This window comes from Tachypleus tridentatus, chromosome 3 (assembly GCF_004210375.1).
Source record: "Tachypleus tridentatus isolate NWPU-2018 chromosome 3, ASM421037v1, whole genome shotgun sequence".
NCBI classification, from domain to species: Eukaryota; Metazoa; Arthropoda; class Merostomata; order Xiphosura; family Limulidae; genus Tachypleus; species Tachypleus tridentatus.
In genome coordinates this window covers 14,911,190-15,043,548 of record NC_134827.1, presented here as the reverse complement: position 1 = coordinate 15,043,548, position 132,359 = coordinate 14,911,190, and the positions used below count along the sequence as shown (strand labels likewise).

The window sequence follows — 132,359 nt, the reverse complement described above, 5'->3', positions numbered from 1 at the left end:
GAGCCCTTGGAACCAGGTAACATAAAGTTTGACAACTGATTTAGTTTTAAACAGACTAAATAATTAATAATATTGAAAATAATAAATAATAAAGAAATTGAATTTCTTTGAACATCAAAGATATAGCCGGATTATAGGTTGCTAGGTGACTACGCTGTAAATAATTTAAATAAACATCCCAATTAACTATATTATTTCGGAAGTTTCGCTCTCAACACTGGAGTTTTCTCCATCTATTGAAGGTTCTAATATTGGTTCAAAAAATTTGAGAAATAAAAAAGAATGTAAAGAAAGGTCTTTGTGAGCTTTTTTACCCCTCGCTAGTAACCTACAGATTTTCTAAGCTCTTTGCCTACTACTGTACTATACTTTGTACTATACCTTTAGTAATATTAATCAATAGTAAACTTAACTTCTGCAACAATCCCCTATTTAATGATTTCCAATGATCATAACATCGATCAACGGTGAGATTTAATTTTATCCAGCTGTTCATCAAAATTTCATGAACAAGGCATGCTTCCTAGCTCAGCGCTCTCTGAAGTTATGGTTCACCTAAAAAAACAAGACCTCTTATACACACATCTAAGTCTTGCTTATTGGATAACTTTGAGATATCCTTTACCTGATTAAGGTCAAGGTTGGTGTGCACCCCAGAAATTCCTGTTGTAATGAGAGTAGACGATAGTTACCAATGCAATACATGTAAGATAAGTACTAGATGTCCTTGACTTAACACAAAATATGTCTGTTGCGTATGCCGATGTACTTCAATAACAAAAAGTCTTTACTTTCTTTAATTTTACCAGATTTCAGAGCAGAGAGTTTGTGCAACTTTGAATATCAGCGCATTTAACTTGTAACTATGTAGCAAAATGACGAATAACTTAAAAATTGAAATAGAAGTTAACCTTAGAATAATAGAAAAATAATTAACTTTAAATCCCCCTGAATAGCATATATTATTTAAAACTGATTTGATACTTTGTGTCCTACTAGTTTTTCATGTAAATTCTTTATGACTTAAATTATTTCTGTGAATATATCCGAAAGGATTAATTATAACTTTTTCGATCGCTACGGTTACAACCATATACACCTACATAAAACATAAATACATACATAAAACATAAATGCTACTCTGACTTCACACAATTTATTAAAAATTAAGTTATACGTTTGTCGTATAACTAAGGTTAATAAAGGTTTTCACTCTTCAATAGCTGCAATATGATAGTTTTATTGTGCACCAACTGATTTAATTTACAAACGAATACTTATTTTGTCGTGGATGACGTTAGAATTAGTATTACGTGATATCAAATTATAGCACCATCTATAGGCTAGTTTTATAACTACCAATAATATCATCATTTTCTCATCACAGAAAATTCGTGACTGAAAAGTTTGAGTTTGTGTATAAATATTTACACTTTTATGTTAAACTTATTTTTTGTGTATTAGAATGTATTTCGAGACGCTATCATTAAACCACGTTGCTGTAAAAAGACGCAAGACAGAATCGTTAACAGTAAGTTGAGGACTTGAATCTTGTTTGACGAACTATGCATGGAGAATCTGCATAATTTTTAAATGTATTTTACACCAGCAATAGATTTTTGTCTCACTTTTGTTTTTGATAACAAGAGTTACTGGTCTCTGCTGTAATCACTGAGGTAATCTTTACTTGTCAATGGTTTTTACTCTGTGAAACTTGGCTTTTTTTGGTTAACTCGTCAATATATTTACCTCTGCCAATGAAGATGGATAGAGGATATAGTTTCACTCTCATAAGCAGATAACGGATTTCGACGAAAGTTTGTATGCATTTGAACTATGACCCAATTTAGAAGTGATTAGTTTTGAAGGGTAAAGGTCACAACAAAATTACGAAAATCAAAATATTCCTATCTGTTAACATGAGGACCGATTTTTCACAACATTTTTCTCTATAATTCAGTTAAAAAAAGATTGGATTTTGATGAAACATGGTGGACGTGCGTTTTATATTATTCCTCATTATTTTACTAAAAATGGTTTATATCGACTAATAACGACAAATATACGGACACATTTTTCTATCTCGTGAAAGTTGAACACGATCATTGTTGGGTGGCGGAGGTATGTGTTTTACTGAGTACTTCTCTAGTTTACTCTATGAAGGATGATGTTTGATTGACTCCAATGTATTTTACTCTATGGAGGATGACGTTTGATTGACTCCAATGTGTTTTACTCTATGAAGGATGATGTTTGGTTGACTCCAATGTATTTTACTCAGTGAAGGAAGGTTTATGGTCAATTCGCCATTGTATTTTACTCACCAAAGGATAATGTTTGGCCGACTCGACAAGTTTTTGTACCCTGTAAAAGTTAGTGTCTTATCCTTCCTGAATGGAATATCAAGGTACAGGATAAACAAGGCAACTAATCGACACTCTTGAAGATTTGTTTATTTGTTAACTTAGCAGTGGTGTGATTATTACTGTATTGTTAAAAAAGCATTTGTATATAAATATATATAATTTGATGTTTGCATATTTATGTATATATTAATATAATTGTTTACTCCCCAGTGGTTCAGCAGTAATTTTGATGGGTCATAACACCAAAACCGGAGTTTTAAGTGTAACTTTGTGGTTCGTAACAAATAAACCAATAAAACGTAACGATTATATATAAAGTTAATACTCATTATGGGTTTGGAAGTATTGTTTTTTCGCTTCCACAACTTACTTATCTATTACGCTATATAAGTTAATAATGTGTTATAACATAAGAAACGTAATCGTTTTTCCAGTGTGTTTCATAAACACAACTTAGTTTTAAAAACAGCAATTGAAAAATGTCTTCCTTCTCTTTACATATGTGGGCCTGGCGTGGTCTTAAGGTAATTTTTCAATATTGCCCTGTTGCTTTAAAACTACTCTCAGCAGTTGAGGACCTTCGATAAGCTATAAGAGTGACAGTCAAATACCACTATTTTGTCAAACAAGAGTAGCTCAGGAGTTAAGAGTAAATATTTTTGACTGATTAGTTTCTTTCCCTTTAACCTAATCAAAAACTAGTAAGAGCTATGAGCAGGTGGTTCCTATGTAGTTTCGCACCAAAATTTTAAAACAAACAATACATAAACGTCTTAAGTTTGTGAAAGACAATTTGCGTAATTTCTGATAAAAATCAATATTTTACATTTAAAATATTGATGTAACAAACTGAAACATTACAAATTACTAAAACTGCAAACCACCAAAGCATTTATGCCTTATTTAATAATAAGAACGGAAATATTGTCTTAGAACTTTTGCATGGTAAAGAAACTCCCTCAATATTTTAAACTACTGACGAGATGTAATCTTACAAGTAATGTTTCATGATGTGCATCATTTCTTACGATGTCATAAATGTTTAGTAAGTGAGAATTGGGTACAACCTTGCAATAGAAAGTGATATGATATCCGCTTTAAAGACTAGACATGGTGGCTGAAATTAGAATCCCTTTAAAAAACACTTAGTCAGAATGATAAAAATTGCCTTTCAGAGCTTTGAGATTATGGCTGAAAATAATAGCGTAGATACCCATTTGATAAATAATTTGTTGTCATTATACGTTTTATTTTTTGCGTTTTGCATTATGGCATTACATGTGCTTGCTTAAGTAGGCATATCTGAATTATCTATATTTTTTACTAAGTTGTTTTTATTTAAGACCTCTGTAATTATTTAGTTTTGGTTGGAAGTAATTGATAACTCAATTTTTTAACATTAACATGAAACATGATAATCCTTACTGAAGTCCGCTCTTTTCTTTATTGTTTTCTAGTAAATGGTGAATAAACTTAATCGCCATATTAAAAATACGTTTTGTTTCAACTCACGAGAATTAACAGCCAATGTATAACGAATATAAACAATTCAAAGTAATATGAGTATTTCTTTGTTTTTTAAGACTTATAACATAAAGTAAATTATATTATGGAGTTATACCGAAACATTTTCTCTACATTAAAATGCTTTGTTTTTATTTGCGAACTTTCAGCCTTTAGTGTGTATCATTTTTCTGTGAATGTCTTTGTAAGATGGCAGAAAGCTTGTAAGTAAATGAAACTAATTTTAACGTAGGAAATTGTCCGTCTATAATTATACATGAGTGTTTTTTGATATTTATGTGCACTTTCTTGTAAGGTAATTCAAAAGGAAAACAAAGACGTTGAGCACGTGAGAATATTTACAACATTCTTTCCAAACTGAAAAGTTATTGTTTTGGCGATATAATATATCAAGGCTTAAATAACAATAATAAAAACGTTTATTATTTATAACATTTTTATAACAATAATAAAAACGTTAATACTCAGTATGCTCGAAGGTGTATGTATATGCGTAACCATAAATCAAATAAACCATTATCAATCTGCAAAGGCCGTTGAAGTATACGAGCGCCGCCTTCCAAAAACAAAGAAAAATAATAAATGAATTTATAGGTATAAAACATAGTTTTTAGATTTACGAGACTCTGTTGGTAAATTATTGAACTGAAACTTCTCTGTGATAGAATATTATTAAAAGCATTCTTTAGTTTCTCAATCTTAAGTTTTTATACCTCTCTGCAGTGCGATGAACACGGAAATTAGTTTTTATTTTAAATGTTAATAACATATTTTAAGGTTAAAAGTTAATAACTCGTACTGTATAGTTCCAGCAGGGTTTAAAAGACATACGAAAAAAATGGAATTAGTATGATACCCCGCGTATTGAACTTCATTAATAAATTATTTGACTTTTAAGTGTTTTGTTTTTGAACGTTACTCCATGAAAACGGTGACTTATGAAAATTCTAAATATAATTACAGTTGAAATCTGAAGCTTTTCTGAACGTATTGTTAGTGCAATAAAATGTTTTATTTTTGGTATAATTGTAACAAACAAAAGGAACATTTTAAATAACATGCCGTCACATGTTTCCACAAAATACAAGATACGAAATTTGTGAACAGTTAAGTCGTTTTACATTAAGTTATGGTTCGGCATGTTCAGGTGGTTAAGGCGCTCGACTCGTAATCTGAGGGTCGTGGGTTCGACTACCCGCATCAAACATCAGAAGTGGGGGCATTATAATGTTACGATCAATACCACTATTTGTTGGAAAAAGAGTAGTCCCAAAAGGTGACTGTGGGTGGCGATGACTAGCTGCCTTCCCCCTAGTCTTATACTACTAAATTAGGGACGGCTAGCGCAGATAGCACTTGTGTAGCTCTGCCCGAAATTCAAAAACAAACATTAAGCCATAATGTTAGGCTCCCTACACTTCTAAAACATGCGTTGGATTTTTAATTAGTAAAATAGCTTTGATATTAAATACCGTGTTAGAACGTAAATAATAGTAAAATAACGATGGTTGATTACACTTTCTACTACAGTTGTTCACGGTACACACCTTTTAAGACTAGAAGGGGACGAGCATGTATACAAGTTAATTACAAAGGGGAGTTAGAGATCAAAATGGTTTCAAACCCTTGATCCGCAATAAACCCTGGTTACTCACCAAAACATCTATTTGATCATAGAAACTGTGAAAAATCTGTCAATTTGATTTGTTGACTTGTTTGAAGTTATGCGCAAAAGTACACAATGGGCTATCTGTTCTCTGCTTACGATAGGTATCGAAACCTGGTTTCCAGTGTTGTAAATCCATAGACATGCCGCTGTGCCACTGGTGGAGGGCGGGTTTGTTGATTAATATACTTTTTAATCACCTATGTTTAATATATACTTCTAGCAATGTAGAATATACTTGTATTGAACTACCTGATAAAGGATTTTCTTATTGCAGCGCCCCCACACGAAAGATTTTAATTTAGTAGAATATTTGATGAGGAGCATTAATTTCGAAATGAGACACATTTTACCCTTTGCCATAATAATAATGATATTGTATTATACATTTAAGCATAAACAATTATACTTGGTATATCTGTACCGATTGCATGGGATGATTAAAAGAAACGATTAATTTAAATTCTATGGCGTTAATGAAAAGGAAGCTATTAACACTGATTTAGAGAGGAAAACTATCACTATATATCTTAACGAATCTGATTGGTTCTCCAACGTAAAAGTCTGTTCCAAATAATAGGTTTGCAATCCTAAAAATAATTTTAATTACCATCGAGTGTCACTTTCTTATTTGGTATGGGTTTAGCGCGTATTAAAACACATTATTAGCCAGGCCATGTATTTTATTACGCGGTCTGGCTAATTTTTTGTTTGTTTGTTTGTTTGGGAATTTCGCACAAAGCTACTCGAGGGCTATCTGTGCTAGCTGTCCCTAATTTAGCAGTGTAAGACTAGAGGGAAGGCAGCTAGTCATCACCACCCACCGCCAACTCTTGGGCTACTCTTTTACCAACGAATAGTGGGATTGACCGTCACATTATACACCCCCACGGCTGGGAGGGCGAGCATGTTTAGCGCGACGCGGGCACGAACCCGCGACCCTCGGATTACGAGTCGCACGCCTTACGCGCTAGGCCATGCCGGGCCTCTGGCTAATTAATAGAAGACTATTTGTTGTAAAATTCTTATTAATACTATATCATGGCTAACTGATAAGATAATTTTAGTCAGCGTTTAAATTTCAAATTTTCTAAAACTGAAAATATTATACTACTATATCATTTTTTAAATAGTTTTTACAGTGACTTGGGTTAGGAAATAAAATTCCATAGAAAAATTATAAAGTTTTTAAGGCTCTAGTTTTTATTTCAAATTAAAACAACTACAGCAAAAATAATGAAATAACAAAGGAATATCAAGCGATCAAAACTGGTTGCATCTAAAAAAACCACAAACCATTTCCAAATACCTGAATAACAAAATGAAGAAACAGTTAAGGAAAACCTACGTCTGAACTTTAAAACAAATATCGTTTTGGTATTGTTCAATCTTTTAAAAAACACTTAATTGAAATATATATATATGAGCGTGTGTGTATGTGTGTAAATGCTAGTCATTTCTCGAAATGCCTGATTTCACAATAAGTTCATAATATATATGATATTTTTAAGATGTAAAAGTTTAATTTGTAGAGGTGCGTAATAAATAACATTAATTACATCAATTATCTGAGTTACTAATCAAACCAGTTAAACCCGAGTTTTGTAGTCAAATAACTGTTTTAACCAGTTTTATGGACTGTGTGAAACAGTCAAATCTTCTGAACAATTCCCTTGTGTAGTTGGCAAACTTTACGAACCACTTTCGTAAGTTGTAAAGTAGGCTACCTTTATTGTACAGTTACTTTTATTGTACCAGTCTACTGATCTTTTTAATAAACTACTTTTATTGTACCAGTCTACTGATCTTTTTAATAAGCTACTTTTATTGTACCAGTCTACTGATCTTTTTAATAAACTACCTTTATCATTTCGTTACCATGACGCAGTATACCAATATTATATTCACTAATTTTAAACAGTTTCTTAGATATTTTGTAACTTTTATCATACTAATGCTGGAAATGTCGCAGGTTTCAGTCGTTTTTAATTTTCATACTTTATAATTCTGTAATAGAATTTCGGAGAGTAAAAACAGTTGCTTAGGTCAAATAGAATCTAGATGTAAGCACTTGGTCCAAACTTTGTAAGTTATTTATTTCAAGCCCACAGGGCTCAATTATTATAGCCACAGTCACAGTTACGGTAGTGACTCGTAAAACAACGCAAAACGAAAGGTAATGTATCTACTTCAGTTAAATGATGTTTACGTCAGTCATGATTATCGTGAAGTGGACAGTCATCATTCATGCAAAACGTTACCAGCTTCAAACAACATTTATCTTGTAGCCTATATAACGAAACCGAGGTGTGTTTTAATATAGCCTAAATTATCGTAAAGTGACTAACCATCAATCGTACAGAACATTACCAGCTTCAACTAACATTAATTTTGTAGTCTCTATACCGAAACCTGCCTATTTTACAGCTTTATATTGCTGGAAACATCTATGTATATTTCTAGGTTGACATGACCGGTAATATTACATTTTTAAAATATTTTCAAGAAAGCAAATTAGATAAAGTACAAGTTATGCGGAAGTTATTAATTAATATAAAAACTATGTCATTAGAATTTATTAATTAAAAACATAACAGTAGGTTGCAACTCGTGTTTGCTTATAACACAGCTAATTTCCATTGTTTTATGTTATAATCTGACATGTTACAATCTACCTTTACAGTGTGACACCTTATGCCACACAAATTGAGTTATTGCTTTAATTATTTCAAACTTCATAGCGATCTTTATACAACAGATTACTACCATAGGAGTAATCCCGACACAGGATAATTTCATTTTGGGAGACATCCTGAAACAGCGGATTGTTCACGTGGAAGTAATCCTAAAACAACAGATTATCCACGTGGAAGTAATCCTAAAACAGCAGATTATCCACGTGGAAGTAATCTTGATGCAGCAGATTATCCACGTGGAAGTAATCTTGATGCAGCAGATTATTCACGTGGAAGTAATCCTAAAACAACAGATTATTCACGTGGAAGTAATCTTGATGCAGCAGATTATCCACGTGGAAGTAATCCTAAAACAACAGATTATTCACGTGGAAGTAATCCCAAAACAGCAGATTATCCACATGGAAATAATCTTGACGCTTAGATTAGATCATACTCTTTGATATACTAGATTAGCTCTGTGTTAATAATCTCACTACAGAGGGTCATCTAATAAAACAGATTATACACGCCTGTAAGTTATTCATAATTGAGCTACGCATATTTCGAAAATAATATTAATTTTTTTCTATCATGTAATGATTTTTTTACAAATCGGAAAGAAAAGTTTTTACCTAGATCAAGTTCACGACAAATTTATCACAAATATAACAGAATACGTTTGGCTCATTTACACAACCTTTTGTTATCATAGATACTACTAAATAATATTGAAAATAAAAAAATAACATCAAAATGCACGCGCAAACAAATACTGTCCAAAAGTGACACGCCATGCGGCCTGTTATCGTGGGTTTTACAATGATTGTTAAGACTCTCATGTCGCAATTGGTCTAAACTCTAGAGAAATCTATAGCCATTGGTTGTCAACATTTTAAACATGCCAAATTGTGACTCGAATTCGAAGAAAATGATAAACTTGTGTAAAAGTTCATACGATGTTTTGTGAAAAATCTGTACACGATGGAGAAAACTGGACATAGTTTTTCGATTCAGGGTTCATAAATTATGGTAGAACATTTCGATACAATAAAACTATCGCAGACCTGTGTTATCAACAGGAGAATAAATCTAATATAACAGATTAATTGTACAGCAATGAAAATTTATCAATTCGTATGTTTCAGTATTAATAACATTGATATTCCATATTATTTCTTGCATAGGGCTTCTAACATAAAAAAAAGCTTCTACTTGACAACTTGTTTTCTAGAAACGTCTCCAACTGTACATTTTTCTTTGGCACTTCTTGTGTTACAAATACGAGTTTCGTTCAATAATTCAATGCATTATTATTAATTAAAAATATTGTGAGTTTTGTTCCAAGAACAATTATTTCTTGAAATTTAAATATAATTTATAATACCTAAGTCTTAAATGATTCAAATTAAATTAACTTCTTAGTTAATTCTACAACTTTTATATTACTTAATTACAAGTATAGAACATGACCTGCTCATTTTAACTTACTATGAAAAGAAAAATGCAGTTAATTTTATATTTTTAGATTCCGTTGACAGAAACTAAACTGGAATTTCCTACGAAAAATATAGCCTTCATAGAAACTTGTTTACTTTCTTAAATTTTGTCATATGAAGACACAAGATTAAAATAGCATGTTATGCATCTCGGTTTTCAGAGAGGATTCATCGGTGATCATTAGCTTGTTGTTCAAATTAGATTTGTTACAAGAGAGTACAGTTTCGTCTCTCATATAGATGGTCCTTGCACCCTGAGAAGTGGATTCAAAACTGGAGAAGTGTACGTAGTCTTCAAATAAAGATGGCAGTTCCTGGAGCTTCCTGGCTGATTTCTGGAAGTTTCGATGGTGTTCTTCGATAAGTGATCTAGTTGGAGGCAATTCTTGTCTTTCTGTGATAAATTTCAGCAGTTCCTCGTACCTTAAACTTTGTTGACTTTGCGATAGGAACGTTCTGTTTTGTGTCACTGGAATCTCTTCCAGCAGTTCTCGATGTCGTAGATTTGGAAACAAAGTTGATTTTTTCAGTAAAAAAGGTAAGTCTTCTGGTGTTTCTGCTGGAAGCAGAGAGACTTTGTGTCTAGGTAACATATATTTTTTATGAAACAATAAAAGATCATCTTCTGTTTCCACTGGAAAGAGATAGCGATTATGTCTGGGTAAAACATTCTCCTTATAAAACAATGACTTTTCCTTTACTCCTTCTGGAAGTTCCGAGACTTTGTGTCTGGGTAACATATTTTTCTTAGTAAGCAATGATTGGCTATCTAATGTTTCTTCTGAAAGTAAAGGTAATTTATATCCAGGTAATTCCTTTTCCTTATGAAACAATGATCGATCATCTACTGTTTCTCCTGAAAGTAGAGATATTTTATGTCTTAATAATACATTTTCTTCATGTAACAATGACTGGTTATCTACTGTTTCCACTGGAAGTACCGAAAATTTGTGTCTATGTAACGACTTTTCTTCTGCTGTTTCTACCGGAAGTACCGACACATTTTGTCGAGATAATGACTGTTCATCAATTGTTTCTACCGGAAGTCCCGATACTTTTTGTCGAGATAATGACTGTTCATCAATTGTTTCTACCGGAATTACTGATGCTTTTTGTCTAGATAATGACTGTTCATCAACTGTTTCTACTGGAAGTACCGATACTTTTTGTCGAGATAATGACTGTTCATCAATTGTTTCTACCGGAATTACCGATGCTTTTTGTCTAGATAATGACTGTTCATCAACTGTTTCTACTGGAAGTACCGATACTTTTTGTCGAGATAATGACTGTTCATCAATTGTTTCTACCGGAAGTACCGATGCTTTTTGTCTTGATAATGACTGTTCATCAACTGTTTCTACTGGAAGTAGCGATGCTTTTTGTCTAGATAATGACTGTTCATCAACTGTTTCTACTGGAAGTAGCGATGCTTTTTGTCTAGATAATGACTGTTCATCAACTGTTTCTACCGGAAGTACCGATACTTTTTGTCTTGATAATGACTGTTCATCAACTGTTTCTACTGGAAGTAGCGATGCTTTTTGTCTTGATAATGACTGTTCATCAACTGTTTCTACTGGAAGTAGCGATGCTTTTTGTCTAGATAATGACTGTTCATCAACTGTTTCTACTGGAAGTACCGATACTTTTTGTCTAGATAATGACTGTTCATCAACTGTTTCTACTGGAAGTACCGATGCTTTTTGTCTAGATAATGACTGTTCATCAACTGTTTCTACTGGAAGTACCGATGCTTTGTGTCTAGATAATGACTGTTCATCAACTGTTTCTACTGGAAGTACCGATGCTTTTTGTCTAGATAATGACTGTTCATCAACTGTTTCTACTGGAAGTAGCGATGCTTTTTGTCTAGATAATGACTGTTCATCAACTGTTTCTACTGGAAGTACCGATACTTTTTGTCTAGATAATGACTGTTCATCAACTGTTTCTACTGGAAGTACCGATGCTTTTTGTCTAGATAATGACTGTTCATCAACTGTTTCTACTGGAAGTACCGATGCTTTGTGTCTAGATAATGACTGTTCATCAACTGTTTCTACTGGAAGTACCGATGCTTTTTGTCTAGATAATGACTGTTCATCAACTGTTTCTACTGGAAGTACCGATGCTTTGTGTCTAGATAATGACTGTTCATCAACTGTTTCTACTGGAAGTACCGATGCTTTTTGTCTAGATAATGACTGTTCATCAACTGTTTCTACTGGAAGTACCGATGCTTTTTGTCTAGATAATGACTGTTCATCAACTGTTTCTACTGGAAGTACCGATACTTTTTGTTTAGATAATGATTTTTCATCCACTGTTTCCACTGGAAGTATCGATACTTTGTGTCTAGGTATCATATCATCGAACAATTTCTGGCTATCTTCTCTTTCCACTGGAAGTGTAGAGACTTTGTACTCACTCAGAATCCTTTCCTTATTTAACAGTAGCTTATTGCCTTCTGTTTCCACTGGTGGTGGAGATATTTCGTTCTTGTACGAATCCATTTCTTCCTGTTTCATTGTTATCTCTTCAGGTGGCCATGATCCTTTAGGAAACTCATTTTTCTTTTGGACTAATCTTTCTTCTTTCATCGCTTCCACTGGTAATGCAGATAATTGGCACTTTTGCAAACACTCTCTTTCATGTGATGAAAAGTGTTTCTCCACTGTATCGAGAGAAAGTGCAGCATCCTCGTGTTTGGAGTCATGTAGAAATTTTCCGCCAGGAGGTGGTAACCTTTCCTCTACTATTTCATCTTGTTCGGGAAGAAAAATAATTTTCTGTAACAATTGATTTTCCTCCATTTTTCCCACTGGAACAACCGAGGGCTGGTACTTTGGTAAATTTGCTGTAATTTGGAGGAAAGGTTGATCTATAATTGTTTCTACAGGAATTACAGACAACTGTTGTTTACGCTCTGTTATATCACTAGATTGTTCTTTCTGCTCTGTTTCTTCTTCTACATTTATAACTTCAAGGGCCGCTTGTTGTTGTTGTTCAGATGATGTTTTCCGTACATTTTCCGGTGAAACTACTTTAGCATCAAAGTGGTTTTGTTGTAGTAAGCCACCTGTATTTTGAGTATATGAGTTTACCATATAGTTCTTGTTTTCGTCAAGCGTTGACTCAAGCTCAATGTTTTCAGCTTTTGAAGAAAGGTTTTGCCTCGAAATTTCTTCAAAGTTAGGTGCAATCCACGGATGTTTAAGACAATCCGATGGGAGCATCCTCTGTCTAGAGAACAAACCAATTTTTTTCTGTTTATCAAAAATTCTGAAACAATATAGCGAAAAATATTGAAGTAGGAGCGAATGAACCCTGACATACGTTTAAACGTTAAAGTTATTTAACTAGGATTGAAAAGAAAGAAAAAAAAGTAGAGATGAATGATGCTTGGTATACATTCTAACGTTAAAGGTATTTAACTAGGACTGTTGTTCAACAGCAGGATTCTATTTTAGACTAGTTTCAAGAGAAGGACGATACACTTGGTAATAAATCATATATGAAACAAATAGGACTGTCAAGTGTTTCGTTTTCAGATGACCTATTTACCTGCTTCTGCACATAAAAGGAGGGAAAGACTGAAGTCAGACAAAAGGTTAACTGTTGTAATATACTTGGTAAGATAGTTAAGTTTCAAGGATCTTATAAAAATCACACAACGTACTACTACATGAGAAACATCAAATGTTTAAAATGAACAAACTTATTTTTGACATTAATTTTACTCGACTTAAGATTCAATACTTTGATATATTTCATACCACAACTATCAAAAATGAACAACAAAACTATATGTTACCTTTGATTCTGCACTAACAGTTTTTTAATGAAATCCTTGGCATGGTTAGAAACGTCTTCAAACATTTTTTCTGGGAACTCAAGGCTTCCTTTAGTGATATTACAGAAGGTTTCCTGCTTGGTGGCACCACCAAAAGGTGTATAACCAGAAAGAAGAACATACGTCAGAACCCCCACACTCCTGAAATAAAAAAATAGCAAAGGTTTGAGAACACTTAATTTAAAAAAAAATATCCCACTTCGATATGCGTTCAGGTTTTTAAAACTTATAAACACATAAAATGCCAACATTTCTGAAAACAAAACTACGTCAAATTTTAACATATATTTCCCATGACAAAATAATTTCAAAGTATTTTTCAATGAAAAGAATTGCAGAAACGAAACTTATAATTTTACAAATCGCAACTCGCTATTTGGGAACGACTGTCATTACACTTTAAATTTGTTAGATCGTATTTAAGAGATAAAATATATTTACACGTGTTGGGAAAAAAGCCCTGACAAAACGTTCGGAATATTTGAAGTTATAACGGATTAATGCTCATCATTGAAAAACCCTGAGGATCGAAGATAAGAAAAAGTCGTTAAAAAACACAGTTTGTCTCTAATGACAATTTAAGTTTAAAACGGTAGAGACCGATACATCTGAGCCTAGTAAAATTAATTATTCGTAAGTTTTGTAAATCTGCATCTTACAAAAGAACGATTCAGTCAAATAAAATGAATTAAAATAAATTATTGAAATATAAAACGGGTAATCTGATGATGTTTTTAAGGTTTATGGCATAATTGGACAGGTACAAAAGAATTGTACAAGAACATCAACTGTACCTACCACATGTCACTGGCGAAACTGATTGGTTCATACTGAAGAATCTCTGGAGCTGTATTATTAAAAACAATGATTTCAAATAAGTTAGTTGGTACCATTCGTATGCTAATACATATATCAACATTATCGATTTTATTTTTAACAATACTAACTTTATATATGCAAATATTAAAGTTAAAAATAATATAATTCTGTTTCCCCCATATAACATCCTTGATCTAGAATGTGGTCCAACGCTGAAAATAAAGAAATTCATTCGGCACGTTGGAGCCATTCTGACAGTCAGACAAGGTTGCACTTGGCAACTATTTCGAGTGCTGAAATTAAATATTCGTCCGCCAGGAAGGAAGGCACTAACTGGCTTTAAGCGTTACTTTTATTTTAGTGTTTTTTTTGTTTTTTGGAATTTCGCACAAAGCTACTCGAGGGCTGTCTGTGCTAGCCGTCCCTAATTTAGCAGTGTAAGACTAGAAGGAAGGCAGCTAGTCATCACCACCCACCGCCAATTCTTGGGCTACTCTTTTACCAACGAATAGTGGGATTGACCGTCACATTATAACGCCCTCACGGCTGAAAGGGCGGGCATGTTTGGTGCGACCGGGATTCGATCCTGCGACCCTCGGATTACGAGTCGCATGCCTTACGCGCTTGGCCATGCCAGGCCTTATTTTAGTGGACTTGTTTTTGAATTCGGAAAGCTGGTGAAATAATATGAACTTATTTCTAAAAAAGAGTAACCAAACATGTTGGGAGAATAAAGATGAATAATTTATTAATTTATTTATAGGTGGACAGTAAAGACAGATATTATTAATTTATTTTATGGAGATAATCTTCATTAGGATATTTTCAGATGCATGGTCCCCCGCTGGTACAGCGGAAAATCCACGGATTTACAACGCTAAAATCAGAGGTTCGATTCCCCTCCATAAACTCAAAAGATAGCCTAATGTGGCTTTGCTATAAGAAAACACACACTCAGATGCATGACTACTATCTATAGTTGTTATCAACGGCAATGTTTTGACAAGGACTATGATGAGCGGACTTTCAAAAATATACCCATCATTCGCAGAATAAACCTTAACAAAAGAAAACATAAGAGGTTTTAATAATAAACAATTATATCGCCTGTTTTTCTCTATAACCCATGACATCAAAGTTAGTGTAAAGAAAATATCCTAAAGTTTGTTCGGGACGTTAAGTTAGACTGAAATGTTTTTGTTTTTTTATGTTATACATAGAGAAATCCATTGAAGTACTTATATTTTAATGTATCAAGAAATTGTTCACGTTGTTATCTCATTATAATAAAAATATATTAAAGTTCCCTGGTGATACACGACTGAGTTCATCAATAAACTTTACTTAAAGAAAAATAATATGTTAAATACATTCGCGTGTTAGTAAGACTATACGTTAAACAATTATTATTAAATCAGAACAGTGTCAGAAAATCATTCCATCATTAGGGAGTCCTTACAATGAATACAATTAAGTTTTATTTACATATAATTTAATAAATAACATCACATTTTTATATAACATACCATAATCTTGGTTGCGTTGTGATGCTGAAAATTATCATGACATTTACAGATCTGAGACATAAAATGGGGAGTTACTTCAGTGTACTGAATTCCAAACAAACAAGATTTAAGCTGGCATTATTCTAATACATACCTTACCAAACTGATATTAGAACATTTATAGAACAGGTGACATAGCTTCTAAATAAGTTCTATTTTATTTTATATATGGCTACCAATGTTACAAGGAAACGAATATTTCAACTTAAGGAGCACATGAGCTAAATGGCCTAGTCAGAAACATCAGAGTTAAGGATATAGTGATACCTAATTTTGAGCCACTGAGCAGAGGAAGGAAGGACATTCAGCCAGCTCTAGAGAAACTTTGGTTTGATTGAGTTTGTTTTGAATTTCGAGCAAAGTTACATGAGGGCTACCTGCGATAGACGTCTATAATTTTACAGTGAAAGACTAGAGGGAAGGCAGTTAGTTATCACTATCAACCGCAAACTCTTGAGTTACTCTTTTAACAACGAATAATGTAATTGACTGTCACATTATAACGCAAAAAGGCTTTGTGAAGCACTTCTAACCGAATAAGGGGATTCACTGTTACGTTTATGGCACGCTTACAGCTGAAAGTGCCTAGGGTGTTCTGCGACATCATGTCCCGAATCTTGGACTTTTCAATTCACAACTCGACAGGCTAACCGCTAGGCCACATCCGGCCTATCCACTTTCAGGGTCGTACCTTAGTTTCAAAATGATATATGTAGGACCATATTTTTAAGTTGAATATTCAGATAAATTCAGTTTTTATAGTTTTGTGACTTGCAAAGCAAAATACGTGAAATATGTGATGCTATTCTTCTAGTATATTGTCATACTGGTAAATTGGTATATGGAATTTCTTGATGAATGCTGATCGCATACACTTATAAAGAGACACTGCGTGGAGACGTTAGTAGTAATAAATATTCTGATCATGTTTAGCTATAATAATACACCAAGAAATTCTCAAATTAATCCTGAAGAAATAGTTTAAGTAACATACTACATTACATTTCTATACTTAACAGCAACACTACAAACATCTCAGTTTGTGTCTAGTATGATCGCATCTACAAAAATAAAGTAGAGCATATTACACCATCATATGTCTAACAAGGTTAAAAAAAAGTAGGCCTGATTTACTGAAATGCCAGAATTATGGTTAAAAAGTTGTAAAGAATGAAAAACATGGCTGATGTTTAAATTGTTTCAATTTATTGTTGCGGTTTTCTGTTATGGCTTAAAGATTATGAATAGTATTGTTGACATAACTGAAAATTCTTAAATATTTACCCAAATCGCTACGTGTGGTTTTTAAAAGCAGATTCTTATGGAATATAGTTTATATACGTGATTCAATACACGTGCGCATAACTTTGTTAAAAGAGGGGGCTAGTGTAAGGAAGAACCCACAAGACGAACGAGACAAAAAAATTTTTTTGCTGAAAAAAATTCAAAATGGGTTTGCACGTGCCTTTTTTGCTCCCTGGGTTAGACGACTGTGTTTCACTCAACAATCTAATTAGTTTAGTTTGTACAGCTAGAATAACTGATGTTAAACTTTGAACTTTTATTTATTGTAGACAAATGTTTAGTTTTATTCAATAAACTACACACGTGAAATTTAATGTCAGAAGAAAGACCATTGGTTATTTCATTCACTTTTTCAATGGGATGACACACGTTTAACGAAAACTATGTAATTTTATAACAAATTTCGAAGCCTTCTTACTGAAGTTTTGTAACTTTAATGCAGCTTTACAAGTATGAATGATATTATAAGAGATCGTTTGTTCTTGTAATCGGAACAAGCCTTAAGGCAAGGCAAATAAGGTCCAGGGGTCCATCGTTACGATGGATCATTATGGAAAGTACCATATCGATTCATTGTACAATTTTCACATTTCTTTTTGTTGTTGTTGTTAAATTGCAGAATACTGTGAGAGACTCATCAATAGCTGAAGTGGTTTTTTTTGTTACAACAGTAAGGTCAAAATACCACCCCCACTTTGAAACATCAAGATGTTGCAATGAACATGACAAATAATAATTAAAACGACTTAATCATTTTTCTCGTTATCGAATGACGAAACACACTTACAATAAAATACTGTTTGGTTTGAATTTTGCACAAAGCTACGTCAGGGCTATCTGCACTAGCCGTCTTTAATTTAACAGTGAAAGACTAGAAGGAAAGGCAGGTTTTATCACCACTCACCGCCAACTCTTTTATCAACGAATAATTGGATTGATTGTCACATTATAACGTCCCCACATTTGAAGGGGAAAGCATGTTTGATGGAACGGGGATTCAAACCAGCGACCCTCAGATTGTGAGTCGAGGACAATGAAAAACGAAATTATTTAATATTATTTAAGTCGGTTGTTCCAGCACTAAACCTAGCATCGTATTCAACATAAGCGTTTATTACAATATAACAGGTATAATAGATTTTAAATGTAGTAGTCTAAATAAGGGATTGTAAAGAAGTTGCAGTGTAGTTTATTTCAAGAGAGCTCTGTTTACTTACAGTGATGTTACTAAAACAAGTTAGAAACTGTTAATGTAAACATTTTATTTTAATAACATTGAATCTACAACATATTTTTGCTGTCAGAGCCCTTCATGTGAAACGTTAACTCAAACTGTGGCCAAAAACTTGTTCAACATTATATAATTTGGAATCTGGCGCTGGGCCTGATGCTTAGATTTGATGTAGACAAAACAAAGGCATTCAAACACTTCTTCAACCCAGAATGTTAAAACAACGTTTCTTTATTTCAACTGAGAGCCAATATCTGTGCTTCTTGTCTTCGTAGATGATATTTTTTACGTCTAAGAATGCTACGAGTGTTTCCTCTTTCATAACAACTGCATCAAAAAACCATATACCCTTTCCACCCATCAAAAAATAAATAAAATCTAAAGTTCTTTCTTAATTCATAGATATTTTCCATAACATGAATGTAATTGTTAATTACTGTTTTTACCTGACTGGTCTTAGTAAGGACCTAAAGAGATATTCTAAAACAGAAAGGTGACTCACCTACGTAATCTGGAGTTCCTACTATCTCTCTCACTTCGACGTCTTCTGAAACTAATCGTGAAATGCCAAAATCACACAATTTGATGTCACATTTTGGAAAAGAGCCAGTCAATAGGATATTTTGAGGCTAAAAAATCAACAAAGTAGAGTAAACGTAAATCTCTCGATCTTTTAAAAGTCAGTCTCATAAAGTATCCATAAGTTATTCATGAAAAGTTTACCAGTTAGGTTAATTGGAACTTTTTGAAGTTCTTATTTTATATCCTCGATCTAAACGATACCCATCTTGGTGAATTACATCAATGGAATCCAGCTTCATGTTATCTACATAAATTACTTAGTGTTAATCTTGATAAATTATATCAGTATATTAGAGTTCTGTGTTATCTACATAAATGGCGCCAGTCTTGGTAAACTGTTTTAATATAATCGAGTTTATGTTAGTTACACGAATGTCACAGTATCCATCTTGGTAAACTATATCAGAACAAGCGAACAAAATTCTCGTGCAATGAGAAGGTCAAACGTTATATCACTTGTCAGAAGCTTATATAGTAACTGATCTAAACCAGAAACTTTACCCAAAAACACTACGATACAAGGTGAGCCTCATCAATGAAGATATTATGTTTTGAACTGTCCCCAACTGAGCATGCATTCCATAGATATAAGCTGCTCTTCAGAATATCAATACTGCTAACAATTAGATGTTTCATGTACAACTCTAATGCACATTACTAAAACTTGCCATCACGTCCTCCGTTAACAAATATGATTTCAGGCTCTCACCTCTTCTCTCCTGTTTTTTAAATGACTGAAAGATTGAGTTAAGTAATAAGATATAATACACAAATAGATATAAAACGATATATGTGTTGTAGTAATGACTTATTAATTTCATTATTCAAAAATGTATTAAAACGCTTAACTTGCATTATTGCACCATGCCAGTAAGTAAACATACAGATGTGTTGAGGTAAGGGTTCTGCTACAGTACGTGTCTGTGATTTGTTGGCGATATATTTAAAAACATAAACGAACAGCATGCACTACAGTTTTTAAAATAATATATATATACATATTCGGAACAAGCTAAACGCATTTACACAAATTTCTTACTCTGCATAGATCACAGTTATATCTTAAACACTATACAGGTCTCTTCTTGATGTCAAAAGTACACGCAAGCCAATTCAGTTGTTTTTAGAATTAAGATGAGAAGCCCAATTATTTCTTTTGTTTCCATCGCTACATTTTTTGTGTATTGTTCACTTACATTGTTGTTGAGTTACCTTGGTCATATAATTCAAAAATCACATGCTTGTTTTTCGAATTTTCAAGAATCGTTTGCCTTTTGTCAAAGTCCATCAGGTTGGTGAATTATTTCAGAACACTCTTATCTCTTATAAATTGTTAATCTCACCATATCAATCTATAATACATAACCAAACTTGTCGGAACTATCTCCTTTAAAATAATTACTCTTAAGTCTCATATTACGAAAAAAACAATCAATAAATAATCACTTACGAAATAAATAAATTATTAATACCTATACCATAAACAGTCTTATATATATCTAACATAAGCTCCTCTTCAAGAGATATATTTAGAATATTTTTCATTATATACAAAGACTGTTTCCAGGTCTTGTGCTAAATATTCTCATATAGTCAACACCAGCATTTGCATTTCTTTTGTTGGTCCCTTCTCATGTATGACCTTTAGTAGGACTTCATCTTGACAGGATCCCCTGTCTTCATGTTAGTTTCATGTTGTCTGGGGTCTGTATCTATTTGTACACTGACACAGCAGATTTGTTCCCTCTTACTTCTTCTTACTGGTCAGTCATGTGCTTATGTTGACGTCCATGTACATCTCATCTTCACCTAGTACTCTTAGGCCTAATAAGTCCTTATCTTATAAGACAAAATCATTGTCTTCAGATTATGCTACTCTGACAGCTACACTTGCAATGTCCATCTGTATATCAATAGTTGCACTCGTTAAGTCTTCTTCCTTCTCGAAGTATCTCCTGTTCCCTCAACTTTCACTTTATGATACGTTCTGTGGACCATTTCTTTACTGTGAAAGGTCCTTTCCCCTTCTAGTGCTGGGTGAGTTTGTTGTTGGCTGTGGGTGATAGAACCAAAACCTTCTGTAAAACTTGAAACGTCGACCTTTGGCCATCTTGTTATAGAAGCGTTTCTGGCTATATTTGAATTTATCTTCCTTAGTAAAACTGTTTTGATAGGTCCTTTCTGGTTCTCTCTTTTGTGCTTCACTTCCTCTCAGACACTATCTCTAGTGAAGGGCCTTTCTTCTGCACTTACTTTAAATATTTACTACCTGGTATGCTTCCTATCACTAAATCATGTATTGGTTCCTTGATACACATGGCATCAAGATATCCTGTATAGTGTGGAGTATTCACCTTTATTTTCCTATAAAAGGCTTTCTCACTATTCCACCACTGAACTGTTCTCAAATTAGTAAATCTGTCATTCTTTTAAAACTATTTTCTCACTTGCCCATGACAGTATATCTGATTAAGTATTGCTGTAGACGTGTCACAAATTGAAAACATGTTGGGTGTGACTTCTCTGAACTTCCTGAGAAAACGTTTATCAGTAAGCTCATACCATTTCAGCAGGCCCGGCATGGTCATGTGGTTAAGACACTCAGCTCGTAATTTGAGAGTCGCTGGTTCGCATCCACGTCGTGCCAAACATGCTCGCCCTTTCAGCGTTATAATGTGACGGTCAATCCCACTATTCGTTGGTAAAAGAGTAGCCCACGCGTTGGCGGTGGGTGGTGATGACTAGTTGCCTTCCCTCTAGTCTACTAAATTAGGGACGACTAGCGCAGATAAGACCTCGTGTAGCTTTGCGCGAAATTCAAACCCAAAATAAAACATTTCTGTAAAACCACTTTTAATTTATCATATTTCATAAGATATTCTGACATCATGCCTGCATATATGTCAAGATCTTTTCGTGTGAGAAGTGGGTTAAAACAGACTACTCTAGTATTTTGTCCTAGTTCTGACTTTGGGGAGATCTTTTATATATCTCCAGGAAATATTCCATTTCATCTTTATGTTGAACAAATTTGAGCAGGTTAGGCCAGCTAGCCCTGACTCCATTATTATTTTTGGGCCCATCTTCCATTAGTTGGGTGAGATTTGCAATTCAGTTTGTGCTTTTATTCTCTCTATTTGCAGTTACTTATAACTCTCTTTTCTTTTTCTTCTCTCTTTGAGATTTTAGAATAAAATATCCTCTCTTCTCCCTATTTGTTATTGGTGTTTAAGAAACTTTCGTAGATTGCCGTTTTTTTAACACAAAACCTTCCCCTTTTTCTCCATATTTATCAAAATCACTTGACCTGGTTACGTAGCTTATTGTATGTAGCCTCTGCACTATTTGCGCTACTGCTACAGTTATGTGTATACAGGCCTACGTATTTCCGTTGTCGTTCGCGTTTTCTTTTACCATTATATAACCATTGCTGGCTTGCTAGTTGTCAGAAAACCTTTTAAGTAGTATATAAATTTATTAAATAAAAATATGAGTGTGTTGGGGTAAGCATTATTCTATATTAGGTGTCTGTCACTTGATGATAAAAGCAAAACAAAAAACAAGAAAAAACGAACAGCATGTACTTCACTTGCTTTCAAAATAATATATATATTCGGAACAAATTAAACATAATTACAAATATTTCTCAAACAGTGGAGATCATAATTATATCTTAAGCACTATATAGTACTCTTCTTGTCAAAAGTCTGCGTAGGCCTATTCAATTGTTTTAGAATTCAGTTGACAAGCCAAACTATTCTCTATTTCTATCGTCAAACTATCCGTATATAGTTTACTTACGTTGTGACTGAGTTAGCGCGATTGTATGCCATACTTCAAATATCGTATGCTCCATTTTTCATATTTTCAAGAATCGTCTGCCTTTGTTAAAGTCCATTCATGCCAGTCCAATTATTTTAGAATGCCTTTGATGAGACATCTTATTCTCCTTATCGCTTGCAAAATTATTACTTTCACTGTAACATATCGTTCGTTAGGCCTTTTTCTACTACTACGACAATTCCATTCAAGTGACTTTACTCTTTTTTTTTTTTAAGTTTGCTTGCTGCTACACTGCTATCCAAAATCTTAAGGCCAATGAACATAACGAAAAAATATGCATTTTGCGTTGTTAAACTCAACCACTTATTTGAGTAGAGCTTTGTAAGATGAAAATAAGAAAGGGGAAAATAAAAAAAAACAAACTTTTTTGGCATTTAATAGGGAAAAAGTGAACATTGTGAAATTAGCCTAAATACTTGCTGGTCAAACATTTAACACCATACCAAAAAGAAGTCCTAAACAGGGTAGGAAATAACCAACAAGAGGTCTCAGTAGTGAGTTGCACGGCCATTATTGCGAATAACTTCAAACATTTGCTTTGGCATGGTCGATATAAGCGTTTGCAGAAGGCTGACTGGAATGTTATTCCAAGTGGTGAAGATGGCTTTACGAAAATCATGCACTATTTGGAATTGACGTCCATTTCTATAGACTTCCCTTGCTATCCATCCCCTAACATTTTCAGTGGAGTTAAGTTCGGGCGAACACGCTGGATGGTCCAAAAGAATCACGTTATTCGCCACGAAAAAGTCCTTTGTTCTGCGGGCATTGTGGATTGCAGCGTTGTCCTGCTGAAAGATCCAGTCATTTCCACACAAGTGAGGGCCTTCAGTTAATAAGTATGCTTTTTCTAATATGCCAATGTCGTCAGCTTCTGTTTGACGCCACTGTTTAACCAGAAGCTCCACTGTTCCATGGAAGGAGAAAGCACCCCAGATCATGATGGAACCTCCTCCACTGTGTCGTGTAGAAAATGTCTCCGGTGGGATATTATTATCGTGCCAGTAACGTTGGAAGCCGTCTGGACCATCCAGGTTAATTTTTTCTCATCGGAGAACAAAACCTTATTCCACTTTTTTATGTCTCATTTTTGGTGCTTCTCAGCAAAGTTTAACCGAGCTGTTTCGTAGTGTGAAAGGAAGCGTGGCCTTTGAAGACATTTACGGTTTTTAAAGCCTTTCTCTCGAAGATGACGTCTTATTGTTCTTGAGTTGCATTCTGCGTCCGTAAAGGCCTTAATTTGGTTCGACGATCGGCTGGTATCTTGCCGGACAACCCGTCGAATTCTCCTGCTCAACGTCGGCGAAATTTTCTTGGGCCGACTACTTGAAATTCTCGTTCCGTATCCCTCAGGGTCTTTTAAGAAATTTGCAACAGCAGTTTTACTACACCCGGTCTCACCAGCGATGGCACATTGAGAAAGACCTTGCTTTTGCAGCTCGACAATTCTGCCACGTTCAAACTCTATTAACTTTTTAGCCTTTGTCATGTTCTTAATCAATGTAATACAGGAGATGTCAGTGGGAGATGTTGACAACGCTTAAGCTTGAGCACAAATGACTAAATTTCGTTACGTGTTTACCGATTAACGCTTCGTTTCAGTATGGTCTTAAACTTTTGACCAGCTAGTATTTAGGCTAATTTCCTAGTGTTCACATTTTCCCTATTAAATGCTAAAAAGTTCTTATTTTTATTTTCCCTTTTCTTATTTTCATCTTTCGAAGCTCTACTCAAATAAGTGATTGAGTCTAACAACGCAAAATGCATATTTTTTCTTTATATTCATTGGTCTTAAGATTTTGGCCAGCAGTGTATTTATATGTCTGTCACTTAGGTCTTCTAAAAATTTCTATATCCTCGACATCAGTTGAGAGCACGCAACATTCGACAGTTATGTTGGTTTACAGTGAGTTATAAACATAGCGTACGATTTTTACAGAGCATAACCAAATTTGTCATAACTATCGCTTTTAAAATAATTACTTTTAACTCTAGTTATGAAAATAAACTAAACGATCATGTAATATTCAATCACAAAAGAAATAACTTGATAGCATCTACACTAAACAGTTCTTTATACCTGACACACTATTCACCCTACCCGTTCACATCCAAAACAATAATTTGAGAAACATTGCTTTAATTATCAGATGGAATTACAGGGGAGTTCAGCCTTGAGACTCATTTTTGTAAATTCCCGGATAATAAATAGAGTATTGCAAACATAAACGGAAGGAATGTTGAACATTTACACCGTATTTTTAGAGGAAACATAATAGTGGAAGCGCAATTTTGAATTATGTTGATTTCTTTTTATATTTTCTACACACTAAAGACGGTTCCATGGTAAATCAAACTGACTTAAATGTTTTTCGTGTGATTCAATGATCAACATGTGCAACGAATTCTCAAGTTCATGAGGATGTATTTTTATTTTTGTGAGTTGGTGATAAATGTTGTACTGTAGTAACATATCAGAAGCCATTTATATTTGTAATGGGTTAGTGATGTATATTGTACTCTAGGAACATATAAGATGAATGCTATGGGAATTTAGTCTTATATACAAAATAGGTTTGTGATAAATGTTGCTTTATATATCAACGAGTATAACGTGCTAATTAAGGATAGTGTAGATTTACTTTTGGATGGTTTACAGATAAATATTGTGTTGTAGTAATGCATAAAGTGTATGCTTTGGACAACGTAACTTTACAGTTACCGTGTGATAATAAATTTTGCATTATATTCATCCAACCATAAGATGCTTTTTTACAGTTTCCTTGCCACGTATTTTGGATAATGTTTATGTGTTTATTTGGGAGGGGGACGTGCCTTACAAGTGGTAGTAAAATCCACAAATATTTCTATATTATTATAAAATCATTGAGCTATAGCTATTACAAAAACAATATGCATGCATGGTTTCATTGTAAGGTAAGAAGAGAAAACACGAATAAGTTATAGCAGTGAAGCTAACCTTAATATCTAGATGGACAATGTTCAAGCCGTGGAGAAATAAGAGAGCTTCTAAAACTTGGATAATCACGTGGACCACCTGAGATTCTTCAAAAACTTCGTCGTCATCCAAAAGTCTCTGGAGTTCTCCTCCTTTTGCCCTGGAAACGAAAAGTTGTAACTGACCTTAACGAAACACCTAAAAGGACCATCATTTCTTCTAAATACCAGAAAAGTAATTATTAAGAGCGTAGATATTCTATAATTTCTAACCAATAGAAAGCTGTTTTGGAGGCATTTAGGTCAGAGTTTCCAGTATGCGATTCGAGGATCATTAGTGGTTTGCGAGCTCCGTTCAGGTGATCTGAAGAATGATTCTATAATTATGAAATAGAAGAGTTTGTAGAACCCGCAACAAACCCGACACTAGAGACCTTAGAATTCTAGCTGTATGAGCAAGAAGAATACGTGCACATTAAGTGGGACAAATATAAAACTCTACAATATATGTAAAAAACGGCTCGTATGGGTAGATAAAGTACTATGTAGAAGAGCGAACAACCTTTCTTCGGTAACCTCACTTATATAACAACTCCAGCTCAAAATGAACCAATACAAAGGAACATCTTTATACCTATATTAATAAATATATCCAACATCTAAGCACGCCCTCTATATTCCTACACTCAATTACACAACCGCCTTCAAACATGTTGTCAGTAACCTTTTCTTTCTTTGTGAACCTGACGATAGCCGAAGAAGGTCAAAACATTGTTCGCTCCTCTATTAGTGTTTTCTCTATCCATACCAACCGTTTTTAATTGTATAATTTTCTCTACAAGTGGGTTTTCTCGTCATCTCGGACTATAAAACTCTATGTCGCATGTCTTTTTTTGAGTTAAAGTGGATAAACGTGTTCATTACTAAGGAGTTTCTCGCATTGTAAAATAACGACCTGACTGTTGGTTTCTCTACGAAAGAAAAAGAACGCTGGTTGGAGATTTCTTGCGTCGGAATATTAAGGTTAGACTTTAAAAGAAATTCATTATCTGAAGTATGAGGTTCAGACAACTCAAGAGTAATTTGTCTGTTACTATGCACCTGTGGAAGGTAGGTTTGGTTACTTTTGAATTTTGCGCAAAGCTACACGGGGGCCATATGCATTAGCCATCCCTAATTTAATAGCGAAAGACTAGGGAGAAGGCAGCTAGTCTTAACAATCCCAAACCAACACTTGAGCTACTCTTTTACCATCGAATAATGGAATCGACTAAAACATTATAATACCACCACGGTTGAAAGAGCAAGCATGTTTGGTGGGATGAGGTTGTGAGTCCAGAGCCCTAACCACCCGGCTATGCCAGGCCTGTGGGAGATGGTATCTTTATTCATTTAGGCCCTGAAGCAGGATGAATGATGTACCTGAGTTGAAGTAAAACTGATGAACAATAAACCTAACATTACAGAAGAGACCCATCCATCTCATTAAAATGTAGAAAGACAAATTAGGGTTAATAATTTATACTATATTGATTTTTATGCGTTGAATTTGTTTGTCAAATTATACTATGTCGAGTCATCTTCAGTAAAAAGAAAATCAGGTGGTTCGTGGACATAAACGTTTCAGAACCACTGGTCTAAATGAACAAGTTCTAATAGTCTGTACATCACAGGATACAATGGCAGGGCCGGGAGTGCATAAGGTTTCAGATAATTTAAAGGTTAGTGAAAGCTGAAAGAAAAATAACCTTTTATAAACGCTTGAATTGTTGTTTTCACAGTAATGGAACGTTTTTTATTTATATTTAAAAAGAAAATAAACTTTCGTAGGGTGTTGTGATTAGGGTGTTCGACTCGCAATCTGTAGGTCACGGGTTCGAATATTCGTCACCGAACATACTCGCCTTTTCAGCTTTGTGTGTGTGTGTGTGTGTGAGAGAGAGTTATAATTTGATGGTCAATCCCACTATTTGTTGGTAAACAGAGTAGCCCAAGAGTTGGGGGTATGTGGTGATAACTAGTTGCCTTCCTTCTAGTCTGTCTCTGCTACAGTAGAGACGGCTGGCACAGATAGCTCTCGAGCAGTTTTGCGCGAATTTCAAAACAAAGCAAACTTTCGTGAAACAATAAAATTCGTTTGTTTGTTATTAACAACAAAGCTGCAAATTTGAAGATTACAAGGATCGAGCCCCCAATTTCAGCGTTATAAGTTCCTAAGCCTACAGCTAAGCCGCCAAATTCCAGATAAAATGGAGCTGAATGAAAAATTCAATTATTAGGAACTGTTGTAGAACAGCACAGCCTAATTGTTAAAACTGTTAGAAAGCGATTGTGTTCATTAGATTCTCAGGAGTGCGACAGTAAGAGAGCATGACAATTCTATATTATTATTAATAAAGTTCCTTCTACAAATAATGAGTCAAAGTACCTCACTGATATTCACGAAAACAATGATCTTATAACCTGCTATACTTTCGCTTCATGTTTTAGAAACCTGGTTGGTGTCTGAAATATTGAATGTATATTGTTGTAAAAGAGACATATAATGTTGTATTTTACTATGTTTTGCTAACAATTTACGACTAACAGCAATTAAATATATGCGAGCAACATCCAAACGTCTGCAACTAAAGTCCCAACCATTGAGTCGTTATGTTTGCGATTAAAACTAACTTTTGTGTTGTTGTGTATATACGAATACATTCTAGTTTGTTTTTAAAAGAAGTGATTTTATGTGCCACGAACATTTCAATTTTTATGTTGTAATTTCTGCTAGTAACATTTCAGTCTCATTATCATTGTCTATTGCGACTAACATTATATGCGACTGACATTATAGTCTTAAAGTAATTTTACCTGTGACTAACATTCTAGTCTTCGTGTACATGTTTCTGCAGTCGTTATTATTACGTATATGTAGATTGTGTAAAATTCAATACAAAGATAATGTATCAGTCAACACATATATGTTTTGTTTATCCATAGTAATTGTATTGCTTGTGTTACAATGTTCAGGTCATAACAGCCATGACTGACTTTTTTCAATATTTATATCATTAGCACTCCAACATTCCTTCAAGTTCCTGTGTGTGCAGATAATAGCTCAACATAGTTAGGTCATTGTTATGTCATTTCCAATATTTACGATATTATGTCAGTTACTGACAGGAAAATTTTCATATGATCATTTTGATGTCTAAAAGCTTAACCCTGTGGGTTTGGCAAGAGGTATTGGTCAGCACACTGGGACTTAAATACAAAGAACCATGGTTCGATTCTTAGAGGCTGTGAGCGCGTTATAAGGGCAAAGGTCAAATATCATGAACCAGTCAGACAAGAGGTAGTCGAAACATTTAAGGTGGGTGAACACGACAATGAGCTATCTGTGCTCTGCCCTCTAAGGGTATCAAAACCCAACTTTTAGCGTCGTCAATCTGCAGACTTACCGCTTAACTAATGAGAGATCAAAATTAAGGACTGTTATACGCGAATAGCTTTTATATAACTCTGTGTGAAAGTTCTACAAAAAAGAACGTGAAATATAAATGTCCTAAAAAATTACTGTTTTATATAAAAACAAACCTTCATACTTAAAAATATGAAATTAATCAATTCTGCATTAGAAGACAAACGGCTCAATTCAAACGGACTGTTTAACCCAAGTGAGAGCAATACACAATATGGTCATGTCTCGTTTCTTCTTACATTTCAAGTATTAAGATCATCTCTGATGAACCTTCGTATATTTGGTGCAGGTTAATGATTCGTGGACACGGGTCACACATCCTTAAGACTAAGATTTCGTGCATTATTTCGTGTCGAACATTAGCTGAACGTCGCCGTTTCTTGATGTATTTTGCAGCGTAGATTCGGTCGTTGGTTTTATCTGTGCAACGTCGAACTGTGGCGAACTTTCCACTGTGAACAAAGAAAATTATATATATATATATCGATAAGTATATACATAAAGAAAAACTTGGCTTGTAATGAGTTATTCTACAATACAGAAAAATCTCAACACCCGACCTTTCAAACATTTATACTAAGCCTGGGCCTTTCAGTAGCTAAATCAGTTAAAAAACACAAAGTGGTATTGGACCTCTTATAACCGCCAAAAACATTGATATAAATTTCCAGCACTTGACCGCTATCAAAGTAATGCTAGCCTGGACCATGGATCATCGCTTGACCTTTAAGGAGTTAAATAAACCTGAACTACATCGTGGCACTAGATTTACAAACGCATTATATCAGCCAGAAACATAGATAAAGACCTTTAGAGCTTTAAACTAGACTGAAATACGAGGTTCGTTTTTTGGTCTCTTACAACTGATATTTTTATTGGATTTTTCCTGTAAAAACTTTTCCGTTTTTCCAAGCAGAATTCAAAAGATAGACGACGCCCTCTGCCGTGTATCGTTACAACACATGTGAAGAGAAAGCTCCTATTTGGGAGTTATTATTATTGACAAAACCTGCCCAAGAACACAACAGTGTAACAAACTACAATTTACTTACTAAAGAGAAAAATGTACCCTACTAAAGCCTGCAAGATAGCCGTAGAACTCTATATCGGAGACCCTAACCCATCAATAGATATTCCCAGCAACCAATAGAACTCACCACAATGAAGACAAACTTCATGTTCAACAACCACAACTGTATACAAACAAATGGCCTAAGCATGGGCAATCCAGTATCACCAGTTCTAGCCAATATTTTTATGACACAGTTGAAACACAAGCAATTAACACAGCATTACATCTACCACTATACTGGTACAGATATGCAGATGACACGGTTGCGGGACTCACATCTACAAAACACATACTTAAATTTTTCAATCACATTAACTCTATACATCCCAACATTAACTTCACATGTGAACAGGAAGAAAGCAATCAAATATCATTTCTTAACCTCAAAATTACAAGTTTACAACCGAAAAATCACCCACACTGGACTATACATTTCCTTGGGACTCAGCACATGAAACAAAACAAAAACTGAACATACTAAGAAACCAAATAAACACAGCCATAAAACTATGCTCACCAGATAAAAATTAACGACGGATTAGACAAAATATAACAATACTTCATTAATATCAACAAGTTTCCTCCACAAACCGTAGAAAACATTATACGCACACACCTAGACAGAAAGCAAAATCAACTAACAAAAGTAAATATAACCCACGAATTAAAAAAATCACGAAACCATATACTGCTGCATACCATATATTCCCGACATCAGCAGAAAAATAACTAACATTTGGCAAAAATTAGTAACAAAATATGACATTCCAGTTAATACCAAATTTATTCAAAAACCAGGCACGAAACTAAGGTCTATACTGTGTAGAAACTACACTGACAAACACCACACCAACATTATTTAGAAAATACAATGTGATAACTGCTACAATTTCTATATTGGAGAAACAAGTAGAAAAATGGAAATCAGATTCAAAGAACACAAAAAGTCACCTTCACAAGTTTTCGAACACTACAAATCAAATAAACACAACATAACCATAGAAAACACCCAAAACTAAATAAAGAAACAAACATAAACAAATGCAAAATTAAAGAAGCCTTACTTGTACAACAACTCTAGCCCAAAATAAATCAATACAAAGGAACACTTTTAAATCTATATTAATAAATATAATCAAACATCTAAGCTCGCCCTCTACATTCCTACACTCAATTACACAACCGCCTTCAAACATGTGGTCAGCTATCGGTAAATTACCTCTTTCTTTCATTGTGAACCTGACGATGACCGAAGAAGGTCGAAACGTTGTTCGCTCCTCTACATAGTGATTTCTTTATCCATACCAGCCGTTTATACATATATAGTTTTACCTTTTTATATATGTCTGTCATTAGTCAAGTAGGAAAAGCTGAAAATGATTGCAAATATATGATAGAATGGGCAACATTTCCCATTTGTAAAGAAATGTGCAATCTACTTAAGGGTACAACAGGTTCATATTTTTCACCATCCTCACTGTATCATCAGGTCGAATTGCTACTGTCTTCCATGCGTTTTTTCTCTCCCTTTGTTAGAAGAAATAAATATCTTCTTCTGAAAAGGTTTTATGGAAACCAAAAACAGAAACTAAACAAACATAGAATCATATCAAACTTCAACTAATTATGAACATAAAACATTTATAAAAGCCAACATGTTATCAAAAAGAGACGATCAAATTGAAGCATAAAGACTACCACGTGTCGTCTCACATGAACCAAAGTATTAATAACGTTCTGAAGAGCTATACCAACCTAAAACATGCATAAAGGCCAATATATGATAATGAGAAATTCCTATTAACTTGAAACATAAAGAACACAATGCAGTGGTTATTAGATATTTTCAATTATAACCAGAATATTATTGAGTATTTTCAACCTGAAATATAAAGACAACAATCTGATGGTTATAAAGTAATTTCAACCTGAAACATAAATACTATGACCTGATAGCTATAAATAAAGTCATATTAAGCTAAAATATTATTACATACTATCACATAACCTTTTGAACTATTATACCAATATGAAACCTGTATAGACCAGCATTTGACTTCCAAGAGAATGATATAAATCTGAAACCCACCCACACACATACATAACCAATTTTCGATCTCGACGCATAGATATAGATTAACCTGGGCCTTAAAACAATAACCACAATCTCAAACATAGATATATAAAAACAGTATCTAACCTCTAAAGAACTACACTGACCTAAATAGTAGATGTAAACCAGTTCCAAGTTTTAGAAACTCGTAACAGCTTAAACATCAGTATAACTCATCACTTGAACAGCAGAAAATTATATAAAGCAAAAATATAAGTTATTGGCTGGACTTTCGAGAAATCACTAGTAATATAAAAAAGAGCAATTATTCTATTTGAAATTCCTAAATGAAAAATTTTAGTGTAATTTATCGAACGTCTTAAATCAATTTCAGTATAGCCTATTTCCCAAGTTACATAGTTACTAAAAATTAGGAATAGAGGACTCTTAATTTTGGTTGCAATAACAGATAAAATCAAATCAAATCGCAATACATTTCTTGAAGGTCCTCGTAATGTTTAACATCGATATAGAAAGGAAAAGGATAAAACGTTTATTGTATCGTGTGGTAATAATAATAATTATGTTACAATCGCATGAGTGTGCCAACCAATTGTAATTACAAAATAACATAAATTAAGACCAACAAAGATATTTATATTTTATTTATTTCATCACGTGGACTTATTATAAAATAACGTTTTACTGAAATCCAGACTGCGTAAAAAATCGTGGCTCAAGAGGTGTTACTTGGCAAAAACAATCTACAGTGATAAAAACTTGTTGCTGTATTTTTACAACGTAATATACAGAAAAGTGCAGTTTCATCAGTATTTAAATTAATTAATAACCTGCTTTTAAAGCTGCTGGTTGCTAAATTTAACTTCACAACAGGAAACTAAATTTTTTTCTGTATAATCTTCGAATGGAAATAATAAGTGAAAAAAATTTACCGTGCAAAGGGCTTGCTCTCCACATGATAGTCGTCGAGAAGTGGCTGTGTATTTATTGATACAGATGGATGGCTCTCGGAATCTGTTAGAAATCCTTGTAACTGCAGGTCCTTGTTATTACAGATGTTATTTCCTTTTAGAGCCATGAGTAAAACCTGGAATAGAGAAGTCAAGTCTTATGCTAAGGTCTCTTATTCTTATACTTAATGGATTGTGCAGTGACTAGTGTGTGTGTGTTCGGGCTATCTGCTGAGTCCACCGAGCAGTGACTAGTGTCTGTGTGTGTGTTTGTTCGGGCTATCTGCAGAGCTCACCGAGCAGTGACTAGTGTCTGTGTGTGTGTTCGGGCTATCTGCTGAGTCCACCGAGCAGTGACTAGTGTCTCTGTGTGTGTGTGTTCGGGCTATCTGCAGAGCCCACCGAGCAGTGACTAGTGTGTGTGTGTGTTTGTTCAGGCTATCTGCAGAGCCCACCGAACAGTGACTAGTGTGTGTGTGTGTGTTCAGGCTATCTGCAGAGCCCACCTAACGGTGACTAGTGTCTGTGTGTGTGTTCGGGCTATCTGCTGAGTCCACCGAACAGTGACTAGTATTAGGGTGTTCACATTTGACGTCGAGCGGTAGCCATTTTCTTGGTCCTTGAATTGTAGAATGTTTATTTGTTTTCAATTTCGAGCAGAGATACATGAGGACAATCTGCACTAGATGTCCTTAATTTAGCAGTGAAAGACTAGAGGGAAAGCAGCTAGTTATCAGCGCCCTCTGCCAACTCTTGGACTACTCTTTTACCATAGAATAATGGGATTTATTGTGATGTTATAACGCCTCTACGGCTGAAAAGACGAACATGTTTGGTGTGACGGGGATTCGAACTCGCAGTCCTCAGATTACGAGCCAAGTGCCTTAACCACCTGGGTATTCCAGGTCATTGGAAAATGTAAGTATGTTAATTGCAACTGATGGTTGAATGGTTTATAATCATTTCACTATTTTCATTTTGATAGTCTCAGATTTTACTGTATTTATTGATACACTTCAAAATTGTTGTAGTAAATCTGAAGTGAAAAACGTTATATATTGTTAATTTTTAATTTATTTGAATTTTGCCAATAGTTGCACAAAGGCTATCTGCACTAACCGTCCCTAATTCAGCAGTGTAGGACTAGAAGGAAGGCAGCTAATCATCACTACCTACTGTCAACGCTTGGGCTACTCTCTTAATAACTAATAATAGGAATGACTGTCACATTATAACACCCCCACGTCTGAAAATACAAGCATGTTTGGTGTGACAGGGATTCGATTCCGCCACCCTCAGATTGCGAGTAAAGCGCCCTAACCACCTAGCCCTGTTGGGCCGTAATTTACAATCTAAAAATGTAGAGCAACAACTGGGAATATTTTGTTTGTCTGAATTTATTTTATTTTAGTTTGTAGTATTATTAATAACATAACAGATCTTGGGAGAAAATTATACAAATCTGTGATAAAGTTAAAGGTGCAGTACAAACACAAATAAAGTGTTAATATAGCATTAAATCTCTTTCTCTCTAGGTATCATGGTCTTCCACTGACCCCTTTCTCTCATTGCTCTTATCATTTCTATGGTAGTAATTCGTAGTGCTCGGCAACTGTTGATAACAGTATCTATCTCTGCCTTCCTTTACACAAAACTGTTAAATACAGCAGTTTATTATTCATCAGTATAGAATAACTGAGTTTGAATAATACGTTTCTACACAAGGAGGTTAATAAGTACACGTACTATTGAGGAAGGTTAAGCTACACTGCAATATTTATATGTATCTTTTATATGTATAAAATAATTAGCTGATAAATTTGGTATATCCACTTGAAAGTAATAAGAAGTACTTTACACATAATGGATATGGTACAAACATTTTAATACTCTGTACAATTCGAAATTACCGTTGTTTAAGTAATTTTAGCTTAGAAACCTTTTTTTCTGACTTTTCACTTGAAATTTTAGTAGATCATTATTCAGTAAGGAGATGTATTCGAATTTTTATCACACAAAATTACACACGTTATCAATTTAAATATGGTACAGCAGTCTGTACTCAAAGGCTAATTGTATTTGCTTGAGGAAATTCACTACTTCTTGATTTCATGGATCTCTCATGCTTCATAAAGAGTTGGTAAATCTGGTACCTCTTTGCAATCATGGTCGTTCTATGTAGGCTTACTTAGTACCATCTCTTGAATAATAGGATTGTTAATACAACAACAAAATGATCTAACAATAGCAAACATAAACAAGAGAATCCGCAGCACTTGAAATTGTTTTAGGCAGGATTCGAGTAAATTAATCTATGAGGCCTTTTTCATTAGATAAATTTTTGTTTTATTTGTTTTTGAATTTCTCGCAAAGCTACACGAGGGTTAACTGCGCTAGCCGTCCCTAATTTAGCAGTGTCAGACTAGAGGGAAGGCAATTAATCACCACCACACACCGTCAACTAATGGACTACTTTTACCGACTAATAGTGGGATTGCCCGTTACATTATAACGCTACCATGGCTGAAAGGGCGAGCATGTTTGGCGTGACGGGTTATTCAAACCCGCGACCCTCAGATTATGAGTCGGGTGCCTTAATCACCTAGCCATGCGTGGCCCCTAAATTTTTGTGCACCGGCAATACCAACTCATCAGGAACTCTACGATTCCACCCTCAAATGAAATTATTTTCAGTGGAATTAGAATAAATTAATATCTGAGACCTTTGACGTGATTTCTTGAGTCTAAGACTATCTTTATATCTCAAATCAGTCAAGAGATGATAAAGCTATTAGCCAATAGTCTGTATTTAAAAAACAAACAAACTCAGATCCGTTCTATGAGCCGCGATGTCACGGCACAAAAAAAAAAAAAAGAACTCCAACTGGTACTGGATTAATTTATATATTAAGAGAGGTGAAGACGATGACCTAATGCTTCATATAACCGACACACAGATTTGATTGTAATTAGAAACCCAACAAATAGTGGTTTGCGTCGAGGCATTCTGAACCTAATATGCCTGTTAGTTGATTTTGTTTTCTATTTCTACAATAAAAGGTTTCCTAAGTGACTCATTAGAAATTTTAATCGGATTCTGATATTTTTTAGTGAATGAATTCCCAAGTTTGAGCAAATCTGGGAGTCTATAAACTATTTTCTTAATTGTAGACTCACTTTCCTAAAACTTAAATAAGGTCAAGTTTTTGTTGCAAAATTGTATGTCATCTTCCACACACCTGAACGTAATGTTCATGCTACAAATTTAATTTTCATTGTTTGCTTCTGCTGTTGAAGATGCATTAGTCTTAATATAAACTCTTCTAAACTGTGCAAATCAGCAATAGCATTTGGTTAGGATTCTAACCATCGTCACTTTTTAAATTTTATCATGTGCAAAAATGTTTCGAATGAGCTTTAGCATGTGAGACATATCTATTACGACACAAATTTTCCTTTTTCCATCGCTTGAATGAAAATATAATGGCTGTAAGTTTTTTGATGACATAAAGAAATTCAGTTCTTTCAACATGAAGAAGTGGCAGTTTGTATCATCATAAACAAGTACCAGGGTGTAATATTGACAACCGATAATTTTGCAGGCATATTCTTACACAGTTTATTTGTCCTGTCAAGCCATAAATGAGGAAAAGTCAACGGATACCTTCCTGTTGCTGTTTAGAGAAACATCCATAAAACACCAACACATCTCATTGATAAGAGGAGTTGTATTATTTTCTTAGTCTCCACCAACATCAATACAATCAAGAATTTTGTTTTCCATTCTACTCCATATGTTTTCTTAAGGCCATTTCCTGTAACATTAAAACACAGATAACTTTGCTGGTTTCTTCTATCCCATTTTTGCCAATCTTTGAATGTACTAAATGTTTCTTTTGTAAAGTCTGGTACCCTATTAATGTTTTAATACCATTTTATAATAACAGATGTTTGTAGATCTAGAATGGAATTTTGTCTAACAAATTTTGGTATATATTAAATTTTCATTTTTCAGAGATTTTTCAATTTTCTTTAATGAAATAATAATAATCATTCGTTTCAAAACTATTTTTTTCCTGGCTGTGTTGAAATGATCAACTGTTTTGTCCATTTTTCTCTTTGTGGCTGTTTGACTATCTCCATTTGATGACTATGATATAGAAATACGTGAAGTTTAGCAGTGATCTGGACAGATAGTGTATTTGGGAAAATGGATTTGGAGAGACACTGGTTGAATTAGAAGAAAACAGTTTTTGTACTGCTGTCCTATTTTTGGTAAACTGTAAATAAATCGCAACATATAACTGAATCAATAACTTGATAAAATCATTTAATTACTTATTTTCATTTTGTAAATAAATCATTACATGGACAAGCTGTTTATTGCTTGAGTATTGTAAGTATTATCATGTTTCTTTTTAATCTATTAACTTCTACAGAAACACTACAACGCCATACAAGAAAAATACAGTCTGTTTATACAAAAACACGACAACAACCACCATTGTTTTGATTTACATATGGAAACGAATCTACTTTTAAAAAATAGCAGTAGTGTCACAACTGCTAGTAAATTTCAAATATGTTCTTACTGAAGTTCACAGAGATGTTTTAAATCAAATACAGAGTTGACTGTTATAAATACTTAATTTCATATAGATTAACAATTTTCTGTTGGTGTATTTTCGTGAGAGTAGTATAGGCCTATGTGCGATATCGGTCTGTTTATTTACATTTTTATAACAAAAATTATTTAAAGAATACATCAACAGTATACCAAAGATGCAATAACGAGTTCAAACAAATATATACAGCTCAATATCAAGAGAACTTTCCTAAGAATTAACATTTAACCCAATTTTTGCAAGTGCTTTGGAAATGAAAATACAACGGGCAAAGCATTATCTCTTAAACGAACAAAGGCACAACGCAGAGAATTGGTTTGAATACCACTTGTCTTTCTAGGTATTTAAAATCCATTTTTTCAACAGTTCCTTCGTATTGCCTTCATGGAAAAATGTATGAAATTTGAAAATTCTGAAATGAATTGACAAATAAAACTAAGAAAAAAAACGAGATTAAAACGGAAATTACTCAAAAGTGAATGTTCTCTTCCGTTATGTAACATCATTACAGTCAGGCCTTAAGTTAGTATATCTAAAAATGTAAAACGTCGGTAGTGGCAAATTAATTCAAATTAATTTATTTACAAAACAAAACAAAAACAATAACATGAAATTACCGGTGAAAACAAGAGCAGGTATTGGTCTGTTGTTACAATTCCACGTAACACAAACACTGACATTTTTACAAGTTACAACTTGTGAAGTCTACACTATGTCTTAGCCACTGTAAGTACTGCCAGGGATCAGCAAGATGGCTACTTGATAACTTCCGATAGCATCACGAGAAAAGGTCAATATTCAACCCAGTTCAATATAGAAATCAGTACTTGGGATGTTTGGGTACGAGTTGTGTGTTAAACATGACATATTCTGTATCAGGGTCACAAAGAACATTGCGATGATTTAAGGGAAAAAAACCAAAACGTTCGCAGTGTTAACGAATTATCTTCTTTCAACTTCATCATAGAACGTTCCCCAGTGGGTTAGCTGTAAGTTTACGCACTTACAATGTCAAAATCCGGGGTTTGATTCCCTGCGGTGTAGAGAATGCAGGTAGTCCATTGTGTAGCTTTGCATTAGAAAATAAACAAAATATTTTGGACTCTCCTTATCTGGATTAACCAAATCTGTCAGATTGAAAATCTTTCTTGTAATGAATCTCGAACATCTTTATTTTTAAGTATTGTCATAAAGTACGACTAGTGATCTCCCTAATTTTTAGATAATAAAAAGTCCTTTCTTCTAGCAATAAAAATCAATACCAATGTTCTCTTTTTTTCAATTGCTTTCACACTAATACAAATTTTGTTTTACTGTATAACAGTGTGTAGCATACGAAACAAGAACGGATGAACTTATGCCATATTTGGCTGGGAACTATTTTAGCTAAATATCGTCAGTACGTTTGTCTTCCTACCACCCACATCTGGCTAAACTCCACGGGCAGACGTTAGACAACTTTAAGAATGTTGGGAAGTGTGTTGCGAAAACGAACCTATAATCAGTTTAAAATTCACCGCAACCGTCACGAGAAAAACACGCACCATTCTGGAGCTTTTTTGTTGTTGTTGTTTGTTTGTTTGAGTCATTGGCTCTAACAGTCTTAGTCATACAAAACACAGAGTAACAGCCAAAAAAGAAAAAAAAAAACACTGGAGGAGATATTTGTGATAGTAACACAAGACTTTCTAAAACACTTTATCATTGTATTGTAACTTGAGTGTAATTTTAACTTTTTAAAATAAAACAGAACATAAACCCGCTAAACAACCAAGTTCACAGAAACCGAAATTCACCCATAAATGTTATTCGACAATTTCCGAATAGGAAGGAGTGTGTGTGTGTGTGTTGTTTTTTTTCTAAAACAAAGCCACATCGGTCTATCTGCTGAGTCCACCGTGAGGAATTGACCCCTCTGATGTTATCGTTACAAATCCGTAGTCTTACCGCTGTACTAGCGGGGAACAAGATTAATGAAAGTTCTCATAATCTAAACCATAGACGAATCCATTTTTCAAATCGGAAAACTTCAGTGTTTATATATTTCTTTTTAATTATTTTTAACCATTTAATAATCAGAACAATTCAGACTTTCATTTATTCATTACATGCAGGTGTTTTTTGTTTGTTCAAAAGTTGGACCTTTTGAAGAGATAGGGACCTTGAGAACTGGAACGACGTGACCTTATTCTCTGAATACTTCATCAATACTAACTCCCATAGTTTCATAAGTTAAAATAATTAAAATTTGATATGAGATAATCTTTTAGTAAAATAATGGAACATAACGAAATTGTTCAAATAATTCTAAAACAACTGTATAACCTCAACGAATAAAGATATTCGAATTTAACATACAGCATTGTTTTACGACAATTCACTTCATACTTGCATTTTTAAATAAACGGAGCTTGTAGAAAGCGATGTTTCAATCTCGGAATTTTTTTCGGTACAAAAGTGTACATAAACTGGTCCTCACGTGCCATCTCTATCCCTTCGTACAAGATATTTTGAGCTCAGCAGATCACGTGACGTTTACGACAAATCAAGATAATGCCATGAGAGAGTGAACTATTTATATCACTATAGTCAGAAGACCATATAAGCTTGGCCGAATACTCGATGATTTGAGGCTAAAAACCTGCACTACGTGTGAACCACTTTTAGGTAGAAAACATTCGCGACGACAAGTGATTAAAATTAAATTATAATATAAATTCTTAAAGCCAGGTAAGCTTTACAGGAAATGACACCATCCAAATGTCCAAATTAGCACTAGTTTAAAACAACAACAATACATTTCATCACGTTCTTTCATAAAATAGTATTGATCATAGCTGTAGCAATGTTTTAGAAAGTGAAGTTATAGAGTTGTTCAAGTTCTGTAGTCTTTTTGGTTTTCTATGAAGTAATATTACCGCTGGACAAAGTTTTACTGTTGTTTTAACAAATATCTTTCTATAGTTCTCTAAGTGAGATTTCATGGGTTCGATTCCCATCGGTGAACACAGCAGACAGCCCGATATGGCTGTTCCAAATGAAAACACACACACTCTTAAATAAGGTCACGTATTCAAATAATGTGTTCTAAAAATGTCCTCATAATTTTAGTGATTAAAACTGGTTTATATCGTTTAAAGTCTAGGTTTTTTCGTGAAAAATCATTTTAATAATTATTAGATACAAACATAAAAACACTTTCAGGAATGTAACTGTTTTAAAAAATATAAAACATTGATACAAATTAGGATAAATCTCACATCATCTGAAGTAACGGTAATACAAAGTTAAACGTTAACATGCAATTCACGTGATGCCAATCAAAGACGATGACAGTTATATTATTTCAGATCATAAATTTTGCGCACAGCTACACAGGATCTATCCGCTCTAGCTGTCCCTAATTTAGACTAGAAGAACAGCAGCAACTCAACACCATTCTCTTGAGGTACTATTTATTTTACCAAGGAATAGTAAGACTGACCCACAGCTGATGACGTACTTATTATTCAGTATACTTGACATAGTAATGCACGTGTTTAGATTTTTCTGCCTCTGCGTAACTGGAGAGATGTGTTATTCGTATAACATTTTTTGGTACTAATGTTGTTTCCGTTAATAGGTGAGCAAGAAACACAAGAAGTAGGATTCTGATATGATGTTCCATTTTCAGTAGTTGAACATATAATATCACAGGGTATTTTGCTTTCTTCATCATCGGGATTCGGTCCATCTTTTAGACCAGGTGGGGGTGGGGGTCAGGTTCATCGTTGACCTTTTCCTCCCTCCATGTAATTGTTGTTTTCTTTGCACTGTTAGTAGTGGCCCTTGTTACGTTGTTGCAATACTCACAGTTTTAATTAACATAACCTTTTCGTACTAGGTCCGATTCATGGGGTAATATTAACTCATAGACCCAGCATGGCCAGGTGGTTAGGGAGCTCGATCTAAGTATACCCATCGCAACAAACATACTCAATCCCACTATTCGTTGGTAAAAGGGTAGCCCAAGAGTTGGTGATGATGACTAGCTGCCTTCCCTATAGTCTTACACTGCTAAATTATGGACGGCTAACGCAGGTAGCCCTCGTGTAGCTTTGCGTGAACATCAAAACAAATTGACACTTAAGTCGTATATTTTTACTAGCTTCACTTATGCATACTTACACTATTAGTGCATGTTCACAATACAGTTCCGCATAACAGTCATGTATATACACACACACACACACTTAATCCTATTTTTACATACAAAAAAGCATTTAAAATATAGCTACATTTTTTACTGTTCGATAAACCCAACTTCGAAATCGCTTCGGTGTACATGAGAACTCATGTTTTAAATAATCCTTCTATGAAATCTATTTTTCGTTTCTTGTAATGCTATATGGAATAAAATATTCGGGTAAGTTTCAGTAGTTTAACTTAAATAATAATTACATAGTATGATTTAACTGACAATATATTTTCTGGAATGAACAAAACCATGTAAAACATTTAGCGAATAACTTATACGTAAAAGTTCATGTTCATAGCAACTAAATGTGCCCATGCAGAATAGAAAAAAAAATTGCTTTATTTGTTTGAATTTTACGCAAAGATAGTCGAGGGCTATCCACTCTAACTGTCCCTGATTTAGAAGTGATAAGCTAGAAAGAATACAACCAGTCAAAATTCACTGCCAATTGTTGGACTACTCTAACTAAATAGTGAGATTGACTGGTACTTTATAACGCCCGCACGGCTGAAGGAATGAGCATTTTATGTTCAGTGAGAGGATTCGAATCTGCGATTCGCAGATTGTGAGTGGGTTGCTCTAGTCAACAGGCCAACGTTCAAGTAACACATTTATCGTTATTATTAATACCCTTAGAAATGATTCATTTTTTTTTAGCTGACTGCTATTATCTCCAGGTAACAGGCTAAAGAAACCATGAAATTATTTTTAAAACTGCTCACTTTTAGACAACGTACTGTTTCATGTGTTACTAAAGTATTTTTCACGAAAACATTAAACAAATTTTATACCTATTTAAGAAAAAAAAAATCAATATTTTTTTTCCACAGGAGTTTTACAATGCATGAAATTTAGGGTTCATATTCCCTTCTTTGTGTTCTTTGTGATCCTTTCAAGGGCGATATTTAAGTCTTAACAAATTTTAGTTACAATCTACACAATGACAAGCTTAATTTGCTTATCTCTTATAATTTTCTGTTTTGTAAAAGAAGTATTTAATAGAGTAAATGTACGCATTTCGTATACAAATCTAGATCATTCGGGTGTTACTTCGTACGCTTTTCAAAACAAGTATAGTCTCTTAAAAGTTGGGCGTCTTGTAGCTTTATTTTGAAGTGCGATTACTCTTTCATTTAGCCCTAAAAATGGTTGAGTTTGGTCACTTTTATACACTTATGTTGAACTTTCTTCTCGATAATGTAACAACACTTTATCATAAAGTTATATTTCTGCTCACATTGTGTCACTTCTCAGAACAAAAATTCAGAAGTGCATTATTTTCAGAAATAACAGTTTACTCAAGTTCTTTATTTTACCAGAAACAATAAATTAACAAAATTCTAATAATTTTCAAAAAATAACGTTTAATATGAATTATTTAAGCTGTTAAAATCGCTCCCAGTTTAAGAACTTTCAACCCTAATATTCGGGTTTCGATACGTATTCGGGGCAGCGCACAGATAATCCGTTCTGGAGCTTTGTGCTTAATTACAAACACCTTATCTTAATTAAACTCTTAAACTACCTTTTAGAACATTTACTATGCTGATAAAAAAACTAGTTGATTAAACTTGTCTAACATATAACTGTCGAAAACATTATAACTTATCTGAAACAAAACAAAAAGCCACTAATTCCTACAGCTTATCAGAAATAAACACTCTTCCAATTTCTATACTTAATCGGAAACAGGATTCCCTCATATTTTGTCTTAAATTATCAGAAAGAATGATACACTCAATTCCTACAACTTACCAGAAATAATAATTCGCTCACGTGTTGGATAAATTACAATAAACAAAGATTCAATCAAATTATACGTCTTAAAAAAAAGTAATTTCATTAAATCATATCATTATTAGAATTATTCGTTTAAAGATTCTTGCCAAATAAAAGAAACTGATTTACATTTTACAAATTATTCAAAAAGTAATCCAGTTCGCTTCTATCATTTCTCAGAAACAATAACTCTTTTAAAATATATAATTAATCACCAGATAAATGTATAATAAGTTATTTTTCTTTAAACTCTCTTAAAAGATAAAAAATAAAATTATTCATTTAAGAATATTATTGATTTAAAGGTTTTCGTCAAAATAAATGTTACCAAACTTTCTCTTGTTGCGACATAACTTCCATGGGTCCACAAGTAATACAGTGGTATATCTAGAGTTATGATACCCGTGACCACATTTAGTCCTTTGTGAAGTTTTGTGTCCAATAACAAACAGCATAATATCTGAGATAAATATGAAAATTAAAAATGTTATTAACACTATTTAAGCGCTTTAGAAGAAAATAAGATAAAGATATAACACATGATCACCTTGTTTTGTATTTTACTGTTTTCCTTCTCTAGTCTAAAGGCTGTGATTCCTTCTACGTGTGATGAGATAGGTCTTTTCAAACGTTATTAATAGAAGAAAATACTGTCAGATTTTCTTGGACCGCACAGTAAATGGATAACCCCCCCGCACTCTTTCTTCTTTTCAGCGCTTCTCATCCTCCGATGCATCAAGGAAAGAGAGTAACCAGTGCAGAGAAGCCGATGCGACACCTGGCGATGTACTTGTTGATCACTAGACTTGATATAGTAATGCACGTGTTTTTTGTCTCCGCGTAACTGAAGAGATGCGTTATTCGTATAACATTTTTTGGTACTGATGTTGCTTCCATTTACAGATTAGCAAGAAACACATGAAGTAAGATTCTGATGCTCATTCCCAGTAGTTCAGGAGATAATATTACCTTATACCTTTATTGTTCAATAACCCAACTTTGAAATCAGTCCGGTGTGTATGAGAATGCAAGTGTGGGTAAACACAGATCAACCTTCTATGAAATCTTTTTCTCGTTTGCAGCAATGTTATATAAAATAAAAAATTCGGGTAGGTTTAAGTACTTAAACTTAAATGACAATTATACAGCATGATTTAACTGACTGTAGTTTTTGGAATGAACAAGATCATGTAAAACAATTAGCGAATAGATTATAGGTAAAGGCTTATGTTCATACCAACTAAAAGTGCCCTTGAAGAGTAGAAAAAAATAGATTTGTTTTCAATTTCGCGCAAAGCTACACAAGGGTTATCTGCGCTAGCCGTCCCTAAATTAGCAGTGTAATACGAGAGGGAAGGAGGCTAATCATCACCACCCACCGCCAACTCTTGGGCCACTCTTTTTTCAACGAATAGTGGGATTGACTGTAGCATTATAACGCCCCCACGGCTGAGAGGGCGAGCATGTTTGGTGTGGCGAGGATTTGAACCCGCGACTCTCGGATTACGAGTCGAGTGCCTTAATCACCTAGCCATGCCAGGCCAGAAAAAGTAGGCTTTGTTTGTTTGAATTTCACACAAAGATACTCGAGGGGTATCTACGTTAGCTGACCTTAATCTAGTCAGCATCACCCACTTGGTCTTCTCTAATCGAACAGTGTATCCATGTGTCTTTTCTTATAGCAAAGCCACATCGGGCTATCTGCTGTGTTCACCGATGGGAATCTAACCTCTGATTTTAGCATTGTAAATCCGAAGACTTACTGATGTAAGGGAACACGAAAAGTGGGACTGATGAACGTCGTGTTATACCCCTCACCCCACATACACACACATACATGACTGAAGAATGAAGGTGTTTGGTAATTCGAAATCAGCAACTAACAGATTGGTAGTAGTATTTTTTCATGGAGTAATTTATCACAGCTGTGAAAAAATATTCGGTGAATTCTGTTGTATAGAGAATGGTATACTTATACTATAGGAATGACGCCATTTTATTGGTGTTTTTGTTCAACTTAAAAGTATCGTTTCTTGAGTGTTAAGGATGCATCATATTTGGCTTTAAAAATAATATTACATGGGTAATATCTATTTGTAATATCTTCAACAGCAAATTGAAAAGTTTGGCCATTGAAGCAGAGACGTTTGATTCTACACTTCTTTCAGTAGAATTCTGTTTCTTCTAGTAGTTGTTGTATATTGTATGTTTCTGTTATGGAGTTTGGGGGTCTCTACCAGATTGCAACCTCAACATTCACTCTGATGCTTCTGTCTTCCAGAAAGTTAGGAACCAAGCGAATAATTTCTATGGGCAATCCCAATTTGGACAGTTTCTATCTGAGTCCATTGTGCCAAATTTTATAGAATGCTTTACATCAAGGAAGCATTCGATTGTGTATATTGTTTTTTTTTATATAAAAACCATGCATTGTTTTTTCGTTAATCTAATGACATGGTCTGTTGTACTGTTTGGAATACTGATTTATTTCCAAGGCAATTTATGAGTCTACCTTTGTGATTTTTGTCAAGTAATATTTCTAGATTACATGTTGGACTTGTAGTCTGAATATTTCAAGGTTATACGCTTATTTTCCTTCCTTCTGGAACACAAGAACATTGGCCTTTTCCCAGGGGTTGGTATGTATTCTGATTTTAGAGATAAGTTGTATAAAGATGTAAGATTTTCTAATAACCTCAGAGGACTGTTCTTGAATAACATGTTTTGAATTATTTTTTGTCCTGGTGCTTTTTGTTACTGTAATGAACTTTATAAGTTGGAATCGTGTCCAGTTTCTGTTGTGTTATTTCGTTAAGTGTCCCTGGTGAAGTGTGTCGTGTATATATAGTGATTGGTTGTAATATAATTATTTAATATTTTCATGAAGTGGTTGTCCATGTTCGAGTCGTCTGGAGTTTTGGAATATTTTGGAGTGTTCTTCAAAAGCATGTGTTTTTTGTTATTATTTTCAAGTTTGTTATTATGTTTAAGTGCAGGTCAGGTGGTGATAGTTGTTTTCTGTGACTTTGTAACTTTTTTATATGGGACCGGACATCTTTGGAATATGTTTTTGAGTTTATTTATGTTCAGAAAGAAGGTAACCATTTACGTAATTTTAGTAATTTAATGTCGTTGCTACTTTTATTTATGAGCGTAGTTATTTGTGTTTTTTTGGTTGTGGATCTTCAGTTGTTGTATAATCTCTTCATAATCTTCGTTACTTTATATTATTGATTACCTACGTGTTCGGTTGTCATTAGATTTGGGTATTGTTTATTGAAACTTTTGGTATACATCTGACAGCTGTTTTTATTAGGCTCTCTCATATTACTGAACAGTACTTATTTATATCTAGTATATGCTGTGATAAGTTCATCCTGAAGAAGCTCTATTAATATCTCTTCATATTTCTTCCCAATTGCTTTTTGTACTTTATTTTTTTCTGTTTGTTTCGGTGTGGTTAGAGTCGTATACACTCCATATCGATACATGATCACTGTCTGATCATTCTACTACGCTGAATGTTAGAAAGATTAAGTGTATTAATACTGGTGAACACATACACAGGTCTAGTATATCACTGGAGTGATATATGTCAATGGTATGTATTGGTGTTATGTCGCTAGGTATCTAATTCTTTCATAAATAATAGTGGCCCGGCATGGCCAAGCGTGTTAAGGCGTGCGACTCGTAATCTGAGGGTCGCGGGTTCGCATCCCCGTCGCGCCAAACATGCTCGCCCTTTCAGCCGTGGGGGCGTTATAATGTGAGAGTCAATCCCACTATTCGTTGGTAAAAGAGTAGCCCAAGAGTTGGGGGTGGTGATGACTAGCTGCCTTCCTTCTAGTCTTACACTGCTAAATTAGGGACGGCTAGCACAGATAACCCTCGAGTAACTTTGTGTGAAATTAAAAAAAACAAACAAACATAAATAATAGTAAATGTATTCCATTGGTATTTATGGTTCTGCAACAGAAAATTGTGTTTTTGCTGTTGAATTCGCCTGTAATAAAATATTTGTCGTTGTGGAATATGATGCTGTTTAGTAGTGTATTGTCTGGTTTGTTTTTATGGTGAGTAGTACTTACCTGCAATTGTGGCTTTGTTATTGCTTAGAAGTACATCTATATATATATTTATTTTTTACAATAAATATATTGTGTTTTAAATTATTATTTGTTCTTTTGTTGTTGTTCTTTGTTGTTTTTTTTTTGCAGAGGAGTAGTATACCTTGTTCTGATGATTCCTTGTTTGGTCTATTATTTCTTCTCGACATCTTGTTGTTTTGAATGAATGGTACTTATAGAGCGTTGTTTCGGTAATACGTATATCTATCTAGAGATGTGTTTGCAGCAGTATGTTCGATCTCTTATCGCTTGAATACAAGGTTACCTTTGATATTTGTGTAAGAGTATTCATTGTGGTATGATGCTACTTAGAATATTGTGTATTACGTGTGATATTAGATGTTGTAGATGTTTCTTGGTGAGGTTGGTAACCAGTCTTGTAATTCCCGTGTTGTTATTTAGTTTATTACATTCCTAAAGAAAGCCTGTGATTATGTTTCTAATTACTTACTCTCCGGGACCTATATTGCGTGTTTGTACTTTGTTTGCCTGCTGGGCCCATTTATCGATTGCTGGTGTTCTTCTCTGGTTTGTGGTTGTTAGTTTTGTTACCACAGAAAATTATATTTGTGTTGTACTTGCGTTAGCTTTCTGTGTTGATAATGGTGGTATCTTTTGTTAAGTGGTGTGATTTGTTTATAGTTTTGTCCTGTTGTTGCCATGTTTATACTGTTTCTTATGTTATATATATCTTTGTTTTATGTTTTTATATTTTTGGCATACTTTACATTTAGCAGTATTTCCTCGTTACAATTGCAGCATTTAACTTTTTTGTGAGTTCTGGAACATTCAGATGGCCCACAGTTTTCGCTGCATCCAACAAATCGTGTGGTAGATTTGCAAGTAACTGCCATCGTGTGATAGGTTTGCAAGCAGCTGCCACATGACAGTTAAAACACTGCCATCGTGTGGTAGTTTTGCAAGCAGCTGCCAGATGATAGTTAAAACACTACGTTACCACAATTGATGGTCTTTTAACTTCTTCAACTATGTATTTTTGAAACCATATAATTAATTAGTTTTTGATGTGTTTTTGCATATTTTCCATGGTGGCCCGGCATAGCCAAGCGTGTTAAGGCGTTCGACTTATAACTCAAGGGTCACGGGTTCGAATTCCGGTCATACCAAACATGCTTGCCCTTTCAGCCGGGAGGGCGTTATAATGTGAGGGTCAATCCCACCATTCGTTGGTAAAAGAGTAGCCCAAGAGTTGGCGGTGGGTGGTGATGACCAGCTGCCTTCCCTCTAGTCTTACACCCATAAATTAGGGACGGCTAGTGCAGATAGCCCTCAAATAGCTTTGCGCGAAATTTAAAAACAAACAAATATTTTCCATGCTTTCTGTAGTTACTTTGATTAAAGTTGTGGATGGTTTTACAAAAATGATTCTTTCTGTTCTTGTGACTTATTTTCAAGTATGTTATTCCCTCTCTGATTTGTTCGAGGACTACTGATGGGTGAAAATCTTTTACGACAAAGGCCTTTTGTTGTGGCCCGCTTTCTGGTAAACGAATACGTATTTTTTCTGGGTTGAAAGGCGACCTCAGGCTGTTCGTTGATTTTCGTATAGCAAACTATCTCTACGTTCATTCTCCGATAAGGTAAGTAATAATCTAATTTGCTTTCACGCCTAGAAGAGAAACGTTTCGAAGCTCGAGCATACTGGTAATTTGTACATGTAAACGTTATTTATAGCAGGGAACCGCTCGAAAATGGGCCGAAAACGAAGATGCTGAATTAATTTTAATTCTAAATAAACAGTAAGATAACAGACAGTATGTTGAAAGGTGACGTTATTACTTTTGTTACGGCACTGTTTTTCAATCACCATGCTAAAGTTATAAGTGGGGTTGGGCTCAAACTTTGTTCTTTTCTTTCTCATATTAAGGGAGCCTCATACTAAAAGAGTTTGGGAACCACATTTGAAAACTCAGGTTTACTTTCGACACAATGAAATTTTTGTATCAAACAGTTGTCACTAACTCGTTTATTAAGAGCTGGAATTTAAACTTTGAATCACGTCTCTGTTGAATTTCGTACAAACAACTTGAAGGCTGTCTATGCCAAATGTCCCTCAGTTAGAAATGGTAGACTCACAAGGAAAGCAGTTAATTAGTCAATACCACCCATCGTCAACTCTTTTTACCCACGAATAGGGACTAACCATAACATTATAACGCCCACACAGCGGAAAGAGGTTGCATGTTCGGTTGTGGGGTTCAAACTTGAGACCCGCAGATTACGTGTACCAACCACTAGACCATGCCGGGCTGTGCATACCATATTACCAATATTTACAATTTGCAAACAAATTACGTCTTTATAAGAATACCTTATAAATACACTAAATTTGGGACTTCTATAATTCGAGTGAAACGAGGATGTTACGACATAGGATTAGACGAGTCATTTTGTTCATTGGTTAACATTCTCACACAAATCAATAATTACTTTATTATAGCGGTAAATTATCAATGAGTCTAAAAAGTGATTTTAACTGTCAATCGTTTTATAGAGATATCAGACTGCATTATGAAACCCATTATTAGGTCGTTTCCTACCAGCTATAGGGGCACTACTTGTTCTGTACAGATTTATGTTTCCAGTAGCTCACCAACTGTTGATTAATTTCCTTCTATACCCCATAAAATGTCTTTAGCTATATTTTCAACAACATTGCCACAAGGTGGTTCAAAATAATTGAAATATATCAGGGAAACCATTGAAATGATAAACGAAAGCACAACATCATTCATGTATAATATTTGGAGGAAAATATTGAATGAAATGACCAAAAAAAACACTTCAATCGTTGAATTACACATACATTTGTATAGAGAGACCAGAATTTTTGCCTGTAAAGTACAAAGAAATCTCCATGTCTACCATGGTATATCAGAAAATCTAGTCCTATGATAAAATTACCTTTCGTTGTATTCCTACCATTTTTTACAATTTGTATTCATAATGGTTTGACATCAACTCATCCACATAAGTCGAGTAAAAATGGAATATGCTATTGTTTAGTGTTTCCACTGAGGAAAATATTTAACCTGCTATGTATTGCTGTAACTGAAGAAGATGATTGAGAATGTTTTGTGTTTGTTATTTTATACACTTAAAACATTTCTGAATACATTTCATGTAGATAAAAAGAAAAATATTAATTGCTATAATGAACAGTAAGTATTTCTGATGTTTGATAAATTAGGGAGATGCAGTATTACTTTCCCCCCAAGTTTTACCAACATAGAAATTTAGCTAATATATTTGACAGCAAAAATTCCAGTCCCTATAAACAACTGTACGTTTATTCACAGATTAAAACTGTTTCTGATTATTTTTTTTCAAATTTCCCCCTTCAAATCATATATATGTAGTCTTATGCTTTCATTTATCATTCCAATAGTTTAGTCTCTGCATTATATTTCAGTTACTTTGAATCATCGTGTGGCTAGATTAGACAAATACTGATATTATAGTCAAAACGCCTTTAGCAGGCCATGCATAAAACATCAGTCAGCAGCCAGATAAATTTGAAAGTGTCATGACAAAAAACACAAACTGAGGTTTTTTTTGACAGCTTTAACCATGATCTGTGAGGATGTAGGCTGCAAAACTATGCACAGCACCTTTTGGTGGAGTTACACACATGTTCTAAGGATCTTTTCTACCATATGATCTACATGCACAGCTGTAAAATATTTTGATCTCATTAACAGAATATTCATACTAATTCATTAACAGCAGACAATATTTAGTTTTTCTAATACTGCAGGTCTAAATTATTAATCATTCAATGCATTTCATGATAATAGTGAGCTATCCTAAAGTTACTGATATGAACAGAATTAATTACTTTACTATGTAAAGTGTTTTCTCAGCCCAAACGAGCCGTTTTTTGCATATAAATTTCTCAACAAGTGGGTTTCTCGTCATCACTGATTGTCATAACAACTGTAAATTCTATATCTTTAACATACGACCTTTACTGTCATGAATGTTTTACTTATATCTTTGTCAAATTGTTGCTGACAGTCTGAGCAAAACAGTTGTTTCATGGAAGTCTTTATTACAAAACTTTGTTCCGTACAGACTTTACACTCCACACCTAAAAACAGGCATGCACACAAATACTTCTTCCATTCTAGTTCTTTTTAGTTTTCTAGTTCACATATCTACAGGTCAAATGTATACTGAACAAACTTTTATTTGTATTATTAATATTAACGATACATTTAAGTTTTATTTCTACCTGCTGTTTTTGAATAAGAAGGATATTCAAAGGTTAGACTTCTCAAAATATTCACATCATTATGAAACTTGGTATATCTATCACACCCTCTTGTTTTTTGTTTTTTTTTGCTGCAGATCTCTGTGATAAATTTCACATTATTGGGTTTACCATTCCTAGATACCAACATTTCCTGTACAAAAGTACAAAATTAGAACAGGAAAAAAAATCCCTCAATTCTGACACATACATTACAATTTTATTACAGTAAAAACAATAGAAATATTTAGTGTAAAAAAGTAGAATGAAACACTCACAAAAACGTATTTACTCAAAATGACATAAAAATGGTTACTCCTATACCTGTCCATTCTGAAGAGTTTTCCAAAAAAACTAAGTCAGCCATTAAATATGAAGTTCAAGAAGTATGGATCAAATGTAGTTTTGAAACTTAAATGGATACAGTTAAAAAATTATCATTTAGTGGAGAAATAAAAAATGTTATCTTAGCACTAATTATTTATGTTTAACAAGAATAACCTTAGAGTGACATTATGCATTTTGCATAAAGAAGGTTAAAAATTCAGAATTTACTGGTAATTTCAGGATTAAGTTCCTCTCTAGAGTTTAAGTAATTAATCTGGAATGTGAAAACTACAGTTTTGTAACATCAACCAATTCTAAGTGCTCGTAAGTAAATTTAAGTAAGGAACAGAATTTCTAAAACAAAGTATTTCACACAAATAGATATTGATAACAGTATCACTACCTACAGATAAATACAGTTGATGACTGCCTGATCAATATCACACAGAAACAACTAATAAAGTAAATGTAATACAGATCTTACAGGTGGGTGAAATCTGTTTGACTTACTAACTTTAGGTGATCAATTGTTCATGATTTTAAACTTGGGAAAAACTATAACAATTGTGTAGTATTAAAGTAGTAAATGTAAGCAAAAAATGTAGCTAATAGTTCAGTGTTTAAGACAAAAAGTTACTTTTAATTTTCACACCAATGTAAAGTTGACAGTAGTTAGTTTTCAAACACTTCAGAAATAAGAATACTGACTCATTGATGAAACACTATTGACCAGATATGTATGCTGTACACCTAGCATTATGGACTTAGTTACAAAAACAAACAAAGAAGCCTTTATGTAGTGCCACAGAGAATTTGCTTAGTATCCAAGTATTAATTTAGTTCATTTTGCAGCATCACATGTTCAAACGTTATCACTAATATGATGATGAATATCAAAAACAAAAATTACTGATCACAAAACAAACAATATCTTTCAGATGCATGAGGCTGATGACAAACTGATCAATCAATATTTTATATAGGTACAGGTGATTGATGTTTAATAGCATATAGGTACACAAGTTTGACGATTAACTTGTCAATATGATACAGATATGTGAAACTGATAATTAATTGCTCAATACCACACAAGTACTTACAAATGATGATGATTAACTGACCAAAATAATTCACGTGTAAATAAAGCTGATCATCAACATGTCAATATCATACAGGTATGTGCGACTGTTAACTGACAGTTGGTCACAAAATAACACCATCCACATGAAAAAGCCAAAAATTTTATACACAGACACACATACAACCTCATGTTTTTCTTGTGTGTATATATATATATATTAGTAGTCAAACTTCAAGATAATTAATGGTTTATGGTAAAAGGCTTGTGAATTAACCCTATATCAATTATGCAAGGTCTTTTTTTCCCCATTACCGTAACTGGCATAAATGTACACCTGGAGATGATAAAGAGTTAAACATAACACTGAAGATTTATCAAAAGTCATAGAATTGTCATAGATATGACAATTGTCATAATGGATATGAAATACTTATCAAATGAATCTAATACATAAATAAAGTGTATTCATTTCTTGAAATCATTCCTTGATTGAAAGCAAGAAAAGAATTTATTTCAAGTCAAAAAATTATCCTATGTTACAACAGGACATTTATGGACTTACAACTGTAGAAACTGGGCTTTGATACCCATGTTTGGTAAAGCACGGATAGCCCATTTTGTAGCTTTGTGCTTCGTTACAAACAAACAACACTATTTTTTTAGCAATTAAGAAAACAGTACTTTTTCAGAAAGGTATGTTTTCAGCTCATGTCTTATTTTCTAAATTCTAAATGATAGGATGGGATCTTGACCTTCATATCAATTTAGCTTCTTAAAACAGAATGTTTCCTAAGAAAATTCATAAAAAAAAGAGAGATAAAACCTGTACAGGCATGAATCAGTTCCAACCTCTAAAATTACAAGTGAGAACCCGATGTCAAGAGCATTTTGCTTGGTCTCATTTAACGTAAAAAAACAATTTTCAATATGTTGTAGTTAACTGAAAAGTCTTAACTATAAATACATCATAGAATTAAATTAGTCTCAATACTGTCACACACAATCATCTCTAGAGCTCTTATTCATGAGTCCCACATATTAACCAACATCAAATGCAGTAAAACACATCTATAAATGCATCTGAAGTTAAATATTTATTTACATCTTTCACAGTGTAACGTAGATTAAGAATATTGCAAGTAAATATTTTATGGTTAAATTTTTAACAGCCATGCAAAGCTTTGTTTGATTACTGATACACTGTTCCAATTTCTTTTCAAATGTCAGTATTCTCACATTTACTACTTGACCATTTTGTCAAAAGTTTTAGTTCTTTTATGATTGTTACAGAAATTTACCCTGAAAACTGTAAAATCATTTTCACATTTTTTCTAACTGTAAAATAATTTCAATTCGATTTAGTTTTATAAATGTAACAATAGTTTTGGAACCATTTGAAAATTCCAATTTTTTGTAGTATAAACCTTAAGAGTTTTCTTTCATGAATGCACTATATAATGCATTCACTATTAATTTTCACAATTGATATGAAAGTTGAAATATTTTCTACCACTCACTGAAAACTTTCAACTTTCCTCTCATTAGATACTGTAAAGTTCAAACACATTCTGTAAAGATTACTGTCAAATTTCAGAAACATCTTTAATATAAAATAGATGCACAGGTCATTATCCAGCCATAGAAGTCTCTGAATACTACCCTTTTCCTGTGTGAAAAGAATGATAAAAAGTTAATGTATGAACATCACAATTACTTAGTGTACAAAACTGCTCAAATCTACTTTCAACTTTCAGAACTAAATTTCAAACTGTTGCATAAGACTCTGCTCTGTGCTGAAAATAAAAGGGAAGTTACGCTGTACATTTCATATGAAAGGCAGCCATCTAGACTAATAACCTCACTAAGCTGTCCAAAGTAAATGTCAGCATGTTTTCTGTTCTGCATAGCTCAGGTACTTAGCAATTGATGTTCTTCAGCTACAAACAGGAGTATAGAAAACAAGAATATATAACAAAACCTTGCTACTCGTTGAACGACCAAGAAACTTTAGAAATAGTGTCTGGATTTTATTCACTCAATCCCAAAAGTGCTTGATTCCTCCACTGCCAAAAGCAACTTGTCATAAAGCATTTCAAATGATGAATATGGTGGCAAGTCGAGGCGATTAAAACATGTGTGGGCTCTACAAATAAAAAGAGAAAATTAAATTTAGCAAAGCAAATATTTTTTCATAAAATTTAATATCAGTCGTTATTTTCTATTATTTTTTATACTGGTAGTTCAAGGATTTGCCACATTTCATAATAATTTTTGCTATGCATCTTTGTTTTTAATGTGCATTTTTTTAATTTTTCAAAAAAAACTATTAAATTCTTCGTGACCTGACTTTTATTATTGTACACGTAGAATAAAGTAGATAAACAGAATGTAACGAAAAACGTTTTTTAGTTAGCAAGCATACAGATAAGAAATGCAATTTTTCTTACTGTTTACCTTCTTATAACCACATGCACTTGAAACAGATTAAAACTATCAAGATTTGAATCTTTATGGCTAATCCAAAATGCTGTGAGAGTCTGTATTTGATGATGTGAAATCCAATTGTTAAAAAAATAAACGTTTGGTGACAGCTTGAATGGGTAACAAAAAAAACGTTATTATTAACATATAATGTTTTGTCAAGATTATGAGTGATTTGGAGAGGATGCAATTTTTTTTTATACTCACCGAAAATCAGTAGCAGTTCTCCGAGTTTTATAATGTGCGTATTAGTTTTTGGAAGACTGAGTTCATTTATTTTTCTATCATATGTGGTTCAGTTTGAATAGTGTATGAATACATACCATTACTTGTAGAAAATATAATACTCCATATACTATGAGGTCTAGTCTGGTAGAATGAATATAACTAGTTCTTTAAGGAAACTTTCACCATGGAATTAGCAATGGAACTACCTGTTAGTTAGCCATAAAAATACAGTGCCTTTAGGTGTTAGGCTTTGCAAGCTGAAAATATGTATATAAAACAATACAGTGAATTATCCAGTTATAGGGAATACGAAGTCTAACTGACGTACTTACTTTAACTATTTAGAGCCCTAACAGAAAACACTTTGCAATGTTAATCATTTCATTTTCACATGATGATTTATTATTATTCAAAATCATAAAATATATCTTCCAAGCAGAAAATTATTGATTAAATAATTACAAATAAAAAACATTTACCGAGGTAAGCTGGTTGGTTTTCCCCACTTCTCTATACAAAACTTCCGTGGCCCATTACTTCCACGTAGGGCAGAAAAGCCTTCATATGGGATACTAGAAGTTCCTGTCACAAACTGAAGCATACGCAAACGACGTTCGTTATCAAACTTTTCAATGGCTGTCCAGAACCACTGGATTACTGGATGGTTGTTATGGTAACCTGACAAAATTTAATGCAGAATTTTGACAAGTTAGATATATGAAACCTTGGGAAAAAAAAATATAAAAAAATTTGTTTATGACATACAATTATTCCTAGATTGGATATTTTCATACTGTTTCAAACTTTCAGCAAAAACATTTGTCTGTGATGCACAATTTTTCCCTAGTTTGGATTATTTTTGTAACATTTTCAAATATAAAATTGATATTTTTGTATCTTTAATTATTACAAAAAAAAACAAACCAGAAGACAAGAAAGTCTTTGATATGGTAAAGTTTAAATAACAATAACAAACTCAAGCTTATGAGTAAACAAAAATTCATAAAACTAAAATCATTCTATAAAGGAATAAATTATGATGAACATGAAATAAATACTTTCAGATTCATCATGAAACAAATCAAAATGTTTGATTAAAATTTTGTATTTTTCTGTTATTTATTAACAAAATAAACAACTGATTAGAGTGTACTATTTTAGCCTTTCAGTTAGTTATGACCAACTAGTATAAGAGTAGCTTTGTTAACACTAAAAGATAGCACAAATATCTGTAAGTACTAGCTGTACTTCCACAGAGTCCCTAAAAGTGTTCTGTTTGAAGAGCAAATAAAATCAAAGTTAACAAAGATAAATTTTTATTTCTTGCCTTTGTTTTGTATAGAATTAAGCACAAAGTTACACAATAGGTTATCTGTGCTCTGCCCAACAAGGGTACCAAAACCCAGTTTTTAGCAATGTAAGTCTGCAGACATACCACTGTGCCACTGGGGAGCTTCTTGTTTTTGAAGTTCATATGTAATGCTGTGTTGTAGCCTACAAAGTGCATAATAATCCGTGATGACGAGAAAACCCACTTGGAGAATTATATATTTAAAAACGGCTGGTATTGGTAGAGAAAGCAAAGTGCATAATTTTTCTTGTGTTTCATGGTATTTGACATCATTACAGTACAAGCTGCAATGTCAAGTACCCCTTAAGTGACATCATTTTAGTGTTTATTGATTGGTTGACAGAGTGGTTAAAACAGGTATATTCTACAGGTGGCTTTTGGACCTCCTTTTGAGAAATTATTATAAAGAACTGCATAATTTTAATGATAAGATAAAAACACAGAATGCATTTAGCATTATATTTACTCAATATATTTAATCAATTTACTCATTATATTTAATCAATATAGTGTTGATATTAATAAATAAAACAAATATTTTTGTTTGATTGTTTATTTGAGAACAAAGCCACATTGGGCTATTTGTTTATCTACCACAGGAAACAGAATCCCAGATTTAGCACTGTAAGTCAGTATGCATACCTCAGTCCCACAAATGTATAAATACTCTAATACAGCTTTATTCAGGGTTTGTATAATCATTACACCTATAACAAAAATATTAAAACCAATAATACAGAAAAATGACAGACTTGTTTCTCACAGTTGTATGTTTTATTTATATTGCAATCAAGTCCATCTAAATATCATAAACTATATTAGAAACTGAACTAATCTGGGATACAAAATAAGCAATCTGACTTGGTTAAGCCTTGATACCACAGACGAAAATCATTTAAGCAAAATTTCTTTTCAGAATATGCTTACAGGTTAAAAGAAAATTCTGTCTATAAACCAAACATTATATTGATATTGGTCCATAACTTGCCTTCTGTCATACGAAACAAAAATCTTATTAAAAATAAAATTTGTTTATTGAATTACATGCACAGCTACTAAAGAGTTATCTGCACTAGACATCCCTAAATTTAAAATGACAGATTAGAGGGAGAGCAGCTCATCACCACCAACTGCCAATTTTTGGGCTATTCTTTACAAAGCAATAATGGGATTGACCTTCACATTATAAGACCTCATTGCTAAAAAGATGAAAAATATTCCAATACTGGTTTTGATCCTATGTTGCACAGATTGTGAATCTAGCACTTTAATCACCCGGACCCTCCAAGTAAAGTGAATAATAACTTTCTATGGCTATGGTATTATACCATGCAGTTAACTTTTGACTGACTTTGCCCACACATTTATAATTTATATTTCTTTCACTAATTACAACATTCTAAGACTTTCATTGGTATAATTATTACTTAAGCTTTAAGAAGAAAAACAAAACAAGAACATAAAACAGATAATGTAAAACAATATTAACTACCTGATCTATATTCTGTATTTTTTCTCCAGTCTACAACATCTATTTCAGCTGTTCCTGCTATCACAAGCTCTAACTCACGAGCATCAAAAACAGAGACTAAACGAGGGTCAATGACCTGAAATAGAGACATCCATTTCACCAAAGGATTGCTGTAATCAAACAAAAATAATCTACAGGAATTTTGCCAATGTAATGCATTTTTCTTTGTTAATGCTGGTTGAAAATTTTTTTTCTTTCTGGTTACTAACACTAACCAACAATGGAAAATTATTTTTAGCATATAATTAAAAACAGCAAGAACTTAAACATTTGGACAGCTAACAAAGAACAAAATCCCATAGTACAGAATATTCTGAATGCTGAAAAAATTTTCTTAATTAACTTTAAAAAAATACAAATTTCATGAAATCTTCTGAACAACAACCTTGAAAAGAGATAATCTTACTACTGACAAAAATTTTAAGGTACACACTTTGCAAAGTACATGCACACATTTTACAGGTTATTTTGATAAATGACAAAGGTAACTATTTTTCTATCTTTTGACTCATCTCAAATTAAAGATACACACTACAAAGAATATACCTATTAATGAAGTTTAAAGATGATTCATTATCCTTAAGACCAATGACAACTTTTACAGACTTCTCAAAGGATTTTATAACTAGCAATAACATCAGAAGGTACTTCAAGAAACCTTATTGTGAATGAAAATTTGAAGAAACACATTTGACAGACTCAATTGATTAAATCATTTTATTAAGACTATATTCTTTTGACAACAGAAAGAACACTGACAACCTATAAATCAAAATTACTTTTTCTTTAATGGAAAATCATAAAGACAACTTACTTCGTAGAATCCTCTGACTAGTGACTCTGTTTGTTCAGCCACCCCACGTTCCAGGCGACGCTTCACCATTTTTTCAATATATTCTTTTTTATTTTTCTCAGTGACTGTTGTATTCTTGCCTCCAGACTTTAGCTCCCTCTCTACAATTTGACCAGCTACTTCTTCTGTGACAGAAAAAGTTAAGTCCAAACCCATGTCTGAGATATCATTATCCTTTAGCCACAATAGAGACTGATAAAACTCAGCATCTAGGGATTCAAGATCACTCAAGGAACAGGGCCTAAGAAACAAGGACATAAATTTAGTCTCTTTAACATAACATTTTTAATGTAATTTCTTCGTGTCTGACGAGTACTGTTACACTGATGTTCAAAAGTGCCCATAAAATAAGATTAGTATGAATTAAACAAGCATTATACTTTTTGAGTCATTCTTATTAACTGGTTGATGATCATGCCACCACATGCAATGTGTTAAATTATTATGAATTAAACAAGTATCAGATTTCTTGAGTTATTCTTATTAACTGGTTGATGATCATGCCACCACATGCAATGTGTTAAATTATTATGAATTAAACAAGTATCAGATTTCTTGAGTTATTCTTATTAACTGGTTGATGATCATTCCACCACATGCATTAGATATATAACTGAAAATACACAAAAGGCAAAGGTATCTAAATTATGATATACTGCATTGTAATTATTAGTTTTTAATCTCCCCATGTATTGATTTATTATAGTATGTACTTCCAATCATACAGAATTGGCTTCGTTGGTTTAAAACTAATTTTCGATTCAGATCCATATAGCTTACATTTCTTCAGAAGTTAATAGTAATAAGTTTGACATCTAGAGATTTGTTACAATTGAAACTGTATTTTTTATTTACCTCAATAATAGATGTATATAAGACTAAAGCAATAGATTTCATTTATAACATCTACTTACAAGCGAAGTAGAGCTTTATAAAAGGGTCGAGTAAAAAAGGCATCCAGAAGATACTGATGCACTAATGTGAGGCCCAGAACTCGTCCACTGAATCGAAACCACTCGTGTTGGTTGTCCACAAAGGCAGACATAGGGCTCACCTGTACTGTATAGGTATCATTTGCAGAATATTCAAATAAGCCATAGTAAGGGTTGAAGAGTTCTCTAGAGAGAAGGAAGAAAAACTCTCTTGATGGACCTCCATAGTCCAACCTAGAAAGGGAACCACAGTACTTGTGACATTAACACAATACTTAACACAAAATCCAACACAATGTACTTATTACACACATAAATAAGGTTACAAATAAGCTGTACACACTTTCTCATGGATGCCTACCATCCTTGTTTGACTTGAGATGATTTTTTTGGTTTTATTCCCAGTTATTCAACAGTACCTGTAATGTAGAAAGGAGATGCAATGTGGAGATGCTTGGCTACACATGCAATGAGAGATACAACACAACAAGAGACTGAAAGTGGTGTATGCGTATCTGAAGCATGTATATCACTGTTAATCTTTTAGTGGTGTTTGCATGTGTGTTAAAACAAGCACGTGAGGGATAACAGAATATTTACTGAAGCATGTGCATCACTGTTGATCTTTCACTGATAGTTCAAACAGGTATTAAATAACAGAACATTTGAGTATAGAGCTTCTCAAGCAAAGATATTACTGAAAGCATACTATGAGTGATGAAAAAGAGAAATATTTTTCTTTGTCTATTTTTTAAAAGGAGAAATGGATTACTTCTGGCACTTGTCTTAAACTGGTACACAGCATTAAGTGCCAAACAGTAAGTCAAAGCATGTAAATCTTGTCAATCAAGAACACAATATCACATTCAAACAATGTTAAACTTTGGATATGAATTTTAGGAGAAAAACTTTATTTACAAGCTAATATAAAAGTCCAAATTAGACAATTAGTCATGTTGACTGACCTATTAATAACTTTAAATATAAGATATTGCTTCCTTTACTTTACTGGAAGTTTAAAATTTTATATACGTTGTATAATGTTATAAACAAAACACTGATGCTCTATAGATTTAGTTTTTCATATATATTTTTTAAAATATACCAGTAAATTTTGTTCTAAATTACATGAGCTGCCAAAACAATAAATTATAATCACATAGCAATGAATGGGTTAAAATAACAAAAGATAATGAACTGAAGAAAAATCTACTGGTCTTTTTTTTTAGCCTTATTTGAAGAACAATGAGACATACTAAGCCTTATGTTTTTGAATTAATTAATCCAAATATTAAGATACAAAAAACTTTCCATAAATAACTTCACAAACACTTTTTGTTCATGTATGAAACTACTTACCCTTCCTCTCCAGAAAAACTGATGTACAGTCGTGACTTCTGTAAGTCCTTTTTGGAGGTGGCAATGACTTTTGTGAAGGCATCTTCTAGTAAATGATCTCGTCTTATGTTTAACCTATACCAGTAAAGATACAATTAAATATAATTATTTTTTCATGAAAATAATACTTCAACAAAAAACAATAACCATTCAATTTGAAAGCTATGTCACTTAACACACACAAATACACATAAATATATATATATATACACATACATACACACACAACATTACAATTGTTGTTTTCAAAATGACACTGAACCATATTAAGTAATGTGGCATATTCTTCCAAACTGCAATCTATTTTAAATTCAGTATTTAAAATAATACTGAATTTGTCAGAAATTCACTTATATTTGTAAACTTATTGCTATGTTGAAAGACCATATCAAGATGCTTTGATATAAATGAGAAAATTAACACAAAACACAGAATTACCATTATTTCAGTTTTATCAAGACTTCTTGGACCTACATGTTTTTAACACATCATTTCATTAAGTTACTTCACCAGGATAACCACGACTGAGAATGTAATTGTATTTGAAAGATCAACTGAAAATTCTCTCTTTGAATTATGTTTGAACTTTGATATTCCGCCACAGAGATTTAGATGTAGTTTATATGAAACATATATTGAATTGAATAATGTAAAAATGTTAATGATAATATTTTTACCAGTTTTCTCTACAAATATGACAGTACTGAGAAAAATTCAAACAACTGAGAAATCAGTTGTTTAGAAATCATCAAAACAATAATATTATTATTTCTTAGTTAGTAAAATAACAGTGAAGTACACTCTGGTTTTACCTATATAAGCCTTTTTATGCATGTTTATGACACTGTACATATAATTTTATGACATACAACATATACATACCTTTAATATAAGCAAAATAATAATAAAAATATTTACAAGCTGTTAATCCTTACAGTTTGTAATTAAATTTTGGGTTCTCAAAAAGTGTCAATTATCCACTAATAAATGAAATGTAGATTTTGCTCTTCAGTACTTTGCCAATATCAAAGTCCACTAGCCACACTTTTGCCCGGAGATGTATGCAGGCACTATGCTAAGGTAGGAAATTCAAGAGGAAAATGTTTTGTAGTACTGTAGGGTAAATTCACTTGTCACACCAAACAGCTATAAATGTCCAGTCAGACAAATCCAATTATAGCATCCCATGAGTTAAATAATATAGGAAAAACACAGATCTTTAATTAGGCATAGTTTATTACTTCCACTAGTGAAAACATTATTCTTCATGTCCAGAAATATCTACTGGAAATAAAATGTGAATGTTGGAGTTAAAAAATGCACCTTACTAGAAGCTGCTAATGGCTGAACTCCTTTAATATAGCTGTACGAACACTTCCCTCATATGCAAGAGATCCAAGGTTCAGTTATGATCTGGGTGATGAAATCCATTAAGAAGTTAAAAATAGAAGATGCATTTCAATGACAATAAAAACAATGATCATGCCTGAATGTGAAATATACAAACAGCACTAAGTTTACACCATATAAAACAAATACACTTACTTTAATTTACTAGGACCTTGGCCAAAACCTTTGGACTCTAGCTTACGATAAAAATTTCTCAGCTTTGCTTCAAAGTCTCTCCTGTATGGAGCTGGAGCTCTAACATTAGCTCTCTGTAAGCCTGTATTAAGAACATTACATTGTCAGTTATCAACACATTCTCAAAAAAAGTATAAATATGATCAGTAAAATTAATGTTAAGTGTGCACATAATGAGTTCACATCCATTTTACTTTTTCCAATGACTTGAAATTTTGCATTAATTTGGCAAGATCAACAGGTTATAACAAACGGCATACATAATACAGTATGTTTAAACCATTTATTCAACCTTTATTAGTGTGTTTATAACTTGCTTTGAAGAAAAGTTTTTTTTAAAACTGGAAATACATAAATGACAAGTAAAATTTGTGTGCTGAAATATTAAAGGTACAAGAGTTACACAAAAAATCATTGGTAACTGTCACGATGTTCTAGAAACAAAATTCTCACAATAGAGTGTTAATAATATTTATGTGCTGGTTCATCAAACAAAGCCTTTTAATTTTTTTTACTCAAATATATTTATAATCCATCTAACTGAAAGAGAGTACCATATTATTCTATTACTTTATTTTGTCACCTTTACACAAACTTGGCTTTGTGAAGAAGCTTATGATCACTTCCATGCCATTCCATTGAGAATATAAAAGGCAGAGTAAAGATTTACTTAGAAATTGTGTATTCACTTAATAAGACAGTGGAACATGCTCTAAAAAAAGAACTACAATGTTACTATGCAAACCCAGTGCATACCTCTCGTAGAAAATTTATAAAAATATGTTTAAAGATTTATTCTATTTGGCTGTCTTACAGTCAAGAAAGGGAATAAGTTGTTTGAAGTTAATATCCGATAAAAAAGATGTAATTTGAACAAGTCTTAGTCTTTTGAGATTACAACACTTTAGGCCTACTACCTGGTGATGCCTGTGGCGATGGCTGTGGAGATTCATGCGGCGACCTGTGAGTTCCACTGGTACTTGCTGAGGCATTATCACTACCTTGTGCTGGCACGTAGGACATTATCTCTTGTTCAAACAAACTGCAGTTACAAAAAGTGGTAATCTTTTGACAACAATATAACAAACAAATTACTCAGATGTAAAAAGAAATTCACTTTTTTATAGCCATATGTCTGAAGTAGCTCTTACAGAGAAATATTAATTTAAAAGAAAATCAAAAGTAATGAAAAAAACAATTATAAGTAAAATATCTATGTAATTTTCCATACATTGTAACACAGAGTTCTAACAATTTGTATTATTACTCTAATAATGACAGTATATTATATACAGGGTAGCCCATAAGTCCCTACCCATCCATATGTTATTATGTTATATTCAATTATGCACATATTATAAATTTGTTTCTTTTTTTCAGAGAAATATGGCTGGTGTAAGCCCATTTACACTTGAAGAGCGTATTGTGATAAGTACGTGGGTACATAAGCACAAGAATATTGGTGACAGCACACAGATATACTGGATACATAAGATATATGGATGGGTAGGGACTTACGAGTCACCCTGTATATACTACTAATAAAAAATATGCAATTACAAAATTAGAACTTAATGTCATTATTTGTAACTGGGAAAAGTTATAAGCAACAATAGAAAAATGAAGCAAAAATATCTTAAAATGTAATCCAAAAAGTGTAAAGCCAAAGCTTAATTTTTCTTGGCATATCTTGTTTTTGCACTTTGTGGGATTACATTTTAAGATATGTAAAATTTACTGACAAACTGAATACAGCATATCAAAAAGTCAAACTGTTATAAAATGCATTCTTTAGCATAACCTTCATAAACTTTTACCTATTTTTCCCCAAACTCATTTCAACCTTGCTGTAAGAAATGCTAAATTACTTAGTCAAAAAATCTCTTCTCTTTTGACTATTCCAAAACACAGCATAAAAACAGGTTACTAATGTAACAACTTCTAACAAACAAGCCACCAGATGAGGAAAGGTGGATTGTTGTTGGAGTGAAAGGATTCTCAACTGCAATAATTTCAAAAACATGTTGAACACGTAACATCTCAGAAACAGAGTCACACTTACAGATAAGGAACAAGAAGATGGCTCCACAACAATATGGCATCATGACCCACAAGGTCTCATAAACAAAGAAACCACACTTACAGGGCCAGAGCCAAAGACAACAGATGGGCCAATGTGGAAGTGAAAAGAGACAGAATGTCCCCAGAAAACCCCTCAAGGTTCCTGTGAAGAGCCTCAGAAAGGAGATGGATAGAGGAAAGGTACCTCAATGAAGTCAAGATACACAATCATGGGAGTATTGAACACTTGCATGGTGAATTGAAGAATTGGGACTCACCCCACAAAAAAGGCAGAACCAAATCCAACAGACATTGATCCAGATAAGAACAGTCTGCCTTATGTTAAGAGAGTGCAGACTGGCCTAAAGACTGTGGAGGGTGATGTATACTCACTCTCACTCAACTAAAAAGCAAAACATTCAGTGTGAACCCAAACTCTGGGGAAGGGAGAAAAGCAAAATAATGTTGAGTGATAGAATCAAATAACAGGGAAGGACTCAGGTCATAGGAAATAGGAGCGATAGACAAAATATCACATTCCTGAGAAATGAGATCCAAAAAGATTGATGAAGGCCAAAATAGAATTCTCAGATAAGGTGCAGGAAGGCATAAGGAACTCTAAAGTGTTGAGGAATAAATGATCAAAATCCTTGTCAGCTTAGCCTTGAAACCTTGAGGCAAAAGGTGTCCCATATAACACTCAATCTCCCTCTGAATAAGTGTCAATAAATCCTCAGATAGCTTGCCAGTACTTATGGCTTGTAGTATGACAGAAATGAGGTTAGCCTAAAGTGGTAGCACTGACTCAATTTATGCTTGATATCACAAAAAAAACAAAAAACTTTGTGCAACAATTAAATGTTTGTAAGTTGAAAAGGAAAGTCCTTGTAAATAAATGTAACCTAAACAAAAGTAAATCACTTTGCAGTAGAATTGGAACCAGTTAAAGACTTTTGGACTTTAACAATGACAAATGAGAAGTGATGGATTGATAGTGGCACAAGTAGGGAGTTACATGCATCATGTATAATGTTACTCTCCTATTGGTGGAGAGCTGATGCATGTTGATTTGCATGAGAGACATGCTTCAGCCTTTGATTCCAATGGTGTGAATGCAGAAAGCATGTGGCATGCATTATAAAATGGTTTGCATATAGAGGGCAGCAGAAAAAGGAAAAAGCTAATCTTGTGAGAAGAGGGAAGTACTCTGTTTATTTTTTTAACACCCAATTTTATGAATAGAGTTTTAAATGTCAAGTTAATACATGGTCAAAATGGTTAGAAACTGTAAAATTTGCTCACCTTAGAAGTATGGTAAGGTCTATATCATGGCTCATCCTGTCCAAAGCACTGGTTCCTTCCACCCTGATACCATTCACTTTATCCCTGAGTGCTTGGTTGGCAGCAATAGCTGGATGTCGCTCCTTGAGAATGTCAATAATATTTGGTTGACGAATAAAGGCCACAACTTTGTCATTATAAGCAGTAGGCACTTGAGACACAACGTGTGGAACTGTACACGATGTGGTTATAGGGGGTCGAGGAGGAGGGACTGGTCCAGAGACAATACCCTAAGAAAAATTTTAGTCTTATCTTCAATAGCACTTACTACTCTAGAACTAATTTTCAACCTGGTCAATATATAACTTAAACTTTAACTCTTGTTTTAAAACTAATTCTAAAACTTTTTTTTTTCTTCTAAATAAAGCTTAACCACTATAGCAATTTACCATGTCCAAAATATCATGGTCAGAAAACAACCCTACTTATTCTATTCTACTTATTAAGTAAACTTTGCTTAACATAGGCATGAATGTAAAAAGACAAACAAGAGTGTTCATCACCAGTACCTCTGACACCTGCTGAAGCTTTAAACAGTGAAAGTTAAGATTTATCAATGTAACTTTAAATAGGGTCTACAGATTTTAAAAATAAAGGCCAGCTTGCCCTTAGATTTAGGAATATCACCAAAATCAGCAACAGTTTAATAAATCTTATCTATGAAAACTTAACACCTGTACATTATACTGGTTGATTTAGTCAACACTATTACATTTCACATAATGTCCACACATGCAACCCACACATATGATTAGACAGTGCTCTGATGAAAAGAAAAGAAAAGCAAAAAAATCAAAACAATATATGATGGAGCCAAAAAAAGACAATATCATTAAAACTGTAAAAATTTATTTCGTACCATCACTAAAAGCTTGCACACCAAATATAGTGATGACCAATAATCCAAATTTAAATTTCAATAACAAGCTAAAAAACTGTAATGAATTACTGTATCTGCTCAAAATTAAGAATTATAACTGTTTAATATGTAAATGACCATAAGATAGTTAAAAATCAGCCTATTATTGTGCAAAACAAACAATAATAGGCCCTGGTAAAAACATTAGAACTTTTTAAAAGGTTTATAGGTGAGTTAAGAGAAAAACATTAACATGTTCAACGACTGAAAAATTATGGAAAGTCTTTCTTTAGAAAAGGAAAAGAGTAGATATGTAGACTTAGAAAGATGTAGCTTTCATTAACATTAAAAAATTATGGAAAGTCTTTCTTTAGAAAAGGAAAAGAGTAGATATGTAGACTTAGAAAGATGTAGCTTTCATTAACATTAAAAAATTAAATACAAAACATTTTCCTTAAATTTGCATCCAGAAATATACATAGCTATTAATTCCAATATCTACTAGACATAATAATATAAAATTTACTAATACAAATTGTATGTTGTTTTGAAATGTCTTTAACTCACATAAATTTAAAGATTACTAATGAAAGACAGAATTTCCCAAAACAAGTGTAACTTACTGACAGGTGGTAAACTGAATGATATGTTTCTTTAATACTCATATACTAATGGAATTTTAAGAAGGTTTCTTTACCATGATTTTGAGAATTCAACAGAAGTTGGTGCCTTAAACTCATAGTGAAAAAACAACAACAATAACTGATAGCACATAAATGTCCTCATATATACATTTTAGTTCTGACAGTTATGCGAAACTACATAATAACTTACAGCTACTTTACATAATCAGATTACTGAAGGACAAAGAAACAGTTTTGAAAGATTTTTTTTTGTATGTACAATACTACTTAACACAAGTATAGTTACTGAAACAAACAACTGAAAGATAGTAAACAAGTATGTACATTATTTACTTTACTTAACTACATAATAACTTACAGCTACTTTACATAATCAGATTACTGAAGGACAAAGAAACAGTTTTGAAAGATTTTTTTTTGTATGTACAATACTACTTAACACAAGTATAGTTACTGAAACAAACAACTGAAAGATAGTAAACAAATGAAACAGTTTTAATCAGATTACTGAAGAGTTTTGAAAGATTTTTTTTTGTATGTACAATACTACTTAACACAAGTATAGTTACTGAAACAAACAACTGAAAGATAGTAAACAAGTATGTACATTATTTACTTTAATAATCATTTCATGCTTTGATCAGTGGTGCCACAAAGACAACGTGAACATTTTGTAAATATGCAAACTAGAAAATGAAAAACTCTGGAAATATATCATTCCATTTTTTTTTAAATTGTCCACAGTTCTGCAGGTTTATTGACATTTGTACTTACTGTATCATACTACTATAGATTAATTTCTATAAAGTAGTTACACACACCCACCCTTGTAGGTGCTTCAGGTCGGATCTCTTCCTCTCCCGCACTTCTACTCCTTCTCCGACTCGCAGGTAAAGCTAGTCTTTGAGGATGTATGTATGGCATTTCTACCGGTAAGCGAGGATCAACAAAAGTGGTACTCCTTGTTGTGTGATCAATGAAAAATTGCTAAAATAATTAAAGTTAACTGAATATCAACTTTAATACGAAATTGTGATTTTTTTTCATCACAAAATAAAAGTGAATTATTATACAGTGTTAATAATTAATTAAACTTACTCTGAAATTAACTGGTGCTATTAAAAAAGGCAAAATTAATAGAGGAGCATAGTATAATATTTATTCTATCATAAAGGCCTATCACTGTCAAATTTTGGAAAAATTGAGCCATTATTAAATAATCTAAAATAATGTGTGTGTCTGTACTAATTTTACTTGTAGATACAGTTTCTAATTTATCAAAACTAGTAGTTATTAATGGTATTTATCTTTCTATACCACATCATGAACTTCTGGAACATGATTAAATAACCCCTTAAATCTGAAATTCTCAAAAGAATACAGAAAAATAAAACCACTTTTTGTAGCACTGAAAAAAGTTATGGGATATTACCTTGCCACTTCTATCCCATTTGGACTCCCATCCACGAGGAAGATCTCTCTCTATGTCAGCAAACTTGTTAAATAAGCCAACTAATTCTCGATTATGTTGATACCTGTTAAAAATAGAATTTGTATGGGTTGTTTTTAAATAACAAAAAAAACTCAAAAGTGTAAAAACAGGGTTAAAACTTAAGTTGACAAATTTTAATGCAAGAAACTAAAATTCTCTATGAACAGGAACACCTACACATAGTTAAATTTTATAAATAAGAAGTATAGTGGGTAGGTTTCTTTACTTTCATTAACCCTGTGGGATTTATATGGATCACACAGCTTTTTAAACACTTATATGCAACTGAAACACCAAATTCCTTATAGGTCAATGCATTTATTGGTTACAGGGTACAAATTATAGAAATCTCTAAAATATACAATTAATATTACATTTAATATTACTAATAATTACTGGGTTTTATATGTATTTTATGTGGGAAATAAGTGTTTTCATCTATTTTGTTTTGGGCTGGTTCTTTTCACTGTATATTTTGAAAGGCAAAAATATGCAATTACTCAATATGATGCTGTATGCTGACCTCAATATTTATGAATGTATGAAAACAAGTCAAGAATTTGAGGGTTACACAGTTTTTAAGTAACATATCAGAACATTTGCATATACACAGTATTTTAAGTTTAAAAGGGAAAGTAGCCATTTCATTGATTTAATTATAGTTGTCTTTACCTTTCAAATGTGGTAGGATCTCTTCTAATCTTAGTGATCATATGTTTCAAGGAGGAACTACTGTTGTAGGCAGTGAGAGCTTCCTATAATGTTGAGAAAAACGTCACCAAAATATAAGCATACTACAAACAAAAATATTTTATACTTGACAATATTACCTATACGTAAAATAAGTACAAACATCACATTCCTTATGAAGCATTATTGTACATTAAAAAACACCACTATCCACAAAATGGGTATAACTGTTGTGCTGGTTTTAGAGCAAAGCCACGTTTGGCTATCTGCTGTGTCAACCTCAGAAATTGAACCTTGGATTTTAGAGTTTCATGTGGACTAATCTTACTGTTACTGGAAGTTGAAAACAATCCATGAATTATTTGATATATACATGCACATTTCAAATTCTTGAACTAAACAAGGTCATTAGAAGAAGCCACTCTCTGAACAATTGTGCTAATAAAAATATTTTGTATATGCAAGTATATATTAGCACTTTATTAAATAAATATTTTTATTACTTGAGAATAAACATTTTGTTGCTAAACACAGTTTATTTTTGTATGTATATTTTTCAATTAATTCATTAAATCTTTCAGTTTCTTTTTAAAAGTGAAAAATCCAATTTTTTTTTCAAGTACTAATTACTTGGATAAAGAAAAAAGAAACAATAAAGTTACTTAAACAAGCAAATTTGATTTTGTTGGTCACTTTCATTTTCAGAGAAGACAGTTTAGTACCTCAAGAAAAAAAAACATCCTTCAAAGAATCAAGCAAAATATCAAATGCCTAAAAATGGAGTTAGAGTAAATAACCCAGACAGAAAATCCTAAGTAACATAATACTTATTATATGTGAAATACTCACATAACATCAGATTAAACAATCAATATATTATCACACTTAAGACCCTGATGTCTGAGCTACAGTTTATGGACTAACCACAAGAGATGGATAGTTGTTTCAATTACTTCTACTGAAATTCATTATACTTCATAAGTAAGATGTTCCAAGACCAATGCTGCCCATGAAACTATTTCATTGATCACTGATTGTGCTCAATGTGATTCTGATGACTACATACTATCATCCAACATTACACATTCCAATATAAAAATAATCAGAGATTGGTCAATGTTAGGTCATATATAGTGATAAACTTTCTGTAAACACTTCATGGATGTCAGCTTTCAAAACGATTTTTAAGCAAAACAATGGTAAAAGCACCCACTGCAGCTGCACCAAGTGACTTGACAAGGAAGTGTACGAATAATGTTGTGGTGATCAAGTTTCTTCAGTCTTTCATACAAGCAACTGTTGATTTTGAAATATGATTGGAAGCTTATTTGTTATGTGAACCAGAAGACATGCCTAACTTCTTCACTTTTGAGTCACTGGGATTTCTTTCATAACTATAACTTTCACTTTGCAGACAAGAACATTGCTATGAACTGGCTTGGGTGTGGTCTTAGAACTGTTTTAAACACTTTTTAAGTAAGTTTCCTTCACTTCCATGGAGAATCCTGAAGGCTCCCTTTAGGAAATGTTGTATCATTTGGCTTAACACTGCTTAACAATCAGTACAGGCAATGATTTATTTTTCAATCCAAACATATGCTGAGGAATGGTCATGTATTTACAAGTCACAAATATAGGTGCTACAACTCATTACTACTGCAGCATACAATAGAATTACAATATATAAACAAGAGAGTATGTTATAAAGTAAAACAAACATTACCATTTTGAAAATACATCTACTACTATACAAACACTATTGAGATACTAGAAGCTGATTACTATCTGGGCTAAGAATGCCATCTACCATTTAAGAATGGGCAACATTAAGCTCCATCAACCAGTAATAATGGATTATACCATCATTTACAAATCATTACTGCAAAAAGGATTATCAACTCACATCATTCGTATGAAGGACATTGAAAAAATCAGATCTAGAAACAAATCGCACAGCTGGTGAATTAAGTAACTGAGCTCGCCTGTTGCTAACATTGCTTGAAGAAGACACCGGTGCAGATGATGATGAACCAGAAGTACTATTATGTACACGGGATGTTATGGTTCTCCTAATGCTTTGATATCTGTGATATAAATACACAAAAACTATTATTATAAATATCATAGCTAACATAATTTAAAATTATGCTGAAAATTAAATCTAGAATCACATTAAAACAAATTATGCACTGCATACATCACAAAGTTTTACACAAATTATTTTTCAAAACAAGAACAAATGCAAGAAGAGAAATAATAAAACTTGTAAAAACATGATTGCTTGTGGTGTTTCTTCATTCTAACAAATGCAACAAAAAATCTACCATTCTCAGTTCAATAAAAATATCCGACAGATAAGTAACAGATATCTTAACTGCTTGTTTTTATCCTAATAGAATTAAAAATACTAGCATTCTTAATGAACAGTAGCAGACTTTTAGTATAACTTCAAGTTACAAATGGCTGATGTGGAATAATATTTTAATCATATATTTTCGACCTTTATATGAATTTCTGTTCAATGGCTATGTTTTTACTATCATTCTACTATTAACAAGATTTTCTACTCTTAAAAAGTACCTCAATATTTTAGTGCACCTGCAGAATTAGTTTACTTGATACTAGTGTAAGTTTTATTTTGATATTCTGAACATTCCTCTGAGTATAACTTTTCATCAACACCAAATCCAAATCCTTTGTGTTCAGAATTTCTCTTATTCATGACGTTAACAACATTAAGTTGCTTTATTTTATTTATGTCACTGAAGTTATATTTATGTTTCACTCGTATGTTCACCAAATTTTAAATTTTAGAAAAATCTATGTGATCTATTGCTAATAACTTATATACAACTAAAAACTTAATGTACAATGGTGTATTTAAAAAGTTTTAATTTCACATTGATAATGTGATAAATATTTTTGTATTTATGATTGGTTTGTTGGCATTTTTAGTGCAAAGCAACTTGGCTATATATGCCTAACAACCAATAAAAATGTAAAAGTAAAATTATATAAAATGTAAAAATAAATCAAGTTAAAAACTAAATGTCCAAGAGACAGATAAAAGAGTCAAATAGAATTTAAAAGACCAATGGCTTGTAAAAATGTACCAACACAATTAAGTTGGATAGTGTCACAGTCAATGATACTATCCAATTTCAGGAGTAAACCTACAGAAACAACATCTCTAAAATGGTGCCACCACTCATGGTTGTAATGATGGCACAACAGTAAAAGAGGGCTGTTGTGACTCAAATGTCACAAAGGCCACACTCTGGTGGATCAGCCAGATAAAAGAAAGTGATGAGTTAAAAAACTGGGATAAATGCATAGCCTAGGTAAGACAACTTCCTCCTTCTGATCCTTAAGAGCAAGGTTTATTCTGGGAAAGCTTGTTATAATGTTGCTCACTCCAAGTCAACTGCCAATTGGTATGAAGCTGAGCCTTGAATATAGGGCCATAATCCATGTAGGGGAAAGGCATAGCTGTTATAGCAACAGAGCATAAGGACTTAGCTGTGGCATCATCTAGCTCATTCCAGCAAATAATTACCCTGATCTTCTTCCCAAGAGATGGCAGAGAGGACACAGAGGATATAGTGTCCTTGTACACTTGAAATGTAGCTGCTTGATGCGAGGAATAAAAGTATGCTTGTGGCTAAAGACAGGCCCAAGAACTTTGCCTCAAGGACCACAGGAAGAACATCACTGAGATGAAGCTTGGTATCAGGATTTAGACTCCATTGGTGGCAAAAATGCATGCAAATGGTTTTGGGGGAAAAAAAAGTAAAACTGTTTACTGTGGTCCACTTCAACAAGCAATTGAGGGCAGTCTGAAGCTGCCTCTCAATAAATCTCATACTCAATGACTGATATGACATGTGCAAGTTGTTGACACAGAGCCCATTTGCAACAGGAGTAGAAAGTTGTGTAGTGATAGCACTGATCTTGATACTTAAAAATGCGACACTCAAGACACAGCCCTGAGGGACCCGAAGTTCCTGCGTGAAAGAATGGAAAAGAGTCAAACCCATATGGACTTGAAATTGCTTGTTGAGAAAAAATTACAAATAAAAATGGGCAAATGGCAATAAAACCAATATGAGTGGAGGTCTCACAAAATGCTGTATCTCCATGTAGTTTCACAAGTCTTTTCAAAATGGAAGAAAACAGAAATGAAATATTCTTTTTTGAGAAAATTTTACCTGATCGATGTTTTAAATCAAATAAAGTGATTCACAGTGGAGTACAGTCAACAGAACCAACATTAGGTAGGTGAGAAGAGGTTGTTTAATTCAAGGAACCAAAGATGAACATTAAAAATCCTCCTTAAGATCTTATAAGAGACAGACAGTGAAAGCAACTGGATGATATTTGGGATGAATCTTGGAATTCTTCCCCAGCTTAGAAAAAGGTATGACAATAGCCTTGCTCCAAGCTTTGGGAAAAACATTCTCCTGTCAGATCTGGTTTAAAACAACCAGAAGAACAAAATAAGCAGAAAAGAGATGGCACAGCATTTCTCACTGAACATCATGAAGTCTGACCAATATACTGTTAGATACATAAAAGGAAAGTTTGAGTTCCACCAGTGAAAGGTGGTGATTATAATCATACAGACAACTGGCTTGAAATGAAAAAGGCAACTGATCTGCCTGAGACTTGATGGCCAAGAAAGCAGGGAAAGAGACAGAAGTGCTGAAGAGGTAAGCAAAGTTCTCATTAAGAATATTGGCAATGCCCTCTAAGTAAGTAACTTCCTGACTACTGGAGAGCAAGATGGAAAGCATACCTCCTACTGACATTCCAAATCTTGTACCATATGACTAGGAACTTGTGGTAGAAGAGATGCTAGTTTTACACTTAATTCCTTTTGGCTTTGGTATCCCAGGCCCATTTCTAAGCCTTCTATATCTGCTGGAGACTACCATGGGAAACATGTCAAGATTTTAGATAGAGAATGAACAGCTGCTTGAACAATGCAATCACTTACTGGTTCCATGCAGTCATTAATAAATGATAGACAAATGCCCACAGGATTGATTTCTGAGAGAGAGAGAGAGTCAGTCAGCCTGGTCCAAATTCCACAGTGGTATTCAAGTTGGGTGGCACTGTGGATCTCTGACTTAGAAATTTTCTTCAAATCCCTTTCAGTGATTACTGCTTAGAAGGAATTCAAAGTAACATGTAGAGTAACTTCAAAAGGTATATTCTCAATGGCTTTTGAATTCAGGAGAAGTTTACTGTGTGATGGTGTGGATTTTTTCACCAGAATATCCCAAGAATGTAGCTTTTTGATGGACTTTGGAGAGCCAGCTAGCCCTTCCAATCCATTTTGAATAAAAGAAGGGAGACATTTACCATTAAGATTTGTCCAACAAAGAAAACATTATGATAAAACAAATAACAGGTGCATAATGAGGCAGAGATTGCTGTTCAGTTTTCTAGGTATGGTCACTTACCTATGAGTTGTTTTTTTTATTTTTATTATGATTTGGGGATCCATAATATGAGGAAAAAGATTCAGTTCTCACTTACCCCACCCACCATGGAGTGCGAAGAGAAGAGCACTACAATGTCAAATATGGACATTGCAGCAATGCCAGGGTTTCCTAAGCACTATACCCAAACACCACCATCAGAGATAATGTTCACAACATTTGTTGAGAGCACCAAACATTGGTATTCAGTAGACCCTAGCCCAACAGGTAAAGATGATTGACCCTAGAGGAACTACCCATCTAGAGGAATTCAAGGCTAAAGTGGTGTCTATAAATTACTCTAGTCTATAAATGTAACAAATATTTAACATATCCAGTTTAAAAGACATAACAAGTATTTTAACCTTCTCTTTTACTCATTTTATATTTAGAATGTCTGTAACTGACCTTGATATTTATCATCACAGTTTTAACTTACCTACGATCTAGCTGCTGCCGCTGAAGCTCATTTGTAGCGCCTGTTGAAGGCTGTTGGGAACCTGTAGGTCGGTTCCAGGTTGTAGTACGATTTGAATGATCAATATAAAAGATTCTTCCATGGGTGTCAATGCGAGCCTCCCAATCTGCAGGAAAAAGGTATTTAATGCATTTTACTGAAAAAAGGAATTCAATACAATAATGGTTTTTGATGCAATAACCTCATTAATTGAAAGCCATCAGCATTAAATAAAAAATGTCTTATTGCAAAGGTGGTGTTGGAAATACAAAATTGCCCAAGTATTATTTAGTTTACTTAGTGAATTAATATTTAATGATTATATAGTTTTCGTAATAAGAGTGTTGAAATTAATTTTAAAGGCAACAGTTATGACAAATTTTGTTTCGTAACTCGGGAAGAGTCATATGTTGTAAATTAATACCACATTACTTGAACCTTCTGTATTTTTCTCATTGCCTTAACCATAAAATCTCATAGTTTCTAGAAAGTTCCAGACTCCTCCTTGGGCAATATATCTATTTAGATGACTAAGGAAAGCAAGTTAAATGAGAGATAATTAGACAGATCTACACGGATAATTATAAGTAGCAGTTTAGCTTCACAGGCAATTTCTGAAGAAATTAAAGTAAGTTAGTACAGAAATAAGTTAGTAAAAGTAATTAGACTAAGTGACTGTCAGTCTGGCCATAACTGGTTGTTTATAAAGTTATAGATTCAGTTCGTATTGTACCAATAGACAAAAAATAATACTTTGTCTTGTCAAATAATGTTCTAAAGTAATTGAGCCCATTTATGTACATTTTGACACAAAAAAATAAAAAAACAATTATTTAAATTTCTGGATATAAATGTGGCAACTCATGGGGTAATGCAGGTGAATTTATTGCAAACTGTGTAGTAAGAAACAGTACAAAAAATAATTTGTTTTCTCAATTTAGTTCTGAAGTAACTGAATCAGACTGTATAGACTTTTAACAATAGAATAATTATTTAAAGTTTTTGATAGAACTGTGACACCTTGGAGTGTAAGGCATTTTTGTACACAGTTGACTTATTTTGCATATATTATTTGAAAACAGGTGGATTGTGTCCTATCTGTTTACTGGTCAAATTTATCACAAACATGTCACAGACACCTACTGTGAACAATTTGGCCTCCTAAAACCTGGCAGGTGATGACAACAAAATTAAATTCAATGTAGCACAAACATCCACTACAGGTTGGATGCTGTAAGAACATTACTAAACTTACACAAAATTCCTCAATTAGATTTTCTGCATACAAAACGTCTGATTATAATGATGTAACATGTACTGAATGTGTTATGAAACAATTACCAAACTCTAAAAAAGAAAGATAACACTGCACAACAAAGTTTTTGCTTCTTCAACATTGTTGGGTGTTCCTTATAGATTTTTGGCTGCTGATCACAAAAATCACATCTACATCTGCCCATCATGTACCATTTCATCAAAATCTTCAGTTTCACCAGGACATTGCTACAATGGAAAAACAATATCAGGGCAACTGGAATCCATCAATGCTTGCTGACTACTAATGGACACTGCAATGTGATGCACCGGACATTGAATACAAACGAAAATCAGGAGCAAAACAATTTTGATTATGTTGAACTTAATAACGTATTAAAAACATAAATGCAATTAAATATGTTATTGCCAGTAAACAGTTAACTGTCTATTTCTCAGAATTCCTACACGATGAAGCAAAACCAAAACTATATTTGTGCATACCCACCAGGTACCTGTCACAATCAGCAAAAACATTTCAGGAAGCAAAACTTTTCAAACAAATTGTTGTGCAGTGTAATTGTAAAAAAGTATAATAGAACATAAGGTGCTTACACTTTATCTTCTTTTATTGTAATTATATAATGACCATTCTTACAGTTTATATCTGAAATAAATTTTACACTTACAATGAACTAATAGTTCATTATGTCTTATGTAACACATTTTAAAAACCTTAGTCTATGTCACCATGGACATCATCTGCTATCTCAAAAAATCTAACTTACTCTGTGGAAGAGGTTCTTCCAGTTCAATTCTTTGGTAACGGATAGTTCTTTCTGGGATTGATGGTAGTCTTGTGGATGGTGGATGGTTACCCACTTGCAATCGAGATCCATCAACAGTGCTTGATGCTAATCTCAAAAGTTGGCTGAATGCAAAATACAAAAACTGAGAACCTATAACTTAATTAAAAGTAATTATGTATGAAAATTTACAACTGAAGATAACAATAAAAAGTTGTACATTCTTTTTGTTATTAGGTACAACTTAAAATAAAACTAAAATCAAGTCATGTCAACTCATATGATTACAGTTTTGCTTTGATATAAAATTACTACCAGTTGAATAATATTTCAATAGAATAGTATACTATATAACAAAATAAGATTACTAAATGCTACTGAAATAATGTGTAATAATGAGGAAATGGTGGATGTCAACATACATTTTAAACTAAAAAATATTGAAATGTTCCTGATTTTTGTTTAATTTTTTGGAAAAGTGTCAGAGGATACACAAAGTGCAACAAAACATTTTTCACAAAGCAAATCTCAATATTAGCAGGAGCACTTCCACCTCTGTGAGGCTGATTAGCCAATATTAACCCTGCAATATCACACTTAACATGTGACATGCTATTGATGATACTGATAAGTTATAATTCTAATTCCATGGACTAAAATAAAACAAAACTTATAATCATTATATTTTCATATAAAGTTAGCAAGAATGTGTTACAAGGGTACATGATATTTCTGAATCTACTGTGTGAATGCCAAATATGCTTCTAAGTACCACCCCTATCAGTATTTTGAGAATAATTTATGGAGACCCTTCATAATGTTATTTAAAAATGGTAGGAAAAAAAAGTTTAGTTTTGAGGTTTAAAAATTCAGAATTAACTTTTGCAATCCCTTGTTAAATGGTACACACAGTTTTTATGTAAAAAAATTAATTTATGTAATGAAAAGTTAAAAAATTCTTAAACTTTCAGTATCATAAGACACATCATCACTGGAATTTTTAAAATAACAAGCAACTTGATTACAGAATATGCATTATTCAAGTCAAATGGAAAACCCCCCCACTTAGCATATAGATATGTACACACAATCACCGACTTAAAGTTTATATTACCAATTTTTCAAATATAACAATCAATTTATTTTCTTAACAATCCATACAAATTTTCAATAATATTAAACTTAATTATGCAGTACCTCGATATACTGATGTGATTAAGCTTACAGGGAAAATAAACCTACATATGATATCAGTGCCATTGACATTATATAGAGATTAAAATGTTAATCAGAACTAAACAAAATTAATGATCTGATTGGCTCTTAAGCTTAAAAAAGCATAATTCTTCACTAGTTGTATTTAACTTGCCTTACACTACATCATAATGAAGGTGTAATTTAAATACTAGTATTAAAGTTAATACTAATTTATAAGTAATTTATTTTTTATCCATATTAAATAAACTTTCAATCAGAATTCACTACTTTTCTCAAGCACCTTAAATTAAAAATATTTAGAGACTACATTCATACACTAAGCTATTTCAAAACAAAATTTTCTATTTAACTGAAACTAAAACTGAACTATCAGCACCTAACCTTGAGTTAAATTGTCAATGTGAATCCTGGTATTTACTTTAATCATTACTATTCTATGTACTTTAAAATGCCTTATGTTTCTAATTTCCTTTATAAACATCAAGAAAATATTGATTTATTAAAACCACTAAAGGAAATGGCTAACAAGTGGCAAACTTACTAGAACTTGATAATTTACTCAAACATAAAGTAATAATAAAAACTAAATTATAAGCTCATTTACACTTTCTACTTTAACTATTTTTTTATGTTTTATTATATTTTATTTTACAAGTGTTTCAGATTATGTTAAAAAATACAGGAAAAAATTAAACACATACTCTCAACAATACTCCATGAATACATTTAGCTGATAAAACAACAAGGAAGATAAGAATAAGCAACAATACTATATAAAAAAAGACTTAAAATTATTAATAACAGTAAAATGCCTTATACCTGTTTTAAATATAAGAAAAGAAAACACTTATGCTTCTATTTCAATGAAGATTTAGTAATAAAATTGTTTTTTTAATCTAAGGACACAACCACATTACATAGATCTTCAAAAAATCCTACCTTGTAGTTGAATGCAAGGACATAACTACATTATATGGGTCTTCAAATATCCTACCTTGTAGTTGAACTTCTTGGTTCCCACAGTGGATGGTTAACATCAATTGTTGCATGAAGTCTTGGATGAGGGTGGTAAGTAGGAGTAGGAGAACACTGAAGTAATAGTTGGCATGCATCAGATGGCTCTATAGTTCCACTCACAGGAGCTGTTGTGGAACTTATCTCACTATTGTTCTGTTCAGCTTGATCAGTCTCTACACTTTCCTCACATTCTACTACAGAAGTTCTTTCTTGAGCTCCTGTAGAAAGTTCTTCTGTTACTTGTTCATCATTATTTGTTGGTTCACTATTATGTTCAAATCCCTGATCCATAAACTGATCATCTGCTTCACATGGACTAGTAAGAGCATCTTCTGTTTCTGGACTACCTGCTGTCTCTGTATCAGTTGAGGCTGAATTACACACGTATTCCTCTGGGTAGTCAACTGTATCTTCATTCTCACCACCCCCAGACCAGGAGGTCTCAGAATCAGATACATTAGTGCTTGGGCCACCCACAGAACCATCAGTATTGACTTCATCATGATCACTACCACTGATAGCCTGTGAGGGACTTGCAGAACCTGTAGGTGAAGTCATTGTACCACAAAATTCATCAAAATCTCCTATATAAAGTTCTTGTGTATCTATCCTCTCATTAACAATTAGATCCTCTGAGTTTACTGTAGCATTTGGCACATCATTTGAAACAACAATTCCTGATGCATCATCTAATTCAGATTCATTTTCTTCTGTACTTTCTGGTAAGGCATTGTTGTCATTCTCCAGAGAAGACACCCTTTCTTGAACAGGGTCAAGCTCAGGTGTAGCTAGTGGTGCAGTTTGGTTGATTAGTGAAATGGAAGTTATTGGAGTGATAGTATCCACTGGGCACTGTTCTTCTTCCTCTGAAGAGTCTTCTGAATGAAGTGATGGTGATACTGGAAGTATTGAAGGTCGAGAGGCCCCTGGCTCCCGCTGAGGTGGAGGTGGAGGATTTGTATTGTCATCATCAAAAGACATTACAGAAGTTGAGGGAGGAATACTTTCTAGACTTTCATCAGATTCCAGGCTGTGTGTTAGTCCTTCTTCTGTGCTTGATAAACCATTCTGCTCATCTGTATCAACTATTTCTAGAAGAAAGCTGTCTTCAGGACAAATATGCCTAGCTTCTGATAACAAAGGTCGACCAATATCATCATTACTTCCACCATCTTGACTATCAGTAGGGTTTAGAGCTTTCATACGCTCCAGAGGTTTATGTCCATGGTGTTTCCTAGTTTTTTGTTTGGGTGGCAATGGTGGGGGAATATCTGGAGGCTTAGTTAAAATCAGAGCATCAGCTGCTAGTGTTTCTGTCACACTTTGTAATACATACTCTGGGTTTGTAAAGGCTACTACAGTGTTTACATTGGCAGCAACAGCTTCATTACCACACACAGTTGAGGCACTACTTACAAATGGTTGAGAAGATACAGAATTAACAGGTTTTTGTGCTACTGTGGGGACTGACTCTGTTTGAAACACTGGTTCTAATAAATTCTGGCCTAAAGGAGGCTGAGGAATATTTCCATTGGGAACTGAAGTGGCCCTAGTAGCTTTGTGAGGAGGTTGATGAACTGGGGTGGAAGGAAGAGAATTTCCTTCTTGTCCAATAGGAAGATCTGACATGTATATAGGATTATGAACCTGTCTCACGTGAGTCCACAAATCAACTGTAATAGTAGAGTGATGAATTAGTTTTCTGTAAGTCTTGCAATTACCACAAAATATTAAGAATGTTACATATTTTATGGTGAAAATTTAAATATTTACACTATACTAAATAGCATGAATACAATATTATTAATTTAAAGTTTTTAATTTACTTTAAGACTAAAAGGCCCTTATATAGCACAATAAAATTCAAATATTTTGATTACAATGTAATTCAGTTTTGAACAGTATTCTTAAGTTCTAAAAGATACGTCAATTAAAATTTATTTACTGTACACAGTCCTCTATACTAATTTTATTCTTTAAACGTTTTTTAAGTTTTTCACAAAAGGAAAAAATGTCACCAGTAGGCCTAAACGATACTGAAATATTAAAGTATCTAATGAGGTGTGCTGGTCTTTTAAGTCATAACACTTAACACATCACAAATCCAATATCCTTTCATATCAGCATAGTATAGGTTGTTTTCATAATATTCTTTTAAGTACAAATAAAATGAAACATAATTTACAAAATCAACAAAGATAATTTATTTATTACATAAACATGAGTTGTTTTTGTTGTTGTTGTATTATATATATATATTTAAGTGCAAAGCTATGCAAGGGGCTATCTGTGCTATGCTCACTACAGGTACCAAACTTTTATTTGTTTGCATTGTAAGCCCTCAACCATTTCACAGTTTTTGTGTGTTTGTCAGTGAGGATAAAGCTTCACAATAGGCTACCTGAGCTGCACACTGCAGGTACAAAAAACTAAATTTTAAGCATTCTAAGTCTTTGTACTTGTTGCTAATCCTGGAGGAAGGACTATATGTAATAATGTATTAACTAAATACCTGAATGTTAAAGGCACAAAGCTCAGTTGTTTATAAATGCAGAATATACTAGGAAATTACATGTAAGATTAATGAAGTTTATAAAAATAGTAAACTACACAAATAACATATTACTTATAGTCATAAGCTGGCCACAGGAATTAACCTGATTGGTATGTGATGAATGTATACAAGGCATTTGCTTTAAATATGAAAGCCTAAAAACAAATGCTTATCATAATAATCAGAACTTGTATTATTATTATTCTGTTTTTATGGTGTAATATTAATTGTAGAACAATATACAGATTTAATGATAATGACATTTAAATTTCTAAAGGGTATGCAACAGGAACTTTGCTAATGGCACTAAAACTACAGTACAACCTTGCCAGTCATCAAGTTTATTATCAGAGCAAAAACATGGCTGAAATTCAATATGATCTGATATAAAGAACATATAGGGTCTCACATTTATAATACATATCAAAGGGTTAATAAAGTATGCAAATTACCACCCTTGAACTTAAACTTGTAGAAATATAATTAAATATTCCTCTAACTCCATTTACCTGGCCCACTTTCAAGAGTAAATATGAAAGTTAGCTGTCCAGTCACATGCTCTGAAGGACTTTTGCTGGTCAGACTAAAGGTCAACTCCAATGGAGTACTGTTATTAAAATAAATAACGGAAACATGATCATTACAATAAAGAAATCATCTGACTTCTCAAAAAAAATTATATAAATTCCACATAAAGCTCAAAAACACCATACAACTGATATCATAAAATGTAAGCAATAGAGCATAAAACAGAATATAGCATTACAACAGAACAAACAAGACACTACAATTTTTAAAGTAATTCAGAAATTGACACTACAACCACAAAAATTACTGCTACAGAAAAGATACATTTCAAAGGAAGTACTTCAGTACCAAGAAGTCACAGATAAGACTGATGCACATTAAAACTGATAAGGAATAAATGAAATTTCTTACAAGTGTGATACATTAAACCTTAAGTATGGGTATATTAAATAAACTTTAAATATCCTGGAATAATAATGGCATTATTAAGTACAGCAGGACTTAATTGCAGGGACTGTAACAAACCAAAATAACAACCACAAAGAAGCCTATTTAAAAACCATCTTTTAAATGTTTGAATATTAACAATGACTATTTCATAGTATTGAGTGCACAAAAACAAAGATTATTGTACTTATAAAGCCATCTAAAGTGTTATATATGTGTCTACGTAGTGAATCAATATTTGAGTATCTCAACGAAGTTTCATCAAAATAAGCATATGACTTTTTCAGACAAGCGTATGGGAGAAATAACGAATCTTATTGCTTTAATTTTTTCAAGCATTCTTCTGTCAGTGATCTTCATAAATTATTTCTTGTACTGAAAAGGATATATATATATCTGTGTCTGTGTGTGTGTGCATGCACACATGCACCTATATGGACAATACTATATTTTTGGGCATATAATTAGATATGAGGGTAGGTTGGTAGAGATCCTAATGAGTGATAAATAAAATTGGGTATACATGCACTACATGCTTGATATTGCTAGCTCACAAAATTATAGCTAATGAAAAGGAAACAAACAAGAATAATAAAACATTTTAACTTTATAAAGACAAGTAATAATCAATGTATACATAATCTAGCTAGTTATAGTAATGTAGAGAGTTTTAATTGTATAAGAGTATTGAAACAAGAAATTCAAAACTACATATGCAATTACAGTGATCTGCCAAAATGAATCTGACCCAATTGACATATGTGCTTGCGTGCACATGTGTACATTTGCACACATGTGGATACAAAGCAAACAAAACCATATTCTAAATAGAAAGAATAGAATAAATCCATCATTGCTGCTAATTTAACAAAACACATACAATAAATTTTATTTATATAGAAACTATAATACAGTTGCAATAGTTTTATTTTTAAATTTTACTTATAACATTTCTAGGTAAAATTAAATACAGTTACTTAGGAACCTTTAATTCTAGTTGTTTTCATTACTGAGTACATATTATGCCTTCCTCTTCTACTAATGTCATCAAAGATGGATTAAATAGCAAAATTAATTATAACATACATAATATATAAAAATGCATTGTAAACCACAATAGTAAAAATCTTATATTTAAAAATATTTATTCTGTACTCAGAAGTATAATGTACATGGAAGAAACTTTTGTTTATAAATCTTTCTTCAGCTGTCTTCTTTTCTAAAAAATATCTTTAAAAACATTAAATCTAAAGTATGTTGCAACAGTCCTGGTGACAAAGTAATTCTTCAAAAGAGTTTTTCATGGACTTTATGGTTATTGTGATAAAATCTACAACAGTTGTTGAAGGCTATATCTAAAGAGTCCATTTTGTGCATGGCAATGATGCATACAGGTCACAAGTATACCCATCATAAGTCACAAGCGACATAAAAATATATTTTGGCACAGGATATTAGATTAAAATAAAGACACTTCCAGATTAGGAATACCTGCCATATAGTTTGAAAAATCGTTAATAGATTACTTTGCTTTTAGTCAGGAAAGTCTATATTATATGGTTCTCAGGAGCTACAAAATGCTTACGTAGATCTTCTGTCAGACTAATATAGATTCAGTATGCAGTATCGTGAAACAGAGTATAAGAAAGTTGAAGAAGGGAAAAAAGAACAATATGAGTTGAATCAAAAATATTTTAAACCTTACAACATAACACATTTCTACTTCACACTTATTTGTTTTCTCTATATCTCTAAAAAGCAATTAAAAGAAATTGCATCCATTGGTCCAAGAAAGACAAAACAGGTCATAAATTATAAGTACATCAAGACTAAACATAAATTATACCAAAAGTGCTTATATTTAATGATTAACCACTGAAACAGTGCACAATTGTGATTGGTTAATTTTTCTAATATAATTTAACAAGTAGCATGTCTTATACCCAAGAATCTACTAAATTTATGCATATAATTATAGTAAAGTATTTATTATAGCTCTGAAAGTGCACATCAGCTTATGTATTCAATACCTATAAACTATCATGGTTTTGTAGTTGTATGATGCATTTAAAACAAATCATATGCATTGTAGAAGAACCTGCCAGTGGCTCAAGCAATGATGATTTTTAGCTTTTACAACATATGGTTAATGAAATTTCAGTAACTAATAGGAAGATAAAAATTATTCTAATTTCATTACACTGTTCATGAAGCAACAAAATATACAAAACTCTTTTACTGCCACTAGTATGCATAAAGAACTCTTCTAGTGACAGGCTTATTTTGAGATACACTGAAACAAAAGCGACATTTATGATACCCTTACTTAATTATAAAATTATTGACTTGTTACGTGCCTATTTCTCAGAAAACTTACACAATGTTAAACTTTTCATAAGTAAAACAAAAAATATATAGTTTGCATACATGTTCCCATAGAAATAAAAAAATTAATCCAAACAAATGAGGTACAATACTGCTGAGGAATACAAATGAAAAATTTCTCACTTTCATTTCACTCAACTAAACTACCTTACCCAGTATGAATGACTTAGATTAAAAATAAAATACTTTTTTAATCCATAACCTTAAATACCATAACTGTTGTACTTCCCTCCAATTACACTATGTAATCATAATACTGCCCTTATATTTATTAATTATTCCTACATTTCTGCTCCTAAATTATTTCATTAAACATTCAATGAAATTATAAAGTTTACTAATAAAAATTCCTTAAATTACATCCAAAATTTTCAGATTTGACCAGTGATTTGATTGTTAATTGTCATTATTTCAAATTCTGAAAGACAAGAATTTTTCTAACATCAAACCTTTGCCATGTTCTTATTGTTTTACTTCTACAGAAACTTAACAGATTTGAATACATTTTAAATGGACAACTTTTTAAGCCTTTTTTAACAATGTAATGTACAAAAACACTGTGTTTATTTTTATCAATATTTCCATTTAATATATTGTACTTAACATTCTCTTAATTAAGTATAACTGAAAAAATACAAAGAACAAATATAAATAATTTAACAATAATTATAAGCTTATTATATTAGGTTGAGGAATAATTCGTGAGCGTTTTTAAATAATTTCATTCAAGCATTACATGCAAGACTATACAATACTTCAATGCATGAACACATTACACCCAAAACATTTATTATGATACTTTATTTCATGTAATACCTAGGTATATAGTATGCATTGTTTTAAACGAAATTGCAAGAAATTAAATGCGAAAAGTAGACGGTGTCGAAAATGCTCGATTTTGTTCACTTGACATTCCATTTAATGAGCTGAAAATGAAAGCAAAAATTAAAGACATATGAAAATCAAACACACCATCTATTAGAGCAAAAAATTATCTACCAAATGACATGAAATATTTTGTGAAAGCATTTCATTTATGAATATATTTTTTTTTTAACTTGAAAAAACGCTCACGAATTATTCCTCAACCAAATAATAAAAATAAGATTAAGTCTTACCCACTATACTGTTCTTTCAAAAAAGAAACTTGAATGCTGAGTTTTCCTAAGAAACGACTGATGATTGGTCTGCTTTTAGAAAATTTATCTTTAACTTCAAACTCCAAATTGTCAAATGGAGAAGCAACAAATTCAAACTGTGAAAGTTATAATATAACAAAAGTGTAAAAAACTGAAAGGTCAAACCAACAAAATCACATTTCATATCTTGTAAACACTTATCTTCTCATTATAAAAATAAATAAATTGAGTTTAACACATATATATTTAAAGATTTAATGCCACAAAAACTTCCAATAGGTAGTTGAATTTTCCACAAGGCTACTCAAGGGCTATCTATGCTTGCTATCCCTAATTTTTCACACAACAGATTAGAGAGAATACAGCTATCAACCACTGTCAATTTTTGGGCAACTCTTTCCTTTGAATAGTGTAAGTAATCTTAAAACTTGTGATTTTGGGTTTTTTTTTCTAATAAAAACTGAGATAAAAATTATGTTACACTTCAACTTTACCAGTTTTTGACATTCAAAATTTTATTTTCTAATTACTAATACAACATTTAAACAAATAAAAAAGAACAATAAGAGAGACTGTATACTGTGTCCCCACCACTTCTTTTAAAAATAGCATGTCCTGATATTAGATAACATCAAATTTCACCTTCAAAAAGTGAAAAATTGCTTTACAGATCAGCACTGATCAACAATCTTGGTCATTTGTTGTAGTGTGATGAGGAGTCTCAATCTTAATGTCTCTATTAAATTTGGTATGAATACAATGATACTTTACAGAGTTATTAACCAAAACCCACAAAAATGCCCTGTCTAATATTAAAAAAAAAAGAAAAGAAAAAAGAGAGAGAGAGATTTAAAGTGATCCAGAATCAAAACTTGGATTTGGGTTCACACCAAATTTGAGGACTGTCCTGGGCTAACTCTCCATTTTCTGCATATTAGTCTATTAGCTTGGAATACACATGCAGAAACACAGACAAATACACACACAAACCAAACTGCAATACTCTCATCCTCCCCTTCTAAGGCAAGGGTATAAATTGTAATAACTCAGTTTTATGGTGGTGGAAATCTGCAAAAAAATGTGATTTCCAGAGGTCCAGTAACATTTAAATCTGGTGACTATAGAGACAAAACTGTCTCTTTCTTTGAATCAATTTTTAATAATTTTAACAATATTGATCGGTGCAGTGTCTTTTGGAAACATAACCCCTCTGTTTGGGAATAATGTATTCATTACAAGATGAACCTGGTCTGTAATCAGGTTTAAGTTATCATTTGCCATCACTTTGCTTTTCAATGAGACCAAAAGTTTCAAACTTTTCCAACAAAATGCTGTCCATACCACCATAGAATCTACAACAAGCTTAATAGATGGCACTATCCATTCAAAATTGCAAGCTTCTAGCTTTTACTACAGTACAGTTTTTACTGGAAAAATATAAAAGATGATTTCTCTGATCAAGTACATGCTTTTATTGACTTTTCATCCAATGTGTGTCATTGACACTGCTTTACTCAGACTTTACATTTTTTGGTGTCATTAAACAGTTCTGAATGGTAGGCCTTCCAAGGTTAACTGTTTGGTGCAGCTTCCTTTGAGGTTTTTTCAATAGATATTGACTTGGAAGCATATCTTAAAGTTTGTACACTTTTGATGAATGTTAATGTTTGAACATCATCATTTATCAACTTGGTTTCTCGACCACTATTACATTTGTCTGATGCATTTCTGTTTTTTTTTTTTTATATCCATACTGATATCACTTTTAACACTGTTCCTTGCAATACATTCATTACTTTATTGATAATTAGCTAGATATCAACCTACAGTCATGCCTTTTTGAAAATGACAGTTTGTATTTACCTGACACTTTTAAAGCCTTCCAATATATAAAAGGTGAAAGACAATGTTATTCAATAATTTAATAGATGTATTATCACAAAGTTACATATTTCCTACTATAAGATACCAAAACCTGGAGTTCAAAATAAGGTGCTTTCATTATTTATTTCAGCCATGTATATTCATACCTACAGGAAAAAAGGTAAAGTGGAAACAGACATACATATAGTGAGATAGCAATATAACAGAGAAAGTGTGTGTTTGTAGAGGGAGAGAGAGATGGATAGCTTGGTACTGAGTGATGAAATACAGCAGTACAAAACTTTTTAACATATAATGGCCAACTTGATGCAAAAAGTGTTAGAAAAAATGTTTTTAGAAAATAGATTATTACATTATAAAAATTTTATAATTAGAATTTAATAAATCAAACCTTTTCATTCCAGCAAGGATTAACAGTAGAGTCCACTACCGCACTCCGGTATTCTTGACCATGATGTGACATTGGTACAGTTTCTTCTTTACCAGATTGAACTGAGACCTTTATGTAGGGGTCAGGACTAAAAAACATTCCTTTTTTAAGATTCTTGGCTTGAATGTCTACAGGAAAAAACAAACATAAATGAAACCAGAATATCAGCTCTCTAAAAAGAGAAATTTAACAAATAACAAGTATTTCATAAAATATAAAAGTAATATATTGTACAGTTACTAATTACATCTGTTTTGATAAGGTTAAAGCTCTGTTTTGATGAAAATAAATCATCATAAGAAGTATGATATATGAATTAGTGAATGTTTGTTTGTTTTGAATTTTGCACAAAGCTACTCGAGGGCTATCTGTGCTAGCCGTCCCTAATTTAGCAGTGTAAGACTAGAGGGAAGGCAGCTAGTCATCACCACCCACTGCCAACTCTTGGGCTACTTTTTTACCAACGAATAGTGGGATTGACCGTCACATTATAATGCCTTACAGCTGAAAGGGCGAGCATGTTTGGCGCAACGGAGATGCAAGTTAGTGAATGAAATATGTATTACAACTAAAAAAATAATACATTTTGTGACAACTTTACACCACAAAATTTATCAGCCATTAATCATTGTTGCTCAAGCACACCACGAAACAAACTAAAATAATGAAACCACATAATCTTTTGTTTATTTACAGAGTTGAAAACATATAACAATGAACATTTTTTGTGCACTTATGCCACATTGGATGAGAATGTTCAGTTTATACTTAGTTATACAAATGTTGCTATGCACATAAATGTTTGAACTTGTCTATAATTATCAGTAGAGTTACTTTATAAGCAAACAAGAACTTTATACTTGTCAACAGTTTATGACTTATTAATATATCAACTCAATGTAAATTACTGGTAAAACTAGCAAGACAGAAGATCATCTTCCTGTCTTTCTTTTTTAACATTCAATAATAAATGCAATGTCTGAATTGTAAAAAAATTATTTTTATAAATTAAGGGTAGATTATAAACTGAGAAAATTTTCAATATTATCTCTGTTTTCTGGTTTAGTTGTATTCATTTGTTTGTGTGTGTAACCCTTTAACATTATTACTTCAAGCCATTTAAAGATTTACATATCTGGCACAGAATAAGGACTTGATGACCTTTAGATGAAATCTAAATGTCAAGATAATTTGGCAAAGAATATAAACACTGAAAGCAGTCAAGGCCATTTTAAGCCTTAAGCAACACTGTAATGTAGGATAAAACTAACATTAAACAATAGAAGCACTGTAATCTCTAGCGTGGTTAAAAAAGAACAAATGCAAATAGAATTTGGCAGCCAAATTTTGCCCTAACTATATGCTTAAAAGCAAAATGTTAAAACACCTAACAGTTTTTCATACTAACATCAGTTCCTGATTTTCTTCATAATTTATTTTTATCAAAAGGCAAATAAATATTTTATCTTACCAAAATTCTAACAACTAATAAAATAAAATTAGACTATCACTAGTGTTTCTCAGTTTTAACAACATTTCAAAATTTAAGTTCAGATTACATATAGTTAGTAAGATAAAAGGTAAAATTTTTTATGGGTCTCTTCTTAACTATTGCAATATATGTTATTTGTGTATATAATACATAGGCTAATAAGGGTTAATTTGGTGAAGTTTATTTAGCTATATATCTATATAATAAATTATTGTTACAACTAGTTATATTAAATAAATAACTAAATATTTGATCCATCATTATAAATATGTAGTGAAAAGTGCTATGTGGCTTTTATTGGAAAAAGCATTTATGAATGAGAGTAAACAAAATGGTGTACTTTCAATCTGTTAACATGATTCTTTTCAAGCCAACACTATATTCCTGGCACTGTCAGTTTAATCTAAAACAACTACTATTTGAGATAGTACTGCTACTCAAACTGGTCAACGAGCTATAAAACTCTACTACACAATAACACATACCTGAAAGAGAGTCACACAATTAATAACTGTCACTCACTTGTGAGAGAGAATTTCACCATCTCAGTAAGATTTTGTTGACTACTGGAAGGTAAATATACCTCTTCACTGCTTGAACCATTCTAATAAAAAAAATATTTTATTTATAATTACCCTAATCATTTGAGCACTTTGTACATCTATGACTAACTATAATAAAATATGTAAAAAATACAATATTAAAAACTAAACAAGGAATAATTATTTCTGATCATGAATTTCTAATGAAATTAAAAACAAAATAAAACAGAACTTATTCCAAAGAAAGTCTGAACTAAACTCCACGGCTCTTAAACATTCCAATATGGTAACATATTCCAATACACTTACACAAATATAAAGTACTGCTACAAAAACTTTCAAAAGACTGCATAAAAGATACTAACACTTCATATATATCCCTCAATATATGATTATAATGAGCATAAACATTTATAAGTTATTCTTTTACACAAATGGCTTTCTGCCATCTTATATATAATTATAAGTTTCTCCTTAACTTTTATATGAATACTTTTACAGAACAAAATTTGACTACAATTATCATAGTATTAAGTGAAATCTGAAAGTGACAATATATGTAACATAAATAATAACATAATAATGTTTATGGACAACAAGGGACCTGTTGGTCCATCTTGGTCGTCCCATTCTCTAATACAAACTAAAACTATAAAAAAAAATATTAAAGGCAGTCCTTGTTTTTCATACATTTATAAAGCTTTCTTTTAAACTCACTCAAATTTACTGCCTCCACAACATGTGATTGGCACCTCATTTCAAAGGCCAAATATCCTATTTGATAAATAAAACTGTCTTAGCTGAAGACAGCTTCTAACTTGCCCAGATTTACATCTGTGTCTCCTAGCTCAATAATTCTTGCTGCTAAGTAGGAAAATGTTGATGCACCAACATTATCAGTTCCTTTTACAATCTTAAACACTTCACTCAGATCCCCTTTAATTCTTCTTTTCTCAATAAAAAATAACTAAGGATCTTAATTTCTTCTTATATGACCAGCCTTCCATTACAGGTACCACTTTAGTAACCTCCTTTGGACTCTTTCCAACAACTCAATGTCTTTACTAAGATAAGGATCCCAAGAGTGAACACAATATGCCAAATGTGGCCTAACCTAATTATAATTTCTTTAGACCTGTATTCAATATTTCTGTAGATACAACCTAAAATCTTATTTTCCCTTCTACTAGCAACAGCACACTGCTTGGATGGCTTAAAAGACTGATCAACCATTACACCAAGATCCTTTTCTTTCATTACACTATTAAGGTTATTCCCATCCAAATTATAGTTGTAATTCAAATTATAATAATCCACATGCATTACCTTGCATTTATCATAATTAAAACCCATTAGCCTCACTCAATAAATGATCTAAATCCTTTTGTAAAGCAGCAACATCCTCTTCACACCCAAGATCTTGATATTGTCAGCAAATTTACATAATTTATTGACCAAACCTTTATCTATGTCATTGATGTAAATTTATAAAAAGCAATGGTTCTAAGACTGAGCCTAAGGTACACCTCTTGCAACATTGATCCAGTTTGACTGACCTCCATTTATAACAACACTCTGCTTTCTTCCATCAGGCCACTCTTCTATCTAGTTAGTTAGCTTGTTCCCCACACCTATAGAGATAAGTTTCTTCACAAGCCTTTTATGTGGCACTTTGTAAAATACTTTCTGAAAAGCTAGATACACCAATTCCACACTATACCCTCATCTACATGTACAGGAACATTTTCAAAGCATGTCAAATGATTTTTAAACTTGGTTTCCCCTTACTGAAACCATGTTGATTATCTGATAAAATTCTAAAGTTTGTTAAGTGACTTTGCAAAGTATCTTTTTAAAGACTTTCAAAAACTTTTCCAACAATTGATTTAAAAATAATAGGCCTCTAATTACTGGGGCAGCTTCTATTACCTCCTTTGAAGATAGGAGTGACATAAGCTTATTTCCAATCTGTTGGTACTTGTCCACTATTTAAGGACTTACAAAAAATTGTGGCAAGTGGTTCACATATTCAATCCTTGATCTCATTTAAAACACTGAGAAAGTATTATCTGGCCTTATCATTCTTTAAACTTCCCAATTTTATTTAAACAAGCTCACCACAGCAATGGCTGGTTTCCAGATAAAGCCTGCAATAGGCTTATTGCAGCAGTTTTTAATTGACATAGGCTACGTTCTAGAGGATAATCATAAACTGTAACCTTATTATAATAAGATAGTTGGGTTCCACAAAATGCAATAATGTTAAATGTAGGATTGTGTTATTTAAAGTTACCCACAAGTAGTCATTTTTGATATCCTTTGCATCAATATTTCGTACATAAGACATTTTCTTATTCAATTGAGAACTTCAGGTATTCAAGATATCCAGCCATTTTAAGAAAACAAAACAGTATGTCAAAATTATCACATGATTGTATTTATTAATAGCACTGTTGACATGGTTAAATGCAGTAAAACATTTACTTTTTTGCATGAACAAACATGTAGTGTATGAAAATAAAATGTTGAACATTTCTAACATTTCCTACACCTAATTTTAAAGAGTAGAAATCCTGCACAAAATTTACAGCTAATAAAAGAACAAAATTTACTGCTTCATTCTGGCTGATTTATTGCTACAAGCAAAGTCTAGTATTGCTCTTAGATGCAGGATGTATATGTTTTTTTCTTTCCAAACTTGTAATGTGGATTCACTAGAATATTAAGGTAGCAATGAATTTAAGAATACTATAACTTGATCTTTATTCTCACAACACTGACTACAAGTCTTCATCAAGAGTGTGTGGCATCATAGTGCCTTACAAAGAAGGATATGTATACAACTTTCCCAGATTAGGTTCTTGGTCAATGCACTGTGACACTCTCCGATTGGTTCATTATTGTCATCTGTCAACCAATCAGCATTCTGATCTCATCTCACTAGGCTCACTGCTGTTTCTACCTACTTATAGTCTCCTGCTGTATTGTTTATGTTCTTTTCTAATAAGATGTAAGCAGCTTCTACAGCCATCTCTTGTTGTTCTTCTGTTCCTTTGCTGATAATTTTAGTCTCCTTCCATTTAGGTAGGTGTATCCTGCTTCCTCTCCATGTGCTATTTGTATTAAAAAAACTTAGAGAACAAAGACCCTGTTATACCATTTTTAGGCTCACTGACACCTTAGTATCCATTTGTCAACATGAACAATATTCGTTTGTCCATGGATTTACTAATCTCAAGGTCACAAGCAACCTGAGTTGACTGTTAGCAATATTTAATTTGATTAAGAGCATACAGTTTGCCTTTGACAGTAGATAACTTGCATTTAATTGAGGATTTACATATCAAGTATAATAAAAAAAATTACTTAAATTGTGAAAACCAAGGGCAACACCCAGATTTATTAAAAATATCTCAAAATGCCAGAAGAAAAATGGCAGTGTTACAATCTCTTTTCTGTTCACCTCTTATATACTGGTCTGCCCTCTAGAAACAAGCATGCTTTGGTGGCATGACTAAAAAGGTTTCTCATGAAAACAAATATAAAAAGGACAATTATTTTAACTAAAAGTTAGCAAAATTAATGAACTGTACTACAAAACCTTAATTGAAAAGTGTCAAAACTCACAACTTTAATGATTGAAAACTGGGAGCCAAATACATACCATGTTACATCAGAATGTGTGTTATAACAGAGCGTGAGTGCCGTAAGGCATAATGAAACATAAAATATATAAAACAAAATTAAACAGCTCTTCTTTTTTGATAATGACATCCACTGGATTTTAAACATAGTTACAAAAAGATTTGCAATTAAATATTTCTTTGAAAATAAATAATAATATAACAAATTACAGAGATTCCAACTATGTTTTGGTTGTTTACTGCTCAACAGAAAGCATAGAATATGAAGCTTGTAATAGATTTCAATTTTTTTTCTGCTAATTAGGTGGATTGATGGTATACAAATAGAAAGAATAGCAGATCCAAACATGTAATTTATACATTTCTTAGACAAAAAAAAATCAATAATACCTGGCTGGTAACATCAGTGGACTTTCTTAATGTAACAACAGGACTAACAGCTCTGAGTGCTCCTGTCACTCCATGATAGTATCGAAAACAGACATCTGTTGCATCTGAATATGTACAAGGTATATTTTGAGTGTGAAACATTTAAAACAAAGATTAAAAATTTATTACAGTTCAAAGAGTTTTAATTAGCAAATAGGGTGAAAGGACCGAAGGTTAACGTTTGTTAACCTGAAGATGACCTAGAAAGGTCAAAACATTGTTCTCTGTTTATCAATAAAAGTGATAATACCCATACCAGCCATTCTGAGATACACTGGAGGTTAATTTGTTTTTTATCCACCCAGCATTCTAAGTTACAATCACAAAAAATATAAAAAACACTGATATTAATATATATAACCTAACAATGATACAAGGGTTAAAATAAAGGTAAAGCTCATATATTAAAAAAACAACAAAATTTTAAAAATCAAAAGTGCCAAGCTAGCAAATAAAACAAAAAGAAAACATTGTGCATTTCATACACTTGTGAAATAGAATGATAAGTAATAAAATGTCTGAAGCTATTAAAACAATATGCATTTTATATACTTGTGTGCTGGGATGAAAAATAACCTGTTTTAAACTATTAAAACAATGTGCAGTTGTTAGGTTTGTATACTAGAATAACAAGTAACAACATATCTGAAACTGTTCAAATACCATTTTAAAACACTGATAAATACAAGAATGTAAGTCAGGAAATACATAATTAAGACCACGTAACAAGGCTGATAAAGGTATTGTCATCTGATACATTAACAGGCATGCCTTGAAACATTCTCTTGCAGTTTTAATTGTTTTGTGGGTGAATTCTCACTGTAGAAACATCACATATTGAAGAACATGTTCATTGTACTAGTTATTAATTGTTTGATTCTTTCAACAGGTTTTCTTCCATGGCTTTAAGCTGCTGTAATGGTTATTAAAATATTAAAATAGTGAATATTTCTTCAACTACTAAAATTCAGTATATATTTAATATAAATATCACTTAAACCTCTTATTATTATCATTATCCATTGTTGTGATACAACTTATTTCAATGTATCTTTGGTGGAAATAGAAACATGGTTCAATCCCATTTCGCAAACAAGCCTTGTGTATATCAAATAATCAAGTCTATTTGTGGTAATACCAATTTATGTAACATATTTTTCTACTAGCCAAAATAAAAACTAATCAACACAAACTATGGATTTGCTTACCTTCAGGGAATTGACTATCCCAATCGATGAACCATGAAACTTGCCCTTTTTGGGTGTTGTTAGATCGTTTATTTTTATATCCCAAGAAACGAAAAGGATCAGCTTCATCTAAAAGAAATATTGCAGATCTCTGACACCAATTACCACAAAGCCATATACAGTAGTGTAAAAATTTATTATAACATATCAACAACTGTCACTTTGAGTTCTATATACAAAACAATCACCAATTTTCTAGATAATGTAGCCTGTATTTATTGCAAATTAATCTTACAGAAAAAATTAAAATTAGTACACAAATGATTTTTAATTTTCTTTAATGCTGTGATATTTATTATGGCCACCTTTGACTCAATAAAAGCCTGGCATCTTTATGGAATTGTGTTGTATTCTCTCAAAGTTTGACATAATTTGATTCAATTTCTCTTGAAGCAGTGTCTATAAGTTTTCTTTAGTACAGTTAGTTCAGCAAAATTTGTTCTATGGGGATAACATTTTGACTTTGTGGTGTCCATTCCATTTGCTGAACATCTTAGTTTTTTCTTTGTCAAATAAGTTGGAGGTTTCTTGAAGGTTTGTTTATGGTCATTTTGATATTTAATTATAAAATTTTGCTTAATCAAATTCATACTCATTATACTCATTAACTCTTCATTAACTAATATACTCATTAACTCTTCATTAACTAATATACTCATTAACTCTTCAGCATACATCAACACCTTAACCCACACCAAACAACAGTTCAAGTTTAAAGTTCTGTCCAAAACACTTTGTTCCATTGTTTCAAAAACCAGGATGTGTTCTCCTGCAAAAGCTAATGTCCTTTCTGTTATTTTTGCTCGATAAGAGCTGTCTTGCCCTTCTGAAGAGCCATGTTTTTGCAACATTCTTAAGACTGTACTGCTTTAAACTTTATTTGTACATGAACTGTTACTATGAACAGCATGATTATTCACATTCTTCATTTAGTTTTGCAGTAAACTGATTTTTTTAGATATCCAACACTGGTTTTAATAAGCTCTGTTGTACATCTCCTGCTTTGCCTGATATCATAATTCTTGACTGTCTGTCTAACAATCAAGTTACAGTGCACTGGAATATTTTGTAATTTATTTTTCACCTACAACTAATATTGCACACAATTTGACTTTGGCTCTCTCACAGGATTTTCATTCTCTCCATTTTGGCATTTCAGTGGAACATGACACTGTACTGAGTGTTGTTTATTGAAGAAAAAAATCACCCTTTATATATTTACAGGAAAAACTGAGAATGTGAAAACCTCAAATTTTTCTCAGAGGTGAAAGGTGCAGAAACTAAAAGCAATCATGTTTAACAACATTACACCATCTTGAGTAACTCTTCTGTACTTAATTATTTGTTGCTATATTTTCCTTTTTTTCCTTAAAACTCAATAATTCAGCTATTTTGAAGCTTTTCCAATTTTTTTGAAACATATTTTTATTTCTTATGCACAGTAAATCAAACTACAAGAGCCATGGAGTGTTCTCATAAGTATGCAAACTACTCTAAATATGAAGAAACTTTTAAAAGTTTAATACCTATTAAATTTGTAGAGTGTATTTCAAAATAAAAAACAAACTTTATATCTTTGCAAAGTGGTAAACATTATGCTGATACATTTAATCAAGTTATAATGTATTATCATAGCACGACTGATGGTAAAGTTATAGTATAATATAGTGCTATAATGACTTATGACAAAGCTATGTATTGCTTTATTATAACCATTTGTTAAAGTTACATTGTATTGACACAACATACTGTTGCTATTTGTTTATTGTACTGATAAAGCATATCAGCACTAGCGTTAAATTATACTACTATAATGTAACTAATTCAGTAATTATTTTGTACTACCATAGTATAACTGACTGTTGGATTTACATTACACTAGAAAAACAAGAATGACTGCTAAACATGTGTGTATATATATAGCACTGACTGACTGACTGTTGGAATTACATTGAATTGCCATATTGTGTACATCAATAATAGATAGTTACAAGAGTATTTCTATATCATCAACTGATGAAATTACTTTGAACTAAGAGCATAATGACTAACTGCAGGGGTTATACTGTATGTTTCTAACTACTGCTGAGAATGATGCTTCTTTAGTTATGATATTCATCATATCTGCTACTCAGATTTGTTACAGTTTAACTAACTGTAGTTCACCCAACTTATTTTAATAAAAGGATGTTTATGATTTAAATACTTATCTAATATGAAGTTCATAAATATTAAGAGAAAGACTTAAAAAAATGTTAACTTACAATTTTTTTCCTAGTGCATGACAAGACTTACTATCTTTTAGTAAGTATCAACCTTCTCTTTACTGTCTTCAGTATTAATGGTAAAACAGTGTCTTTTCTTAGTGTTTTACACTAGTACAGGTAGTTAACTATGTTCACATATAATGGTAGACATTAGGTCTGGATAATTTATTACCCATGAGCATTGATTACATCAATTAGCATGGCATAAATTGACCAAGCATTTAAAATTACAATTAAATTGACAGCCATAAAAATAATCAACAAGTCAAAATTAGTGTTTCCAATTATACAAATAATTTAAGTACTGTTACTATATTTGTTAAGTATCAAGCTACATAAAGGACTGAATTGTGCTCTGACATATTTAGCCTTATAAGTTTTTTAACTTGAAATTTCTCAGCTTTCTTGACCAGTGCCACCAAACTTGCTTACCCTGTCTTTACTATGGCACAGCTACTAAACATATCTGCTAATGTCACTACTATATATGCAAAAACGGCTCGTTTGGGTTGAGAAAATATTTTACGTAGAAGAACGAACAATGTTCGTTCACAAACCTGACGATAACTGAAGAAGGTCGAAATGTTATTCGTTCTTCTATGTAAAATATTTTCTCAACCCAAACGAGCCGTTTTTGCATATATATTTCTCTACAAGTGGGTTTTCTCGACATCACTGATTATAATGTCACTACTGATTAGAGGGAAAGCAACTAGCTAGCAGTACCTGCCACAAACTTTTTTTGTTTGTTTGTATGGACAGTGGTTTAAGAAACACTGTCGTAATCAATTAACGGGGTCACAGATTAATTAATTCAGCTCTAGTAAACACCATACATTTACCGGGTCACAAACTAGTGATGAATCTTTTTAATAATAAACAAGTATGTGCACTGATGTACAGATTAAAAATATAAAACAATTATAAACATTTTTATCTCCTTTGGTAATCATCAGGTTAAGTAAACCTTTCAAAATTCATTCTTAACCTGATGTTGATGTCAGCAAGCCAAACAGTGTTTCTTGTTATATGTTTTAAATTAAAATGTCTAATACCAATTACAACTGTCTCTACAATAAATATATATTTATTCATTTATTTACACCAAAGGGATTCCTCATCATGTGAAGTGAGAACACCAACAAGTGTGGTAAAAAAAAAACAAATTACCTTAAAAACCTTCATTTTAAATGTCCAACTGGAAATTACTATTAACTCACATTATGAATCACAGTAAATAAGGCTATGATGATCGAACATGAATGCTGTTGTATAAAGTAATTGTAAAGACACTTTCTGAAATTTTGATTAGTGAAAGCCATCCAAAATAAATAAAAAATTATTTCATATACATTTACTATGTTCTATAAAAACTCATATGTCACACAAAAAGAAGCAAAAAATGAATGAAGTTCAACTATAACTATAAAAAAGTATTAAAAACTAATATTAATTGATGGTATCAACTAATAAGTGGATAAAACTAATATTAATTGATGGTATCAACTAATAAGTGGAAGTGTTAACCAAAGGTTTACAATAATCAAATAGTTTGTACATGTAATACTGAACCAACAAATGTGACTTTGTTAAATAATTAAATACGTTAAGAATACTGATGATGTATTTTCAAGCACTCCTATACAAAAAAGGTCTAGTTACAATAACAGTTATGTGTAGAACAAAAAGAAACTTGATGTAAAACCTGTCATATGTCATTTGTCTTACAAATTGAATAGAAGTACAAAGCTGTTACTGATATGATGGTTTTCATTTGAAGAATACTACATAGTTATGAAAAGATACAGTATCATCAGCACCAATTATCAATCATATGGATGGAATCACTGCAAAAAGTAAGTACATTCTCACAATTTAGTTGTATTTAATTACTGTACCATAAAACCAAAAATTTAAATAACTACCACTAGTGCCAGAACAGTTACATGATGGAAAATTAATAGTTACAAAAGCCCTAAACATTGTTTACTGTAACTGTAAAACACTGTTAACTTCATAATATGGGGACCTATAAAGCACGTTATTTTTAACAATATGATTTGTTTCAGTTAGTAGAAAATCCTGGAAATAATGCATTGTTTTAACTTATGACTCTAAAATTAGAAAAAAAAAATTATGTTAGCTTGTCTGTGACAAGATAGTATCTAGTTTAGCTACAGTTTAGTTCTTAGAACATTGTGTTACTGCAAACTATGACTTATGCTGTACCTTTAAGTAATCTCAGCATTTATAATCAGTTCATTTTAACAAAATCTGGATTGATAAAAGTCATGTAGTTGCCTTCATAACCTATTTCTTTCAGTCAAAATCTTTATACAAAAATGTTTGTTAAGCACTTGAAGAACCAAAAAATGATATGGTTGTCAAAATATGAATTTTGCAGTGCATTTGTATTTCAATACAAGACCAAGGACTTATATTTTTTTACATTAACTTTTAATACAAACATTCCATACATTAGAATCATGTTAGGTAAACCAATTTCTATTGGGAATTCAGTATTTCATTATTTAACATCTGTTGTCAAAACTCAAATAATATAAAATTAACTTTGTAATATTATTCAAAAACATCCTTAACATTTTAAGAACCAAAGTCTTACATCTACAATATACAAATGTTCACCATTTACTGTAAATTTATTTAACTGTAATAAAATGCTTTCTGTTGGTCTTACAGATAACCCTTCTGTTGATTAGCATTTGAAAATTCTCTATATAAATAAATAAAATGTTTTACTAAGAAGAAAGAGAATCCTGAGCTGACAGTGTGATTTGCAGTTTGGTTACCTGAAGGTTGACAGACGTCTAGCAAGTTTTACTTACAGCTTCTGTATTGTTTATACTAAATGATTCACACTCATTCTCACCATTTAAAAAAGAGGAATGCAACTTAATCCATTACAGTGATAGAGGGAAAAAAATTATCATCAACAAACAATCATATGTTAGCCAATCAAATACATTCAGTCTATTTTTCTTTTCTTTTTCAAATAATTAGTGTTTTTGGCTAAATTGCATATGCTTTCAAACACAATAACTGCTCATTAACATATATGAAATTCAATTACCTTGTGTTAGGCACATAAAATTTCACATTAGGATTATTGGAAATATAAAGAACATATTTGTACCACTTAAATGAAAAATCATGACTGGCCTAGATGATATTTTATTGGACTGATGTAAACATTTAGTTTTCATTTTGTTCATGTCTAACTGGTTCTGCTAATAAATAACAAATTATTTACTTTATATTCCAAAATACTATGAACAAATTCTGACACAGTAATACAATATCTCTTAGAAAATTTCTTATTTTAAGGCTCGTACCAACAATATACAGCCCAATCCAATCAGAAGGTGTCACTTCTTCCTTGATATCCCAAGCTACAATGAGTGGATCTTGTGAGCCAAACACAAACTCCTTCCTTGAAACAGACAAACTTGAACGATTGTGGGAAGCACATGGCCTTAGTGGAGCAGTATGTGTTTGGAGTGCTGTTCCAACTCCAGATGATGTGGGTGGAACAGGAGCCCGACGTTGAGGGACACTCTGAATGGAAGATGAGGCAGAAGGAAGAGGGGGCCTCCGAGGAGGCAGTGGTTGGGCTGTTCCCTGAATGGTGGTGTTTGTCACTCCTAAAGGCTCCAGTGTCAGAGCTAGAAGAGGACTTCTGCAGCCCCTAGCAATCATAAAACTCTTTACACCCTGCCCACTTTACTTCTGGGCAACTTCATGGTCCACCTATATTTACCAAATTTAAATTATGAATTTAATTTAAAATGAAATCACTATGACTCACTTGTGACATTATTTCTAATACCTCAAACTAAACAATGAATAAATATTTTCTATTAATTATGTTTATGATCAGTTTTTAATAATGTTAACATTCCCTGATCTTTATAGCATTCACATTATTACAATTGTTAATAATTTTAAGAAAACATGCTTATTTAACTAATTAATTTCATTAGGATAAGTTCAAGTTTTCTTAGAAATTAAGTGATTTTATATAAAGCCAATGAAAAAGTCCAGTCAGGAAAATATTTTGGGTTTTAATATTATCTGCAAAGTTCATTTGGTCTGGAGGTTGTAAAACAAAGCTTCAAAGTTTACAGAAGAGTAATATATTTTTGCACTTACTACCAAAACATGTTATTTAAAAAGTAGAAACACAAATCTACTCTGACTTATACATACAGCATGTGCATATTAATACTGACTTTGATGTTTTTCCTCCTCTTTTTCTTTTGTTCAAATCCACAAATCAAAACTTAAACCAATTATTACCTTAAAGAGAATAAACTCTGCAAAAAAATAAGTGCATAAATCTGATCATGTAGATCTTTTAGTAAAAATGTACAGACTGGACTTAATCACAATGTGTTGATTGATATACTAACCACAACATACAGTCTAAACTGCATGGTAGGCTTAAATGGCAGTGTACTGCCACTGCATATAAATTTTAAAATGGTACAAGGTCTATCACTAGTGACAAAAGCTTTACTTTTAAATCTTTAAAATATTTTTCCAGTAGAATTGCTTGAAAAAAAGAAAAATTGTCACAAAAATCAGTTTAGATGGCACAAATATGCATGTACACATATAATGGATCTAATTAAACTTCACATGACCAGCTATGGGTTATAAAGACACTTATTAATCCAAGAATAACCTTCAGTAAGAACAGGATTAAATTACATCCCAATAGAGTTTCTCATAACCAACCATCTGGATCTTTTGAAACTTTCTGTGTGTTTTAATTTTCAGATGATTACTTAGATCTATCATTTTTTTCTGTACTTACAAATTAAAAACCCCAATATGTATAACTCACTTTTCAAGTCTGAAGTGATACATTTTATAAAACTTATTTACTGTGCACATATAAAGCATAACAAAAACCATAATTCCTTTTTAGCCAATGAACAATTTCAAACAGAGTAAAATGTGGCTTATTTTTGGTCATGTTAAATTGGAACTTTAAACTAGTTCATTGTAAGTAAACTTACACAAGCTTTCACAGACAAAAAAAAACTTCAATATTATCAGTTCTCCATAACACAGTGTTGTAAAACAAGAAAATGATTGCGAGCTAGGATTAGGATCTGTCATACACTACTAATCACTGTTCATTTACTATATGAAACCTAAGTCAAGCATTTTGATTAAAAAAAAAGAAAACCCTTTCCTGACAAATGCTAAAAATCTATTCATGAAGTCCTTGAATATGTTATACTGTGTAAAAGACTACTACTCTAATTATAAGTTTCAGGTAAGAAGAGTCTTCAACAGAAAATCAGCAAAACCTATGACAATACTACAAGTAATGTTGATACAAACTACAAGTGTCAAGATGATCCACACATATCTAAGGCCTGTTATCTTTAAAGTTTATATTTACTTCAACAAAAAAGAAAAATTAAAATCTAAATTTGACTGATAACCAATTAAACTTCATGAAGTGTTAAAAAGTCTTGGTTTTAAAACTTTGTTTTAAAAAGTATTGTCCTTTTTTGAATATAGATGACATACAAACCAATGATCATTGACGGCCACTGTTATTTCACACAACACTATGCATAATGTGTTTCTTTAAACCAACCTAATGGCCATATAGTAAAACAGAAAAACGTTTTGCAATATATTTACATAGATATCCCACAAAATATGTAAAGAATGGATATAAAATGGTTTGAACTGCATAACAGATCTAAACCGTATTCAAAGGCTAATAAGTGTTTAAAGTTTCATGAAAGAAAAAACAGAAGTCCTCTGTACCATTGTTTAATAAATATACCTATGAAAATATTTTAACAACTTTAGACAGTGCCAATTTATTGTAGTAAACAAAAACAAAATTTAAGAACCAACTGTGCTCAAGTCTCTAAAGAGTTGTGTAAAAAGAAAAAGAGAGTATATATGGAATGGTATATCTATACAGTACTTTCCATTGAAGTCTTGTACAAAAAAAACTAACGCTTAAGGGAAAGATTAACTCATAGAACAATTTTCTTAAGTAACTAGTTAATGCCATTAAATTTCACATTACCAAGCTACCCATAACTACCGGTGGTCAAACACTGGGCTGATGATGTCAACAAATAATCGACGTACAACTGTTAAACTACGCAGTCACTAAACATCAAGCATAAAAAGCCTGCATCTTAACTAACGGTTACCATGGCAACTTCTTAGTGGCCTGTGACAGCAGCCAGCCCTAGACGACACACACTGAACCTACCAGCTGGTTGAAACGTCACTAGCAAAAACAGTCCATTGCACGATATAAAAAATCTCCCTGGAAAACTTATATGGATGAATGTGCTTGCTTGTATTGTCATTCAAATTAAATCCAAAAAATACCGAAATATTTTTCCAACTGACTAGTCTCAAATACATCTATTGTTGAAGCAGTGATTTAAAGGCGTATCTGGATAGTAAACAGCCATACCCTCCAGTGGCACAGCGGAAGGTCTATGGACTCACACCTCTAGCTAGCTGGTTTCGATACCCGGTAGGTAGAGCATAGATAGCCCATTGTGTAGCTGTGTGCTTAATTTCAAACAAACAAGTCTCCAACGTATCTTGCCCTTAGTTTCAATCTAAAAAATAAAGTTTCAAAAGTATTGTCCTCAGTTCACGCCACACAAAAATAATAAAATACTATTATTTTATCCTCTCCAGTAGCTCGGCAATGAATCTGAGTGCTAATAACACTGAAAATCAGATTTTGATACCAGCGGCTGGCAGAGCACAGATGAACCCATTGGGTAGGTTTGTGCTTAAAAACCAAATACAAAACAATTTAAAATGATATATCGAAAAACTAACCATTATGGATGAATGTAGAGTTAAATCTTTTGTAGTGAAAAATATATAATCAAAGTACTGCAATTTTAGTCTAAAAATTGCACAAATAACTGGTAATATATATGTATGGTATATTTAACAAGGCATTACACTATTCAATTTCAGATAGATTATATAGCACTATGAAAGAAGTCGGAATACATATACTTCATTAATATTCTATTGAACGTCTGTAAGAATTCGATCTAAGACTTATGCGAATGGCAAGGAGGTTTAGGAGGTAGACCCCATGAGCAGGAAGTGCTGTGACGCATACCGGAAATTCATCACGTGAGTCAACAAATACCAAACTGACGAAATGTGTATCTTACGCCTACTATAGCCGCCTGGAGTAGCAAAGCAGTTCCGTGAGGTATCTTATATCGTACTTATTTGTACCATTCCATGGAAAATTAAAAAGATAACCTTTCCTGAGTACCATGTTTCACAGCGTTTAAAACGAAACTGGTTGATATATTCAATTGCATAAACTAATTTTACTCAAAAACAAGTATATGAAAAAAATCAATAACTGAAAGTCAAGGTTAATGAAAAAGTTATTATTAACTATTGAACACATTGTTTATTTTGGAATTAAGCACAAAGTTATACAATGAGCTATCTCTGCTCTACACACCACGGGTGTTGAAACCCGATTTATAAAGGTGCGAGTCCGAAGATATATCGCTTTGCCGCTGGGATGGGGAGGACAATCGGACACAGTGACATAATATGTTGACATCACTATTGGCCCGGCATGGCCAAGCGTGTTAAGGCGTTCGACTCGTAATCCGATGGTCGCGGGTTCGAATTCCGGTCGCACCAAACATGCTCGCCCTTTCAGCCGTGGGGGTGTTATAATGTGACAGTCAATCCCACTATTCGTTGGTAAAAGAGTAGCCCAAGAGTTGGTGGTGGGTGGTGATGACAAGCTGCCTTCCCTCTAGTCTTACACTGCTAAATTAGGGACGGCTAGCGCAGATAGCCCTCGAGTAGCTTTGCGCGAAATTAAAAAAACAAAACAAAAGCATTTAGAGATTTCCTAGTAATGTTTAAAGATAAGTTGAGTGTAACAAAAACTACTGAATAAATGGAAAATCCCAAGTAACACACACACAAATACAAACCGAAGGTATAGTAAGATATTTTAACTTAAAATAAAAAAAGCAAAATTGGGGAATAACAAGTTGCAACTCCGTAAACTGTCACACCTTAAAAAACTTATCAATTTAGAGTAGCGTTATACGAGAGCTATGACGTAGGAAACAATCAGATAAGGAGTACACAATGGAAATCCGGATTTCAATACCCGTGGCTGGCAGAGCACAGATAGCTCATTGTGTACAACAACAAGTGCACAATGAAGATAATAAAAATTAAAAAAGATATAAAAATGCATTATATTTAAATTGTATTATGAGGTTCTAACCTAAAATAAAATGGGATAAAATGATCGGCAATGGATATTTTTTTGACTTAGAATCTCATACATTTTATTTTTATACAAACTTTCGTCGGTGTTTCATATCGCTGATAATATAAAGTTGACGTAATTTATAGTATTAGTACTATTTACTTTGTCTCTCACACAAACATAATATGTAGAACACTGACCCCAGTAGGCGGGTCACAACAAGCCCTCAAAAGACTGATTTGGAGCCTGCAATATGATCAGATATCCCTTAAGTACGCAAAATTGTATTTGTGGAATGGTTTCTTCTCCAGTAAGCTCAGACCAAGCCTTTAGCTTTATGGTCACCACCTGAAGTTGTCCAGTGTAAACAATAATTTGGAAACACTAGTGGAAGTGTCCCAAAGTTAAGTAATTCACAAACAAAAGTTAACAAATGTGTTTACATAATTTCCGGACATCCTGTATTTATCCATATCTTTTACCTGATTGTTGATACAGTTTGGTTTGGTAACATCACTCATCTGGTGGAACATACACTAACACCGGCGCGTGGGGGTATTTATCAATGTTTATGGAATATTTCACTAATTTATGAAGACGCCTTAACAATAATGCGTAACATAAGAGAAAAAATCTTTGATTTGATATAACACTTTTTAAATCCAATAATAAACAAGAAAGAACGTTAAACTGTTATTTAACTTCGTGTAAAAGGTTTCTTCCTTTCCTTCACAGCAAAGCCATACTAGATTATCAGATGGTTCAACACTTGGAATCGAGCCCTGAAGTTTAGTGTTGTTAGTACCACTGTCACTCCGGAGCACTTTTATAGAAGATAAAACGTACTTTGTTCGACATTAACAAGATTGTGTTAATAGCTCAGTGCAACCCCAAAATTCTTTATATCTTTAGGTCGTGTTTGTTTTTAATTTCGCGTAAAACTACACGAGAATTATCTTCGCTAGCCGTCCCTAATTTAGCAATGTAAGACTGGAGGGAAGGCAGCTAGTCATCACCATCTATCGCCAACTCTTGGGCTACTCTTTTACCAACTAATAGTGGAATTGATCATCACTTTATAACGCCCCCACGGCTGAAAGAACAAGGATGTTTGGTGTGACGGGGTTTCGAACCCGCGACCCTCGGATTACAAGTCGAGTGCCTTAAACACCTGGCCATGCCGGACCTTTAGGTAGTGTAGTGCTAAAGTTATGACGTGGAAAAGTCATACAATGTTAATAAAAATATTAAAACATAATAACGCATCCATATCTAAACTGATTATCAAAAATTGTGATCAAATTTGATATATACCACATTATAGCTTCAAAAATCACATTGATCAAAACTAGCAAGCCTTTTGTTCTCAATGCAAAATGAAAGAAAACCAATTACAAGTTTGAAAAAATTTTTTGAACCTGTAGCACATTAAACGTTTTAATATATCATGATGACTTATGTCGGAATGCTGGATTTTTTACGGGTTCATCTAAACATGTGAGTATGCATCTGTTGGGGAAGTGGGCTTCAAGTCCTAAAAACAAGAGCAGGATGGGGATACTGTCTAAAACTCTTAGAGCCACTGGACCAGAGGAAAGTTAGTCAGTAACGCCCATTACCAACTATTGGGCACTTCGATTGAATAGTGAGATTTACCGTCACTCCTATAACGCACCCACAACCACAAAGAACGGGACGCGATTTTGTAACGTCGAAACGCGAACCACAGAATCTCGTATTCATTATCCGGTACAATAACCACTAAGTACAGACATGGTCTTGGGCTTGTATGTATAATACGCTTCGTATATGTACACAAGTTACCTCAAATACTTAAATTAAGTATTTAATGTTAAATATTCACCATAGAAGGCATTTCATGTTTTAGGCCTCTATCACTTCTTACATCATCTCACTTCATGAAAAGGGAATCTCTCTTCATCCGAAAGGTAGTAGGTTAACTGTGGCTTTTTACACAAAGTTAAATTTGGATTTAAATATCATAAGTTATTATTGGATTTCAATAGTAGTTCACCATTATAAATCCTTCTCTCCTTTTTATTTTTCTGACAAATTGCTAACATTTATTGGGATATCTTTATAAGTGAAATATTCAAGCAGCATTGGGAATACCTCCTCCCTTCAACAGGTGTATATTTCATCTTAAAATAACTAATATAAAGGTCTTTGCTGGTACACCTGAATGACACAACAAGATCACACACACACTTGGCCGAAAGAAGCTAACAATACCACCAAGATGAAAATTAATACATGCAAAGTAGGTGTTATTTAACTTAACAATGATCCATAGTGGGTAATTTCATGTAACCGCCCCCCCCCCGCTAGTACAGCGGTAAGTCTACGGATTTACAACGCTAAAATCAGGGGTTCGATTCCCCTCGGTGGACTCAGCAGATAGCTCGATGTGGCTTTGCTATAAGAAAAACACAAACTCGTGTAACCGTGAGTTTGAGTTAAATAATACACGAAGCAACAGCCATTAACCTTAACGATAAATAAGGTATTGAGCTGGAGCCAATTTGGGAGCTAAACTATATATATGTACAAATGTATAATTTTTAATATAGAGGCAATTCTAAGAACCCATAAATTAAAGCAAAGAATAATATGTTATATCAACTACATTACATCTACTATATTAATTTCTGATTAAAGTTTTTTCCGCGGTTTTCGTGAAGAGGTATGTCGCAGAATGAACTAACTTTAACAAGCAATTTGTAATTGTTATAAGCTTTATTTAAGACACTTACAAATCATATTTTTTGAGGTAAAATTTAATAGCTTAAAGCTTTTGAGTGCAGAATTATCCATTTCCGAGATATCCCAAGTGGAAAGCTGTACCCATTGGTGAACTTCGTATTTTCCATTTTCTTAACGTCGTGCGGGTAAAACACAATATTTACAACTAATGTGTGAAAGCATAGTTTAACACACTTGTCTATTAAATAAACATACTTTATCATAGAAATAGTCCACACGTATTTAGTCCATTTGCTATTATATGAAACAACAGAGGAACACATACATAAACTACTTCCAATAATGATGTATACGTACCAAATGTAGCCATACTTTAGATGAAGAATCAAAAACCTCGAAAACCTTGGAAATTTGATTAGAAAGAAACATAAATTCTTGAAACGGTTTCAAATTTATTGTATATACTTTTCCAATAACACGTCTTAATAGAAAGACATATGTAACTAAAGTATACGTTACTTTACTGTACCGTTTTTTATTATGCCGTCTCGTCTTGATCAATCAAACTTAGCTGAAATTGCACGTAGCATCCTGTATGCGTAAAACTGAATTCTTAACAGAAAGTTACTATGACATTTGGATTTATAACCATGCACAGAAGTGAATTGTTAATGTTGACCAATAAGCAAGCTATTCACAGTTGACGACATGATTACGCCAACTGTTACTCGACTGGAGAAACATCACCACGGTGACATGAATATTTTATATATGACGTTGAATGATTCCGTTATAATTATAACCAATATCACACCCTTAACTGTTCTAAGGAAATGATGAACAAATGTACTGCACGAAAAAAAAAAAAAGAGAAAAAGAGAAACATCTATACTAAATAATTAACGGTCATGTTTTATTTTATACACTTAAATCTTTCGAACAAGTTTTTAAAGTAATAACAGAACTCAGACAGTCGAATCTGTCCAGCTTTGGGACGTCCAAATGCTAACGGTGCAAGTACAGGGTGGGTAAAAAAAAGTCTGGACACCCATCTTATTTGAAACTAATTTCAAGAATTTGGTTTTTCGGGTTTAAGTAATGATTGTAGCGATAGACCTACATAAAAAACTGACGCTTTGAAACCAAAAACTGATGAAGGTTTCGCTGAGGTCACCTCTAAGGAGTATGTCAAGCCTATATCATCCAGATGAAAGTTAACAGATAGAAATTTTGGATTATTAATCGAAACTTGTTAGTCTGTGTCAATATGAGATACGTAAACATATCAATATGCAATCAATTATCTCTTTCATGTACACTATCTTTATTTGAAGAAGAGTTCGCAGACTTTTTGAACACCCAGTAAATTTCAGATGGCAATACTGAAAACAAAATATTACAAACAAATTAAAAGAACTAACTTTAAAATTGCATTTTTAAAATTTTTAAATTTAGCAATAAAAAATCAAGTTACCTCACTATTTCAGAATATACTGCATATTACTGTCAAATACGGAAAACAGAGCGAAAAGAAGGAATCCAACCAACTAGCCCCCCATACCCGATACAGAACTGATAATTTCATACTTGAACATCAACACAATGAAAACAAAATGTAGGGGCAAAGTACAATAGACGCCTTTAATATTATTTGCATGTGGAATAAAATGGGCGCTTCATAATATTTCTGGAAAGCACGAGACCACAGTCACGGTCTACGAATAAAAAGATGGTAGGAATAATAAAATAGTCAAGATGTGGGTTATTTTGGGGTTAGTAAGATTTGGAACACTAGCTCAGTCGGAAGTTTACATTACCTCTTGGATCGACCAATGTTATTCTCCTTGACAGGCTCATATGTATATTTCGTTTATATTTAATTACAGCATAATCACTGAAAGACATTTTTAGCTGAATTACGTTTGGCAAATGAACATAAAGTCACTATATACATCAGCTCATTATAATTAAAAAAACACAAAAAACACATCCAGTATGTGTTGATACAGCAGAAAAAAAATAACTTTTTACAAACAGTCAGTGTGGGAAAAAATAAGAAAATTGGTTTTACGTTCTTTCACATTGCCGAGGGTTCAATGAGCTTAAGTTATTTTTGCATTAAACAAAACGGATCAGAAATTGCCAGCTTTAAGAGCACGTAATCAAAAGTAATTACACAAAATGCATCCTTATTTCGTTTCAAAGCGTAACTCGAAAATACCAAAAACAACAACATAATGTTATAGATATTGTAATAAAATATGGCTAAATGGCAATCAGATTATTAAGTTTAAGTACTTGGTTGTATGAAAGAATCTGTATGGAATTAATTATGAAAACATAAGCGATAAACACACTGAAGTCACAATTAACACTCCTACGAAAAGACGTTTCTAGTCCTGATTTCTCCAAGCCCGTTCCCCTGGCTGTGGTTTCGCTAGATAGTAGATAGGGACAGTGGGAATCTCGTTAATCCATTCATTAAGTTTCGCAACTCCTAAGGCATCATGAACAAAATTGACTTTCGTCTGATTTTCCTCTACGACTTCAAACTTGGACGAAAAGTTACAACCATGCATTCGGCCACGGATATGTTACTGAACGTACAGCTCAGCGTTGGTTCCAAAGGTTTCGACATGGAGATAAAAGTCTTGAAGACCACAAAGGTTGTGGAAGGAAGCCATCTTTATCCAACTTTTTCGTCTTGCTAATCGCATTCAGGTGTTTGGCAGTGCTTGATTTGCCTGTGTTTGGCTTTTCTGCAAGCTCATGTCCTGTTGCACGAGGGTCTGTCTCACTGCTTCCCTTAATGTGATTAGCAAGACGAAAAAGTTGGATAAGATGACTGAAGATCAACAAAATCGGCATTATGAGACCTGTCAAGGGTGACGCTCCAAAAAAATTGAACGAATTGGGAATCGAAGTTTTGCCTCATCCATCTTATTCCCTAGACCTTTCCCCTACAGAATTTTATTTCTTCAAGCACTTTGACAACTTTTTGAACAATAAACGCTTTCAAAACCAGGCAGCTGCAGAAAAATCTTTCAGAGAATTCATTGACCATAAAAACTCCCATTTCTTCAGCAGGAACACAAAAGACATCGTTATACGTTAGCAAAAGTTTGCTGAATCAATTGGTACTTACTTTGATTAAAGCATGTTTTACAACACTGGCTTATAATTTTCCAAACCTCGCAGTTCAAAAACGACATTTGTTTCTGAACAACCTAATATAATAACGGTTATTGCAAATAATGATTTAAATACAGCAGTTTTACAAATTTAGAGACAATATTGAGTCTCATATCCGGTCTAGAACTGAATATTTTATTGACGATCCAGGCCCACGACAAGCAAACTAATTCTGACTTGATACTGTTACACACCTTGCTTAAGCTAGCTAGCTTGGTTGGCCTCGCATTGCTTACTTTTTCCGATTAAAATATTTAATGTCTTCGTAGAAATAACAGCGTCCGAAGTTAGTTCATTAAAACTGAATGGTTTGTAATGTTCAAAAGCTATAAAGTTTCCGGTCAAATTCTCTAGTTTATAGATTAATAAGCGTTAATTACAATTATAGCTTCCAAGACTGATAGTATACTGAATGTAGCTAACCAACCATATGCGTCATATGCACTTTACAGAAACAAACGTAGATATTAAAATACATGTATAACAGTAAATCCGTTACGCACAAAAAATACCACATAAAATACAAACTGAAAAATACACTAGTATTTTGTACGTGATCGTTTTGCTTCACACGCAGCTTTACACCCTGTTTTCATGCTGCCTTGCAGTTTATCAATGAAAAACTGTTACAAATGTCCTATGTTATTTTCTACTATCTAACGAAATTGTTTAGTAACCTTTTTCAATTTTTAAGTAAGCCGTACAATCTCAAGAATTATCGTATTGGAGCTTTGTGCAGACTAAATTAAGTCAAAATAGTTTCACCACATTTGATGTATGCTTGAAGAACGAATGCCTGCCAAATGCATCGTGTTTCCGAAGAAATGGCACGACGGATTAAAATGTGCCTGTGCTTTTCAGCAGTCAGGGTAACAACAACTTTGTGTTGAACACTAAAACTGATGGTTGAGATGCAGTACTGAAACTCCGCCATTCTTTAGTGTACATATATCGTACACTGACTAAGATACTTTCCTCCTACCTGCTGTTTTTAATTGTTGCCAAACATTTTAAACTTGAATTAATCTGTAAAGAGTACACGTCTCCAAATTTGCGGAGTCTACTGTCTTAGATTGAGTTCGATTTTTTAAATTTGAATACCTCTTTTCAACAACGATTTTCAAGCAGTTACACGCCAACTGAGACAACTGTTCTCGATGTAATATCCACACTTATATTTACTTGAAATTCTCCGGCAAGATCTGTACTCTATCGTTGTGTACGTCATAAAGAATGAAAACTAAGTTTTCTACCTTTATGAACAATGCTAGTTTGACGTAATCCTTTCAGTATTTCGAAAATCTTCTACTGAAACATGAGAGCCTTGCTGCAATTTCTCGTATGGAGTAAACTTGAGCATCCAAATTTTGATTTATATACACTTGTTTTTGCTAGATCACAACAGTTGTCACTACTACTACTGGGCATAGTATGACAACCTGTACTTTAAAACGCTCGTGATTTTTTGTTGTTGTGACCAAAGAAACACAAAGGGCTATATATGCTGTTCACCGCGGGCATTAAAACTTTATTTTTAGCATTGTAATCACTCAGAATTACCCTTGAGTCACCGATGTACCTTAATAATAGTTTGTCAATTTCCGATCGATTGAGTTACAATCAATCACAATATAATCTATTAACATGTGACTGCACACTGGTGCAATTCAGTTTTGCGCGATAAGATACTGGCATTCTTGTAACGTTTGCCTCATATAGACTTTTGTTTCCCAATAACTATTCCTAATACTGTATATCTACACTCTAGCAGTATAAGTCCGTAGACTTGTGCCATTGCAGGGGTCTGTTTGTTATGGTTATTGGACTTGAAAGACTTTATTAAACATGAACTGAAAAATCAAACATCAAATGGTGGTATCTAGTTTATATATAATATACAACATACAAGCCAGGAGTCACGAAACTGTTAAAGTTGAAGTTCCTTAGATGTAACTTTAGCTTACGTGACAGGAACCACTTCACAAAAACGTTATTCTGTCGCTTATATTCTTACTTTATTCTTATATTCTTACTTATTAGTATTAATTTTCTTGATTATATTAAAATACAAGAAAAAAAACACTTTCAAAGATCGATTTCACGTATGGGTTTATTGCACCTAATTATTTAATAATTACACACTAATTCTTCACCTTTTGACACCACAATTTACGGCACCCACTTCCCTGCCAATATTACAAAAGAAAAAAAAAACAATTCGGTAATACTTGTACGCCTGCATGAGAAGTGCACAAGTCGACTCCAGTTTATTGTATCTTACATCATCACGACACCATCAGAACTTCGTCTACTAAACCTACAATAGTTAATAAATCCTATTCGCAGTCTTAAGCGTACATAGGGCTGATGCCTAATTCCGGTTTCCCGTGGCGTGAGAATGTTTTGACGTTTTCCTGGGACTAGATGCAAGTCGATCTATTATTTAGCGCACATTTTACAGCTTAAAAAGTTTAGGTAAAGTGCCCGTCTTTTTCAAGGACATACGATTAGACAATTGCTTTTATTGTCTGATACATAGAGTTTACATGCGTCAAAAATGGATTTTGAAATATTTTAAATTATTGTTATCATCATATAGTTTCAGAGTTTATGCGTAAGGTCGATGTGTCACATTCTACTGTATCACGAAACACATTTTTTTTTCAGACTGCTACCGAAAACAAGTATTCAAGCGCATCTTTTTCTTGCGTTGTCCATTTCTCAGTTTGTTTTGGTCCCCCGCTGGTACAGCAGTAAGTCTATGGATTTACAACGCTAAAATCACGGGTTCGATTTCCCTCGGTGGACTTGAAAGATAGCCTGATGTGGCTTTGCTATATATACATATATATATGAAAAACACACAGTTTGTTTTGAATTCCGCACAAAGCTACACGAGGGCTATCTGCGCTAGCCGACCATAATTTAGCAGTGTAAGACAAAAGGGAAGGCAGCTAGTCATCACCACCCACCGCCAAATCTTGGGATACTCTTTCACCAATGAATAGTGGAATGACCGCACGTTATATCGCCCCCACGGCTGAAAGGGCGAGCATGTTTGGTGTGACCGGGATTTGAACCGGTGCCCTTCTGATTAAGAGTTGAACGCTTAACCACCTGGCCATGTCGAGCTACACCGCTGTTATCCTAATCTCGCTTTACCTATGTTATAGTTGTTATACACTTCAGCCTGCTTTTCACTAGAGTTTAAGTCAATCTGAGAATGCTTGGGTTCGAATACTAGAGCTGGAGGTTCGTTTAAAATTTTTTTTACATGCACCTCCTACGACGTACGTTTCTACTGACGAGATTTCTTTTCGCGACACAATTAATTGGACGCAAGACAAACTTTGTTACCGATTTGAGTAGTTTTCTACTAAGAGTTTCGAGGCTCAAATATCTATAAGAGTAATTTGTTGTGACATTTATCTTCCTTCATAAGTTGATATCCGCTGTTAAGATAATGTTGGTATTTTTCCTTCTCTTTTGTTAAAGGTGGTCTGGCTACCACATTGTTGTGTTCATTGTCATTCACGCCTCACGTCCGGAGAGCTCAACGTACAACTCTTAAACGATTGGTAAATGTGGTTTTTCCATTGGTGTGCCACAGACTGTGTAGAAATACATAGAATTTAACTAATAACAACAGGATTTCAAACACTGAAAAACTCAGCGACCTTAGTACAATTATGTCTTACACCAGGATGTCGCCACTCTATAGTTAGCAATATCTAACGTCTCATGAACCGGAACTCAAGTAAACAATGATTTCTCAACAAGATTGAAACAAAAAGTTCAATTGAAAGTGCATATTCTATTACAATTTTTAAAAAACTTGTACGTTTTTGCCAAATCCCAAATTTGTCAACTAGTTTGTCTGTTCGTACTTAAACACAAAGCTACACAATGAGCTATATGTGCTCTGCCCACCAGGGGTATCGAAAGCCGGTTTCTAGCGTTGTAAGTCCGCAGACATACCGCTGAGTCACTGTGTGTGTGTGTGGGGGGGGGGGGGGGGCTTATCGATTAGTAGTGAAGTTAATAAAGCCCACAGGTTCATTTATTTTGTAAATTTTGATAATACATCTGAAATCTATTTCTCATGTTGTTTGGTTTTTCATTTATATTCTGTATTTGAACTCAAAACATTGAGCAAGTCCATAATTATAATTATCAGCGGACACGATAACCATTGCCCAAATTCAATTTTATGTTGAATTCAAACACAAAAATTACATAGTTTTTATATTTCCAAACGTATTTTCATTTTTATTTTTTTTTTATTTTTCAAAATAAAAGGAAAGGCTACGTTTACGGATCTACTACCGTGAGTTATCTATACACTACGAACCGTGTTGTCTGTTCGAGCGGTCCCTCATTGGCACAGCGGAATGTCTGCGGACTCACACCGCTAAAAATCGGATTTCGACACCTGTGGTGGGCAGAGCACAGATAGCCCATTGTGTAGCTTTGTGCTTAATTCTAAATAAACAAACTGTTCAAGTGTTCGTCTGTTTCCCGTTTAAAAACGATCCGCACACAAGCAAAGCTCGACAATCACTTTTTAAACGATAAGAAAACAGGCACGAATAATGTTGATGTTGTTTTTTAAGCAGAATATTCTACAGTAAGTTGTTAGAAATGAATGTGACGTAACGTAAAGCATAAAAATGTAGATTTACCGTATGTTATTGCTAAGCTGCTCTTCACACAACAGAAATGTTCAACAATTACTTTTCGCGATGGGCGGTACACGTAGCTCTGAGTTTGACTCGACGTAAAACCAAGATAGAAACACAATTAACCCTTTTAAAGTCTATGAAATAATTTAAAGTGACAGATTAACAAACTTTTCCCGTCACTGGGGATGGGTACTTTTGCTTGTTAGTCATAATTAATTGTGAAGTAAAAACGTATGAACGTTATGTTAGGAAATGTCAGTTTGATGCATTATTACATTAAATATTTACTGAGTTAATTCTGCTACAAATACCAACTCTTACGTTACGGATGTTAAAGAAAACTATTAATCAACAACTTCCACCTTCGAAAAATAGGTTTCAGTAAAAAAGTAAACGTAAATGTAATAAACAACTCCATCTGTTGTTCCCATTATATACATTATAAATAGTGCGTCTCCAACTTCATAATTAATTAAATTGTGCTATTAAAAATGAACCTAAGCATTCATTGGAAAATGATCACATTTTATAAATTTAAGTTTTTTACAAAACTAAAATGTTTCCCGCTTTCTTCAGTTTTGGTAAGTATGTATTACTTCAAACTTTTGAATTAATTTTTAATTACTTTTGTGCTTTACTAATTAAAAGACCATTTCCATTACAGAAAGACAGATATGAGAGATTCCCTCGAAAAGTACAAATATGTTTCATTATTTGATGTTTATTTTATGCTCTTCATGGCTACAAGTAGGCTTAGCGAAATTAAATTTAAAATTATTAAGACTTTTGTGAAAGACGGTTTTGGTACAAGTTTAACTTCGTCTGTTTTGCAGATAAAGACTGACATTCGATGTTCTAATTACCAATAACTATACATATTTTGAAATAATATATCACGGTAATGGAGACTACACAGTTGCCTTTGACAGTAGATGGCGCCTGTATCGTTCTCTTGATATTTACTTTGGTTGTCGCTTTCTTTACACTTTTCACACCTTTTTGATAAAACTGGAGCTTAATAAGGCTTCCAATTTTACAAAGCATCTTGACAGTTACATTGTTTTTGGTAACAATTACGTGAAAATTAATAAATAAGAACTGTTGATAAAATGGTATCTCCAATAGTTGTTTTCGTTACTTAAATTAACTACAGTGGGATATAAATACACTTAATGTATTTTCCAGGTTGGACACTGCAGCGATAAACTGTGTTTCGTATAGTACAGTTTGAAACTTTGTAAGTTGCTTAGTTTCTTAAATTACATAGATGTAATTCCAAGAACGAATGAGTGAGAGTAAATAAGAAATTACACCAATATTTCAACGACACCAGTATGTCTGCAACAGTGTCGACGACCAGAACTCATAAGATTAAGTTATCTTTTACTTCGAGGTTTATTTGCTTTACTTTGTGACAATTTCGAAGTGGCAAACATAGGTAAAAGGTAGATAATTAACACTATTTACCGTTAACTCTGTGGTTACTTTAAATGAACAGATGGATGTGACAGTCACTTTCATAATGCACCCGTGGGGATTCTGTTGTTATTTTAATGGTAACGGGACGTGAACCGAGATCCACAGTCTGGCACACTAACCACGGGATCACGGGGTCACAGAATATTCGTGAATTACTCCTATTAGTTTCTGTTCTGCAGTCACGTAGTCTATCATTAATATTTCCTCACAGTCTTAACCGTGTGTGTTATGTTTTAAAGCTAAGCCACATCGGATTATCTGCTCTGTTCACCGATGGGAATCGAATCCCTGATTTCAACGTTGGAAATTCGTAACTTACCACTGTCCCACCTGAAAACTACGAAGAAGGTTTATGTGTTGATATGTTTTAAATGAACCATAGCGGATAATTTACGCGCTTATTTGTTTCATAATTAACAATAATAATACGTTAAATACACACACACATATATATATATATACTTTTTTTCAGAATTATAGCGTGATTAACCATTTTCGGAAACAACTACAAATGTGATAAACTACGTCTTAGCTGAACCACGATGCTGCCTCTGGAGTTTGTCTTCAAAACGTTTAAGCACGTGTTATGACTACTATTGTGTTATATACGTGCACCAGCTATATCCAGATAACCTTTGACCACGGATGTGCATAATAATGAAAACAACAACACAAAAAACCGTATCAGTTTTGCAATATGAAGAAAACGAATGAATAATGTAAAATTTGAAATCGGAAAGTTAAATGGAAAATATCAAAAAATAACATGCATTTCATTTTAACAAACGTTATTATAACTATTTTTTTTAATAGAAAACATAGCTTTAAGTACCTTATAAATATTACATCGGTGTTCTTAATCCAAACAAATGCAGGTTATAAGTTACGATTAAATATTCCATTGACTTGTAGCGAGCTACACAAGCAACAACATGCATAACGTTTTGTTCTTTTACTCTTTATTAGTTTAATCTTCTAGGCCCAGCATGGCCATGTGGTTAAAGCCCTCGAATCGCGGGTTCGAATCCCCGTCAGACCAAACATGCTCGCCTTTTCACCCGTGGGGGCGTTATAATGTGACGGACAATTTCACTATTCGTTGGTAAAAAAGTAGCCCAAGAGTTGGCGGTGGGTGGTGATGTCTAGCTACCTTCCCTCTAGTCTTACTGTTAAATTAGGGACGGCTATCAAAGATAGCCCTCGAGTAGCTTTGCGCGAAATTTAAAAAAAAAAAAAATTACCGTACATCGATGCGACACCATTGCATTATTTTTTATTTATTTGTATGTGTGTGTGTGCTTCTTTGGTGAATAACAATATTAAGGTTCCGGCTGAAAGTAAAACGCAATGTGTTCCTGAAACTTATGACAAAGCAGGTTCTTGCAGTGTCCATTGTATTTAGAAGGACGACGTCGTGACCTTCAGAACTGGTCTGTGCGAACTAAACACTGAACTTTCCTTATCATTACCACAAGCCAAGCTTGCTACAACAAATACACACATCACGTCCACATGCAGATGAATGCGGACTTCTGTAGGAGGATATAACCACATTCTTGTTGTTGACCCGTTTTCTGGTAGTCGAGAACAGAAGTCATACAAAAACTACTAAACATTAGAAACTAGCTTTTTTTTTTTATCTCGTAATGCTGTTTTTATATTAGAATGGAAAGTTATGTTCGTCAAATCTAGTTTACAGACCAAAGTGGATTTTTTCCAAGCATCTAATAGACTGTGGAATTGAATAATACGTAAAAACAAAATGTAACGAACAAACGCTATGAAACAATGCTGAAAAAGGCATCACTGACACTAAGTGTGTTTTTGAAACAATTGATATCTATATATATTCGGCATGGTTTCTGCCCACTAGCAAACACATACTGTGTATAAATACAATATGCATCGAATATTGTATGTTAATGTATACATACAAGAATCATTGACATTTAAAACCGTCGGTACTTGGTGAAACTCCATAATTACACAATTGAGAGGAGGGGAAAACAATTGCACGTTCATAAATACATCATATATTAACGGCCACGGTTTGGCCTTTAGTGCATTTTTCCTCAATTCTATGATATAACAATCTTGTATCATGATACTAATATATAAACAGTGTCTTTGAAAAATGTAGTGTTTTACTTCCCTCAAGATATCACACCCTTCAGTTTGAAACATCCTGCAGACAATAAACAGATTATCCACATGTTAAGTCTATCTTTGAAATAATAATTCTCAAATTCATCTGACTTAACACTCCAAGTATTGCCTTTTGTGTTTTTCCTCATTATGTAATAAAAACATCTTATTTATTATTTCAACTGATCCATTGAAAACAATGAAATTACTAAACAATTACCTTATGTGCTATTTTATATTACAATAAATAGCTAACTTCCCTGAATATTTTAAAAACATTTAGTAACACTCGATAAAGAAAAGGCATTAACCACCAACATCAGTGAATATATATATATAAATTTTCAAGGTCTTTCAGCAATAAAGCAAGTTTTAAATATAAAATGTATTTTAAGTGGACATACATAACACATTGATCATCTAATATAACTGACGTCTTTTTTTTCTAAAAATAAACTCATTGATAAAAATGTAACACCTTCTTCTATGTTGCTCTACCAAGCGTATTGTTGAGCACCAAAAAACAAGCAGGACACACCTTAAGAAACTATTCTTTTGTGTCATTATTACTGTTCACTTCTTTTTAGAAATGGAAAAAATCAAGCTAATGGGCCATCTGTTTTAAACAAACACTTTTATCTGAAAAGTGCTCTCTGTTCACTATTATTATGTGGATTTCCATTTACCTAATTTACAGTCACACTCAAAATTGTAACACTGGCTTCACAGAAGAAAAAAAACTAAAAAACTGCAGTAATATGAGAGATGTTTCAATATACTTAGTTTCAAATAGTTATAGGAAACTAGAAAATGAGATTTTGTTAACAGTACCAACAACTACAATTATATGTACACATATATCTATACACAGTTATATACATGCTTCAGAAAATTAAATACAAGCTTGTATTGAACAGAATTTACATCCTAGAACTGGTAACTTCTGGAACAATTTACTGTGTCAAGTAACATATACTTACAATGATATCTTTAATTTCCTCAAAACTTTATTTCAAAAATTACAGCTAAGGTAGTTTACAAAATTTTATTTGTAAAAAGGAAAGTAAAGTGAACTGGTGACTTTGTGTGGCATTTTGTAGTGTTTCATCAACAGATCTCATGCTATTATCATCCGTAGATTTTGAAGAAAAAAATTAAATGTACATTTACATAGTTTACCTCTGAATGTCATAAAACTAAAACAACTTTTTGCTATTTGCTGCAAGTATCTTTTAATTATAAACATAAGAATATGTATAATAAAACTTATGTAAGATAACTAAAATGCCTAAGTTTAAAGTTAAAAATGTATAATTTTGATATAAAAACAAATATGCAAAAGTTTCTTTAAATTCAAACAAAACATATAAAATTAACATATATATATATGAACACAAGACTATCATATAAATGCAAACTAGAGAAAAAATGGTGCTCTAAACCATGAACAAATATTTTAATATATTGCAATGAACTTACCGGCTAAGACTAATAATATTACAACTTACAAGATCATTACGATAAGACAGTTGAAACTGGAACTTGAAAAAATCAACTAGTACTAGTAAGTAGAACAATAGAATTGGTACTCCTATAGTACTAATACTATTCATCCTGAAATCTATAAAATTGTAAATCGTCATTATTTCAGTTGCCTGTCTTGCATATTTTTTTATCAATATTTGAAAAAAAACGTGATGGATCGGTGCTCAATTTCACCGGAAACCTTTCTTGTTGCTTTCAAAATATAAAGAGCACAAACATCCCTGTATAATATAACTTGTAACTTGAATAAAACCAACAAAATCTTCATTTCCACTGCTAAGCCTAAGCCTTCGATAATGCTGTTCGGTATGCCTTCAACGTTGATAAATATTTAATTGTATATCAATTTCCTATTTTTATATTTTTCGTAACGAAAACTAACGCTACCTACATCACTTACCCATACAGTCAATATTGTAACAACTCGATACAACAGGTACGAAAACATCCGAGTCCCAAAGCTACTAAGGCTACATATAAGGTCCGTCTTGAATACCTTAGAATAATCACATATACTAATTCTCTAGTGGCGTCCTCTCACGTCATGAATAATAAATATTTTATTTATTATAATATGACAAAACACGACATAACACTACTATATTATAGCATAAAATAAATTATGTATGTAATAAATAACCAAAATATTAGGAATATTTGAAACAGGAAACCGATCAAAAGGGTTCAAACCATGCAACAAACACAAATTACTGGAAAAAATTAAGGATGAGAAAAAGAAAAACTTAAAAGTACTCAAGAGAAAATAAACAATATACAATTGTATGCTAGAAAAAAATAAATATATGACAAATAAATTTTTGGATTCACTTTTATATTGCTCTAAGTCTTTAGAAATTACATTAGCAGCCTATGCATTGTTGCATTTCTTTGTGAGTCTCCTTATCCTAGCTTATTTTCTTATTTCTTAATTTAACTATAATTTTGGCCATTTTATAAATTCTTTTATTTCACTTTAGTAACAATACGACTCTTTTCTCTAAACTTTTAATTTCTTATGTAGTAGAAAATATACAGTTATATTGTGCATTAGTTTCGTTTTATAAAAAAGGAAAGAAACAACACTGATGTAATAATCATATTACTTCATGATTTTATGAACCTATACAAAATTGACAATAAAGTATTGTATTTTCTTACTTTCACACTCATACTGCAATATTTTGAAGAAAAAAAAACATTATTTTTCTTTGTACTACTAAAGATTACTCGTGATCCCGAGTAGGCCAACAATTCTATTTGAATGAAAAAGTATTTTCATTATAGTGTTTACGAGGAAAATCGTGGGTAAGTGGCTTTGAGCTTGAAATTCGTAGTTAGTTGGTTTCGAGTTGAAAGCTTGTTTGCGATTTGTTTATGTGTCCTTCACCAAGACGTTATGTTTTCAGTCTCTCCAGCTGTATGATTGACACAAGCCGTTAGCCAGGAGGTTAAACTACGATGATTGGCCTTCTATTCAGGTGAAATACGAAAACAAGTATGCTGGTTTGGCAGTTCTTGTGAATAGTGGAAAAGTAAATAATATTGTGTATTTTAATTTTCACCTTAAAAATCCGAGAAACTATAATAATTGCATTTCACTTGCAGTTACTATTTTAGGGAAACTGATATTATATGTCGCCCCTAGACCACTGTTACTTCTGTTGTATCCCAACTGGCTTGATGAGGTCTGATAACGGGCGAAAGGCCACGTTTACACAAGATATAGTCAATTCCGTTTGGCTAATACGTTATAATTTCTTTTGCTTTCATTCATGGGCTCTTTGCATTCTTAACCACTTGTGTCAATAAAATCGAGGTTCAGTACTAATTCCTAAGTGACGTCTTGACGAAGATTTGATGTTGTTTTTTTTTTATGTATGCTTACCTGAGGTACAAAAACTTTTACGTGTGGCCAGTATTAAATTTTTTAAATAACGTGAAACGAAAAATTAGTTCATAAGAAACAACAAAATACAAAGTTGTGACAAACTTTGCTGTAACATCCATATCACTTAATATGAATCTAATTTATTATAGTCTTTCAGCAAAGCCACAAGGGCTATCTGCTCAGCCCACCGAGGGGAATCGAACCCCTGATTTTAGCGTTGTAAATCCGGAGACATACCGCTGTACTAGCAGGGGGCTTGTTATAATCTTCGGCAAAACTCTATTTCAGATTTCATTTTTATGAAATATGTGAGTTGTTCTACATAAGAAACAATTTTGATGTAGCAAGTGTCATTTACAGCTTTTACATAAGAAGAAATCAACCATTTTCTACTGGTTTTACTACTAGTAAAAAAACCTTTTCTAAAAGGGAATTAAATATAGGTATGGTACCTTGACGACGAGAAACTCATTTGAAATAAAAACATATTCTCAAGACCGCTTGTATGGGTATTAAAACTTTAATTGAAATAAAATACAGGACAATGTTTCGACCTTCCTAGGACATCATCAGGTTAACAAAGAGAGTTTGCAACTATCCGTTGCCAGGCACATGTCTCAGAAACGAGAGTGTAAACGGATAAGGGATTGTAGGAGGCGTTGCAGTTAGATGATAGGTTATTAGTTACTACAGGTTGGTACATTATGGTTTGAGTTGTTGTGTAAGTAGGGCTTCTTTGATTTTACGTTTGTTTATATTTGATTCCCTATTTAGTATCTGGATGTTTTCTATGGTTATGTTGTGTGTATTCGATTTGCAGTGTTTAAAAACGTGTGAAGGTGTTTTATGTGTTCTTTGAACCTGGTTTCCACTTTTCTACTCGTTTCTCTAATATCGAAGTTGTGGCAGTTGTTGCATTATATTTTGTAAATAATGTTGGTGTTGTGTTTGTCAGTGTAGTTTTTACATAGTATAGACTTTAGTTTTGTACCTGGTTTTTGAATAAATTTTGTTATAAGGTTTTCCTGGATATTGGTGGTTATTTTTTCACTGATATCGAGAATTTATGTTATGCAGCAGTGTAAAGCTTTGTGGTTTGTTGTTTTTTTTGGAATTTATTATTGTTTGCGTGTGTGTGTGTTTTCTTATAGCAAAGCCATATCGGGCTATGTGCTGAGCCCACCGACGGTAATCAAAACTCTGATTTTAGCGTTCAAAATCCGTAGATTTATCGCTGTACCAGCGGGGGACATTGCTGTTTGTTTGTTGTCGATCTAGGTGTGTGTGTACAATTTTTTCTAGAATTTTTTGAGGAAATTTGTTGATGTTGATGAAGTGTTGTTTTATTTGGTTGATTTCATCGTTAATTTTATCGGGTGAGCAGAGTTTGTGGCTTTGTTTATTTGGTTTCTTAATATGTTGAGTTTTTGTGCTTAGTCTAAAGGAATGTATAGTTCAGTATGGGTGATTTTTCTGTGGATTTCTGTTTGAATTTTGCATCGGCTCTTGTGATCTTGAGGTTGGGAAATGTCACTTGGTTAGTTTTTCAGTGTTCACAGGTAAACATAGTGTTGGGGTGTATGGAGTTGACGTAGTTGAAAAACTGAATGTGTGTTCTGAAGATGTGAATCCAGAAATTGTATTGTCAACATATCTGTACCAGCATAGTGGTAGGTGTAAGACTGCTTTGATTACTCGAGATTCAATCTATGTCATGAAAATGTTGGCTAGAACTGGCGACACGGGATTGCCCATTCTTAAACCACTTATATGTAGGAAGTTTTGGTCATAACATAAAGTTGAACATAAAGTTAGTTTTGATGGTAGTGAATTCTATAAGGGTTGCTAATTGGTTTCTGGGGATGTGTATCAATGGGCTGGGGTTTTGAATATAAAGTTCTAAAGCTATCTTACATGCTTCGGTAGTTCGGACTTCTGTGAGATGGAAAATACATCAAAACTGGCTATTAAGGTTTCATGGTTTAGTTGATCAATAATAGATTTAAAGTCTAAAATGTCTATTAAAAAGGGACCGGCTGATGTTACATATTAGAAAATGCTCGCGCTACGTAGTCACCAATGTTGTAGATGAATGATTCATAGGTTGACATTATGGGTCGTAGAGGGTAATGGAGTTTGTGAGGTTTGAGGATGCCGTATTGCTGTGGTGTGCGTCAGTCGGTGTTGCTTAGGTAAGAATAAAGGTTTTCTGAGATTGTGTTGTTGTTTTTTTATTTGTAGTAGTATTTTGTTTAGTTGGTTTCATGTGTTTTTGTTGAATTTGTGTGTATTGGTTTAAACCAAATAAACACAGCCACAAAACTATGCTCATCCGATAAAATTAACGATGAAATCAACAAAATAAAACAACACTTCGTCAACGTCAACAAATTTCCTCAAAAAACCGTGGAAAAAATTGTACACACACACCTAGATCGACAACAAACAAACAATAATGTCCCCCGCTGGTACAGTGATACGTTTACGGATTTATAACGCTAAAATCAGAGTTTCGATTACCCAGATAGCCCGATGTGGCTTTGCTATAAGAAAACATACACACGCACACAAACAATAATAAATCCAAGAAACAACAAACTATAAAACTTTACACTGCTGCATAACATACATTCTCGATATTAGTGACAAAATAACCAATATTCAGAAAAACCTTATAACAAACTCAACACTCCAGTAAACGCCACATTTATTTAAAACCCAGGTACAAAACTAAAGTCCATACTATGTAAAAACTACACTGAAAAACACAACACCAACATTATTTATAAAATAAATGCAACAACTGCCAACAACTTCGATATTAGAGAAACGAGTAGAAAAGTGGAAACCAGGTTCAAAGAACACAGAAAACACCTTCACACCTTTATAAAACTGCAAATCAAATATACACAACATAACCATAGAAAACATCCAGATACTAAATAGGGAATCAAATATAAACAAACATAAAATCAAAGAAGCCCTACTTACACAACAACTCAAACCATAATGTACCAACCTGTAGTAACTAATAACCTATCATCTAACTGCAACGCCTCCTACAATCCCTTATCCGTTTACACTCTCGTTCCTGAGACATGTGCCTGGCAACGGGTAGTTGCAAACTCTCTTTGTTAATTTGATGATGTCCTAAAAAGGTCAAATCGTTGCCCTGTACTTTATTTCAATTAAAGTTTTAGTACCCATACAAGCCGTCTTGAGAATACATAGGGAGAGCTTATATCAATCCTTTAAAATCAATGCAAACAAGATGGTATAGAACGCATTTGCATTATTCTTACATAATAGTACGGACATACAGAAAAAAGGGATAAATCAAACTCAGATATGATTGAACAGTTATATTTATTGCTATACGCATAATTCTTACCTGTTCTCTTATGCTAATAAAATTTCTACCATTTTCTTTGCATTGTTTATGAATGATTTGTATTAGTTAACCTTGCCTTCATTTCCTTCTTTGAAAAATGTTTTATTGTTTATTAGCTTATTTTTTAATCCAGTGTTTCGATAGACGTTGTAAGGTTATATTTATAACCAAGTTCTAGTTACATGGAGGTTTCAACTGCAATATGTATTGTTTATATATTATTGGTCGGTAATTTGTGTTTCACCCTGTGAAACAGGCTTTTTAAAGGAACACCTGATTTCTGTAAGAAAACTAACTTCAAGGGCATTGGTTATGTTAGAATTATGACGTGTTTGTTTTAATTTCTAGCTCTTAATAATAACACTTATAAAAACAGACACTACATTTGTAACTACGTCATCTCAGTGCAAGTGATCGAAACCACTGTTTTCGTTTTTCAATGATCACTTAATAAAAAATAAGCAGCAGAAAGAAGAACAACATATTCCCAGAACTTGTGACTCAGTCATTACATAGATACATATATGTATTTATTATAAAAGGAAACATTGTATAGCATAATAAAGTTTTGATGACTTATTGAGATATTTAAAATATCATTTCGACGAACAATCTGAGCCATCCATACCAGGACAACCACCTACTCTATATTTTTGTCGTTTTCACTTACTTAACTAAAACTTTTTATTATTATTATTATTATTATTCAGTATGGAAGTTGATTGAATAATCCTTATCAACATGGAACTGAAATTACCTTTTAACTATATTTTTATGGTCTGCGTAAAACCATTTTTAACTTTATGAAAAATAAAAATAAAATTGATGCTATATTTTCGGCCGTACTAAAATTAACAAGCTCATCTCTGAAATAATTTGCATCATTGATTTATTAGTTGTATAGCACGAAAAATTTGTATTTAGATGATACAGACTGGAGTGATTTAATAGTGGCGATAAAAACTTAGAGGGTGAAATGCAAAATAAAGTACCGATCACTAATAAGTTAAATGCTAATAAACTTAGATACAATTAAATAATTTTCGGACCAAAGAATATATTTTTCCAAAGCTATTTAACCAGTGAAAGATATTATAATGTTAAACATTTCAGAGGTTACAAATTCTTGCATGAAAAACAAAACCAGAGAACATAAGGCTGAATAAATGTACAAAACTTACTTACACATGTAGTCGTTTTATAATAAACCCATATTTAACAAGTAAGTTTAAAGAGCTTATCACTTTTAAGAAAATAGTTTAAGACGTTTATCTTTTATATAAAATATATGTGTCAAAAATATGACTTTTAGGAAGTCAAGGTCATACGTGTAGTTAAATGTACAGATACAACATCAGTCATATTTTATTTGCACAATTTCATGTATAATGGTTTATTTGATACTTGTATTGATTATGTATATTACAATCACATATATATTTTCACACGTACACACAAACACATATGCCCCTATGCCTTTTTCATTTAATTGTTAGTCTAATAAAAAGCCCAGCATGGCCAAGTGAGTTAAGGCGTTCGAATCCCCGTCGTACCAAACATGCTCACTCTTTCAGCCGTGGGGGCGTTATATAGTGCGGTCAATCCCAATATTCGTTGGTAAAAGAGTAGCCCAAGAGTTAGCGGTGGGTAGTGATAACTAGCTGCCTTCCCTCTAGTCTTACACTGCTAAATTAGGCAGATAGCCCTGGAGTAGCTTTGCGCGAAATTCGAAAACAAACTAGTCTAATAAAATTGGCCCGACATGGCCATGTGGTTAAGGCAATCGACTCGTACTCTGAGGGTTGCAAGTTCGAATCCCCCTCACACCAAACATGCTCTTTCGTTTAGCTGTGGAAACTTTATAATGTTGGCGGCGGGTGGTGATATGACTAGCTGCCTTCCCTCTAGTCTTACGCTTTACTTTATTAACCCGTAATTTTCGTCTTACAAGCTTTCTGGACAAACATTATGTTACAGGATCATTTGCTTTCAACTTTAAATATAATCTCTATATTATTTTAAATATTAGTCTAGGTTGTTATTGTCGATTTTTATAAAACAATAATAAAAAAGTAATTATTGCCATACTTTTGTTGTTAATATATTTTTCTTATTTGCGCTTTTTGTACATGAATTATTTTATAAGCTTACATTTTAGTCTTAAAATTTATTACCTTCTAACACTGTTATAGTTAACGCAGTTATCACAACAAAATAGCTGAGGAAAATGCTTGCTAATCTGTGTGTTGTTTCTTTATAGTGATTTTAGTTTAAACAAAATAGATAATGGTAAAATATCTGAAAGTTAAATAAGGCCTATTTGTAGAAATATATTTAGTGGTAAAAGCTAATTTCAAGCTGCAAATGTTTGGTATAATTTATTATAAATATTTAAACCATGTTTTGTGAGTTTACAATATCCACCTTTTGACGACCCAAGAACTAAACA

The 132,359-nt window shown here is 32.8% G+C and overlaps 2 protein-coding genes and 1 long non-coding RNA gene across 16 annotated transcripts; 1 reads left to right on the top strand and 2 right to left on the bottom strand.

Moving 5' to 3' along the window:
- Positions 1-6,733: 6,733 nt before the first annotated feature.
- Positions 6,734-44,876, bottom strand: LOC143246404 (uncharacterized). Of its 4 annotated transcripts, XM_076493048.1 has the most exons (10): positions 44,640-44,875; positions 44,421-44,552; positions 42,354-42,459; positions 33,434-33,588; positions 29,595-29,807; positions 25,912-26,050; positions 19,009-19,135; positions 14,385-14,433; positions 13,548-13,727; positions 6,734-12,976 (listed from the first exon to the last, which is right to left on the bottom strand). In XM_076493048.1, the coding sequence occupies exons 4-10, from the start codon at positions 33,577-33,579 to the stop codon at positions 9,859-9,861; spliced, it is 3,972 nt and encodes a 1,323-aa protein (XP_076349163.1). In that variant the 5' UTR covers positions 33,580-33,588; positions 42,354-42,459; positions 44,421-44,552; positions 44,640-44,875; the 3' UTR covers positions 6,734-9,858. The 4 variants fall into 4 exon arrangements, with proteins under 4 accessions (XP_076349163.1, XP_076349162.1, XP_076349161.1 ...); XM_076493047.1 differs by lacking the exon at positions 44,421-44,552; XM_076493046.1 differs by lacking the exons at positions 42,354-42,459; positions 44,421-44,552 and having other exon boundaries at positions 44,640-44,874.
- A 7,398-nt stretch (positions 44,877-52,274) lies between these two features.
- LOC143246400 (E3 ubiquitin-protein ligase HECW2-like) lies at positions 52,275-125,132 on the bottom strand. 11 transcript variants are annotated; one of them, XM_076493035.1, is made up of 24 exons: positions 125,032-125,132; positions 103,922-104,336; positions 98,263-98,370; positions 97,016-97,119; positions 92,962-93,043; positions 90,909-91,075; positions 88,613-88,749; positions 84,644-84,741; positions 81,558-83,253; positions 79,328-79,470; positions 77,268-77,412; positions 73,249-73,429; positions 71,328-71,410; positions 70,596-70,698; positions 69,989-70,150; positions 67,622-67,890; positions 65,176-65,300; positions 64,220-64,340; positions 62,636-62,749; positions 61,259-61,510; positions 60,306-60,585; positions 59,453-59,567; positions 57,089-57,287; positions 52,275-56,043 (listed from the first exon to the last, which is right to left on the bottom strand). In XM_076493035.1, the coding sequence occupies exons 2-24, from the start codon at positions 104,283-104,285 to the stop codon at positions 55,932-55,934; spliced, it is 5,160 nt and encodes a 1,719-aa protein (XP_076349150.1). In that variant the 5' UTR covers positions 104,286-104,336; positions 125,032-125,132; the 3' UTR covers positions 52,275-55,931. The 11 variants fall into 11 exon arrangements, with proteins under 11 accessions (XP_076349150.1, XP_076349157.1, XP_076349154.1 ...); XM_076493042.1 differs by having other exon boundaries at positions 103,922-104,274; positions 125,032-125,111; XM_076493039.1 differs by having other exon boundaries at positions 125,023-125,045.
- On the top strand, positions 106,825-108,904 carry LOC143246403 (uncharacterized). Its single transcript, XR_013025960.1, has 3 exons — positions 106,825-107,115; positions 107,286-107,371; positions 107,577-108,904. It is a non-coding gene; the product is annotated as an uncharacterized LOC143246403 (long non-coding RNA).
- Positions 125,133-132,359: the final 7,227 nt, after the last annotated feature.

Coding starts and splice junctions, on each gene's coding strand:
- LOC143246404 (XM_076493048.1), bottom strand. CDS start 33,579: ATGGCTCTAAAAGGAAATAACATCTGTAATAACAAGGACCTGCAGTTA. Junction 14,434..19,008: donor AGGAACTCCAGATTACGTAG/GTGAGTCACCTT, acceptor TTAATAATACAG/CTCCAGAGATTCTTCAGTAT. Junction 12,977..13,547: donor CTGTTAGTGCAGAATCAAAG/GTAACATATAGT, acceptor TTTGTTCTCTAG/ACAGAGGATGCTCCCATCGG.
- LOC143246400 (XM_076493035.1), bottom strand. CDS start 104,285: ATGATTGCTAGGGGCTGCAGAAGTCCTCTTCTAGCTCTGACACTGGAG. Junction 88,750..90,908: donor ATCCTTGCTGGAATGAAAAG/GTTTGATTTATT, acceptor TAACTTTCACAG/TTTGAATTTGTTGCTTCTCC. Junction 67,891..69,988: donor GACCTGAAGCACCTACAAGG/GTGGGTGTGTGT, acceptor AATTTTTCTTAG/GGTATTGTCTCTGGACCAGT.